Raw genomic sequence first — 144,179 nt, forward strand, 5'->3', positions numbered from 1 at the left:
GTCACAGTTGGCACCGTAATTGTCTAATTCGGCACTGAACTATCTTTGAGAAAGCAGTGTAGGGCTCTACAGCAGACTATAAAGTTGAATTGTCTCAGCCAGGAACGAGCTGGACCCGAAAATACTTCCAGGTGCAGGATTAGAGAGGGAAGAAAGCATCCAGTCCCATTGTTATTGTTGATAGATTATCGTAGGTCCATGCCATCTTAGATAATTAGCAATAACCTGCACTTCAAGAACAGGGGAGGTTTGCCAAGAAGGAATGGTGATTACAATCAATTAAGACTGGTGACAAAGCACCAACAATAACCCTGCATGTGTGTGTGTGTGTGTGTGAGCTTGTGTTTTATTCACGCATCCTTCCAAACTACCCTGTTTTGTGTAATCAACATCTGTTGTGACAGGCAACCTCCTCCTTTCTCAGAATGGCCCACTTCAGATAATGAGTGTCATACCAAACTGCAGGGCAAAGGCTGATTTTACTCCTTTTTTTTTTTTTTTTTTACTCCTCCTCTTTGGCCTCCGCTCTCACTACCCTCTGTTCTCTCTCCTATCTTTCAAGACATCCATTGTGCAGAACCTTGAAAAAGAGAGACAAACACTCTTACGACGTTGCCAGTGCTCGATATGTGGGGGTGGTAGATGAAGAAAAAAAAAAAAAAGAAACACCAGTCTTGTCGTCTTGAGTATAAAACCCTTCACAGTCAACTCCTAAACACTGACATTCTTGCCTTTGTTTTACTAATAGAGTTGAGTTATTTAAACAACACCTATTTTTATGAGGCTTTTCTTTAATTATAGTTTGCCACACACATTAATTTTATCACTTTTTTTTTTTACAATTATACCCCTGTATTTGAAGTCCATGTGTGTACCTTTTATTCATGGAAATAAACAAACTGATATGTGTAGCATGTGTTGGTATGTTTGCATCAAATTGCCAATGATCTAGGCGCCATCTACTGGTGAATTTGGTCACCCCAGAACCCCACAGTCTTTTTGTGAGTACAATAAATAGAAAATATATCTATTATTTTACATTAGTAGACTTCGCCTTGTAATACTGAGTCTAAAAAAGTGTTTATTGTGATATTTGATAGGGGGAACAGTGGCACAGTCATGAATATATGTCCTTTTTTTATGAGTAGACTTCATCTAATATTAAGTCTGAAAAGATTTCTCATTCACAAAGTTGAGCTCTACAGTCTAAGCTCTGGCTTCAATGAGATGTGTCTAAAATGTGTAAATAAAATAATTTTCCCAGCTTAGCCTCAAAATTAATTGCCTCCCAAAATAAGACAGATAGGTTCAGACAAGCGAAAGTGTGAGATTGCACGGCATGTCAGTTTGTTGGGGTTGATTAACGGATGCATCCAATTTCTCCGCAAACTTAAGATTCATCTCAGAACATAAACACTTTTTTCTCCCCCCATTTCCAAGATGGAATTTGCTGTCTGCACAATCATGTAGAACAAATTATTTTTTGAAAATCCATTAAAGTCACGAGCACACTGAACTCTGCTCAATCCAGCATAACCTTAAGTTTACTCCAACTGCAGGAGAGCTCTGCTATTAAAAAATGCCCTTGTATTCTTATATTAATTCATCAAAACCTCCAGTTTAAAGTGTCAAGTGGCAGCAGCTTGAATGAACAGTGAAGCTGTGATACCTTTTTTCTCTTTCTGAGTGTCACTATAGCAGAGTGTGAATATCAAAAAATACAGGTCTCTTTCATCTGGAAGTTGGGTTCCCTGGTTTCCCCTGCATTCTAACAATTGGTGTATTTAGCTGTGAATACTAGTAGGGAGACACAGTATTTTTAATACAGGCTTTGATTATGATGTAACCAGGTTTCTGAGCTGGAGTTAACTACAGTAAGATATAGTGAAGCCATTTGTGTGCATTTATGCAGCATGAGAAACATGAACAAAGGCATCACCTCACATCCGTGCCACAGCATACTGTTTGAGATAGAACACAAATATGTCACAGTCTTTTTTTGTCTGTTTTTCAGCTGATACATTTACTCTTCTCATAGCATGAGAAGCACAGATGAGGGTGTTTGTTCCATTTCAAGCCAACGTGTGCCACATGCACAATACCAGGACAATAGAACTGAAACACTTAAATGGAATGCAGCCACCATTAATGCTATTTACATCTTTGCTTCCGTGCAAACTAGTCCACAAGTTCAAGGAATTAATATCAGACACTGAAACCACAACATTTGCTATCCAGTTTCTTTTCAATATCCAACAAGCATGCCAAATGTGTCCATGCCAGGCTGCATATGTTAAAATATACAAAACAAGGTGTGTTAAAACAGGCATTATGATATCATATTTTCACTGCACATATCATCTTTCAGTATAAATCCTGCATGCTGGATAAACATGCACATACTGTACATAATCATCCAGTCTATGTATATCCACTCGATATTTATTTCTTTGCACTAATTGTGCAATTGTGCTGTAGCGCCTCTCAGTGTGGATGGCTCCCCATAGGTGGTTCTTTCCTCACCTGGTTCCTCAGTGCCCAGCCATGTTATTGACTATATTGACTGTGTGTGTGTGTGTGTGTGTGTGTGTGTGTGTGTGTGTGTGTGTATGTATGTGTATGTGTGTTTATATGTGGCGGAGGGAGGGGCGGGTTTTCAATATGTATGTATTATTTTTGTTTGTTTTTATTCTGTGAAGCACTTCGTGCTACATTTTTAATGTATGAAAAGTGCTATACAAATAAAGTTTGATTGATTGATTGAATTGTATAGTTTACAACACTTAAACTGTATAAGGACATTTTATTTTTATTGATGGTCATTGGTGCTTTTTATATATATTTATATTTATCATTTTCATAAACACTTGTTGGTTCACATACTTGAGTACATAAGCGGCCTGTCTTTGCTTTACCTTTATTAGCCCAGCCTTGTCATCCTTGTTCCTTGCAGTTATGTCTATTTATAGGTAGTACATTGAGAGAAATGAAAGAAGAAGAAGAAACAAGTGAAATTCCTTCTGTGTGTACACATACCTGGGCAATAAAGGGAATTCTGCTACTGATAATGTGATTTTATCCTCTTTTCTTGAAGCCCTTGTCCTTGGAGAAGCTGCAAAAGCCTAAAATGTAGATGGCGAGTTGATTTATTGATTAGTGAATTAACAGAAAATTTGCTAGTTAACTACTGCTAATTGAACTGCTTTAATAATTAATGAATTGTTATTTTTTTTAAGGCAAAAAATGCCCCAGAATCACCATGTTATGATCCTCAAATACGAATATTTGCTTGTTTTCTCTTACAATTTGGTTGTTTGCTGGACAAACCAAGCAGTTTGGATATGAAAGCCTGGGCTTTGGGATATGCTGATGGGCATTTTTACTTTTTTCCTGATATTTTATATTAATAAAAATCTAAAAATATATATGTAATCAGCTCATTTATCAATGATGAAAATAATTGTCCTGCTCTTTCTCCTGCTTCCCATGCTTTTATATATATTGAATTGTGTTTACCTGTTTCAAACACCAGGGGGCGCTTGGGAGCCACTACAACAAGCAGACCCCAGCCTCATGTTATCAAACCCATAGACATATCAAACCTCTATTGTATTAAAGTAAGTGGAATAGATAGGTGCCCGTTATAGACTGAAGATAGGAGCCAGTCTTTGACTTTAAGTTTACAGTAGGACAGTGCACTCAAGCTTGCATTTGGTTAGGTAGTAGTTTGGGACTTGATAAAACGAAACCCCTCTTTTCACAATGCAAAAGCTTGGTCTCAGACGAAGAAGAAATGATATGTAATGCATATTGGAAGGTGAAATAATACGTAAAAATGAACAAAAATAACCCCCAGTGTAAGTGCAAGGTGGAAGGGTTATAAACAAGGAGGCGTATTCCTATAAAGTGACCACTCCTCTCTGTCAGACAGCGCTTCCGTGTTTACACACCCACAAAAAAAAAACAGGACACTAGCGGCCGTTGGTCGAATGTTTACCGAGCAGGCATAGAGTGGTGGTGAGGAAAGTGACAGTCACACTGGAGCCTTGGTGTATGGTGAAACACAGGTGATTTCAGCTTCCACGGTTGCATTTTACAGCGGAATGTTCACTCGAAGGGGGCATGGAGACGTCAAGAAATCTACACAGAAAGTTCTGGACCCAAAGAAGGATGTACTGACCCGGCTCAAACACCTCCGGTCACTGTTAGGTGAGTGAAATGTCACCGGGCTTTTTGATGCTGCATCGCCGAGGCTTAGCTAGCCGAAGCTAGCTAGCTGGCATCAGCCGACTGCTAACGTCAAACAAGGCGTCAGGTTAGCTGGCTGGCTGTCACTGCGGTGACTAATGCACGCTAGCCGACAGGTAGCATAAATTAGCAATATAAACCACCTTCGCTGTTTAAAGTGTTTGTCACTCTCCGCCTGTTTTAATTTATTTTTCACGCGCTAATATCGCACAAGTCGCACAGTGATACGGCATGGATGCTAGCTAATGAGAGCTAGCTCCCCTTGCAGCTAACTAACGTTAGCCAGCCGATGCTAACTGATGCTGCCTTGTCAGTGCATCTGTCGTTGAGGAGCAGACCACCACATTTGTTGTCATGTAGTCCCGTGTCATTCTGGCTGCTTTTAAATAAGTGGTAATTGCAGCTCTCTGCCTTGACACATTAAAAACATTAGTCTGCATTTATATATTTTGCCTGAAGTGAGAATAGAGCTTTCCTTTAGCAGGTTGCCAGGTTGAGCTGCTAGTAAGTAACTCTATCACAGACATTTGATTTGAAAAACATAAAAAAAAATGTACACTTGAAGTCCTTTTGCTAAGTTGGACAGGAAGTTCAGGATTTATGACAGTCATAAAACTGTTGTGTGGCTGTTGTTCCTTCACTGTCATAATCTGACAGGATGAAGAGATGAATTTGCCCTGTGGTAGCCTGACTTGTGCTGTACATCAGAGTTTTGCATTACACATAATGGAGCCTATTTCCAACCCACTTTCATGGTTTCTTTCATTGATCAGTGATCCTGATGCTCTAGAGTGCCCATATAGTGGATTACTTTGCCCCTGTGAGGCTACATTGCAAAACATGGAAGTAGAAGGCAGAAGACACTCAAGTTAAATAGTTTATGTCCACTGTGTTTTGCTAAACGTTTTGAGTCCACATGATTCAAAAACAGCTTAAACAACAGATAGGTGTTTTAGACTCTATAGTAGGATAATTCCAGTTTTATTTTAGGTATGCAAATACCTGATTAGACCTATTCTGTCACATCCAAGATGCCCTTCATGGTACTGGGGACTGTAGCATGTACTTATACACATCCTCTATCCTCATTGTATCAGAGACAAAACGAGGTCAGTGGGTACTTTGGGAAAGTGTGAAGAGGAGGAAAGTTGTCAGGAGGGAATTGCGAGCTATGGAGGAAAACTGCAATGGATTCATTATAAGTGTAATGTATTGTGTGATGTGCTGCTTTTCTCCAGGATTTCAGTCAAAGTAGGTCACCTGTGCTCAGGTTTGTGCTCTGGAACCAAAGAGTTCATATCTTGTAAGGATAAATGTCTCATTATTGCAGTTTAATATTTTGTCTCAACAGCTTGCCATATATTTGTACTTACACTATAATGCAGTACCTACAGGTGAAATTAATATTCTGATAATTATTACTCCTTTATCTCTACTGAAATGTTTTTTGATATTTATCAAAGTATTCAAAATAACAGGGCTTACAGTCAAAAAAATATGTGATATAATATGATTCCTAAACTTACAAGATTGCTTACTATGAAGACATGAGAACTGTGTACCACATTAATTTGGCCCAGCCTTACTTGATGAACCATTAGGCACTTTTTGGCAAAGCTTGACAGCAAAGGTATGTCTGCAGCAACAGTGGACATCAGTGGAAAGGAAGCATCACTCTGAGAACAAGGTGACTTTGAGATGATTAGGATTTGAACCATTTGTTTTTACTGGTGCATGCTTGCATCAGACAAGCATGCACCAGTCATAGCTGTATGTTTGCTGCTTTATTGATTTCTGCACAGTGGCACGACTGTGACAGCCAGAATCAGCTTCATAGTTTCCAGAAGCTTGAGCAAAACCATTGTAAGTTAACATGGTTATATCTTTCTGCTATCATTGCACACCTTCAATGTCAAGGCTAGTACAACCAAAGTGGAGGTCAATACCGAGCTCTGCGTGTCTTCTGTGTTTTTCTTTCCCCTCATGTGCAGTTGAAGATAAGGCTGGTCTGTTTTTCCAGCAGCTGATACAAGGGCCTGCATGTTGATGTCCCCTCAACCTCCCTGATTTCATGGTGCTTTCAGCTAAGGAAGGACTTCCTCTTGGTGTTGCTGCTTCCTGTGTGGACAGGAAGGAGTGATGAGAGATGGGGTGCTGTGGTGGACAGGACAGGGACTTTTGGGAATATAGCTGGCTTCATGTAATTTGCTAAAAGCATTTTGTGTTTTTGTGAGTCACGCAAATATCATATTGCAAGAGTAGCATTAACCCAAGATGAAAACTAAGGCTGTCAGGCCTCATAACCCTCATATGATGGTTGTAAAATGTCAACAGCTGTGGTGTATTTCAGTAACATTAACACGTCTATCATATCCCTGCAATTGCAGATACTTTTAATTATATGTCTCTGAAATTCAAAGTTTAAGTGTCCCACCAATATTCATACAAAACTTAAGCATTACTGGCAGCTTGTTGATCTTGGGGATCACTCTAAATTCAGGCTAAACCGAATTTAAGTCAAATATGTTGTACGTCTCATTAAATTTGTGGCGTAGTAGTACTGAGACCAGAAATCTGTTATAAACCAGCTTGTTGAAACTCATCGTAGTATCAGTGGTATTGGAGTTGAAAGGACAGTCTGTGGTCTGGGCTATTTTCAGAGTGGCCCTGTATTGGTTTTCTGCTCACTGAGCAGATCTGTGGGATAGAGTGTGAAAGCTGCTGCATGTTAATTTGCTGGTCATGCCTGGCTGGATTTGGCTGAGGTTGTTAATTACAGGAGCCCAACAAACCACCTGATCATTCACTGCTTCTCTCAGTGGAGGCACAAATGACTCTTTTCGTGTTCAAAGTCATTCTTAATCTCGATCCCAACTCAGTCTGCATTTGTTGTTGCATACAACTGCCCCGATTCCTCCAAAAATAAGCCTGAAGTGGATGGTCAAAATTCTTGGAATAATGTTGGAAATCTCTCTTTAATTTTGATTATACATAGGAGTGTTTGTCAGGGGAGTATACTCATCGATTGCTGAAGGAAATTTTTTGACTTGCTCTTGCCACAGAGAGGTCAGAGCAGCAGGTCAGCCAGAGATCAGTCAGTGCTGCTGGAGCTAGCAGTGATTCAGTATTCTCTGCTATCATGAGGGCTTCAGCATGGGCTTTCTGGTTTAAAAACAATAACTACATCACATAATCTGAATAGAACAAATTACATCACCAGAAGGTATTGTTTGTCTCCTTTTGTTCCCTTCAGCTGCCATAAACAAGCTCAGCTTGAGCCTGTTGATGAACTGCATGAGAACAAAAGTGACTATGTGTAAGTGTTGATAGTGACAACGGTTAGGTGTGTTTGTGACTGTAGGTGTGTGTGTGTGTGTGTAGTCAAATGTAATATTTTTTTCCTCTCTGCACTCATCTTTAGAAGAAATGAACTGTAAACTACATGTGACAAATAGAATTGATTCATTGATTGATTGAGGGTTATAAGAGGGAATCACAAGTTGAGGCACTTGAGGAAACAATGAACACAACACTGGAAGGGCTCTTAACAAGGTGGCTGAAGTAAAGGCTGAGATCACTCGACTTCTGATTCCCCCCTTTTTGTATAACACTCAGGTCAGACTTGTGAATAATTTCAGCCTCTTACCATCTTTTATCCCACACTATGTAGGCATGATCTCGACACTAGAGGGCTTTTCTCCAAATGTTATAACCACCAGAGTTAGCAATCACAAATGGCTTTTAAACTTTTTAGGGACTTGAGACTTTTTATCTTATTTCCTCAGAGGCTATCGCACACTGAAGATGACTGAAGTTTAGTTTGTATACTGCTGTGATGAAGGATAAAAATCCACAAGTTTCTGTGCTCTAATAGATACGCTATATTATCATTATAGTTTTCAATTTTGCAGTGTACTCTTTCACAATGAAAACACAGGGCCCATAAATCATAGAGGCTTAATGAAGCTTTTTGATAGTGACGAGTGCAAATAGACTCAGAAAAATAATCCATACAAATTAATTTTAATGACACCATTGACCAAACTATAAAACAACCCTGATTATGAGAGAGACATGCAGCATTTCAAGCAGTTTGCGACTTCCTTTTATAGAGTGCAAAAAACATTAGAAAAATCTTTAGTGACACTTCTAATTGCTGTTAAGGCAAGCTCGTCTGCCATTGCTGTTAGGCGACACTAGACGGCCATTAACAGGTCTTTGTCTCGTGTCTCCTATTACGATAACAGCTTTTTTCATTACGCTCCTAGCATTTAGCATCTTAGCTGTTGCCCTTAGCTTGAAATCTGCAGAGCTGCTTAGGAAGAAGATTTGGTAGAAGAAATGAAGAATGAGCCACAGAATCAGCTGCCATAAACTTTACTTTATGGAGAAATAGAAAGTTGCAAGATTTTAGCGTAGATTATAGATGGCTAAAAATAACTTTTAATGAACTAAATTCAGGTTACCTTTCCAAATATACCACCCAGTCCCAAGTTGTGATACACTGGCAGTATCAGTCAGGCTCTACTTGAGATAGGGAATCTGGGTTTGCCTGTAAAACAATGTATATTTTGTCAACATCCACAATTACTCATGAAGCTTTTATATTGCCACATCATAGAAAATGCTTAGAATATGTTGTTGTTCAATGCTAACAAAATAATTTAGGATCAGTAACTGATACACTCAGGTACATATTTCAGCCATCTTCATAAAGATACAAATGTAGAGAAAGAAGAACTTGAAATTCTCTGACTGAAAGCTCCCCAGTTAAAAAGATTTTTGCACAGATGCGAGTGTGCAGGTGCTTTTTACTTTCGGCTTTTTTATAAAAAAAAAAAAAAAAAAAGAAAGAAAGAAAAGACCTGTCAGAGTACCCTGTATGCGAAAAGTCATGGTAATAGAGATAGCACAACAGCGGCTAGCTACCTAACCAGGCAGCTCTGCTTGTGTACAACAAGACACTTGTCAGGAAACAGGTGCATGCAGAGACTAGTATAGTCACTGGAGGTAATAGGTGACAGCTTCTTTGCACTTGTTTTGCAGTCAGATTTATAAACCTGTTCAGTGAACTGGTTTGACAAATAGCTGCAGGTGTTGAAAATAAAAGGGGAACATTAATTTTATTATTGATACCATAAATTCCTCTCCTCTCTTTTGTTATTCCTGCTATTAAGGTAGCATGTGTGAAGCTTCCTCTAAACTGGTGCCACTGTCAAGATAAGCATTTGGCAGTCTAAATAAGTCCTGTGCTGCGATCCCATTAGAATTGCAAAGTATGGCATGATAAAACAGAGCAGTTAGCTTTTGCACATATATTACCTCTTAGTGTCTGGTGGGATGTTAGTGGTGTTGTGTGGATGCTGCAGTGTGGTCAGCAACTGGTTTCGTTGGTTAACGAATGATGCAGAAATGTCATTATTGGTGTGGTGTGAGGATTGCTGTGGTATTTGTTTTTCAAAGCATCAGAGGGCCAGCTGAATCATTTATTGACCGTCCCCATATGCCATCAAAGAGCAGACTCTAATGGTCTGGAGCTTGCATGGCATATACATGAATGTATTTTAATGTCTTGTGTCTGTCCTCATCGTACTTGTATATAAAAAGTCATAATTAACTATTTTTAGACTTTTGCTACAAAGTGCGTTAATAATCTTACCTAGTATTGTCTTTATTTATCGCGAGCCACTGTTTCTGGAAGAGGTTCAGAACAAACTAGTGATAGATGTACTTGTTTTTTCAGGTTACATGTCTCAACACATGACTTCTAAAAGCATTTCATGAACCTCTAGGATGTTCTAAAACTGTTTCTGTTTTCAGTCTGCGGTATTATTGTTACTTGTGTTCAGGGTTTCCTTAAACCACACTTGTTCAGATATGATATAAATCACATGGTGTTGAATGAAAAGGCTTTTTCTTTTATCTGCTGGCCTGCCAGAGAGCCAGAGATAGAAACACACCAGTTCTCTGTGTTCTGCGGTGGATGATATCTGTGCGATTTTTACACAGCACACAAAAAACCTGTTTGTCCAGTTATACTGTTTACCTGTCCTGCTTTTATAATAGCCAAACCTAACTCGAGACCTGCCGTTAACTGTGACGTTACCTGTTATCAAGGCTTGATCTCAAAGTGGATTTGTATTTTATGTTGCCTTTCTGAATGTCCAAGCTCTCGCTAATCTGATGTGGATTTCCAGGTTTAAAGCCAAAAGAAAATAAACACTTAGCTTTGGCTTACAGTATGAGCAGATTGCTACACAGAATTGTTGAAGAGCAAATTTTAGGTTGGCAAGCTTAGTAAAATACTCTGTGATTAATAAATATCTCTATATACACTTGAATGTTTTTTTTTTCCAGGTATAGCCCTCGTCTTTTCTTAATGTGCTCCCTTCTTTAAGCCCTCTAGCAGTTACATTTGTCATGTAAAGCACAGTGAGGCATCAGCTGAAGTTGAATGACCCTCGCAGCTAATAAATGAAAGTGTTGCTATAACATTTTGGTTTAATTGTAAGTGGATGAAAACGTGGAGTTAGTGGAGAGTCAATAATGTAGGTAAAATGTTGGTTGCTTTGTTAGATATTTTGTTTTCCTAAGAAACCAGGATTATTACCAATACATTAATTATGGATGATATTTTTCATTCTCTGTCTGATAAAAATAAAATGCTTCAGGTCTTCCCTTCTTTTGGCTACCAGCTGTTTGCTTTTAGCATTTTAAATGAAAAGACAACAGCCTCAAAATTCAACTATAGTATAACTTCTCATTTTAGAATTGGAGTTTGTTGCACACCTGCAGTGTCGTGTGACCTTGCTCGCATGGTGGTAAATTGTGGCATTTTCTACCTTTTGCTGGAAGGAAAGACAAATTAGGGAACAAGGAAGATAGTACTACTCTGCGTGCATTGAAACCAAATTGTTTGGTGTCCATCTTCAGTCAGTTTTTGTCTGCCCTCCGGCTGAGGAAAGGCAAAGTACGGAAGGACTGACTACAGGGAAACAAAGGTAACCTCTGTGTCAATAAAGATAAGGATTTTAGTGCTACCTGAGCAGAAATAGTGAAAGTTGGTAGTTTAGCAGCTCTTCAGTACTAAGCTGCCAAGATAAGCCACTTGCTAATATGTGAGCTCAGACTGGGATAAGGTCAGGCTTTGCCAGTTCTACCATGACTCTTTCACACTGTGCTCTGTGTAGACCCCATAGTCCCCAATCTGTTACACAGCTAGACAGGCTGCAAGTTGAGAGGCATTCATGCAGTGTTTGGCACACTGGCGTCATAATGAAATTATATGCATCATAAGTGTCGTGATTGCAGGGAAAAGGCCCCTTTTCATATTGATTACATTTCTTGGATTTGTTTGTATGCAGCTGCAGTTTGTTCTGAATCATAAACAATATGATGACGCTCTGCTGTAGCATTTTATCCTGAGCTTCACATTACTTCTGCAGGGCCATTACAAGCCTATTGACATTTTAAATAAGGTTTATTTATCACTGACTGGCATACCTTATGTGAATTGTGTATTAAATGAGCTGTATGCTTTGCTTCATTGCTCTATGCCTGGCAGTATGTTAATCATTCTCTGTGAATACCTTGCTCAGAGGAGATGATGCATTGCATGGTCAAGCCTGTTATTAATATTTTCTCTTGACAAGCTATGGCACCTGGAAATCAGCGAGCCCATTGCAGGCTTACATGGCTGTTAGTCCATAACGTCCACAGTTGCGCAGTTTTGCAAACTGAAAGCTTTACAAGCGAAACCAATCCATGGAAGATGAGTGTCTTGTCATTACTGATAGAGAAAACTAAGTGAATTGGCTCCAATCGACCCCCTGATAAGGAACATCAATTTGGCCCAGTGAGTGCTGAATTATGATTGACATCTCTAGACTGGCACAGCTTGGAGCACATTCAACAGCATTAGAAGCAGCTGGGTGTTATCAAGGCCTTGAATAAGGCCCATGCAGCCTGCTATTGTAACTGTAAATTGTGTCATGTGACAGACCTGCCCTCCTCAGCTGGTTTCAACAGATTTATGATTGAACTCCTCTTAACTATGGTCAAATATCAACCTCCTGACCCATTAGTCAGAAAGAGCTGTCTGCAGCTGATCTGTTTGTTTTTCTCCATAGCATTCTTTCTTGTCTCCTCTGTGGCCAAAGAAAACATGATGACAGACAACATTTGAAATACAATATAGCATGTAAATGTCCACAACATACATTTAAGAAATAATTTTGTTCCTTGTATTTCCTTGTAAGTTAAGGAAACATTGAAAGAGAAAACTTAAAAAAAAACATAGGAAAGGATGTACACAGCTAAAATGTGGCTTGTGTAGCTTTCTTTCTCTAAAAACGGATATGATTAAAATCCAAAACCTGTAGTGAGGACAAGTATGATTTTGGGACCAGTTAAAGCACTGCCTCTGTCAGTGTGCCTTTTGGGGTCTCCCTCCTACATATCCCCAAATGATTCACAAAAACAAAATCCCAAAAGAAAACACCTCTCTTATCTTCCAAATGATTAGTCTCTTGCAGTCTCTTTAAATTGGTTCTTTTTTGTTTGTTGACAACCATTTAGGGAGGAAGGCGCCATCTATGGTGCATCCATCAGCTCCCACATTAGCTACCAACCCCGCATCTCTTCTACTATGCGTTGGCATCCTCTAGGCATCCCTCTGCCTGGGCTCTTAAAGAGTCCTCTGTGTCTGATCTGAGCACACTGCCAAAGAAACATATCAGTCTTTTCTCTCTCCTCATCTCCTCTCTGGCAAGAATATAGTGCACCTGCAGTGTTAGCTAGCCCAGAGCTAATGCAAATGAGCGCATGTCTGATCAAAGGCCTGGTTAAACTGCTTTTTGAGTATGACATGGCATATTAATGATTCTGCTTCAGGTGGTATAAAAGGCATACATTGTTTTGCCAGAGGGTTAAATATGGTTTGACACAACCTTTGAACATTAAATGTCACTACTTATTATCACATGTGTTGTGTGCTGATTAAGTTTGAATAGGGAGCTGCAGGCAGAGTAGCCAGTTTGGTTTTGAGTGTGTAAATATAGGCTTCAGTTGACTGGATGACCTTCACCCGTTTGGCTAACAACCCTATGTGTACACTGCTGTGTACACTCTCTTAGTGCTCGCTGGGTAAACCCAGTTTAACGTAAGTTCATTAGAATAGCAAGCAACAGAAGGAGACAGTAATTATTCAGTTAAAGCTTAAAGAGGACCTATTATGCTCATTTTCATGTTCATACTTGTTCTAGTGGAAACTCAGAATACATGTTTACATGTTTAAAGCCACTACAAGGAACTTTTAACTGGATATGCAAAAGTCTCTCGTTTCTGCTGATGTCTGTGTATGACCTACAACAGCAAATGAGACCATCAGTGTGAAGATAAGCTATTTCTATATAGTGTATATCCATACCTTTAGGAAACTCTGTACGGGTCTGTCCCAGGTCGCTTCCAGGACAAAGCGATTTACGGCACTCAGACGGCACACGTCATCTTACCTAGCTGCTTACATTTATAAATAGTCGCTATTCCTCCTCCTTGACCCAACGTCCGCGGGGAGTTAAAATAGCAGCAATCATCGGGTAAAAGTTCTGTGAAAGCACTGGACTCACCAACAGCCAGCCACATCTCAGTCACCCAGAGAAAATCAAATCCTCGGGAAGTCAGGAAATCCTTCAGGATAAACGTTTTGTTCGCTAGCGATCTAGCATTTACCAGCCCAATCCTGGCAGGAGCCAGCGGGTCAGCTGTCCGGGGAGCCACAGACAGAGGCCGCAGGTTGCGCTGATTCACCCAGCAGGGATGAGGAGAGCAGGGGCCGCGGGGCTGGAACACATCATCCAGGCTGACGACAGGTACCAGCCAGGCGTCGACAGGGTCCGGCAAGTGCCGAGAAATAAAGAGGTGAGTCACTGCTCCATACTCAGTCCAAGAAGCCATGGAAGTGCTCGCCAAACAGGCCTTCAGTCTTACCAGCCGACCGCTGCGTTTATCCCAGCGGCAGTGGCGCTTATGCCGGAGAGGTGGAGCTGGGGCGCGGCAGAGGTGAGCTGGGATCCTGATAGGAGCGGGGGCAAAGTTTTCCTGTCTTGTTGTTTCATTCATCCCCAAAACAAACACATGCGCGAGCCAGGTAAGTGTCTTTACGACAATACGCGCTAGAGCTCATGGGAAATGTAGGCTTCATTCCGGCAAAACACTACCGCTTTTGTCCACAGGGTCGCCAAAATCAACTCAAAATGAAAGCTCCTTGTAGGGGCTTTAACAGTCAGAAAAACAGAACTTATTGTATTGTTTGTGCTGGCACACCTGTATTTATCTTTTGTCTGAGGCGCTCTCTTAACGTCTGTCTCTTATAAGTCTCTTCCCGAAAAGCTCAGTCTGCCCCTTGATTGGTCATCATTTCCGAGTCTTGTGCATCACTATGGAGCTGCATCATTACTAAGCTGGTTGTGCCCTAAGTAGGTGGAGTCTGCACACCATTAGACAGGTATCATGACCAACAGATCAGCCTGATGTGCCACTAAAGTTCAGCAGCGAGAGCAATGCATACGTCACTACAACCACATGGCTCATACAAACACAATTACGACAACGTAGATTGATGATACAGAGAACTGACGAATGACGCATAAAACGCAAAGATTACTGTCCATGCAGGCAATTATTTTTCAAATAAGCCAATAGGCCAACGTTGTTGTTTGTTTTGTAGGCTGGCAGTTATGTGGTTTCTATCACTGGCTGACAAATGGCACTCCATTTAAACAGCTTGGCAGCTCTGAAATGGAGCAGATCCTTTGTCTCTCAGGCCTCCAGGACGTGGGCCGGGCTTTGAAGCCAATTTACGTAGTGGCCAAACAGTGAAAATACATCTTCCAGGTCAGTCACTTGATGCCTGTGGGTCCAAAAATACTTTTTTCCAAGACTTGCGTTGTAAAAGAGACGTCTGTATACCAGTTAATACAGTTTTTTGAGTGTCACAACCCCTGCAAAAAGACTCGTTGGAATAATGGGATTTGATACATTTAGTCTGACAACACTTAAACAGTCTAGAAGAGCCACACAATTAAATCACTTTATCCCCATTTAGGTTGGCGGAGGGTTGAGCCGGCCGGCGCAAGTTTGTAGTGTACTTGCAGTATGGGCCCCATGATGCGTTACATCTAGGTAATTTTATACCCAAGAAGTCAAAATTTGTTGGCGTCGTGCCACTGAGCACCTTTCAGAGAAATGAACAGGGCCCCAACTTCAACACTATATCCAGTTCTCCTTCTACATCCATGATGTCACTGCACTGTCAATGCAGCTGTGGAATGACTAATGAAAAATGGTGGTCCTTTCTACTGTGAGAAATCCCCAATAGAAGCTTCATAACACAACAACACAACCTGACATGCTCTAGCAGGAATATGATCTTAATCAGGAAGAAATCTGCGACCAAGATTACATGTTCCCTGGCATTAGCAGTTAGCATTTAGCTTTACGAAGCAGTGTAGGCTATATAATGTAAACACTGGCAGTATAGTGTACCTGGAGCAAATGACCATAAAAAGAAATCTGTCACAAGCTGACATGATCTTGTAGCTAAAGCAGAAACAATACATTGGAAACAGTCTTCAGAGCAATCTGAAGCCTGAGGGTTTTGATCACAGGAATTACTTTTACATATGTTTACCTCATTATTTGAAACTTTGGCCATTTGGTTTAAAACTTGAATATGAACATCTAACATTGTAACATTATATGACAAAAAAAGGAAAGCATGAAAGGTCCCCTTTATTTTGTTGCTGCTTTGCCTACGAGATGGATATTGTCCCATTGTGGTTATATTGGATGGAGTTATATGATACTGTGGGACTCAGCAGTTTAATCCACCCTTTCACCCTTGGCCTCAGAAGTCACAGTGAGACACAGGGTGACCTATGGTGACATCTGAAATATCCAAATTCTGTTCATCCAGCAAAAGGCTGAAAAATAATGGCATGATCTTTGCACTGGCATTTGGGTGGGATATTTTCCTGTAGAGATTTTATGGAAATGACATTAAGTTTAAAACATCTGCTTCCGTAGAACAGTTTGAGAAGATGCTGTGTTTTTTTGCCCTTCAAAATATTACATTCTGGCCCTCAGCTCTGACTGTATGGTATTATTTTTTAACTGGTCCTGTCACATGGGGTTGGGACATCTGCACATCCTTGAAAGCTAACAGGAAACATAGCACAATGGAGAACAGTGTCATCCATCCCAAACCTGCCATGGCTGGTCTGTTTGGCATGTGTTTATTAATTCCACTAGAGAAGATTGCAGGTCTCTGCATCATTAAGTTATCACTGTCAGCAGTATCCAGACCATTGTTCATACAGTTTTTGGTCAGTTAACAATAAGGCTGACTCAATGATCCCCTTGCACAATAGCCAGTTTACTGTAATATGGGCAGCTGATTGGCAATACCTGAGTATTTAGCTTCAGTCAATAAGACGTAGAATTACAAGGATAGCATTGGGGCAACAACTGACCCTTGGTTTATTTTGTTACTGAGCTTGGCTGGGTTTTGTTAGCACCCCTCTCTTTTCCCTTTTATTAGTTCTTTAGCACTCTCCCTTGTACAAGAAGTGCTATTATGTGTGAATCACATCAGTGAGTGTTGGCATTAACTTTGCTTCCTCAAACAGAGGGGTTCTGAAAACAAGAGAGCCAAGCTATCAGCTCATTCAGCTGCAGTCACCAGTGTTAAGACACATGGTTTCCTCCCACTATAACAGCCCTGTGTGATCACAGCTCTCCACAGCTGCTGTTCATCCAGCACTCTTTTCCTGTCTTTGACATGAGAGTCTCACAGACGAAGGGGTGTCTTTTGAAGGACACAGTTATCTTGTTCAGTTCAGAAGATACAGTGTCATCCCCTGCATTCCCAGGGCCCGGAGAACAGGTTCTGTCTCTTTCTGTCTGCACGCTGTTGTTACCTGAGAAGCCAGTGAAGCCCATTGAGTGAAGAGCCTTGCTGGATAATGCAGTTCACAATGCTGACAACCACTGTGCAACTTCATCTTTTCAGCCAAACATTTTTTTACTAACAAAAAGTAGGACTTAAATGTGCACTCAGCAGTTCTAATCCAATACACTTTTTTGACAAATTAAGCGAATATCTCGTCAAGGTTCACTAGCAGTCTGTTGTGTGCGCATTAAAAGCAAATCCGGTGCTCATACACAGCCCTGGCTCTGTAAATGGGAAACAAACAAAGTGGCTCAGACAGAGCCACACAATACTATTCCAGCCAACAGCAAAAGGGAGCTATCGTGTCCGTGCACAAGACCGGGGAAAGGCCATGGATGTTTGAAGAGGAAGGGCCAGTCAATATGGAGAAAATCAAATATCAGAGTATTTCTGACCAAATACCTCAATATTGGTATTACAGCTGTATTGTAGGATTGACTGTTGGTGTTTTTACACTACATTTACACAATGAGATTTTTGATTAATACTTATCAGTGATGTGGATATAATGATTAAATGAATAAAGGCTAATAATAGAACAGCTGAAACACTCTTTAGAACGTTCATAAAATGACATCACTTTACTGTAACGCAGCCTTTAAAACCAGGTAAAGACAACACACAATACTCTCAATATTACAATATCCAGAATCTAAGAGGATATCTAGTCTCATATCCTGATATTGATATAATATCGATATATTACCCAGCCCTACCAAAGAGCGGGGGAAGAAAAAGTGAGCATGTGGTCTTTGTGTTAATAGTTAATGACACAGTATGCCATCAGACAGTTCATACCGAATTCTTAATTAATTTCTTAACGTTATTATAGTTGACATTGCTTTCGCACAGCATACTAGTACACCCTCCTCAGGTGAATCAGAAGTGATAACCAAAAGGCCGGACTTATTCAGCCTGAAAATGCTAGTATAATTATCATATTCTTGGGTTGAACTCACATGATTGCAAGGATGATGTATTTTATTATGTTTGATCCAATATTTTACCACGTACAAGACATTTCCTTGTTTGATACATATTGTCTGTATAAACAATTAATGAGCATGAAATTCTCATTTATGGCTTTGCTCATGTATGAGAATTAATGCTCAGCGCTGACCCTTTGACATACTTTATACAGCCTGTACAGAAATCTGTTGCTACAGGTAGACCTTGAATTTTAGACTTAGACTGTCTTTGTCTGAATTTTACTACTGGGAGGCTCATCAGTCTTGTGAGCCTTTTAGAAGATGGTTCGCATCCACCTGAGATTCTTGTTCCTGTCAGAGGGCTTTTATTTATTTATTTATTTTATTGTCTTCTCCCTCCTTCAGGCATCTTCCTCTATCCGTCATGCTCCAGTAACTGTTTAGGCGTATTTGAGCAGATGGGGAGCAGTGAGTCTGAAGGCTGGGGAGCGCAAGATGATGGCCCTGTGACATTAAGCATGACATATGAAATTGACCCAACAACCCCCCACATCAGCTCCTCACACATGCAACAGTATTTAAATTAGAGCTGCATAACTCATTTAAAGACTTCTGTTATTTCCCCCCTCTGTTCTTTATCTCTCTCATGCACACATGTGCACCATTTGCACAGATCAGACCTGTTTCATATTAAGAAATGTTGTTTTTTGATTGTTTAATTAGACACGTTCAAATCTTAACTTACCTTAAGGAAAGACTTTAATACTGGTCTGGTCTAATTATAGGACACAGTCCAAAGCTACCCTTTGTCTGTTGGCTGGGGGATATGCTGAATGGGAGAGTATTAAACAAGTCGGCTTAAATTTGGTTGAAACCTGTTTCATTTTAATAGTAGCCAACTTACCGACATGCATAATAAACATGCTGATGCTGTCTAAACAATAACACACGTACACTGACCCTTGCACCCTCCAAATTTAGTTTCAGTGCAGATCCTCTCCTTTGCTCTCTGTTGTTTTCCAGAAATTTCAGGCTAACCAGCATTCAGGAAACCCTCCCAACAGAATAAACATTGTTAAGCAACTGAACAACGTGATGGGCCAAGACTGCAGCGTCCTCAGTCCTCAACCCTCGGGTAGTGGCCTGGATCACATTTCTGGTCTTGAATAACAGCATATAAAGGCCCAAATACATTAGATTTATTGCAGTCACATGCCTTTTTAGGTTTGCAGCTAAGAATGAATGTGCAGGGCAATTGTGGATTGTCTAGAAACAAACAAAAACAGAATCCCTTTGTACCCTTAAAGTGACAATTGTACAATTTTCTTAGCCACATTTAGCAATAAAGTAATAGTTTTTTTGGCTTTGAGATGTGTCTGTGTGGGTATAAGCTCTAATCCATTCTGTACACGAGACTGCACATCTCCAGTATAATGGTCAATGGGTTTTTCATGCAGGAGCGTTGTTTGGGTACAGCTGAGCAGTATATCATTCCAGCTACCTATACTGAACACAAGCGAGCTAGGTTAGCTGATGCTGCCAGAGAAACCAATGCTAACAACAGAAGGTCGAAACCAGTTCTAAGCAGTGTTTCTGTAACAAAACACCATATTAATGGTGTATACATTACAAACTTCTCCGGCAGGCACAAGTCAGTCTAAATATTTGTTACAGCAGTGGTGTTGCTTCACCACTGCCAAGCAGACTTTCCCTATATCCACAGCCTCTGGTGTTGGCTGTTGCAATCTCGTGCCAGAAGGGAGAATTGCTAAATGTACTTCTCACTGGCTGCAAAACTAAGATTCTGCATGGACAATAATTTCTCCTATGTGTAGGATTTAGGGGGGGTTATTGGAAGAAATGGAATATAATATCTTAAGTGTGTTTTCTGAAAATAAGAACTGTCATGTCTCTTAGAATGAGCCGTATATGGTAAATGGACCAGTATTTATATAGCGTCTTTCTGCTCATCCGTCCACTCAAGGCGCGTTTTATACTATGAGTCACATTTACCCATTCACACACACATTCATACGCTGATGGCCGAGGCTAACATACAAGATGCCACCTGCTACTCAGTTTTTTTTAACACAACCACACACCGATGGAAGCATCATCGGGAGCAATTTGGGGTTCAGTATCTTGCTCAAGGATACTTGGACATGCAGGCTGGAGGAGCCGGGGATCAAACCACTGATCTTCCGATTCTACCTCTGAGCTACAGCCGCCCCATGTCAACACAGGGAGGGGGTTTTCATCCACAGAGTCAACCATGTTGCACCACCATGTTTCTTCAGAAAAAAAAAAATGGTGAGATCACATAGAGTTATCAAAGAAAAAAGGTCAGCATACAGTAGCAGGTGCTTGGCTAGTGGCCCGTCATTGATGAGCCAAACACCGTTTGAGAAACACTGATTTTTAATGTGATACTGCTTTCTTCATTGTTCAATGGTTTTAATCACATAGTTTGTTTGTTTTGGGGAGGAGGAGACCTCTGTAGATAATTTGGCTCCTGGTTAAACTTCCTGAACAATGACCACTGAAGGAATTCTAACCAGGAGATAATGCTTGGAACATGGGAGAAGTTATAACTCGCAATCTGCAGACCTCACTGACACATGCCACTAAATCCTACACACTGTTCTTTTAATGTTTTCCATTGGTTCCCAGTGTGTGTGAGGTTGTGCATTTATGTGTGTCAGTATTTGTGCTTAAATGAGCTTTGAGCAGGTGTGATTAGCTTAATGCCAAGAGCAAGGAGCATTTAATGAAGTGTTGCCTTCTCTGAAGGATTGAGTTTGCTCACTGGAAGTGTTCTTTTCCTCTTTTGTGTGCAAGACACAAAGTGGAATTCTTTGTGTGTTTTTCAGTGTAGAATTGGTCTGTGGCTATCTGTGAGTCTTCAAAAAAGATACACATTTTGTATTGATTGCTTTTATGCACATCTGGATCCAGCTCATAGTTTTGTATTGGACCTCTTCACTTTTAGACAGCCACTTGGCATCCTCAGCCTCATCTTGTTGTCTTGGTGGTTTGTTCTCCATTAAGGCTGAAAGCTAAATGGCAGTCTTGCCTTCAACTTGATCTTCCAATCATGCATCTTTATTATCTTTGCTTTAATCTCAGGGCAAAGATAAGTCATCTGAGTCTTTGTCACACACCACATAATTCCACCACTCCCCATGAGCTGGACTGCTTCTGGGAGTCTTCCAGTTTGCCATGTGGTAGAGGGAGAATTGCAACAGAAGGTGATCCTTAATTGCTGTTATTATGCCAGGACTCCTCCTGGCCTATATTTGATTATTCAGACCAGGCCTATCTCATTACCAAAGTTGTAAGTATGGCATATGATAGGGGTTCATTATGTGTAGAATTTGAGATTTTGTCAGTGCTAGTCTGTTTGTGACTGTACACATGTACCACCTATTTCCCTCATCAACTTTTGCAGCCTGAGCTCGCGTGGCCTTCAACTTACCTCAGCCTTGCCTTGAGCCAAACCGTCCCTCTCCATCTGCAAAAGACCACATGAAATAATCCTCAAAATCCTCCTAACAGAGATGAGAAACTAAAATCCTAAATGGTGACTGAAAGTATTATGAGAAAAATCAGAATTGTCCTGCAGGCTGGAACACCAGCATATATTTACTGAGTTATATTGCTTTGGCTTTTGCTAAAAGTGTAGAAAATCCTAGGAATGTAAAACATTCCTCGTCAGTGGTAATCGGTATATATTGTAGAGCAGCGTATAGGTCTGCAGCAGAGAGTGGAATAATCTCAATATAAAAGTTGAACATAAATTCAGTAGCACATTGCTGCGAGATCCCGTTCTAGAGTGTTTGACTTTGTACATGAAATCTTAAATTATGCTTCTTTTTCAGCCTCAAACAGTTAACATTATAGAGGAATCATTTATACTATGTCACATCATCAACAGAAAAGAGGTGTTTTAGAAATCTCTGCGTTGAGTCAGGGATTGTGAAATGATGAGACTGGGAGGCAATGTTGTTTCTCAACACCTCCAAAAAGCCTGTCATCATCATTCCACTAATGATAACAGGTGAGGGGTAGTGGAGTTACGCAGAACAAGGAAGTGAAGCAATTTGGCTTGATGTAAAACAGATGTAGTCTGCAAAATGGGGAAACAAGTGGAAAGTCCTGTGCAGCAGTGATGTTAAACTGTCACTTTTGAATTAAAGACACAGCTTGAAATTAAAGATGCATACGTGCAGGGCTGCTCAGAAGCATTAAGGTAGCTCAAAATAATCTGGTACAGGATTTGTAGTGGCAGTTTGGTTCAATTTTCTCTACAACGATGAACCTTGACACGTGGACACACAAATATTAGCCAATAAATCAAATCAGTGCGATCAAAGTTTTGGATAGCTGTTGTTGGAGAAGAGAAACAGAAATTGTGAGACAGAATATCATCAGCAAAAATGATACTAATAACCAAACAGTTTAGCATCATTTATTTTTATTTTTTTTTACATGACTTTGGATTATTGTATTGTATCATTAATAGTGTTGTTTCAAGATCAAACGGCAACCTCCAGGGCTGAAACATGAAGTCTAAATTACGTGCCCAAAACTGCAGTTTCGTGAATACCCACTTGAGGCTGGCTCCAGAAGCGAGTCAATCCCAATAGACCCCCATGCTTCAAATACCCAACTTTACAGCACAAATAAACATGTTTACAGCCTGGTACAGTCTGTACCAAACAACTATATGGGGGTCAATTTTTTTATAACACACCCGTTTATATTTTATTAAGGCATAAAATTACACATTAAAGTAAGGATGGACCGCTTTGAGTGACAGGCTGTCCACCAATAGGGTCCCCAGCTTCTCAGATCCACCCCTCGCTCCTTCACAGTGCTAGCCTCTCACCCAAACATGGTCACTTCTGATTCCAAAAAAATCAAGATGGCGATGGCCGAAATGCCAAACCCGAGGCTTCAAAACAGGAGTCTGCAAACCACTGTTAGTACTGTATACACACTGAACCATCATGATACGGGGGTCAAGGTCCAGTGCATGCAGTCAGTCAATGGAGAGAGAGTTGTGTATAAGAATAGGATGGTGTATCGGCATTGCGCGATGGCTGTGGAGTCTGCAAATGGAAACACATCCAACATGCCAATGCACATTTAATTGCATCACCCAGATCTGCTGATCACCAGGATGTTGAATGTTCGGGTGCTTTGAATGTTTACATTTAGTCATGGTGGAACTACTTGAAACACGCTTTATTTTTTATTATTCTGTTCATTTTGTATTTTCAGTTTCGTAGAACCAGAGATACGTCTAAGTTTTATAGACTGTTATGACCTGTTGCCTTCTGGGAGTTTGTGCGGTGTTTGCACAGTGTAACACAGAAGTGTTTGAAATGTTCCTTATTTTTAAAATGACAATAGTTTACCAAAGTTGCCAGAGGGCAAATGCTGCCTCAGTCCTCAGCAAAAGGATTGTGTCTTGCCTTGACACTTGTCATTGACTGTGTTTCTCTTTTTTCCACAGATATCATTGACAAGAGTGAACTGAAGGCATTCTTCGAAAGCAACTGTTCTCAGATTTATTTTATCTTCTATGAAAATTTCATTACACTGGAAAGCAACTTAAAACAAAAAGGTGAGTGCAAACGTTTTTTCTTTTTGCACACTCACTAGTTGACCACCCTAGATGGTGGTTCAATAATTAACCCTCTCCCTGCTCTTTATGGTATGCATTACAACAAGGGTTTATTTCCCTCTGCCCTGCATTTACAGAGCAATGAGCATAAAGCCCATACAGTAGCAATTTCCTCTGTCTGATACAATTCTGTGTGTTAAAGCTTGAATCCAGCACTGTTGGGGGTTGGGGGTTAATTCCCTTTGGGTGTATGCTCTCAAGGTAGCACAAGTTCCTTTTGAATAAGTGTTCATAGAACAGCCTGTGTTATAGTTACATTATTGATGAGGCTAATGCAGTCTAGCTCCTAGTTATGTGTTTAAAAACCTAAGTACTTTCCTTGTGTTTCAGGGAACAAATCTCAAAGGGAGGAGCTGGACTCTATCCTCTTTATTTTTGAAGTAAGTCACCTGCCTTTCTCTATGTTACTGTCTCCATCTCTGATTTCCACTGATAACTGCTACAGCCTCAACCTGTTTACTGCTGAACTCTGGGGCGGGACCATAGTTTCCATGGTGCCATGCTTCATGCAACTGTGGGTACTTCCTGAATTTGCCTTTAACAGCCTAGAAATCATTTGTGTGCAGTTGAGAAGAGGTCTTTGCTCAACCATTTCCCAGCCTTCGACAGGTTGTGGGGGAGCTTTCAGTTCATTCCTTGGTTTTAAAACCTAGGTGTGTATGCAAATCAGAGGAGGTATGTCTTGTGTCTGTGTATACAATGCATTGTTGGCTCTATGGCCCCTCCCTCTGTTTTTCTGAACACTCTTGCGTTGCACATGCAGGTTAAAGTCCCCTACCTTGTTTTCCCACCTGACTGCGAAGGCAGCTCCAGTTTCCAATACAAACAGCCAGCTCTCCAGTTACATTTGCTCAGGGCAGGGCTGTAAGGATGGCAGCAGATCAAAAAATGAGAGGGCAGTCTGTTTGTCCCTCTTTATACAGTATGTCTTGTCCTAGTTTTCTCTGATCATCTGGGAGAACTGTAAAGGAGTGTTCCTTGCATTCAGTCCAATATAGATTCAGTCATTCCAGTGCAGAAAACACAGAGAGGGATCTCTAACTTTGGATTCAGGCCAGCTAACCAATTTGTTTGGTAAAGTAGCATCAGGCCAGACGTTGCTGTTATCTGTCTTTAGCTATGGATTCCTAATTTGCTAGTCAGGCATATCTAGTACAACTCTGACTCTTATTTTCATGTTATCACGTTACATCTTTTTTAGTTCCGTCTGGGTGGTGCATCTGCTGTTGCTAGACTCAATTGTTCAGGTTTGTAATATATGGCCCCCTTAGCTAGTTGTTGGGAAGATGATCAAAATAAAGATAAAAAATTATTAAGAAAGAAAAGAAAACAACACAGGCTTTTTCCATAGGTACTTTTGGCCGCACCGAGTCAAAGCATGCTGTGTTGACTTGCGTTTCCATCACCAGTTTAAAAGCTCCAAGTTGAGAGATGAATCATCTGGAGAATTTTGTCAAAGCACACCTGACCACCTCTAAGCTAGTTGTGGCTGGATGGGCTTTGTTATCACTCAGGGACGTTTCTGTGACATGCTCTGTTTTTCAAGCAGTAAGCAGTAGATGCCAAGTAAAATTGTAACAACATCCTGTTGAAGTCAGAATCCGTGTAATTTCAGGAATGAAACCAGATTAAATCACTTTCTGAAAATGGATGATAAGAAGCTGGCTAACAACAACTGTTGCGCAGGGCAGTAGAAAAGGGCACTGCTTCTAAAGGTCATCAGCTCAAGACAAGCATGTCATCAGTTAAAGACGCACCTATAAGTGTGCAGTCTTGTTATATGGAGATGCAAATCCCTGCCGCCCTGGGCTGATACCCTGGGTTAAATCTAGTGAAGCCAAGCCAGCACATGTATAGAAAAGGCCTCTGACACACCAGATGTCCCTCTAGTTTTCTCCACTGCTCACTAAGAGACACTCCCTGCCTGTCCGCACACATCCAGTGATCTAACCTGTAAATAAAGCCTGGATTCATGCCTCCTACATATTTATGGAGTCATCCTTTATAAAAAAAAAAAAAAAAAAAAACTAATATTGAAAGCAGCTTAACCCTCATTTGTCCCCTTTTAGCCCCTGCCTGTGACGACGTGTGCTTTTACCCATGCACTGAGAAGATAAGCTTGCGCTGAGTGGTGTGTACAGGGCAGATACAGGGTCGCTTTGATCCAGAGCTCTGCTCCACTCTGCAGACTTTCTCTTTACGCCACGTTAGATTAGACATGTTGGATCATATGTGGTCATGAATATGATATCAATGGATACATTTGTACTCACAGACACGCACTGCTAATGTGTATCATGTTGTCTCAGAGGTCATATTATGTAACAGAGGGACATGACAAATGTGATAGAAGATACTCTAATACAATTTTTGAGGGAAGTAGGTTGTGCATCCTAATCATGTGGTCATTTATAGCATATGTTGAATTCATATTTGTATCATCAACCCCAATTTCTCAGGATAATTCTTTTTTCAAATGTGTATCATTTGTTTTAGTCACAGAGGTAGCTAGCCAAAACATAAGCCCTAGCAGGCTTTGTCCAGGAAGCCTCAGAGAGGTGCGTAGAGTAGGCTATGAATGGATAATGGCTAAGACAAAAGCCATGTTGCCGCTCTGTGCTTTGCAACACACTAAAGTGCGGTAAGACAGGTTAATAGAAACAACAACACAGCTCAACATTGCCGTCCCTCTTATTCTTTGTTAAAATTTTCCTTGAAAGCCACAGTTATGCCCTTATCTTCCCAGGCACATAGGAAATCTCAATCACCTGTCACTTCTTGCATTCAGATCTGGCTGACCTATACAGTACATGTTTCCTGTATCTGTGTTTGCTTTGAGCTGGCTATGTGGGGATTACTTTGCTGTCATGATGAGGTATGTGACCCTTTTTTCTTGGGTTGCTGTGGGGGGAGTATGATACCCCCATGCTGAGCCTGTTGGAGTAATAGATATCTAAAGGGGGTAATCTTTTTTTCCCTCCCCCCTCAAACTCTGCTGTGACACCCTACCCCCACCCCCACCGCCACCAGCAGCCTTCGCCATTCCCTTCCAGGATCCCTTTGTGTCTGCTGCCACGAAGGCATCCACCATGGCAGCTTGTGATGCTGCATCAGAACTGACAAGAGATGAGAGACCTGATCTCTGTGAGAATGCAACAACATTGCTAAAGATGCTGGATAGAAACGTCCCCCCTAATATTTTTCATTAAATATTGCTTTGCTGTAGGCTTGAGCTTTTTAACACATAAAACTAGAATTGACCAACAAAATAATTTAGTGTGTTTTATAACTTTCATCCAGTATTCACTGATAAGTATCACAGAAGAATGTTCGTTTTTTAAAATATGAAGTTTGTTTTCATTGGCCCAATGTGAAAAAACTGCATTGCCTAAGTTTTCACCCCCCTCCACTATGACACACCTAAATCATCACTGGTGCTGCTAATTGTTTTTAGAAGTCGCATAACAAGTTCAGTGGAGACCTGTATGTAGTCAAGGTGTGACGAGTGATCGTACGTGGGATACACCTATACATGGAACTGCTTATTTTTCAGGCAATAGCTACCTCCATGAAAACAATATAACCCCTTCAAGGTTCTGCATGTCCCTCGGACTTTGATAAGGTCAGTCAAGGAAACTGAGAGTCAGCGAGGAATGGGTCGTAGTAAGAGGAAGCCACCGAGAGCAGCAGGGCCTGGAAGTCTTGTAAAGGTGGAGAGTTAATAAGAAATCCCTCAAGGGAAATGCAGTGTGTCCTTTGTGTCCTGACATGGCAAAGTTTAGACTTCTCGTGCCAGGACTTGAAAACTGCTGCTTGAGCTTGGTGTTTATGTGTTAACAGTGTTTTTGAGTTTTGGGGCATCATTACAAGGCAGGCATTCGAGACAACATCCATGTCATTTGGATAATTTCTGTCTCCCTGGCACCCATTTACTGTATATAATATTTATTGGAATCAATCAAAATGTGTTCTCTCTAATCGTCCCTTACGTTCACTCTGCCATACAGATAAAGTACGAGCAAATGTACCGTAAGTATGTAGAGGTAGAGGTGCCGAAAAGTTGTCTTTGACGGACACTAATTACGCAGCAGGAGTGCGTCTGTGTAATTTCAGGAATGAAACCAGATGAAACCACTTTCCGTATTAGAAAGCAGTTTTTGTTGTCACAAGACCAGACTGAGCTTCTCAGGCCTCAAGGGACTCCAGTTTGTTGACGCTCCCGTATAACTGCCATTGACCTCTTAATGTCTGAAAGCAGTTCAATCCCGGTGCCAATGAGGTTGTGGGACAGGTTAAGGGACAGCTGTGGGACCAACAAAATTCATAGGGGAAGTCTGTTCATATCCACTTTCTCTCCAGGATATGACCTCACCATGACCCGTTGTCCGTCATCCGGACCTGACTCAGCATTCTGAATTCCCCTGGTCATCCTCTGTAAAAGCTCCTCGTCTAAATTTAAGGCATGACTTACTGAGTTGCCTTACATGGCTATTTCTGCTCATTACCACTAGTTAATCATTTTTTAAAGAATAACTGGATTTACCTCAGTTCAGGGGTAATGCAAAGGCTGTTTTCTTCTAGAAAGCTGCAGAAAATCTGAGGCTTTTGACCAATTTACCTTTATTTAACTAAGATGGTCAGTTGAGGTTGAACTCTAAGGAGTGTCTTGGCCAAAATAACAGCACCAAAAACAAAACCAGCACACAAAGTAAGAAGAGGAAAACATTCAGCCAGTTTTGTATCAGTGTGGGTAGTATGTGTAAATGAACTATGGTAAACCTACCTCCATCTTACCAACGGCCAGATCACCCTGCTCATCTCCTAGCTCAAATCCGCTGGCTGCCACATTGTTTACATAGTTGTTTTCAAAACGCAAAGCTCACCATCATCCACCAGCGGGAGCATTTATTGGTCCGGTGTGGGGCAGTGTATTCTGGTAGTTGTAGGTTTTTTTCCTCTTGAGCAAAAGCAAATGCCACAGCCCTTTTCCTCAATTTTCTCTGGTCATGTAGCTCCGAATTTCAAAAGTATTTGCATCTTTATAGACCATCTTTCCACCATCAAAATACCTCTTTAAGCACTCTGTATGTATGGTCAGTAATCAGTAAGAAGGTAATTAATAACACTGCGTCGGCGTGTGTCACAAACATCCATCAACTGTCTTTTTCCATCTGGTGTAATGGCATCATATTCCTCTTTGATGCACTTCTTGGGTTGAACTACTCAAACTCTCCTCTAAAGTTTGGCATAAGACAATGCTTAAAAATGAACCCAGGGCCATTTAGCTAAGTGACTTCTTTCCCTCCCTCCCTCCCTCCCTCCTCTTTATGCAGTCCGACTTATGACTGACAGTTCACCAGCAGGGGGTTATTGGTTAATGCATAAATGCTAATGTACCAAGTGTAGCTCAGGTCTGCACTGGCTGATTAAATGAATCTTGATGTCTGAGGCTTTGCTTTAAACTATACTTCACCTCTACCCTTCAAACCTGAACTGACTTAAAATTATGCCACTTTTGCCGCACATTTTGTGGATGCCTTTTTTTTTTTTTTTTTTTTTTTTTTTTTAGAAACATATGGCTTTGTTGACATGTTATTAACTATAGTTTTTGTCCCGAACTATCTGTGAGTAACTATGAAAACTAAAAAATGGCCCTAGAGAAGCTCTGCTGCAGCTCGGCTTTCACAGAGCACAGAGGAAAACCTGAGCTTACTGGCAGTTGGATGCTTGAGCAGGAGTTTGATTGCACTCTGCTGCTGCCACCCACTGGCTACAGAGGAGAATGAAAACATCTTAGTAGTTATAATCATAGTTGGGTGTATTTTGGGGAGTGATTCTTAAATAAAGCTCTGAAAAGTGCTTTAGGCTTTCAACTTTGTTATATTTTAGGGTCATATGAGATATGCATTGCCAGCTTTACCAACAAACAATGAGGGGCAAGCTAGAAAATTTGGTTAGCATGTAAATAAGCAGTCTGATTTGGTTTACAGTGTTTAGACTTCCCCTGTAGAGCAGGTGTGTAACTGATGTCTTTGCTCTCATCGTTGTACATGAGGCCTACAAGTAATTTCTCTGTATTATATTCTCTGTATGTAAATTCTGTTGCGCTGTAATGCAAAGATAATACTTATGCACAGTATTTTCACTTTATTTCTTTGCTGTTTACTGTGTCTTACAATCTTAGTTAATTGTGTTAAGTTTTATTGTGTGATTGACACTCTGTTGGCTTTCTGATTATTCTGTGTACATCCTGTGTTAGTAGGCCTGCTGAACAAGTGGGTTAGTGCTTGTGTGTCTCAGGAGATTTCGTTGAAGGCGTAATCATCTCCCAGTTGTGTCAGAAACCTAAACAATATGTAAATAACTAAATTTCTCTTGAAAGTACTGCATGTCTGTTCCTGCTGTCAAAAAGCCCTTGTCGACCACCTCTTGGAGTAGCATATTCTCCATCATGTTCAGGCCCTGCGACTGGAAACCTAAGTGCGGATCATGTAAATGTGTTAAGGCTGTGGTTGCACCACAGTAATGCCCCCATCTTTATGCTGGAGTATGGCTGCAGATTAGAGTAACTCCACCAACCTTCAGTCCGGCAGACTCTCCATTCGCCTCATATCAGCCAGTAAATTCCTCATTGTTGCAGCCACCATTCCAGCTCCGCGGGGAGTCTTTCTGAGCTAGCTTCTCCATCTCATTCCCACTCTCCCATCCTGGTGCTCTGTAAGGAGAGAGAAAGACAGTGTTATTGTGTCTGCTTGCACACACACACTCACTCACACACATACAAGGAAAGGCTTAAGTAGGCTACCCTGCTGTTTTACTGCCTAGCATAATGCGTCTGCTGCCCCAAGGAGACAGAGTGAAAGAGGCCAGTATGAAGCCTGTACAGAGATGGAGTAATCCCATGTGGGATCAATAGCAAGGTGCAGCCACATGCCTGTACACGCATACCATCACGTCTGCGGATCAGAGAGAAATTGAACAGCAGAGATAGACATTCAGCGCCCCCTTTAAGTGATGTATGTCTTTCAACATCTCCGCTGTCACTGATAATGATAGGGATTTAGTCTCAGAGGACAAGGAGGGAAAGTTAAAGATGGAGGTTGACAAGGGAAGAAGGACGTTGTTGACAAACTGAAACACTCAAAACATGAGATGACTTCTGGACCACCACAGCTCTCAGCATAATATAACATAGCACAAGGCAAAAAAAGTTAGCATTTACCATCTTTTAGAGCTGTTGTGCTAATGTCAAGATTACGTCATGATAATTTGGTTGTCTAAAACAATAGAAAAAAGCACAGTAATATATTTTATCATGTCAAAATGATGTGAAATATTATTTGTATAATTTAAAAATCACAATGTTCTTATCATAAGCTACCAAAGATTTTTATTTACTCCGCTACCAATTTCAGTTTCATTGATTGAATAATTATATCTCCATTGTTGTATCAACAAAGAAAATAATCTTGAGATTAGAAAACCTGTCTTGACATTTACCTTTGTCTCCCATGTCATAAAATGACACTCTATTGTCTCTAAAGCTTTCTCACATGCTCTGTCAACGCTGCCGCAGCACATTGCATCTGTGGCTGGCAAGGACTTAATCTTTGTCGCTCTTACATGCACTTTTTTTTTTTTTCTGCTCTGTATCCTTCTCCTGCCTGTGTTTCTCACTCTCCAGGGTAGATGAGCTTTTTATCATGCCGCCAGGGTTGGTTGTCTGGTTGAGTGGGTCAGAGCTGCATACGTAAAGCAGTAAAGGACAGACTTGACCTCTATGTTGCAATCATGAAGTCTTATTGGGTCAGTGATTAGGATTTGATGAGAAGTGAGCCATTGGGGCATCAGTTGCTCACAGTGCACCGACTATTAAGTAGCCACGCGTGCCCGCGCACGCGCGCTCACACACACACACACACACACACACACACACACACACACACACACATCTGCTGCCCCCCAGACTGTTTTTTTTTTCTCTCCTCTCTCCAAAGGGACCCAGTTAACCTGTCGCTGCATTCAAGAATAATGATAGGCTGCTGAAAGGTTAGGGCGCTCTAATTGAGTTGTAAAGCGGTTGTTGGCGAGGTGATGACATTTCTCAGTGCTGTCCTGTGTCACAGGGATCTGCAGACAGACTAGGCCAAGTAGAGGAAAAGGGCAGGGACACTGCATTCCTTTAGGGTATACTGCTTTGGCAAAACAGGGCCACTTACCAAACCAAAGGCGGTTTTCTCTGTCTTTTTTTTTAGGATCAATTGCAGCTAGGGCTCAGCAAGATATTGCTATTATTAGATATTGTAAAATGAGACTAGTCATCTTCTTAAATGTTGGATATCGTAAATCGTAAATGTCTCTGCCTGGTTTTAAAGGCTGCATTACAGTAAAGTGATGTCATTTTCCGAACTTACCAGACTGCTCTACTGTTCTATAATTTGCCTTTATCCACTTGTCGCTATATTCACATTACTGATGTAGTTTTGTCATAAATATTGATTTTTCAATAAATATCTTGTGAGTATTTGAAATGGTTCAGCACTCATTTTCTGCAACATTGATACACCGGTACCAGCTGCACTTTCTTGCTCATCCTCATAGTCATGTTGTAGCATTTTAATGTTCATCTTTTAATAAAAAATTCAAATTGTCTGTCCTCAATGGCAAGTTTCCCATTGATATCGAAAATGGTATTGAATATTTTACAATTTTACAAAGCACTGTATCGATGTTGGAAATTCCAGTTTGGTGGAATTATCTGTTTTTTCCATTATTGATTAATCTTCGGATTATTTCTGTGATAAATCAGTTAATTGTTTGGTCTGTGAAATTTCAGCAACTGATTAAAAATGTCCATCAGGTTCTGAGAGCCCAAGGTGGGTTCCTCAGATGTCTAGCTTTGTCAGTCCAAAATCCAATTGCTATCACATAGGACCAAGAAACCAGAAAATATTTACATTTTAAAGCTTGAAACCAATGACTTAATTTATTTTAACATAAAATGAATTTTCTTTTGATTGACTAATTGAAAAATCAACTAATTTTTCTAGCCCTAAAAGAAAATGTATTCTTCAGGATAAAGCCAGGAGCTAGTCATTATTTAATTTCTCATGTATTATGGGAATGGTGAAGGGAAAAGACCCAACTGTACAACCTAATGCAGCCATGACGCTATGTTATTGATGGAAGGTGCCAAACTTTAACTGAACCTAATCATAATTTTTTTTGTTTTTTCATAAGAAAATTCTACAACACCTGCCTGAGAAGATCTACAACCGATGGCAGTTTCACAGTATAGGTATGTATCATATAAAATCTTGGCACTACCTGAAATGCTAAGCTTTGTCCCTCTGCTGCTCCTCACAGGTAGTTTTATATACTGTGCATGTGTCTTTCCTCCTTATGCTTCTGTAACCTCTAAGATACACTTTAGGACAGAAAATGGTCACCACAACCATGCCTAAGCCTTTTATAATGAAGAGAAAATAATTAGTCTTAGAAGGGGATGTAAATGGGAAATGCAAATGAGCACTTCATTTGAAATGCAAATAAGTAATTGAATTATGCTGCCATGATTTCAGTCCCACACAAAAAAGGAAAACCCTTGCAAGAAGCGATAACCCCAATTATAACTGTTGTTTGTCAGCCATTGGCAGCTAAACAGTCTAGGTCTAGATCACTGACGTAGATTGGCCTTCCCCCCTTAGGCTTGTAATTCCAAATATCAAGACTCATCTCGGGTTGGATGCCCCAGACAAATGCCCTATTTTGTCAGTCATTGGACAACAAATCATCACAGGCTTAAGGCTGCCTCTTGGCTTTTAAGTTTGCCTCTTGGCTTTTTCTTGAACTCGCATAGAATTTTCCTTGGCGCCCATCAGCTCATGTGTCACTGGTCAAGATGCTGTGCTTTCACTGTGTACTTCAGCTTTGAAGAATGTGCGGCGGTGGATGGATAGCTTCTTGACATACCTGAGTTTTAGTTGAATTGAACTTTTTCTCTCATATAATGTTTTTTTTTTTTATCACACCGTGTCCAGTCGCATTGCAGCATTTCAGTGCCCTGGGACAAATTCCTCGCGGTGGTCAGGAATGATGTTAATGACTTTAGTGGGTTTTGTCCTTTTTAGCTGAGGATTGCAAGGTCCCAGACATTGAATGTAGACGATTCAAAGCTCAAAGAAAATTCTTACTCCTTTTATCATATTCAGTTTGCTTACTTTTAATTCTTTCTGATCAAATCCGAAGACCTTGGGAAGGATTTTTTATTTGTCTGCAACACAGAAATGTTTTTTATGAACCTGATGAGAGGAGAACTGTCAAACCAGACAAACACACTTGTAAACTCACACTCTTACATGCAAACACATCAGCTTTGCTACACTTTTAAAATAACTTCTCTTCATGGCTGCCACCGTAATATATCTGTGTCAAATCCCAGTTAAGGACCTTGTTGGTCAAAACTTGAGCACACCTCTGGAGTGTCTTAACTTTTGCCCTAACATAATCCCAATTTCATCCTTAATCCTAAACTTAAAATCCCTGTAAGAACTAGCCGCCATTTCTTCACATCCCACAGAGACCTCATAAGAACAGCGCTGTCTGCATGCTGTCAAGAGAGTATGTCCTAAATCACACACACAGACCGTATCCGCCCAAGGTATTTAGCAATCAGAGCAATGTCTCATTTGATTACAGCGGAACAAGATTGCCTTCATGAATGCTTGTCGCTCCCGACTGATGTTAATTTTCATCAGGAAAATGTGAAGCCTTGCCACCTTTCCCACTAGTTTGTCAAGACCAACCATCAAGGTCAATTTGTCTCAGTGGAGATGACAAGCAGGTCCCTCCCTGTCAGCTTTGTGTCATTTGTTATGTGTGCTTGTTGTATAGCATATTTCTGTTGAATATTTGGATGGCAAAAGTTTCTGACAGTTGCACTTTTATTTCTTTGTTCCAGGTTCTATTCTGAAAAAGCTTCTACACACTGGAAATTCATTCAAGGTAAGTGCTGTTTTTATTGTTGTTATTGCCACATGAATATGAAAAATCGCCATCTTCCAGCCGCATAACGCACTGCGGTACTAATTGTTTGTGTATCTGTTAATGTGTCCCAATAACCTCCTGTTCAGATCCGCTGTGAGGGGATTCGTCTCTTCCTGCTGTGGCTGCAGGCCCTGAGGGACAACTGTGCTGAGGAGCAGTTCCTTATCTTTGCCTGTCTGGTGCCAGGTTTCCCTGCTGTGCCCTCCACCAGAGGGCCCTGTACCCTCGACACCATCATTTACAACCCTTTCTCCAACCCTCCTGATGGTGAATATGAATGTTTCTACCTGTGTGAATTTAAAATGACATTTGCAGAGCATGTGTTGTGATGAGGGGGGGGGTCACTGAGGTCAAACTGTTATCAGATTGCGTGGGTTCTTTTTTAGTGGGGAGCTCTCGCTTTCCTACACTTACCTCAGCCCTTTGTATCTGTTGACTTGAGCAGCTAAGGTGGTGCCTGAGGAGATTACCCCGCTGGTTCCGGCTGTTGTGGGAGAAAAGGTTGCAGATGACCAGACCTGTTACATCCTTGAAACCCTGCTCAAGTACATGGTCATCCAGGTAATATTTAATTATGTCAGGAAAGACATGCAATCTAGCCTTATTATTGGCTTCAATGTGGTTATCATGGTAAACAGTTTGCATTTGTATAATGCCTTTCTAGTCTTTCCACTGTTTAAAGTGCTTTTACACTGCATTACACATCTACCCATTCATACATAAAAAGAAAGACTATCTGCACAAACAATGGTTATCATGCCAAAAAGACATCGCCTGTATATGAATAATACTCCACAGCGTATGTGTTTTCGTGATCATGATACTGACATGAGTACTCCGTTTGTTATCCCTGTCTTGATGACAGTAACATGAAAAACTAAATACAATATCAGTGTTAAGTGTGTAAAGTTTGAGTCTGTGAATCTTCTGTGTACCTACCCCACGCCATTTTCCTTTTTGTGTACCATTTGTTAAAGAAGCCTTCAAAGTATTGTGTTGCAAACAATGTACTGTCGCTTTCTGAGTGATGCTGGAACCATCTTCTCTCCCTGTAGTCTGACCTTGTCTTTTGTGCTCTGTCTACCAGGCATCCAGTTTAGAATGGAGGAACAAAGAGAACCAGGACACTGGCTTCAGGTTTCTCTTCAGCCTGTTCAAGAAGTACTACCTTCCACATCTATTCCCCTCCTTCACCAAGCTTACAAATCTCTACAAGCCTTTATTAGGTAAGGTAGCATACATTATATATACTGTGTATCAGGGGTCGGCAGCAACATTTGCTCAAGGGCAAGAATCTCTCTGTATCTCTGTCTCTCTCTATTTATAGATACACACACACACACGTATATTTATATACATAATTTTTTACAAAAAATTATTCAAATCAAATGAAATTAATCAAATGAATGCGAAGAAATCTACTTCATGATCTAACTTTTAGATTTATTTATTTCAAATCAGTGCTGCACTGCTACAACAGTGTGGCTGAAGTGACAAAATAGCAGCATGTAATTAACCCTGTGAGACTCATACTGAAGACACATTTGTCTTTTTTTTGGGAGGGGGGGCAAGGGATCTGAAAAATACTGCACACAAAAAAGTGCGTAGTTTATGCCCTGGGACTAACATAAAGTGGACATATCTGTAAAGGGGAGACTCGTGGGTACCCACAGAACCCATTTTCATTCAGATTTCTTGAGGTGAGAGGTCAAGGGACCTTTGTGAAAATGGCAATGCTGTTTTTCCCTCACCAAAATTTAGCTTATCTCTGGAGCATTATTTAGCCCCCTTCCTGAGAGGCTAGCATAACATGGTTGGTATTCCTTATGTGATGTTTAATCTCTTGCTCTTTGTCTTCCTCTCGCTTTTCTCCCTTTGTCCTGTTTTTTTCTTTCTCCCCCTGTCACCATCCTTTACTCTTCGTCTCGCTGTATCGGTCAATTAGACCTCCCCCACCACAGACCAAAACCCTTGTATGTGCCAGTGACGCGGAACAATGAGAGCACCTTCTGCACCAGGGACCAGTACCTGGCACCCCGAGTGGCCTTCATCACCTGGCTTGTAACCTTCTTCCTGGAGAAGAAGTATGTCAGCAGTGTTGCTGCAGCGCAGAGCGCCAAGAATGGCACAGAAGTCATTCCCAAACTCATCCAGGTAAGCATGAGAGTCTTACAGTCAGTGAGGATGGAAGAGGTAGGCTGCGGCGAGGTAGTTGCAGTATTATGTTCTTATGCAAACTCCTTTAAAGTATTAGAGTACACATTATTTGTTAAAGTTGTGAAATATACACTGTCATGTATTTGCAGTGAAATATTGGGCAAATATATTGCGGCAAGTACATTAAGAAGAGTGCAGATGCAGACAGGATCTGCTGTTAAGTCAGTATATGAATGGATGTTATGACAGTTGCAAACCTGTAGAATACTTGCTCACAAAAATATATTGGGTGTTTTTTTCGAGCCGATACACAAGCAGGCCTCCAAAATCAGATAACACATAAAATTCCAACATCACTGTTCACAGCCCCCTGCAGTCCCGGTAAATCGTGACCAGCAAGACTCATGGAAGTCTCTCAGTGTTTAACATGTATTATTTATCAGTGTTATTTATGCACAATACTGCAATTTTGTGTATTTGTTTTTGGGCGTGGTAAATATAAAGAGTGACAGTTATCATGGGGAGAGAAAGAGGGGGCTACAATGCAAAATTACTATTATTATGATTGCATGAATGTTGAAAATCATTTTTCAGTTATGACCACTGCAGTAATCTGATTCCTTGTAGAAATGTCCTGAAAACACAACTGATCAACTATAGAATTTCTACTTAATGAGACTCTGGCATTCCATTATTTAACTTTGCCGAAGCAGCCCGACAGCATACTCAGGGACGCTCATTTTTCACTGTGTCTCTGTGGTTACCCAGACTGTCACTGCAGGCAGTAGCAGCCAGGAGAAGGAGAAGGATAAGACATCAGATGGGGATCCGAACGGGCCTGCGGGGGAGCCTGAGAAGAGCCACTCCAACAGCAGCACGCTGTCAGATCGACGGCACAGTGATTCCAGCTTGTGTAGCATCGAGGAGGAGCACCGCTATGTCTATGACATGGTGCATGCCATCCTGCTGTCCACCAGAGACAATGTGAATTTTGTCAACGAGGTCTTCCACCAGGTACAGTGGGGTCACCATTTCTTTATTTCATGTTTACAAATGAATTTCATTGCATGTGTAGTTATCATTCAGTATTCTAATAAGAATTCAGACTGGATGGTTACACTGTGATAACATGTACTATGTTGCCCTCTGCTGGCCATTTGTTAACATTACTTAGAGATCACTCCCACCACCAAAACACCTATAATACTGTAACACTTCAAATTAAAAGTCCATGTTCCTCCTCCTAAGGCCTTCCTGCTACCATCTTGCGAGGCATCAGCAACCAGGAAGGTGATCAAAGTATACAGGAAGTGGATACTGCAGGAGAAGCCCAGCTTCATGACAGAGCCTGAGACAACTACACAGGAAGATGAGGTTGATCAACGCTCTGAACAGATACTCAGCACAGAGACTAACAGCATGCACACACAGGTAAAACCCCTGATACAGGCAACCAAATAATGTACATTTTAGCATAGCATACATATGAGTTTTACTTTTGTAACAGTTTGAAATATATTTTAAATGTATTTATTAAAATGTGTGTGATTCTAACTCCAGTTCCACTGACATGACACACTCACCTGTTCCTCACGTCATAAGCTAAAACATCCACACTATGGGGGTCTCATAAATAGACAAGTTATGACCATATAATGTTTATCTTTACAAACATATAAGGTTTTTTCTATCGTAGTTATAGTAGCTATCTAAATTAGGGTTTTACCGCCTGTCATTTTTGTACATTGGAAGCTTCCATTGAGATTTTCGAATGAAGCTTTAAATGTTTGTTGTCATATTTTATGATGTCATCACCTTAAAAAGAAATTTTTAAATCCTTGAACAAAAAAAATCTCAAATCGAATAACAATTCATCAGATTAAATTAGTAATTATTTCTTTATTAGATCAACATGTAATGAATATAAGTTGTCAGTTAGTCAACAATTTGTACATACATATATACCTACATGTACATGTACATGTACATGTACATGTACTTGTTTTGGAATGGCTAAAAGCCAACAAATATGTGAAGCAGAATATTTCATTAGATAAAAATATATGAGTTTTGAAAATGATTACATCTTTTTTCAATAAATGTTGGCTCTTAGACTTTACAATGCCTTGGAGTTATTGAACATTTTTGGGGCACATGAGTCAGAAACAATCTTAGGCAGCTGCCACTGGAATCTCAATCTACAAATAGTTTTATACTAATACAATTTATGTAGCCTAATCTTTATCTGCAGTTGTGCAGAAATACCAGGTTTACATAGAATAAATAGACAGAAGAAAAAAACAGAAGCACAGCATTCGAATTTGAATGTCAACATTTCAAATGAAGCTTCAAGTGTTCTTTACAGCCTTTGTCAAAATATATTAGCTTATGTCTACTGACCAGTTGACTGGTCTGCTTTTTTTCTACCAGATGATAGAGAGTCACGGCCACAGACGGTCATCCAGCTGGGGGAGGACTTATTCGTTCAGCAGCGCCATCAGTCGCGGCTTTCTCACAGAGGAGCAGAACAGGGATGTCAAGGCTGGTATCCAGCCCACACTACAGGTCTGTCTCCATGCTCAGTTTAGCTTTATCTCGAATCACAGTATTCAGTGATTAGAATCAGAAATATGTACTGTATGTCTTTGTGGGCAGCATGGTGGAGAGTTTTAGGTTTGAACCTGCTGACTGCTGCAGCCCTTCTGTGTTGAGTTTGCATGTTCATGGCCTCATGTTGTTGTTTTGTTGGTTTTATCCATGTTTTCTGGCTTCCTCCCACAGTCCAAAGACATGCAGGTTAATTGGTGACTTTAAATTGCCTGTAGGTGTAAATGTGAGTGTGAATGGTTGTCTTTCTCTATGTGTCAGCCATGTGATAGTCTGGCGACCTGTTCAGGGTGTACCCTGCCTCTCAGCTGGGATCGGCTCCAGCAGCCTGTAACCTTTAAGAGGATAGCGGTTACAGAAAAAGGATGTATGGATGACTTTATACTGCTGTTTGCTTGACCTTAATGTGTCATAATGCCCTTATATGTGTAGGTGTTCCTGACCAACTCATCCAATGTTTTCCTGCTGGAGCCATGCCAGGATGTAGCTAAACTCCTGGATAACCAGGTGGAGGTGTGCAAGGGTGTTCTCAGCATCTACCGGCACATGATCATGGAGCACACGATGAATACACAGACATGGTCAGTACGATATGAAGATACACATGAAATTTGATTTTATTTGATGATTCTTTATCACTTCACCTATTTTTTTTGACAATGTTCTGATTTACTCTTTGTGTTCTGCAGGGAGCAGATGCTGCAGGTACTGCTAAGAGTCACTGAGGCAGTGATGAAGAGGCCACAGGAAAACCAAAGAAAAGACAACTTTGCTGAAAGTTTAGCATCTATACTTTTTAGGGTATGTCTACAGTTGGTGCTTGGATTACATTTATATATGGTGTTTAGCACACATTTATATATAGTGTTTGTTGTCATACCTGCTCTCTGCACTGTAATTACAGAATAATGAATGTACATAATTTTGTGCAATTTCCTTTATGAATAACATCCATGAGTTGTTGTTCAGGTACCTTTTATGTGCTGGGTATGAGTGTGTGTGTGTCTTGGATGGATTGGTTGTTGACAAATAGGCAAAGAGACACTAAACCAAATAAGATGTATCATTTTCAGAATTCTGTTGTCACATCTTATCAGCGGGTGAAATTCAGAGCTGCAACCCTGTCTGTCCATGCTAATTCATCTTTCCCCCATCTCATCTCGCATTCAGACCATCATTGTGGCGTGGGTGCGAGCCAACCTGTGCGTATTTATTTCCCGGGAGCTATGGGACGAGCTGCTGGCAGTGCTGTCCTCTCTTACCTGCTGGGAGGAGCTGGTGACAGAGTGGGCCAGCATCATGGACTCGCTGACGGCTGTCCTGGCACGCTCGGTTTATGGCCTGGACATGGCCAGCCTGCCTCTGGACAAACTCAGCGAACAGAAGGAGAAGAAGCAGCGAGGACGTGGTGAGGGGGAGGACTGGTGGGAGGGGGAAACTGAGGATTGGGATGGCTAGACTTTGTGTGAACAAAGGTTTGAAACTCACTTTGTTCTCTAATTGGGAAGCTTTTAAATGTCTAAGAAATTGCATTAAACCTCATTTGTATAGATTTGGTTCAGATTTTTGTGTAACAGATTTTCTGAATTGATAAAGAAGTTGTATGCGGCATTCAGAGTATATCTATGGAATTTTTTGCATACAGTTCTCATCATGGAGGTGGCTTAGCTAGTGGCTAGCAGCTAACAGTGCTAACAGCAGAAATAGTGCTTAGAACGGCAACAGTGCTGACAGAGCTAATGGCGTTGGGGGAACCAGAGGGTGGACGCTATGCTTCCGCAATGACACTGTAGGTCAGGATGGCATTATAAGCAGCAACTGCAGCATGAGCGCAGTGCATAACAGCAGCAATAAGCTAGCCAATGGGGAACACACACAGGGACTAACATGCACGTATGACCAGTCCAGCATACAACAACGAAGAACAGAGAAACTCAGATTACAACCCACGCAGCTCAGGATGCCATTACTCCACTATATCTTTATATAGCTGTTAGTGGTTAGCTGTTTTATTAATGCTCTGCATGTCACATACAGCTCCTGTAGATGAAAAAAAAACACAGCTCAATGAATGTAGCCTTTTAAACAACTGTGAGTGCTGACAGTTAGCCATTTGATTGATTATTCAATCACCAAAATTAATTAACAACTATTTGATGAATGAATTGATACAATCTGTCATTAAACTGGAGATAGACAAGTTATTTCGTCATTGTGAAGTAAATGTGCACGCACAAGGCACAATGTAATAGCTATAGAATAATGACATCATCAGTGTTTAGATTGGTTACCTATAAGCTTCGCTTTCACTATGCAATTCTGTCTGCCACCCGGTACTATCTCCCGGGAAAATGAAGGCTTGGGGCGATGGTGGTGTAGTGGATAGAGCAGGCGCCCCATGTACAAGGCTGTTGCTGCAGCGGCCAGGGTTCAACTCCAGCCTGTGGCCCTTTGCTGCATGTCATTCCCCCTCTCTCTCCCCCCTTCACACTAAACTGTCCTATCGATTAAAGGCAAAAACGGCCAAAAAATATCTTTTAAAAAAAATGAAGGCTCCATTTACAGCAAAGGGAAATGAGTCAAGCATTGCGCAACCAAAACAGGAAGAAGATAGAGCTTTTGTTTTCCCCAGTAGCTATGACTAGTTATACAAGAGTGTTGTAAGCTTAACTATTGTGTTGAGTTGCCTCTTAGTGAAATGCTCTGAGTGATGCCGTCTATGTCTAGGGCTTTTATTGTGAAAGGTAAGAACAAAAGGAGTAAGGCTGTAATGTGCTCCCATTTAAGATATGGGAAGCAATAAAGAGTTGGTCGTCTTGGTTCAGACTACAAAGCCTCCTTGTTATTACCTTCATAAGCATAGGCACAACTCACAACCCTTAGCTACAATATCAGTGTAAGTGCTTTGCAGTTATTATCCCCAGGACTGGAAATGGCGGACAGCGAAATAACCGAAGTATTGTGGAAAGTGTGGTGGTTGTTAGTCTCTGAGGAAAATGGAAAGCTATCCGTTTGTCTTTGCAACAGCAGCGCCAACAATTATATACCACTTGGAAATGGTGTTGAAAACTTGTCTGTCTCCACTTTTAAAAAAGCTAAAAAATTCTGTTATTCCAGTTTTCCTATTGAAAGATACATGGCTTTTTCTGTTTTGTGTCATGTAAACTGAATACCTTTAGGTTTTTGACTTTTGGCTAAACACCTGTAACATATATACTGCACAGCCACCATCCATCACTATGCCCTGCTGTCTTCCATAATGTCTATTTTAATATTACCACTGGTGGTTGCCAAAGTCTGAAATGGTCAAATCGTACGCATCATGGTTTGAAGTGTGCACTTGACAATTACCTCATGCTAGTTCAGATACCCAAACCACATGCAAGGTTAAGGAAATGGGCGGACACTGATGTTGACAGCCACAGCAGCAGTATGTGGGGTGTTAGGATTCAAAGAACCTGTTCTTTAAGATCTACCATACAAATAACCGCAGTTGTTAATAAAGGAATGTACACACTGACACCTCATTACTCAGCAAATGTTGTTCTCTGAATGTCAGGTGTGATCCAGGACTCTCAGAAGGCAGCGGCAGTGGCACGTTCCTTCTCACTGAGCTGGAGGAACCAAGGGGAGCAGAGCGGGCCGGGAGTTCAGGAACCCATGAGGATTCGCTCCGCCACTACGTCAGGAGCTCCTGGTGTTGAGAAGGCCCGTAACAACGTCCGACAGAAGGCCTCCGGTAAGTGCTTGTGATGTCAGTGATAACATTATTGTATTAGCTGTGTATTACTATACCATCAAAGCAGGTAAAAATATGCTACAAAGGAGTTTCTTTAAGGCCCTCCATATGTGTGTATTCTATATTCATGCTGTATTAATCCTCTGGCTTTGTGTGGGCCAACAACACTGTACTGATAAGCTTTCGGAGCACAGCGTCAGACCACAGGGTTTATCAGAGGTATTGACTGCGTGTGAAAGCCTTCAGACAGGTCCATGTGTACGCTAGCCCAGGTGTCGTTGAAAGGCCCACCACCAAAGACAAAGAGGCCAGCAGATGGCCCCCATTGTTTCCCCTCACATGTCACTGGCCAATGTCAACATGTTTCCATGTCAGCTCGATTGCAGGCATACAGCACAATCCCCCCCGACGGCATGTCAAAGGCCAGCTTTGGACACTCATTGTCATTAGCTCAATTCAGACACGGCAAACACCCCTTATCTGATGGGAATGTGGCAGGCTAATTATAAGTTGAGCTGGGAGGCAGTAGAGTAGTTACTAGCTGCAGTGCCTGTCTTGCTCGTCTTAATTTTGTCTAGACAGAATCTTAATGTGGAGGATAAAAGACAGAGACGATCCCTTTTCCTTTCCTGGCCTTCCGCCTCCCCAATTACCACAAACGTTCTAAAATGACGAGCTTGTTGAGCTAGGAGCAGATGTATTTGTGCCTGAAGGATGAAGTCTTAAAAGGGGTGTGTACGTGTGTGTGCCTTTGTGTGTGTGTGCTGACACATCTATTATGTGTCTCATGTGCATGTTTATGCACCTATTCTGTTTATTTGTATCTACATGCAAGCAAAGATGGACATTAAACACTACCGCTTCAAATTCCCTTCCCTTTCTTTGGCCTAATTGGATTTCTCCCACATTGATCTTCAAAGGCCCGGCAGCCCTCCTCCCTACTCCTCAAGAGAGGGCCCACACATCAATTGCACGGCGGTTTTTGATAGTTTCATTAAGAGTGTAATTAATGCTCATTAATATGCATAAATGGGAAGCAGTGGCGGGCTGTAGCAGAGACGATGTATCTCTCTTACTGAAAGGCATAATTAAAGTGTGCTGAAAGCAGAGAATAGAACCGTCCTCTTTCATTGCTCTCTTTGAGATTAAGCCTGAAGTGCTATACAGACACAACGGCCAATGCCTCAGCATTGACAACTGTCAAAACTTGGCTGCACTTCTGCATGCAAATACAAACTAATATTGTTGAGAGATCATGTCTTGATAATGGAGACGACGGCTGGATATTTCATTATGGGACTCATTAAGCTTCTACAACTGCAGAGACGTAGTTGAAGCAGCTCTCACTCTGCTGTCGCTGGGATGGTATACCTTTAAGTAAACTGTGATATCATAAGATAATATAAGTTATATGAAATATGGAAAATAAAGTAGTAGGTTTGGCCTGCAAGTGGTTTTTTTGTGTGTGTGTGTGTGTTATGGTGCACCACTTAGATAAAGCATTCTAGTTAAAAAACAAAATCAAAAAATCAATACACATTATATGTATCTTAGCACAGGGTTTATGGTTAATGAATTAAAAAAAATCTAATACTTTTAAGTTATGTCAGATTTCGTAGAGCAGTATTGCTATGTGTGAAGTGTTAGCCCAAACTAATTTCTTTTTTAAAGGCCTTTTAATAATGTTAGCCTGTCATCATCCCCCCTCCCCCTTTTAACAGTTGTATCTTGTTATGTTTTATTGTGGGTGATTTTTCAATTTCATTCTCTGTAATTTGATCTGCTAGATTTTATTTGGCACGGTGCCAGTTAGTGTTAACTTTGTGTTCCCTGTGTAAAACGTTTTGTAGCTCTGTTTTAAAAGTTGCCATATAAATAAAGTTTTTAATTAGGGGTGCCTTGATCAGTTTTTTTTTTTTTTTTTGCCTCCAATAGCAATTGCTAATTGTCTATGAGCCATATTGGCCGAGAAACACAAACCCATGTTCCTTTTCGTAGCTGGTATTATAGGTCAGTGTGACTGCTGTGTAGTGTGTTGGGATCTCCCCCAGATGGCAGCATACCCTAGGCTTTAAATTCTGTGTGACTGTTTGGGTTGAGCTGAATATTTATTTATTTATTTATTTATTAAGATTATTTTTGGGGGCTTTTATGCCTTTAATTGACAGGACAGTGTAGGATGAAAGGGGGAGAGGGAGCAGGAATGATACGCAGCTAAGGGCTGCAGGCTGGAATCAAACCTGCAGCCGCTGCAGCAAGGACAGCACCTTTGCACATGGGGCACCTGCTCTATCCACTAATCCGCCGATGCCCTTGAATACTTATTTTTAATGTCAGTCTCTTACTCTTGTGATCAAAAAATATCTGGAGCTTAGTTTTGAGATTGTTCTGTAAATAATTTTCTAATTAATAATTTGAAAAAGCATTTTCTCATCAACCCATATCAAATTCAGCTTTAAATAACACCCATTTCAGGTTTGAACTCCGCCTGCTTCTGGTTTAAACTTTGTCTATTACAAATATAGATGCGGATATAGATCATTTAGTTTGTGAATAGATACAGACATTGATACAGATAATGGTGTACTCACTAATCTCTAGTGACTGTACAGTATGAAGAAATGAACCATAAGAAGTCTTGTTGGTTTCTTATTCTGTCAACATGCTTTTACATAAGCTGCTCGACCAGCAGAGCAGCACAAAGAACTCCCAAGAAGCAATTTAAAAAGTAGCCTACAATAAGTCTGGAGGGACACATGAGTCAGTATGTGGATGTGTGGCATCATGTAGAGGGGGCTCTTCACTGCAGCAGTGGGAGTTCAGATTGTGAGGTTTTAGCAAAACAGAGTGACTGATGGCGTATCTAGAAATGATTGGATAGTCCCACTCAATACATGCAACAAACTTCTTGTATCACCATTTCAAATTTTCTGTTTTTGTGACCTCTGTCCAAGTGTGGTTTTTATCTTTTTTGCCTCCAGTATGAATCCTATTTACATTTTTTTCTCAGAGCCACAGTTGTAATTTTTTCTGGAAGTTTCTCCCATATTTATTTCAACAAACTGAATTGACCATATGAAGGTCAAACTCTGGGTCTGCTGTACTTTATTTACTGGTCTGTCCCGATCAGGAATGTTTTTATTAATTGAAGCCCTTTTGTAGTGCTCTGTACTTTGTTGTAAATTGAATTCTGTCTTCTTCCCTTTACCCTTTTCTGTTTCCACTGTCTTTCTTCTTTCTCTTCTCCTTTCTTCTTCCCTGATGGAAGCTAAGCGAAGCCAGTCCATCAGCAACTGTGTTCATCTGTACGAGGCTTTGCCCACTGCTAAAAGCGTTCCTATGCTGCTCCACACTGTGAGCTCTTTCTTGCCTGGTATCTCTTCTGGTAACTCTGCTTGCTCTCACAGACTCTCAGGTAAAGTGCGTTCTGAGAGCTGCATGTGTTTGTGACCTCCGCCCCGTGTTTCCATCCATCTGTCACTATCTGTTATGTGCTGTCAGTTTCTGTGGCTGTGGTGGCAGTATCTGAAGCAGGGAGATGTATGTTTTAACAGGAGCTGAAGCCTGTCTTATGTTTACTCACTGAAAAATGTCAAAATCTCCAGGGCAGCCCTGCGATGTTTAGGAATACAGTCTGTAACAAGAGTGTGTCTGCATCACCACTGCATGTGTGCATGTCCTAATTTCTCTACAACGCTCTCAGGAGTGTGTCTCCATCTATAATGTGTCTTTAAATTTATATAAATAACAAAAGACATATCTCAGTGCCTTTACATTTAAGTGTTTGTGTTGTGGTTTCTGTTTGGTTCTTGTGGCTCTGCCTAACTATGTGTCTTTTCTTCTGTCTGTCAGATGTGGAAGAGTGTCAGCTGTCAGAATGTGGGTTAGAGGAGGAGCTTGGAGGCGGGGATAGCCCTCTGCCACGTAGCAGCAGCACCTCCGACATCACCCAACAACTGTCTGACACTTTGCCAGGTATATACAAACACAAACTTGATTTTGATTCTCTACACTCTACTTGTAAGCCATTCCTTAAGTTGATTAAAAGGGTAAAAATAATTTGCCAGTATATGTAGTTGGCATTTTATCAATTACACTCTTTCCAATTTAATTCAATTCAATACAGTATACTAAATCAATATCTGTTAAAGGGATAGTTCAGATTTATTTGAGGTTAGGTTGTATGTGGTACTCACCCACAGTCAGTGTATAACCGTCAGTAGATGGCAGTGTGCACACCCCCAGTTTGGAGTGACAGACAAGAGTACCGCCACAAGAAGGTAAACAACATACTTCTGTGAACAGGGGCAGCAGCGAAATGTATTTTAGCTACCTAAAAGAAAACCAATAACAGTTTAAGTGTATGATTTATTGACAATATTTTCACCACTTTACCTTGCCTTCGGACAGCCTTTTCCAACAAGGAACTAAAGCCGTTATATCCATCTATGCACTGTTCAAAGCCACCAGACTCCTTTGACAAAAACAGTAATTTTAATTTTCAGAACACAGGAACTGCTGGTCTACTGTTGCCTCGATCAGTTACTTGTAAGTGTCATTGTCGTGTTTTAAAGGGCTTGTTTGGATTCACCAAAGCACAATAACACAACCTAACTGATCAAGGCAGTGGTACACCAACAACTCCAGTGTTCTGTGAGGTAGAATTACAGATTTAGTCATAGGAGTCTGGTGCCTTTTGAATAGAGCCTAGATAATGTCTTCAGATTCCCATCGAAAAGGGCCGTCTGTTGGCAAGGTAACGAGTAAAAATATTCTAAATGTAGAAAATACTTTAACTGGTATTGATTTTGTTTTTAGGTAGGTGAAATATGTTTTTGCTGCTGCCACCGTCCACAGCAGCACATTAGCTTCCATGTCAGTATTTCTCTTAACTATGTAATTCAATGACTGTGGATAACTACCTCATATAACCCCACTTCAAAAAATCTGATCTATCCCTTTAAGCATTTTATGTTCAGGTTTGTTGACATATGGCCAGATAATAGAGATGTAGGCCATAGTTACTGATGGTGAAATAGTATTAGACTGGGGTCTGAAGTCTTAAGCAGTCCTTTGATGGATACATATAGCACTAGTGTGCATTTTGAAATATATGTTGAGATGTGATATCTGCTGTTTTATATATAAAATTAAACATTTAATATGGATGTCTGCATCTTTTTATTAGGGTGACTGGAGACAGTTCATTCATGTTTACCACCTATAGGGATGATGTGAGGGAAATCAGGCATTTTGAGTGCATTCACATATAGATTTTGAAGCATTTTTTATTTCTCTTGTAATAGTTAATTTGACAGGGACTGTGCTCATTGAAAAAAAAGATTTCTAAATGAGCCAGGCCTGATGTGAAAAAAACACATTTTCACCTGTTAAATTAAACTCAACAACATAAAGGTCATAGTAAGGAGATATGTTTTTAAGATAAATTAATCTTGGTTTCTCTGCCTTTTTAATAACATTGCCTGTTGCACTTCAGTCCAGAAGAGAGAGTACTCCCCTACTTCCTATGGCTCTGAAAGCAGGACATCTGAGGGGAGGAGAGAGAGCAGTGAGCCACCAGTGGTGAGAGGAATCATTTTGTACTATAGTATTAAGTCAAAGCAATGAAATAAGATTGGTCTATAGGAGTATCTCTTCCTTAACGTTTTTTCCTGTGCTCCTAGATCCTCATCCGGCAGAGCAGCAGTCCCGCTGAGACAGAGTGCAATGCTGAGGGACACACGAACCACACAAGACCCAAGCTCAGAGAGAAAAGTTAGAGATTACATCACTTTTTATTTTTTTAATGATTGTCACTGTAATTTCTGTGTAGCTGTGTTTTAATTTAGATGTTTCACATGAGTGATTACTTTCCCTTACACAGCCAATACAATTCATCATACTGTATTAACTTCTAACACTTGTCCTTTATCCACCTCATTCACTTGCTTCTACCTAGGTGAGAGTATAAGCAGTGAGACGTCCAACGGCTACCTCAATGAAGCTGAGGTCACCTGGCAGGCTTTTGATGAGGAAGCTGACACTCAGTCCACACAATCAGCCCACATGGATGTGACAGCTGACCCCCAGAGCCAGGGGAGTCTGCTACTCAGCCATAATGAGGCTCTCGCAGGTATTGAGCACATTAAACAGATTTTGCCCCTCTATTTCAGATTTTATTATATTTTACAATTAACTACAATCTGTTTTGAGAAAATATAGGCACCCTTTGTGGCACATAAGTTGACAGTGAGTTTAAAGCAACTACAAGGAACTTAGATTTGTCCCTATACTGTCCCTTTAAGCTTTGATTGTGTTTGGGTCAATTGTTTTCACCTACTCTTTGCTGATCCTGCCGCAATATCAGCCATCACCACATAATATAACATCAAACATAAAATTCTCTAAAGAAAAATCTCCTCCTGCTTCCTTTAAACTGGCGAACTATCTGGGAAAATGTTGACAAAGGCTCTTTCAATCTGCATGCTGTAAATGGTTTCACCTGATTATGCAGGGAATTGGACCTGGGGTCAGGCATTTAGAATAACTGCATAGAAATAGCCAGTCTTTCAGCTGGTGGTCTTCTTTGCTTACGTAGGTCATATATAGACCTCAGTATTAAATTGAGACTATTTGACAACTCCTTGTAGCTTCTTTAAAATAAGACAACTGTGCTGTGATCAGGAGCATGTTTAAATACAGGGTTAGCCGTAAACCTGTAGAATTTAGCCCTGTTGAGAAGTTAAACAAAATGACCCTAGACAAGCTTTTAGCCTTGCATAGTTGATAAGTAAAAATGAGTTGAAAGAGTTCAGCAGTTAAGTGGGTTCATGTGAGGTGTGTCCCATCTAGCTGGGGTTATGGTGCCTCCAATTACCTCACCCCAGGTCGAGTGACTCAGTAAGGAAACTTGATCAGCTTGTCAGTATGCTAGGTAGGTAGGTAGGTTTATTTTGACAACAATTAAAAAACATACATGAGTAACTGCAGATCAGTTTCATATACATTAATTAAAAATCGTCGAGGATTAAAATACACAATAGAGCCAGAAGGCTTATTTCCATTGTGGTCCTCGATGACAATAAAAGCTGGCAATTGTGTCAATGACAGGGAAGACTGGCATAGTTAAACACAAACAACCCCCTAAAAACATGTGATTTTTTATTTATTTTTATTTTTATTTATTTATTTTATTTTATTTTTTTTTATTTTTTTTTTGGAACCAGAAAGCACAGAATCTTCAATTAGTCAGCCATTTCCTAAGATTGAATTTAAAATTTCTCTCATTTGAGATTAATTTGAGAGAAACGGGAAGATCACACTACAGGCAAGCTGCAGTGTATGAAAAGGTATTTTTCCCGAACTTAGTTTTAAATTTTAAAGGAACAAAATTTGTTTGGCTGCCTCTGGTATTGTAAGAGTGTGTAGCTCTCACTGGATTAAAAAGGTCAGCAAGGTAGGGAGGTGCATTTTGAAAAGCTATTTTGTGGGCAATGCCCATTTTAATCTGCACCACCCTTTTTTCCACATTTAAGAAATTAATCTTTTTGAAATGGACTGAATCCAAATGAGTGCGGTGATGCAGCTTCAAAACAACTCTAATTAACTTGTTTTGAGTAGTCTGCAGTTTGTTTTTAAGAGACTGTGCAGTGCCACTATACCAGAAGGTGGCAGCATAGTCAAAATGGCATAGTACTAATGCTCCAGCCAAGGTTTTTAAAGTTGCTGAATTCAGTATATTTGCATTTCTTGCCAGAAATTTTGTTCTGTTGGTAATCTTATTGTGTGCTTTCATGGCCATATCCAACACATCCAAGGTAGTAAACTTTTGTTTTTGCCGTAATTACTGACTGCCCAAATTTTACCTCAAAATTGGGTGAAATTCTCAATTTGGGTCTAGATCCGAAGAGAATGGACTCAGTCTTTCCAAGGTGAAGAGAAAGCCTATTATCGGAGAGCCACCCCGCTACTTTTTGAATCTCCACAATGTAGCCGATAGTAAAAACTAAAAGCGTTATCAGAACTCCACTCTTGCCTGGCACCCTGCGTGCCGCCATCTTGCTCTTGCTGCAGTACCTCTTTGGCTCAGTCGTTTAGTCTTTTAAAGTTGCTGACAGTATGTGTGCTTGTGCATTGTGAAATTTTGTGAAAGGAAAGTGACCTGTGGTCTACAGTGATTTTAGACAGAATTGTAAAATTTGTTTGCAGCTATTTTTATTTTAATAGGGAAATAATCAAGATCCCTCTGCTATCAACCCTTCCTCTTTTCATTATTATTGATGGAGAGATAGGCGTTGCCCCTCTGCCCTTCCCACCCTTGCACGTAACCTTCGTTTTGTGTTGTCGTACATTGTGATCATCATGAAGTTGTCACTCTTCTGTTGTCCCTGTGCTCCCTCCCTTCCTCACACCCAATTTTATCCCTTCCCCCCCTGTCGTTTTTAGGTCCTGATTGTGCCCACCCTCCCCACTCTGCACCCCCGTCCTACCACCACCACCACCACCACCACCAAAACCACTACCACTACCCCCAGAACCCGCCTGCCTCACCAGCCCTGGTGGTGCACACAGAGTGCCCACGGGAGTGCCCCCTGGATGACAGCATGCATCAGTCTGTCTTACACATGCCACACCACTTGGGTACTGCTCACTAGCTGCTACTCATCATATCGAGTCCTCATTTACCATTGACTCTCCATGATCTTTATTTGATTTTTTGCTTCTACTTGAGCTCAAACATGCATTGTGTGTATCTGATTTTAATTGTGCACAACATTTTGCTTAGAAGAGCTGAAAACTGTTTAATTTAAAAATCACCTCAGGTCATCTACACACTTCATCCATTTTTGTGTCCTTTCCTGGCCTCCCTCCCTCCACTCCCCATTGTCCTTCTGCTGCCCACTAGGTGGCACTGTCCTCCCACAATTCAACCTGAGTTCATTTGGATGATGCATGTGATTTGTGCATGTTTCCCAAAAGTGTTTCAGTGCTTTGGTCAATTTCAGTGAGCAAAGAACTAAGTGCTTGGATGCATTTGGGAAAAGCACAGAGAGACTGAGGATATAGTCAACAACTGCTCAAACAATGACAGGGTGGCTGTATGTATTACAAACATATCTCTAAATTTAAAAGACTTTTATAAAAGGTGTTGTGCTTTTGTTGACTGAATCCCATACCATCTGTAAATTAGTATATTATGTATCAGGTACCAGCACCTACAAATTCACATGTTACCAATTAATTTATCCTCTAACCCAAAACACAAACACTCTCTCTGACCATGCAGACAGTAGTGAGTGTCTGGCTGATGACGTGAGCATAATTGCGGGTGGGACCCTGACCGGTTGGCATGCTGATTCGGCCTTCGTCCTGTGGAGGAGGATTTTGGGTATCCTGGGAGATGTCAACAACATCCGCTGCCCAAAAATCCATGCCAAGGTCTTCTCCTGCCTTTATGATCTCTGGCACAAGCTGGCCAAGGTGAGTTGGAGAGACAAAAACCCCTTTTATGTAAAACATTTGATCTCAAATGAAACAAAAAAATATATATTCCCTCTCTTACAAAGAGATAGTTAGGCATGAAATGCAAGTATGTAATGACTTTCTATAAAATGCCTGGTGATTGATTTAAGTGTTCTTTGCATATAAAACAGTTATGTTTTGAGGATCCAATTATGTTGATGAAACAGCGCATGTTTATTTCAGATTAACAGTGTCTGTGTCAATGTATGTATCATTCAAGAACACAAGCCCTTAAAGATTCGTCATGATGGTTACCTGTATTGACTGAAAGTGAATGTGTGCTTACAGATCCGGGACAATCTCGGGATCAGTGTGGACAACCAGTCTTCTCCACCTCAGCCTGCCTTCATCCCTCCTCTTCGAATGTTGGCCTCCTGGCTCTTTAGGGTATCCACAATCAGTTTAAAGTTCTCCAGCACTGCAAACATTTTGGCATTTCCCCCTCAATATTTAGAACAATAAAACCATGAATGCAGCAGAGGACATTATTACGGTGAACAGCTAGAATGCAATTCATAGTAGTGCTTCAGTTAAAATGGGCAGTGACAGTATGCATGCTCAAAAACAATGGTTGCAATCTGCCATGAAATGGAAAGAAGAAGCAGCCATGCGCAATTGAAGCATAGATACAGTACCATTAAATTTCCACACTAGAAAGTGATGCAGAAAAGGCACAAATTGGTGCATTAAAATTCTCCAGAATGCAGAAACTAAAGTGTTTGATGCTGTCACCCTGTCCCCCAAAATGTTGAAAGAACTCCGACAGAGTTGATGTTATGATGAGTGGATAGTAAGGCATTTTCCCGCTATTTGTACCTTTCAAATTAACCTGAGGATTCACATTTAGAGATGATTAGTTTTGCTGTTCTTGTCTTTCTGAAACTGGTCTATGCACCTACGATGTCATCCGGCTTGTAGCCTACAGGTAGCTAGGCTAGATTTTAGCACCTGGCAGAAATTTGAGGACTGTGCAGTAACGTTGAGCATTACATTAAAAGTGCAGCATTTTCCATATACTCCACACAGACATTTATGAGCTTAATGAATGACCAAATTAATGAATTATCTTTATTTATCATTAGAGTTATTTTTGGCTTTTTTGTGTATCAGTAGTTTAATTTAAAAACCAATACAAAGGCTAGATTAGACATGGAATTAAAACCACTTTGCCCCTTAAAATAACCCTGTTTATTTTCATTGAGTGCATTTATGTTTGTAATGAATCAATAAATGAACCATAGTAGCATGTTTTGATAAATCGTACAGTGAAGGTGTCAATAAAGAAATAAAAAGGAATAAAGCCATTCTTAATTTAAAAAGTTATGATTTAGGTATAGGTGTGGTTCCAAATATACACTGCTGTTTACAGAATGTGTGGGCCAAAATGCACAAGAAGCCTTAATCTTCTTTACGATGATTCACTACATGATTACTACTACTAATACTGACCCCAGCATCTGTCTCTCCTCCACAGGCCACCATGCTGCCAGCTGAGTATAAGGCTGGCAAGCTGCAGGCCTACAAGCTGATCTGTGAGATGATGACCAGGCACCAGGATGTGCTCCCCAACAGTGATTTCTTGGTGCACCTCTACCACATCATGCACAAGGGCATCACCAGCGATGACCAGGTACAGCCAGCAGTTGGCACCTACTACATGGCTGCCAGTTGTTCTTTTATTCACTGCTAGATGGCGCACTAGTCAAACTCATGTGAGGTACAGGCATTAGCCTGGTTTAAAACTGGAAAACGATGGGTTGTAGTGGTGATCTACTATTTCCTGTGTGATGTGACTCAGTGATTCCTATTCACCTGTTAGTTCTCGGTATAAATTAGGTACGGCCTTGGCTTATCATCTACACTTCATTTGTGTCCAGTGCAGGTTCATTTTATATATTTAAGACCAACACGAGGACCTTAGCTGACATGAGTGAGGACAGGGGTCATATAGGTGCAGTGTAATTTGAGATGGTTGAGACTTCGATTCAGCTGGTGATTTTAAAAAACAGCATGTCAACCAGTGGTGATGAAGAATGCCCGTGTGTTTTGGCATCTTCCACCTCCTTTAGCCACACCCTTCCTTGTATTTAAATCTGGCCTCGCTCCTTTCCATCCAGACGAAGCTGAGTGGAGATGAATGGAGTCCCTCAAAACAAAGGACAAGGATAAAAGTGTGTGTATGGGGGGGGGGTTGGATGCCTGTGTGTGTGTGTGTGTGGGTGTGGGTGTGGGTGTGTGGGTGTGGGTTTGGGTATATATGCCCTCCTGGCTGGGTTTCTATTGCGCCTTGGCAGTGCGACAAGCTTATTAGAATGTTTTCCATGTCGTTAAATAATGTTTTGAGCCCCTGCCGCGTATACGTGATTAATTAAGGATTGACGTCTGTCGCGCTCCGTTAGACTGACACGTCGGCCAGGGGCCCAGAGTAGGCTGGCCTGCCTGCCTGCCTGCCTGTCTGTGTGTATGCAAGTGTGTGAAGGAGCGGGAGGGGAGCCTGGGGAACGTAGTGTAGAGTAGAGCAATGAGGGGGGCACATTGAGGGACGAGGCAACATTCTCCAGCTTTTGTTGTGGTTCTGTATAATGCGTCGGGGGGGCCAGAGCCAGGCTGGCCACTGAAGCATGCTCAAATTGGCCGGAGAAAAGAGTCCTCACGCCACACAATAGAGGACAGCCGCACGCCTGCTTAACATAAGAAAGTGGCTCTTACTCTCCCCCCTCCTCCTTCCTCTCTGCTCCTACCCACATCCCCCACCCAGAACAAGGAAAAAGCATATACTTTCCAAAACCATCATACATATTTATACATTTCTTTTATCTATCTACTTTTCATGCACTAATTTTTCAATTAGCCTACATGATTAAAGTAGCCATTGCTACAGGCTGGTCTTCAAACCATCTAATATCTTTGTGCAGTTAGTTAAACAAATATCTAGTTTTGGTTTTTATATATAGTATGTACTGTACTTTTGTATCTTAAAATAATGTACCTTACAGGTCGATCATTTTATTTAGACTACCTGTTTATCATATGGGCCTTAAACAGCCGTGTTTTACAGACAACGGGGGATCCCAGTGTAAATCCTCCAGATTAAATTCTAAGCTTAGAGAAAAAAATGACAGTTCCCTCAGAGGGATGCTCCCTCCATCTGACAGAGTGCCAAGGTCAGGGCTATTGTCCTGGTTGTCATCCTCTGGTCACTGGTCTCACAAAGGCATGGCCATAGCACAATAGCAGTAATCTATCTAATAGGGCCACTGTCTGAACTGTTGGAGTTAACAGCATATTTTGTGAAGTATAGTGGTGTTAAGAAAACACATCTACTGTGCATATACACTTAAAGGTGCTGTATGTAAGAATGTGGCCAAAACGGTTACTGCACTCAAATTCAAAATACTGCCACGAGTCATGCCACCCCTGTCCAGCAGATTCAATGTTGCTGGACAGTGGCACGCTGGAGACTGATTTGTTTGCCCACGGGCGGCTGCCGTGGCAGGGCCTCGTCACTGCGTCCTTGATCTTCGGTTTTCCAGCGGACTGTTTGAGCAAGTCCGGCTTCTCTGCTGCTAACGCTGCTGCCGGGATACAGCTGAGGAGGACCGGCTGCTAATGCTGTGTACTGGGACACTGCTAATGCTGCTTGCCGTGCTGCTGTAGCTCAGTCGTAACTGTAACTGACGCTGAGACTCTACTGACTGTGTGACTGGTAGACGGCAGTGGGTGGTGCAACAGGCCAAAACACAAATTCAAAACATAAACATGATTTGCGGACCGTAAAATTTTTTTTTTAAATGCGAATATTCTGGCTGTACTATTGTTGTCGGTGAGATCAGTATGTTATATGAACATTATTCCTTAGTCTCTGTGACATATTAGGAGGATTTTACGACTATTTGCTTTAGATTTCTTACATATAGCTCCTTTAAGGCACCAATTAATTTGGCATGCACTGACATATAACATGCCAGGTACAGGTGGACAGACTAATACTGGCCCCTCCTCAATTTCAGTTCATCTTTTACGTGCCAAAATAGAGGTTGAAATGTGACAGTTAACCCTTAAGCCACAAACATGGTTGTTGATTAAACCTCTCATCTCATAGTTATGCAGGTGGCTTATATTCCTTCCTCACAGCTCGAGAAGGGAAAACCCCAGATATTCAGAGGGATGATAGCAGTGTTAAATTGCACTAGGAGATCTGTCCAAAACTAAACTGGAAACGTCCATGTTGAGTAACTGAGACAAAAAACTTACAGAGAGTGACGTAATACTGGCCTGAATCATGTCCCCCCGGGGACCAGCAGGTGGACAGAGCATGATTTCCCCGAGATGAGGCCAAATGGAAAGGCCTGAGGTGGCTCTATTCAGAGTTACGTTAATGCACCTTTTGTTGATGCAGGGGGCCATTCCTACTGCCAACGCAGAGCCACATGTGGGGCTGTTTTCCCATGTCTATACACACACACACCTCAAATCAGGTTCCCTCTACTTACACATACAATAGAAAAACACTTTGCATTCTACATTTGTGGCTTCCTCTAAAATGCTCATTTCAGGCAATCAAGCAACAGTTTGTTGCATGCTAATTACCTCTGACTGCACTGCACATTATGCTTCAGAGGTCAATTACCAACAAAATGAGGGTAAAATGGGCCCTCAATCCTAAAGCTCTTCCCACCAATTTTCCACGTGCAGTGCATCACGTTGGATTGCCTCTGCGTGTTTATTCTATTCCTCTTTTGTTCACCTGCATTCCCTGTTTACCAAAGCTTCAGGTGATTAATGTCCCAGATAGATAGGTGGTACAGTGTGTGTGTGTGTGTGTGTGTGTGTGTGTGCATGTCCAAGAGACAGAGAGAGAGAGATTGTGCGTGCGTGTGTTTGCTAAGGTAGCCTTCGGTTCAGGCTGATGTTTGAACTGTCCGATTTACACAAGTTTATGGCCAAGACGGCAGGTGTTTCTAGCCTGGACCTTGCCTTTGTACACAAATATGCACACACATGTCTCAGATAAGAGACAGAACAATCTTTCTGCCTCACTGAGACGATACATTCTCATACCAATATGTTTTTGGTTTTCAACTAAAATCATTTTCCTGCGAATGAAGAGTAAAAACAACCATTTACCCTCTAAATATAGCATGGAAAACCTGTTACGGGCTTTCTATGCTCTTGGCATTGCATTGTACATACTTGAGCACTTTGTGCAGAGCGCTCTGCAGTACAGCATATGTCAATGTTGAAAGAGCACCCATCTGCCACTGAGCCACCCGTACCTCAGCAAAACAATACCTTGTCACCTACTTTAATTACAGGTTTGCTTGAGTGTGTATGTGTAGCTCACGAAAGTTGAGGTCTTTTGTTCTTTCTCTTTTTTCCTCTGTGAGCAATCCATCTGCTGCCTCCCTCTCTCTCCCTCTCTCTTTCTGTCCTCCTTTACCACTCTGTTTTTTTTTCTGTCCTTTAGTGACATGTACTGTTGAGTGCCTTACTCTCCCCAACACACTTAAAATGCTTAGCCTACCTGTTGGAGGAAAAAGCTTTTCCTCTGCCATGTGGCTCACATGGTGGCCCATTTACCAAATATTTCTGCTTCCCTCCACCCACACTGAGTCCATGTGCTCATACCAAATGCAAAAATCCCATCGAACTATAAACATACTGAAGAAGTGTTAAGCTGTTTATTCCTGTATCAAGTCAACTCAGTTGTTGATGGCTACCAACTATTACAGTTTGCCTCCTATTAACATTTGTGTGTGCATGTTTTTCATCAGGATATTTTGAACACCATCATCCGCTCCTGCTCTCCTCGTTTTTTCTTCCTCGGCCTGCCGGGCTTCACCATGCTCATCGGAGATTTCATCACTGCTGCTGCCTGCGTTCTCAGCTCTGACTCATCGGAGGTACGCACACACTTTTAACATTCAGATTTGTCATGTGAATCAAACTGCAATTTACAAGTGTTTTCAAGGACTGGAAAAAGTGTTTAGATACTAAACATGTTTAAAAGTTTTTCTCGAATGTCACTGAACATTTTCAGAGCTACTGTTAAAGGGGACCAATTGTGCTTTTTGTTATTTTCTCTCATAATTCAGTATATAATGCTACAATGTCAAATGTCTATATTAAATTTGGCAAAAGTTTTAAACAAATATAAAAGTAATACCTGTGAGCAAAAACCTCAGGCTTCAGACTGTTGTGAATACTCTGTTTCCAACGTTTGGCTACAAGGTGATGTCAACTTGTGACTGATTTCTTTATATGGTCGTCTGCTCCAGGCACACTCATGCAAGTGTGCGTAGCCTACACTGCTACATGAAGCTACATGCTAACCTTAGGGAAACATGTCAAATTTGTTGCCAATGTTGAACATTTCTGTCTGATTTCAGGTCGTATTCCTGCTGGAACGTGTCCAGTTGTGTTTAGAAGCTTTTATTGGTGATTTATTTTGCAGTAGAAAGTCCATCTATACCCTGTTACAGTTATTCCTTGACTGCAATGCTGGTGTAGAAACGGTGGGATGCAGAAGACCCAGAGCAGACTGGGCTTTTTCAGGAGGGGGGTTTAAAGAGACTGGCCTAAAACGGAGCATATTAGACAGGGTGAATACATGTGTGTGCAGCCAGCACAGACAGTATGAGGAAAATAAAGTGAAGTGAGTTTGAACATTAAAATGTGTAAACATGTTTTAGTAGGAACCCAAAATACAAGTATGAACCAGAAAAGGAGCACAATTGGTCCCTTTTAAACATGCAAAGAACTATTTGTTGTGGAACAAAGAAGAAAGAAACTTGAACAAAATAAAAAAAAAAACTGAATTCCTCCTCATAGCTGCTTATCATCAGAAACTATTTCATTCATTCTATTAATAACAATATGCCCCTGTAATAATGATTCTTATGATTATAATCTTAATAATCAAGCCTTTTTTGACATTGAAAAGTTTAAATTGTTTATAGGAGTTTTAAAGGAGAATCTGAGGCACGAAATAATGTATGAAACTTTTTTCATGTTTGGCTAGCAAGAAAATCACTGTCTAATTATCACTGAAATTAATACTACAAATTATTTTTGCAAAATATTGCCATACAATTTTTCACCATAATTATTCTTCCATCTTTGGTTTATAAATAATTTTAATGCACAATTGTCATACAGCACATTGTGAAATTTACATTTCTTCAATCTCATATTGCTATACCTGTTGCCTATAAATAAACCTTAATTTAAATTTAGAAATATTTAACTCAGAAGCCTACAGAGAAGCAAAAAGCCATTAATTACTAATCAAACAACTATTAATTACTAATTGAACAACCATTAATTACTAAATGAACAACCAAAAAATGGTTGTTCAATTAGTCAAGACAGTTTGAACAAACAAAATGTTTCATTAAATGTTGAGAGTGTCACATTTAAAGTTAATATAACGCTGTCATGTTTGATTTATTGTGGACATGAACATGTTTGCAGTCATTGCAGTCATTACAGTCATTAAACACAGTAGCACTGTCCCCTCTGCCATAAAACAAATGCAAACAGGTTGATCGTTGAAAGTTCTATGCACAGTCTTTAGGATTGTGAGCTGATGTACATTCACATGAACACAGGTTTGTGACGCAAACATTTTGCATGACCATGGCCAGAGTTGGATCACTGAGCAGAGACTATGTTGTTGACAGACCGATAAGATAACCAGATTGTTAGTGTGCATAGATATAAACATGTTAGTTGGTGTGGACTGTCTCTTACTTTTCTGAACTGTATAATATGTCAAGAACAGTGCACAAGGACGTTTATATGTGTTGTTTCTTACTGTTGGGCAATCTGCTTCAGAGCTGCATCCACCATCCATTTAATCAGTCATTTTGTTGTCCTACACCCACCATGTGTCAAGAGATACTGTCAAGCGTCAACAGAATCATGAATAAAGACACAATTAATTCTGCTGGATCACGCCAGTCCCTTTTCCCCGGATAGCAGCCTTCTTGATTCTTGGAAGTGGGTAGCTTTCGGGAATAAACGTTAGCCTGTTTTCTTTTTTTCTTATCTCTACCAGGCTCCAAGGATGGAGGCTCAGACAATCCTGGGCTCCCTTGTGTGTTTCCCCAACCTTTACCTCCAGATTCCTGTACTACAGAATGTGCCTGGCTCTGATGACATCATTGTAAGCAATGAGGATATCAAGGTAAATGGTCAACATGTGCCATATCGGATATATGTGGTACAAAACTGCTTATTGTATATTTTAAGTGGATTAGTCACCGGCACTACGAAGAAAATATGGAGAAAGAGCCTTGAATATTTCTCATAAAGAATTATTCCATTTGACAAGTCTTATATTACAATTAATGCCACTACATCTGTGCAAGTATTAAATGAACTGAGTGGCCTACATTGTCATTTGAGAACACAAAGTAAACTTAACATGTTGTCTTTGCTGTTCAGGATTATCTGGTCAACATCCTGCTAGAGACGGCAACAAAGGAACACTGTGAAGGAGCCAGGTATGATATTGGTGATGCCTTTTTTTCCTCATGTAAGACTGTCTATACATCAGAAAGGCAAAACGATCCAGCATCGCGCAAAGACATCAAGAGCGTACGCAAAGGAAGCTGAAATATGTCTCCAAATTTGTGCTTTAAACAAACTGGTTTAAATTAATAATGCTATGCTGAAGAGACCAGCATCTTATCATCACCAATGCTGTGTCCCCCTTTGGGGAAAGAAACACTGTAACATAAAGAGAAACAGGGAAATGCTGAGTTTTCACACTGAGATTTGGGGCACGTAAGATACATGAATATTCACAGTCACTGTGATAAATTGTTCAGTGATGCTCGTTACAGTTACTGCTAAAAGAAAGCGAACGTTCACTTGGGCTGTAGGTTGCTGCAGTAACTTAGAGTCGAGCAGCATCAGACTATGGGCTCCAGCTAGATCTCAGCATAGATCAGATGGTTAGCTGTCAACAGGTTGGTTATTTACAGACAACAGTTGGTCCAATGATATCTGGTGAAATGTGCATATATGTGTGGATAAGCAATATCCAGCCCCTGCATTGGGTCAATGATCTTCTTCATCAGGGGAAGACTGAAGGGACATGATGGTGACCAACCTTATTTTACTGAGGTATCACGAACGCTCAGATTCAGGCAAGGTAGTAGATATGAAGGGTTCATTCTAAGCTTTACATGACTATAAACTAATGAAAACATAGTTAAGCTTGTCTTTTATTTGCTCTGGTAGAGTTGTCTGGTCCCTCTCCCGTACACACAGATTTCCAGCCGACCCAGCTTTGGGTCAATCACAGCCATTTATCTAACATGGAGTGGGTTCAATACACTAACGGACAACTTGTCGAGTCTTTGTTCTTAATGCAAAATACGTGATAACGTCATTTTTGGCTTGTGGTAGGGACACAACGGCAAACATAAACCTTGCTAAGTAAAGAGGAGCACCATTGAGGCGTTTTCAAAAACAACGAAGATGGCTGCAGCCAATATGGAACTTTGTGTTTACGTTCTGTTTCCCAACCCCGACGGCAAAAACAGAAACACTTGTTCATGCTACACCATCACAGCTCATCTCTGCACACTGTAGTCTGTTTACACTTGCCTGTCGCTGAGCGCTACATCACTGTCGTTCACACATCACATCTGTCGGTTGGTTGTAGGTCTGTCCAGTTGCGTCTAGAGGCATTTTGGTCCATGGCCAGTGAAATCGAAAATGAGCTGAGAGGTTCTAAATTAATTCACATTTGTGAAATGGTCCGGTGATGCAAGGCCAGTTTTGTGAATACATTTTGGAAAATTCGAAGTCTGAATTAACATAAGCTTTCACCCTGTCATTCAGGTGCATTGCTGTGTGCAGTCTGGGTCTGTGGGTTTGTGAGGAGCTGACGCAGAAGAACATCCACCACCAGGTCAAAGATGCCATCAATGTTCTGGGAGTAACACTAAAGGTCAGTGACCCTCTGAGGCAAGGAAGCTAACTTGCTAACTTGTGTGTACAATATGATTTAGAGAGTACAACTGCACTTTTCCAAAAGCAATTGAATCACAGGCTGTGTTGACCATTGCATCTGTAGCCAAATATTCTGAATAGAGTAAATTACTGTTAGTTAGAGCGTCTTTAAACACATTGATGCAGGAAGCCTGGATTTCATCAGTCTGTTTGTTCATTTTACCATACAAGCCCTATAGTGTATTAGCACTAACAAAAATGATAGTTGATTACATAAAAGGACTGCAGGACATTTCAACATAGCGAGTGGACAAAAACTGTGAGAATAAAACATGTCCAGTGATGTTACTCATGTGCATATTTTGGAAGAGCCCTCTTTTCTCCCTGAGTGAAGAGATGCAGAGAACCAGTGGTGGCAATTTTTTGTTTTTTTGTGGGGGGTTTTTCATGGAAAAGGGTTTGGGGCGGTGGCGTAATTTCCAGGCTGCTCGCTCTCAGTAGATGTGGGCCAATTTAAGCAGCTACATCTCCCAGCTTCCTGCTCGACGACCCCCCCTTCTCTAATGGAGCAGTAATCACTCCCCTGTACAACTTGACACACAGACTCAGCCAGCCCCAAAATAGAGGGTATAGGCTGTGTGGGGGATCTAGGGGGAAGAGTGGCACTGAGAGTCTCTTTTCTAAAAGCAGGTGCTGAACTCTCAGAGCCCCTTTTTGTGTTTGGCCATTTCTGCACTCCCCACATTGTCTGCCCTTGTTACATGTTGAGAGGCATTCAGCTGGAAGAAATGGAAAATTCTATTTCTCCACAAAGAATTTCAAATCACTAAAGAAATCCACATTTGAAAGAAAATTGTCAACAGCTCAATTCTTTCCTGCAATGAGTGTGGAGAAAATGAGCCATGGTTTGGAGTGGAAATGAAATTATGCTGATTACATGCACAGTAAGTGAAAAACTAAATTTATGGGAAATCACTCTGAATTTTGTCACAGTCAGTGAGTGCCTGAACTTTTTCCCCATCTTCGACCAGCAGTGTCTCTCTACCTTTTATGAAGTTTGGTATTTTGGTGACACAGATTTAACATGGAACTAGTAATAAACTAGATTGTAAGTGTTCCCGTCCAAGAAGTCTGAAAGACAAATGTACCTGTGACAACACTGAAGTCTGGAAAATGGAAATCGATAAATGTTCTGGCTCAACACATCACAGTCAAAACACTTTATATTATTTCTGTACTTGTATGTTTATATGAATTTATGTCAGTATATATTTTGTCCTGGCTGTAAATATAGCATCAACATCAAAGATGTCATACAAAATATTTTTATAGTTGTTTATTCAATTAGCATATGAAGTCAGTATTAGGGACCGTATCCACCAAGGTGTTATTTCCTGAGGCCGGTATTTTCATTTTTCTATTCTTTGCAATGGGTGCACAGCGCATCTAGGCTATGCAACAAACACCAGCAACTTGACAAGGCGTTGAGTGTCCATTCTGCACTTAGTGCTGCCCGTTTACTATTTTTTTTTTTTTCTCCTGAGGACTGATAGTTGGAAATTGTTCAACTTTGGGTAAAACGTCCAATCACAAGGATTGACAAATACCACGAAGAGCAACTGTAACATCCTACATGTACAAATGCTGAACAACAACAACAACAATGGAGGAGAAATATGTTATATACTGTATATATATTAATGTATGTTTCCTCTCATGAACATAGACTGACACGTTCGTCCTCTGTCTGTACATGCTTCAGCTTTCCCTTCATCCTTAGCAAGTACTCTGCCTTCTACCAACATTTTTATTTCTGCGTATATTCCATATCTTAGCAACCAGATGCCACCAAAGCATCTTACTTGAAAAAATGCTGTGCCTCTCAAATGCTCCCTTCTTGGCGGGGAAAAGAACACTTTGGTAGGCAAAGGGCCTTAGAGTCATGCATAGCTGAGTGTACATATCAGATATTAATAAATTTATATATTGCACAGATTTTATCCTAATTAAATTACTCAACATCTAAGTGGTTAAAGACTTTGTTCATACAGTTATAAAGTTTTCATCATCGCACACATCTGTATAATTTGTTAATGCCTTTTTTCACATTGCTTGCCAGCTTGCACCAATTTGGTTCCATGAAGAAAGCAGAAAAAAATTAATGAGAATTGCCTCAGAGTCAAGCATTTTTCTAAACAGCTTTTGTTCATTATAGAACAAGGGAGAATGTCTCTTGATAAAAATATTATTAGTAAAACAAGAAAGCAAGAATCTGTAGATGTAGAGCCAAGAATATCTTCACTCAGCCAGTCAAGGCAGTCAGAATAAAAAGCCTCAAGAATTATAACGTGTAACAGAAACTTACTGATTTAACCTCAAAATCCTCTATGTCAATGCTGCTTATAATGAAAGGAGACAAATCCGTTGCACCGTTGACCGCTTCTTGTCCTGTCCTCCTATTTGTTTGTCTATCCAGTTTGGAAACAAAGCAGTGGCTCAAGTGGCCTGTGACGTATTTCAGCTGCTCATCTCTCACTGGGAACATCTCCAGAAGTTGGAGCCCACTCTACCTAAGAAAATCATTGAGGTAACATACACACACATGTGCACTCACACACGTACACACACAGTTAAACTGCCAGTAGCATTAGAGGCTTGTGAGAACATATTAACAGTAAGAAATTGAGTGAGAAATTATTATCAAGTCACTTAAGCTTTTAAATGCACGTCTTACATGAGTCATTACTCATGTATATGCATACTCTACATCCCGTGGCATCACATCCATTTTAGCACGCAGCCCTGACTCAGCTGATGAATAGGAGTGTGTCATCCAATTATCTTTCTCCTTGTTTTGTCCCAACACAGATCTTTGTGGCCACAATAGCCTTTTTGTTGCCAAGCGCCGAGCACTCAACAGTGGAAGCAGACAAAAAGGTACATGTTGGAAAGGAGGGGGACATGAAATAGCTGAGATCTAAAGGCCCTTGATCTATCATGTAGGAATGGTGCATTTGCAGAGGAATGTTTCTGCTGAAGTGATTTGTTCTCTTTTCCTCCAAACCTCTCTCTGTCTCTGCTTTTTCTGTATTTGCAGTCCTTATCTATTAACTGTTGTTCCTGGAAACTCTCTAGCTCTTTTTTTTTTGCTGTATCAACATTGTTTGTTTTTATGTTTGATGACCACTCTTCTTATTCACTTCCTTAGCTGATGGTATCACTGCTGCTCTGCCTGTTGGACTGGTGCATGGCCGTTCCTTTGAGTCTGCTGCTGGAACCCATCACCATGCCTTCGCTGGAAGACCGCACATCCCACAAGGCCCCGTTGCTGGACTACATCTACAGGGTGGGTAGACTCATTTACAAGTTACAGCAGACATTTTGCAAACCTGAAGAATGGCAGCTTTTTACTACTGAGTGCATCCCAATATCCTCTGAAACATCTATAGTGTTTTCCCCCCAGACACAATAACTCCAGCTTTGACACCCCCACCCCACCCCCACCAAATGGGCTTGCCACTTTAATTAGACTCACCTCCACCGTGACCTCATGACTATGCCTCATTTAACATTATAGTGGCACAACAGCATAGAAGCACCCACCATAGCTGACGCATGTTGTTGGTATTTATCATCTGCAGAAAACCCCTGCAACTTGCTTTGTAGTAGCATTTACTGCATTTATTTAAAACAGACAAAATATGCAGTATTCAGTTTAATTCTCCGTATTTGTCCCTCTAGCACTTTTATTTTATGGCCTGACCCTGAGGATGAGGGCCAAGCTTCGGGCACAAATGAATGAGGTATTATTCATTCCCTCCTGTCTGGGCAGATGCGGTCAACGGCAGATCTTTGTAAGGATGTCACCCCTGATAAGAAATGGTCCAATTATTCAAACAGGACCCTTTGTCCAGTTGATAAGCTCAGGCTATAAACGCTTGTCCTGGAGATTTGAATGGAATATGTCTTAATATGAGAGCGACTGCAGCTGCTATGAAAGCAAAGACAATTAGGCGTGATTGGTTGTCTATCAGCACACAAAAGGCATGGCCCCTCTGGGTTTCGTTGGAAATAATATATTAAGCAAGGCATCACAAGGTGTGACAGTATTAATACAATATCAAGACCGAAATCTGTACATTTCAACAGATAACCTTGCCCGCTAATTATTCTCCATACCAAGCAGAGAACAGCTTCCCTAATAGAAAACATCTTGCTTTTATTCCATCACTGGCCAGTGTCACTGACAGGGTAGCAGGGGTTGTACATTTATTTTTCATGCTTCACCTTACTTTAATTACAGTTTTTATCATTAAATACCGAGCCATCACACTTCAGCACAGTACGTGTACCCTGCTAATAAAAAGGTTGTCATCATGCTATTTGTCCTGAGATGACGAGAAAAGTGAGAAAAGTTATTTTTTGGTGACTAACAGCATGCAGATCGACGTAAAAGGCAACATCGCATTAGACTTCATTGGTTTGCTGGAGTTCTGCTCAAGCTTCTCCATCTGCTCTCTCAGCCTGCCTTGGCGGCCAGCTGCACCACCCCTCTGTGTGTGTGTGTGTGTGTGTGTGTGTGTGTGTGTGTGTGTGTGTGTGTGTGTGTGTCTGTGTGTATATATGCGTGAGAGGGAGAGAGAGAGGGAGGACAGGTACATTTGTGCATGTGCACACCTGTGTTTCTCTGTTTGCATTGTTATTATTTGGTTTATGTGTGTGCATCAGCATATTCATGTCTCCATACAGTATATGCCCCTCTAACTACAGTATGCTCAGTATGCTTGTCTCACTGTGAGTTACCTTCCAGGAACTGTTGCTATGCGAAGTGCAGTCACTTAGTTGTCAAGCACAGCTGTGGTCCCCCCCCCCCTCCCTTTTTTTCTGTCTCTCCACCTCTCCACAGAGGAAGCTCTTTGGGGCTTTGGTGTAGCAGCTGTTTGGTTCAGGTCTTTTCAGCTTCAAGCCTCCAATCCCTCCCCCCATGCACCCAGAGGTCTGCTTGGTAGAATCATCCACATACTGTCTACATTGCCCCACACAATACTGTTTCAGATGGCAGGGCCCAGCCTGCCTCTCAGAGCGTCTCTCAGCCAAGTTTGAGCGTGTGTGTGTACTGAATGGGATTAGCCTTTGCATGGCTTTACCCAAGTTACTCTACTCTGAATAAGAGGCCCCCCTCATTTGCATACATTAGGCATATGTCTTCACCACTCACATGCGGCACCTTACCTCCACTCAGATTATACAGTATACAGGTGTGTTTGTGTGTGTGGCAGACCGTGCATGTTTGTGGTGGGAGCCGAGCACAAGGATAAAGTCTTAATTAAATCAAACAGTGTAAACCTGTCCAATGGCTGTAATCAACTGCCCCAGTGCGCCTTATCTAGCCCTGCCAACGGATGCTCTGCCATCTGTTATGTAGATCGATACACTCACACATCACAGGAGAAATGGATTAGTGGCAATAAAGACCCTCTTTTCTCTCCCTCTCTCCCTCCCTCCCTCCATCGCCTTATGATGTAAATGGAGCATATATTCCCCTTTCATATGCTCCTGGATCATGTCAGTCTCGAGCAGGCCTGCAGGAGTGTCACTGTGCATCGTCTCAACAGACACCACCATTATCTGGCAGGACGATGTCTTTGCACATCAAAGTTCAAGTTCAGTCATCAAAGTGCCCATCACTGTCATGAGGTAGAAAAACTACCCAGGCACACTTAATCTGAATCACGAAAGCCTTATTTCCACCAAGGAGTCGCATTCAGTTCATTAAAATGGTTATTTTTGCGTTTCCATTGTCGTAAGTTGTGTAAGGCACCAGTAGAACTGTTCCATTCTGTCCCGTGGAGATAGAAACACTCTAGTTTTAAGTATCCCATTGACTGTGACAGATTCAGAACACTCGAGCTTGTTCTTTTTTGTTGGCATGCAAACTTTTTTCGTGGATTATTAGCGAGGTGCTGGCATACCGCTGCATCACAGGGGCGGCGCTGGCTCACAAGGTAGTGCAGGTCGTCCACAAATCAGAAGATCGGCATTTGATCCCTGGCTCCACCAGTCCACATGTCGAAGTATCCTTTAGCAAGACACTCCTCCTTAGGGCTGTGCCATTGGTGTGTGAATGTGTTTGAATGTTAACTGAGTAGCAGGTGTTACCTTGCACGGTAGCCTCAGCCACCAGCGTGTGAATGGGTGAATGTGACAAGTGGCTTTGAGTGGCTGGAAGACTAGAAAGGCGCTGTGTAAGTGCAAGTTCATTCCATTTACCACCTGTAAAGAGTAAATACAGCGAGAGCTGGATGGAGCAGTGACAGGCTGTTACTATCTCATAACAACCGCGTCTACATTTAAGAGTACGGTCTTGGAGAAGACACACAGGTCTACTAGTTGCTACATGTCTGTACAGGTTACGCACCAATTCTAAGGGTACTATACCAAAAGTGTTTGGTGGAAACGCAGCTTAAATCCTACGTTTTTGCTCATGTTCATCAGGTGCTGCACTGCTGCGTGTCCGGCTCCAACCTGCACACCCAACAGAGCCACTACCTCCTCAGCTTGTCAGACTTGTCCACTGACTATGACCTCATGTTGGGTCAGGTAAAGAGCTTCGAGCCACCACCTTACCAGACAACCACCACGGACTTCGGCAACCTACTCACCGTAGCTGAGGGTAAGGGCATGATGCCATCCTGATGCCTCTTTTTACAACCCACTTTGTGGAGGATTGCACTGGGCTGGCAGATAAAATGATGATGATGATGAATTATTGGGTGCATAGTATGTGTGTTTATGTATGCATGTGTGATGGAGTTCAAGTGAAGGTTGGCAGCTGTCAACATCCTAGCTTAACCCCAGATGACTATCTAGGATCACTTTTTTGACACACTACTTCATCTCACCTCCTACTGTGCTTCTGACAGACCACAGAGACTTATATATTCCCCCCAAAAATCCAAAAAAGGATTACAGGGAAAAGCACACTCTGAGTAGCCCATCCATTTGGAGGCTCTCCATTAAATGTCAATATCTTATTAAAAGTATGAAAAGGAAATCAACCATCACTGGGAATGGAATGTTCGCATTAGTACTCAGCCCTAGAGAGAAGACCCATTATGGGGTTTAGATAAAAATGCCATATTTTTTTTTTCTTCTTTTTTTGTGACCTTGTGATTCCATTAGGCAATGTATTCCTCTCCCTCCCTGATGTCCTCAACTTCCGAAAAGTCCTTAGAGCCCAAATACAAAGTGTAGCCTACTGAAACAATGTAAGAAATTTGAACGGTAGCTTTTGCCTGGAAAATTTCACCACACCTCTGCTTTCTGGTGCACAGCTGCACAGATTCTTAGTTGAAATAACAAAACACTATCAAAAGGGCAAACCAAAGAGTGCCGGCCTAGTTATATTCATGCCCCCACCTCATATTGATCAAGTCACATCAAAGGGCTAGTGCATCTCTAATGCGGCTTGGCCTGCTTTCTAAAGAGCTTTCTCCACTTTGATGGGGGATGATGGTATTGATAGCACTGTCACAATGCAGGAGTGCATCTTCTTGTTTTTCCCACATCACTGCAGAATAAAGCATGGCACGTCTTTCACTTGGAAGTAAAAACCTGTGCATTTACATAAATGCAATTCACTGAGTAGAGTCCTATTACGCGGCCTGTAAAGATGGTGGTTCTCATTAGCACTCAGCCAGTCTCAACGCTTGTCCATTGTAAGACGACTCAATGGGCTTTTCAAAGTTGTCTCTCATGATTAGATGCTACCTACTTAGAGATGTGCTGGCCAAGCTATTGTGAGAAATGAATAAAGTACCCCTATTAGTAATCATAAATGAGATTTGGCTTTGTATAAAGAGAGCTAACAGAGATGATAGCATGTCTACACACAAATGTGGGTCTTTTGAAATATGGTTTGCGAAGTGTGCATTGGACGTATAATAAAAAATAGTCCCATGGGCAGCATTATTCTAAACCCATCAGTAACTTTAACGATTGACCACGTGTTACACTTTCTCATGTGTATTTTCCTCCAGAGATGGTCTCAGTATTTTTATCTTCTTGCCCTTACTCTTCCACCAGAAAAGCGACGTCGGAACATGGAGCTGATTCCGCTGACAGCGCGGATGGTCATGACACACCTAGTGAACCATCTTGGCCATCATCCACTTAGCGGTGGCCCAGCCCTTCTCCACAGCCTCGTGAGCGAGAACCACGACAACCCGTACGTGGAGTCGTCCGAGCTGTCCTCCGAGGTCTTCAAAAGCCCCAACCTGCAGCTGTTTGTCTTCAATGATAGCACGCTGGTGTCCTACCTACAGATACCTTCGGAGACACCCACTGTGGGACAGCCGCCCCAGCCTTCATCCCAAGTGCGTGTCATCGTCCGGGACATCTCTGGCAAATACTCGTGGGATGGAGCAATGCTCTACTGCACCACCCAGGAAGACTCTGGTGATGTGGGAGTTTTTAATGCAGTTGACCGCCCTCTTTCTGCTACCACTACTATCACTCACAGCAGAAACCAGCCCAGCTCTCCAACAAAGGGACCGTACAAAAATCACTGCTCAGCCTCGGACTCTCTCTCTGACTGCTGCGAGGAGGACGAGGTTGATATTCTGGATACACTTTTGGAAGACCTGGGCCACAGCAGCCCAGAATGTCTGCCCCAGCCACAACTCAGGCTCAACCAGCCAGCCCCTTCACCCCATGGCATGAACCTAGAGCAAGAGAACGCCATACTGGAGGCCATTCTGCGTCAGACTCAGCAGGAAGAAGAGCAAGTGAGGAGGTGGGATGCTGATGTAAGCTTTCGGGCCGCCTGCCAGAGGGAACCCTCCCACCAGGAACCAAAGGCTCCTTTCTACTTCTGTCGGCTGCTACTTAATGACCTTGGCATGAACTCTTGGGACCGCAGGTACACTACCATCTGAAATTGGCTGTAATCAGTGGCCTGATTTGCACTGTAGTAGATGGAGAACGAGGCAAATGGAGGAGAGTGTGGTTGGAAGAAGTCATACAGGAGTCTGTTGCTTATTTCTTTATCATTCAGTCTACAAACCACATCTTAAATGTTAACAGTATGACAGAGAAAATTACACACACAATTGTGTTTGAATCCCTGCAGCCTTAATACTGTTTTTGAACCCAAGTTACTACCTTTATCCTCAAAGTAACTCAGCTGTTAGTTCGTTACACAAAGAGAGAAAGAGCAAAGTTAAAAGCCTGCTGGAGTCGCGAGTGACTTAATCTCCTCTCCACAGGGTAAAAGTGCCCAGCTGTTTTCACTAAGGTCTACCTTGCAGAGCCACATCTTTGCTGTGCTTCCCCGTAAATTAAAAGCTTACACCTCTTAATGGTGGTGGTGCAATGTGCACACAGCTAGTAGGAGATTGCTGTTTGCACCTGTGCCTTTTGCCTTTGTTAATCTTGTCTAACAAACAAAACTTTAGTTGAAAACAGTTTTGTTTTGTTTTTTTGTTGTTGTTATTTATTTTTTTATTTTTTGACAATTTGCCAGGAGATTATACCACTTTTTCAAATGCCCATTGTTGCTGTCAGTATGGCAGTTTCCTGAATTGTGTTTTTATATCCAGAATTGAAAATATCACTGTTCATCGAGACTGTTTTTGTCAAACAGGAAAAGTTTCCATTTGTTGAAGAAAAACTCCAAACTCTTAAGGGAACTGAAGAACTTGGATTCCAGGCAGTGGTAATAACGTTTATAAATTTGATCTTGACTTTTATTTAATGTGTACAAATGTATATCTATCATCAAACTGTCACAGCAACTCTATGGTAAACCTGATTCTACAGAAGTGACATTAACTGCGGTTATAAATCATACAGTTGCTCCAAGCAGATTATATTGCCCCCTCCTTCCATTTCTCCCTGATGATCTTTCTAATTTGTATCATCTCCTGTTGATCACAGCCCTGAAGTCTCCCCCTATCACTCTTGCTGTCCCGCTCTTACTGTGTCTGTCTCAGTCCAATCAATAAATACACCACATATTGCTAATGACAGGAGCTTATTAAAGATTTCCTTCAGGACTGGACTTCATTCTCCCAGATGGCCAGACTTGGTTGGGCAATATCAACCTGTGCGCAAGCATGCAAAATGCCCTAAATCTACCCCAGCATGATGTACTGCCATGGCAACAGGGAAAGTAGACTGGGGCCTTTGCTGCCATCCTTTTTTAAATCATGTTAGAGCTGGAGAGATAGTGGGGGGAAAAATTGCAGACAAACTTGTTTTTTCACATTCTGCTCTCCCGATTTTATTCAGCAACTCAATTACGTTTACACACACAATTTACATTGATAAACAAGGTGTAGTGTTTTGAGTCAATGGATTCATATTTCAAAGCATTTTCATCTCAAGTGACCGGAGTAGTGAGAAGCTTCTCAAGTTGCATTTATAAAATTGGCTGCCGCAGTTGTTCTTTTTAATATCGGCTACTGTGTGTTTTATTCTGTAGTCGAGAGACACACAAGATTGCCGTGTTCTACATTGAAGAGGGCCAAGAGGACAAGTGCTCCATCTTGTCAAACAGCGCAGGCAGCCAGGCATATGAAGACTTTGTGTCTGGACTGGGATGGGAGGTACCGACAACCACACCCTCAAATCAGCACACCCACTGTATCCATAGATGGAGCCTAAATATGCACATGCTCACACTCAGAACACACTAAACTGTGCACATATCCCTTAGGTGGACCTGGCCACACACTGTGGCTTTATGGGCGGCCTCCAGAGGAATGGCAGCACGGGTCTTACAGCTCCTTACTATGCTACCTCTACTGTGGAAGCTATCTTCCACGTCTCCACTCGTATGCCATCTGATTCTGATGACTCTCTCACCAAAAAGGTAAAGAAAAAATCCCTGTTTTTGTCTGTTTGTAACTTGTGCTTTGATAAGGTTTGGCAATTTCTGTCTGTCAGTGACATTTGGATTATTGTAATATGTATTGTATTTCACCTCGGATCCAGAATATGTCAAGAATGAGAAGAAAATAATGCTTTGCCTGTTTGATGCAGTGAAATGGCTACACAGTCCTGCCTGCCCATAGCAGTATGTTGTTGTAGCCTTCAGCTCTATGTTAAGCTGTGATCAGGAGGTGTGACTCCAGAGTGCGGGCATTGATTAGTGACCCTGGCCAGGCAGGCCTGAGGAGTAGAGAGTCGCAGGCGCGTGAGTGAAGAGAGGGCATGTGCCGCTGCGGTAATGACTATGATTCTGCTAGCCCCTGCCCCCCTCCCTGTGTGCTGTGACCAGGGCCTGGATTCAGCCATTAGCTCTCCCTGCTAGGGCAGGCGCCGGCCGGATGCCGGCAGGATCCTTTTATCCAATTCCTGCTGCCGCCACAGGAGCGATCGATTGGGTTCTGCAGTGGGATTCTGAGCCGTAGTGCACGAGTAGCAGTTAGCACGAAGAAATGAGCCGCAAGGCCCCTGCCCGAGCTGCCAATCTTCTCATAGAGTACCCTGCTGAGAAGGGAAATTCATCAGGCTCTCCTCATATCCAGCCCCCCCTCCAGTCCTCCACAGACCTTCCCCCTCTCCGTTTCACAAATAACCCCCTGCTCATTCCGAACCCGTCGTGAACCTGTGCTTAGTGACTGCAAAAATTAGTTAGTCTGAGTGAAGACTTTGACTTTGGTTGGCCAGAGTGAGGCGCTGGAGGGGCGACCATGCCCAGAGTGGAGTGTGCTGCCACTCTTCTTCCATTCATTTCACGGGAACTTCTGTAATTGCTCATGCTCACCTTGCACAGATCTCCACACCAGCCACAGGCAGCACAGAAATTGGCAGGCTGGCTGCATGCATGGATGCGTCAGAAAAAAAGATGGCAGGGCAGAGAGAAAAGAAAGTGGTATGAAGAATTGGATTGAGAAGCGGGCTTCATCTGTGTCCAAGTAGGATGTTTCCCTGTCAATTTAAAAATAACACTTTTAGTCCAGCAGTCACCCACTTTACTGCCTGTAACTATAGAGACATACTGTGGGGGAGCAACGGATGGGGGAGCTCTCGCTGGGCAGATTGCCTGTTTGAAGACGATGGAGGGTAAAGAAAAAAAACAAGCTAAACCAAAAAGAAAAGAGGGAAAACCATGAATTCCTCAATCCAATTGTGGGTTTTAGGGCAGTGCAGGCTGCAGCAGCAGCAGCTGGCTTCAGTAATGCGGTTATAAAAGCGACCTGCAGGGTTGGGGTCAGGCCATGTAGACCGCGTGCGTGTGTTATGTGTGTGTCTGTGAGAGAGAGGGAAATAGACGGGTGCCTTAGCTATCACATTCACCCCCAGGCACCGCAGCTTAACTGGGCTGCTGCAGGTTGTTTTTATAAGGAGCCTCTTGTGTTCTGGGGTCCTCTGGTCTGCTGTCTTCGTGTGTGTGAAGCCCATTGGCTGGGTGCGAGGTCAAAGAGGGCTAATTGGACAAGAGCCTTTGACTTGAATCACATTTTATAAAATAAGTCTCAAACATTTGGATGTGATTAACAAGGGAGTGAATAGATTGGTGTAGAAAATGATTGACTCGAGCATAAGCATCCTCATTAAACTTGTGATTAAGCTCATCCAAATGCTAATATCTTAACCCAAATTAACATCCCGGTGTTGATTGTCTACCGCAAATGCATATTCAACATTTTCTCTGAAATTGTCCCAGTGACTGACCTGGTTGGTACCTGCTGATCCTTGGACAGACAGACTGAACTGGCGAGCTCCAGTAATCAGCATGCCGTGGATTTGTTTAAGATTACCATATTACCATAATTAAGGGCTTATAATAGAATGTGCTAATTGCATTTTTGGTGGCGAGGGCATGTTTCTTAATGGCTCATTAGGCCCACAGTACATTGGCAGATGTTTTCTTCCGAGTAGAGGCTCACTTTTCAGTGTCCATGATACCCCAGAACACATCACTGGGCTACCAGCTAATAAGTGATCTGCACTTGTCAGAGAATATAATGTGGCTGCGTCCCTTTATATTACTCGGGGTGGGGGAAAGCTGTTTACCTATTTTAAACTAGCATCAGACAATTTCCTTTCATTTAAGTATACCTTCTTGTCCTGCCCAGTTTCATTTGGGTTCGTGAATAGAGTGGAAATGGGAAGCAATTTAATCTCTGATGGGGAAAGTCAATTGGATTTAAATTATTTGGTTTTGAAATGCCCAATTTTGTTCATTTTGTGTTTGCAATTTGAATTTGTAATGAAAAATCTATAAAAAGAGTCAAAAGCAGAGCCCAGGCCCCTGTTTAAACCATTGTTTTCAGACAAAGTTTGTGATTTAGTCGTAGGCAGTCACCTTGCACTTGCACCTGCTGCAATTACGTTTTTATCTTTAGGACAGACCAGTGGTGCTTATAATGGAATAACACATTAAATAAGATAATGCTGTATGCAGGGACAAAAGCCAGTCATGGCATTTTACAGTAAATATTTATCATCTCCTTCTACATACCTCTTATACCTCAGTTCACTCCTCAGCCCTCTCGAGGTGTGGGCCAGAGGTACCTGCTAGATAAACCCCCGCGACATGCCCCTAATCTCACTAAATATGTGTTCTTGTCATCATCACCATAGGGATGAAAATTACATGCACTCACAAGGCACTTGATTAGACTGATTTTGTTTGTTTGGCAGCTGCGTCACCTGGGAAATGACGAGGTGCACATAGTGTGGTCAGAGCACTCCAGGGACTACCGTCGTGGCATCATCCCAACCGACTTTGGAGACGTGCTGATTATCATCTACCCAATGAAGAATCACATGTTCTTCATCCAGATCATGAAGAAACCACAGGTAAACCACCACATTCAGTGGATTTTGTTGAGATTATCGTCAGCTAGGGCTAGGCAATATGGAGAAAATCAAAAATCACGATATCTTTGAACAAATACCTCGACAGAAGACACTTAACTGTCATTGTAGATGTACAGCAAATAATGTTTGGTTGCTTTCAGGCTGACAGCTGCACAAAACCCAAATAAAAACTTAAGATCAAAGCCAAATTTACACTGACGCTTGTGATATAATGATATCCAATATCAACAATGTATCTAGTTTCATATCATGATATCCAGGGGCGGGCTGGGGTTGAAATTCAGCCCGGGAGCTTGATTTGGAGAGGTCTTTTTTCTGATCGCACGACAGATGCAAGTAGAACCGTAATTTTAACACGAATACTTTATTTGCAGTATAAAAACAATCTAATGATATTAAACACAACACACACAGATTAGTCAGTAGAGTGTATTGAATTTAATATAATTCTATGCAAAGACCTGTTGCCAACCCAGTCCTGCACACTGCACCTGTACCTGGCACTGTTTTCCTGATCCACTTTCCTCCTTCTCCTCCTCCTCTTCCTCCTTCTTCTCCTCCACCTCCTCTTCCATCTCCTCCTCCTCCTTCTCCTGCCCCTCCTCATCTGTCTCTTCCTCCTCCTCACTCCTATGACTGGTATTATCCTGTCCCTCTGCATCAACTCCACGACTGACACTGGCCTTGTCAGCTAATAATAACAATAACAGCAACAATGATAAGCGTTATAGCAGTAGTGTGTTAGAACACAAATACAATATAAAAATCAACATAACAAAAGCCACACACACACACACACACACAGTAAATGAATTACTCACTTTAATGTATTTTTCTTGAGCAGGTAAAAATGGCTATATATTAATGTAGAAACAGAACAGGAAAACAGGATGTATAGCCTATATATTCAAATATTATCTTTTTGGATGGATTTTATTTTTAATTGATAAAGCAGATTAATGATTTATGCATGTATGGTGTAACATTGCTGATAGGCTACCTTTAATGTTCTCTGTGCCCTGAACACATCCAAAAACACAAACTACAGTTGTCAATGGGCCTGAAAATTACAACCCGACCGGGTTTTTAAGCCCAGACACGACACAGCCGACACACCAGCATTAGCCTAATTGTCTGCCCAAAAAAAAAAAAGGAAGACCAAGGCCCGACCCGGCCCGAGTCATTTGCATATTTTTTTTTTTCCCGACAAACCCGACCGTACCCGCGGGCTCAGGCTGGGTTCGGGCCGGCCCGACCCGTCTGGGATAATAGGGCCATGTAGGCAGTGCTTGCTAACCACTCGTATCCCCCCCTTAATATGCAAAATATTACACTGACCCAGTCTGACGTTCCACTCTGTGCCACTGCCATCTGCGGCTGCGAGGGCAGGCTGCTGCGCTCAACCGCGGCTGCATTTTATGGGGTAAAAAAAACCACCACCGGCCATTTCGGCCTGGAACAGACCGGCCGTTCGAGAATACTCACGAACCTTCCTATGGCCAGCCCGCCCCTGATGATGTCAATATAATACTCATACATTGCCCAGCCTCATCGTCAGCTGTACACATACAATGGCATCAACTCATTGGAGGTGGGAAGTTACTTTAACTGCGTGTGATCAAACATTTTTTAAAGCAGCTGTGCGGAACTTTATGTTTTCGTTGATTATAGCGCCCCCTTTGGTCGAAGCAGTATGACACCCACAGCCTGGTGTCGTAAAATTCCGACTGCAGCCGGCATTTGGCTTCATTCGTAAAATCTCAACTGCAACCGGCAATTACCGCATGCATTTGTTTTGGAGAGCGAGACAGCACAGCAAAGCTGTTACCTGCAGCCTTCGCTTGCAAAGCTAACGTTACTAACGTCAGGTCAGTCCAAGTAATTAGTGGAAACAGCAAAATTACTCAGTAAATTCTCCTGTCGTGTTTCTGTTCTGATCTAATCCTAACGCAGCAAAGCTGTTACCTGCAGCCTTCGCTTGCAAAGCTAACGTTACTAACGTCAGGTCAGTCCAAGTAATTAGTGGAAACATGCTAACGTTACACACAAGTTAGTAGTAAAGTAAGACCTGTTCATAAATGTTCTGGTGTAGCTCTGAATTTCTTCTAAACTGCCTGCTGTATATTTGTGTTCATGGTCACAGTCACAGATCGTTTTGTAGCGTTTGTACTAGACAAAAGCGTTCACATCAGCTAACGTTACGTTCAGCTTGCTTATAACTTCCATGTCGTCATATATTGAAGTGAAACAACATCCAACAAGTTGCGCTATATTCTCTAAATAAAAACAAAAATTACATACCTGTCAATTAGGAAAAGGGCTAACTCGGGATCAGTTTTAAAACCTTTCAAATCTCTCAGTTCTCTCCACTTGGTGAATGCCAAACCGAGGTTTACAAGAGCCCTATCACTGTCCCGTTTAGCCTTCTTCTGTTTCTTTTTCTTTTAGATGGTGCTCCTTCGTTGTCTGCCATGGCATCAAAAGTACAACCAAGTCCTTATAGATACATCTCTGGTAAAACTGTTATGTGTTCAGCAGTACCGCTTACTCCAAGAACACGCTCTGTAAACACGGCTACTTCTTCTGTGGTTTAATGGCTGCGGGCCGCTGCGGGTGTGCAGACTTACTTCCACCTCCGGGTGCCGTATTCTAGTTTGCTGACTTTCACTGTGTCCGACCCGAGCCAGACTACGCTAAATAGCCATATAGAGAAAAGCTTTTTTGTCGCTGTTGGGTTCAAATAAATATGCGGATCTTTAAGGGGGTGTGATACGAACTAGGGAGTTTTATAAATGGTAAAAAGTTCTGCACAGCTGCTTTATATTAGCTTCTATTTCCTTTACACTAAAATGACAGAGTCTCAGTTTCCAGGCACAATAAGCAGAAAAACACTATTTTCAGCACTGCACTAATTAAAAGTCTCTGTTCACAAGTTAAAACAGTTAATCAATCATTTATTAAGGACCACACTGCAGAAGTCAGTGAAATTTCAGTACAGCACGGTGGGAAGCTCAATACATATCAGTGTCATTTACATTGAACAAAGACAGAATTTACATCACATCCCATCAGTCACACAACATTACAAGACAAACATTCACACACAACAGTCCCTTCTCTTTGCATCCTGTTCAGACTTTGCCGTGAGTTGTAAAGGGCCTTTCTGCTGTTATGGTTTCTGTCTGAAGGCTCTCAGTTTCACCTACTCCAGCTGTGCATTATTACCCACACTGTGGGTATGTGCTCTCAGAGATGGTTACTATCTTTTCCTGGCTAGCTTTCATCTTGGCTACTCTGTAGTATGCACTCGATGTGTGGCCTTCCACAGGATAGTGAAATATCTTTGTCTGAGAATGGCTACCTTTAGATGTCCAGATATAGCCACAATATTTTCTATGTGAAAACTATTCAGATGTAAAAAATAAAATTCATAATATATTCTGTTTTGTAGTCGTCACTGTTCAGACATTGATTATCAGTACAACATTTAAATCTCAGCTCTGTTTTGATAGTCATTGATCAGCCCTGTGGAGAATTGGCCGTCATGTGTCACTAAAGTGGAGTGTATTTGTTTCATTTGATGTTAATTTGTGCCTTATTTCCCTCTCGCATTTTTGGCAGTTTTTTACTCTTTTACAGATAATCTTTATTACCAGTATAAATGATCATAGTGACAGTGTATTTTCATCTCCATGTGGATGAAAATGATCCCACTCATAAAGCTAACTGCATTTATTAAGACTCTATGAGAGACTGTTTGGATTGTTTTTGTTTGACAGTTAAAGTCAATAAGGATGTTTACCTTTTGTTTCAACTGTCTTTTTGGATGTGTATGACAACTTAACCCATAATACACAAAAGCAAGGTTACATTGAAGGGAAAATTTGCCACCTCTTTTGTGGATGTCCAATCAGCGTTGATGGTGGATGTAGTCAAATGCAGCAATAAATTCCTCAGTGCTTAAAAAAAAAAAGTAGCATTCTCGCGTTTCTGAGCCAATCTGGTGGTGCCAACATGTATCAGGATGCATTGCGTACAAGCTTTCATTCACTGCAGCAGAATGATTCAGTTTGTTTGTTTCGGAAGGCAGTTTGAGCAAAGGCATCACCAGTCGTTGTTTGCACCCAGCAGCTCAGGGTCTGGAGGGTCCTCACCGGACATAACCTCTTGTACAGCTCATGCAGCCTCAGGCTCTCTCCGCTGCATTTCTTCAGTCTTATACTCTGGCTCAAATAAATAGGCTGAGTCCAAGTCAGCCAAAACACTGAAATGTATTCTCATTCATATTCATATTTTTGGGACAGAGCTAGTTTGCAATACAGGTGAAGAGAACAAGGAAGTTCTGTTTTTGAGTGGCATCTAGACTATGCCCCCTGGCCACCCAGAGGCAAAATCTAAGCTGAACTAGCTTGTAGTACTTCCTGCTTGTCACGTCAAATGATGGTGCTGGATGCAGAAAGAACAGGTTTTGCAGCTGCAGACTCAGCTTTGTCGATAAATATAGCATGCACTGAGAACTTAATTGCTTCAGTGGAATACATTTACCATTAACACTTGTAGGACATCCATATAAAAGGTGACAATTTATCCCTTTAAGTTTATATACTTCAATGATTGCATGTGTGTAAACAACCTCAACCCAATACAGGGTCTCTACAGCCAACGCACAGTTGGGAGAAAGGCAGAGGCTGCCACTGCCCCCCCCCCACACACACACACACACACACACACACCCCATACAATCCAGAGGATTTTCCATAAATTCAAAGTTGACTACTTCCCTTTCAAGATCCTGTAAAGCTATCTACTCAGGTTTCTGATGTTAGTTCACACAGTGTCACCTCAGTTTTCTAGCGTGTGATTAAGCTAATTGGTCTGCATTATTTCTGGTTAAAATCCATTCATTGTATAATTTGACTGGTTATTATACGAGCTGAACTGCCAAGTTGAAGACAGCCGGACCTCTCGGAGACTTTGACATTCACGTCAACTTCCAGGTCAATGACCATTGAGCTCCAGTGATTAAGGGCCCCCTTCCAATATGCATGAACAGACGTGTGTACCCACACACACTCACACGCTGCCGCTAAAATGCATATTGCCCCTTTGTATTTGTTCGGTAGCTCAATACAAGGGCATTGTTTAGTATTGATTGTCATTTTAATTTCATTTGCCTAACATTGATTCACATTAGATATGTGTGGTTGTCATGCAAAGTTAGGTAAAAATCCAATTTCAACTTGAACCCTTGCCCTAAACAGATGGAGAAACGGTTAAAAAAAAAAAAAAAGAGGAACAAAAAGATTTTTAATCAACCCTTTCTAATTTTGGAGTTACTCACATATACAATGACAGGACACTGCCAAATTAACTTTGGATCAATATGGAGTTTTGATGCCTCGTGTTCTTATTTTTTTTCTACTCTCCCTCTCAACTTCTCCAGGTTCCTTTCTTTGGGCCTCTGTTTAATGGCGCCATCATCACTGGGAAGCTGCTGCCGAGCTTGGTGCGGGCCACCTGTATCAATGCCAGCAGAGCTGTCAAGTCCCGGCTGACTCTCTACCAGAGCTTGTATCCTTTACTCCTCATGCCTTCTGCTTTATTTACTGTTCACTATTCTATACGGGCGCGGCTCATCAGAGAAATGGAAGGGTTTTTTTAAGAATCAACCACTGATTACTTGTACAGCTGACACCATTAAGAGCATACATTTAGCTGTGCTTTCATGATGATTTCATTAGATGTCTAACACCACTGAGCTTAAATTTCCAGCACCACCAGTGGGTAAATTCATTGAGACATGTGGCGTGCTTGTCACGTCAGCCAACGTACACAGCTGAGTGCTGACACTGATCTTTATGGGCTGGCTGATTTACATACAGCTATTAGGCTGGGGCTGTTTCACAGCCTGGAGCAGCATGGGAGGTTGTGTGGGGCTGTTTTGGGCAGGAGCAAAGATAATGTGTCATCATCTATCACTACCGTTTTATGGAGCACAAGGAAAGCCAAAATAAGAACACCCTCAACTAATGCATACAAGTGCATACAGAAACCAGCACAAACACATGCACACACCCACACACACATACTCACTCTCATCCCTCCACCCATCCATCCAACAGTGTGCCGTTAAGAGCCTGACTCCAGCTGTAGTTGTCAGTTGGTTTAAAGGGAGTGTAATCACCAATGGAGATGAATTAGCATGTGAATGCCAGCAGCACAGAGTTGGGGGGTGAGATGGGGGGCAGAGTCGGGATGGCCCCTGGAGGGAGAAACCTGATCTCCCTTAACGCCTTAACGCTCCTCCTCGGACAGCATGTACAGCACCGCCTTACCAGAACCACGCTGCCCCTCTGGCGGTTGCTATAGAAACTTCCCCCGAGGAGGTTTCATTTAGATGGAAGACTAGTTTCTATTGTTTTTAAGACACTGGCATATTTTAAAAGTTGTTGTTTTTGAGTAATTATGAGGTCCTTGTATGATAGTCATTTACAAAGAAAGGCATTTGGTTTTTGATTATCCTGCAACACACCCTGCGTATGTTGTTTACAGTTGGGTGTGTGTAAGTATGTGCCTGCTTGTGTGCGTTTCACAGTGCATCACATCCCCTGGCCCCCTACCCCTATATCAGGCCTTGTCTGTGTGTCCCCGGGGGAATCCTGAGTGACAGATGTCTGTTACCCAACGCCAAGTGAATTAGCCCAGTGTGACTCTCAGTGCCAAAGGGGGGCCAGCCACAGGCCTGCCTGCCTCTGTGAGCCTCAGGGGGTGGGGGGTGGGTGGGACAGTACCGAGCCTGTGCTGGGCCACAAAAGCCTTACCTGGCATTCCTTAGCAGAGGAGCAGACAGCACAAAGGCATGATCTATGAGAGGAGATAAGCGCTGCCTCTGGAGTTCTGGCACTGATGGGCTGCCAGGCCTCGCACACTCCAAGAGAGGAGATGAATGAATGTGCCAGGCGAAGCACACTGCCAGCATGAGTATCTGCATGTCTGTTTTTTCTGCTGTTTGGCTGCTGAGCTTGAGAGCTTGTGAGGACAAAGGCAACGTATACACTAATGAATAGCCAAAATGTTAGGGGTGGTGAATGCCATTTGATAACCAAGTTTTTAGATTTTAAGAGTGACTGACATGTCCGGAACTGGCATGACCCATGAACAAGAGTCTTGAGCGGCAGGTGGAGTCACTCTTTTATATGTTTCCATTATGCCAGCCTTTTGCACTTTCCCTCTCCAGTCGTCATTCTTCCATCTTCTCAGGTTATACGGCTCTTTATCTTTCACAGGTTGGAACAATGACCCAACCTTCTTTTTTTTTTTTTTTTTTTTTGCTGGCATGTGTGTTTTTTGTGCAGGATGGAAAATCCTCATCCTTAGTTTACCCCTTCACAATGCCTTAACAATCCACAGTCTGCTTTCTGCCTGTGAGGCCACTCTCCAAGGTAATTAGTTGAATATTTCTTCAAAGAGAAGCTATATGACCCCCGTGTGTCCAGATAAAAGGCCAGTATGGCACTGCGGCCCCCTCTCTCGCTCTGTCACAAGGCTCGAGAGGACTCCAGCAGTCTGCCGCAACGCTCACAGAATCTCTCAGGCTAATAGGATTTGATATTGAAAAATGACCACCAGCAACATTTTCAGAAAATACACGGATACAATACAAGAGTGTTTTTCAGATAGATATCCCCCCCCCCGCTTTCTTTCTTTCTTTCCCCTCATCACATCCTCTGTCTCCTCCTCTCTCTGTGTTTCCTCCATCTCTGAATTGTGAGGATTTGTGAAATCGGTGTAGTTGTTTTCTTGCACGAGGTCCAACTCCTCGTTGTCAGTTAGAATTTGTGTCAATTTCCTCTGTCAAGACACAACCATGGCCTCATAGACATCATATCACAAGCCTCTCACAGACAACTCATAATGTATCATCTATTATTTATATGCCTGATGGAAAATGCAGCTGGTCTGGCTTTGTGTGTTCTAAGTGTATTGTCTGCCACTAGTCCACCCTTCACAGCAGCATTTTGAATAATTGAGACCACAAAATGTTCAATCTAAAACAATTTTGTATGAAACCACATTCTTTCTTTTTTTGACTAATCGGCAGCAGAGTAGAATAAGTAAATGAGATTTCGTTCCTCTATTATCGGTACTTGCCATGTGCACACAGTGTATGACATATTGACTTGAAAGATACAATGAGTTTGTTTGTGTCACCTGAACCCAGCCCATCACTGAATGGCTTCGCTGTCTGCTGCCATTTCCTGTATGATGAAGATCCTTCATACTGTCACTGTAGAATAATGTCTTCATCCAGAGGCTGAGATTCATTTCTCTCTTCAACAAGCACTTGAGTTTGATGTGCCATCCGTCACTCTTTGTGATGGGGGGTACTGTTGAGGGTCAAAACTGTCTGCGCGTGTGTGTGTTGGGGGAGACGGCAAGTTTCTAATAGGTGAGACAGTGCGGAACTGACCTTGATTCAGAGACATAGCCTCCCCACTGGACAGAATCAATAGTTTTTTTGCACACTGCCCTTAGTCCCCATCCTCTGCTCTGACACACACGTAAACACACACACACAGATCCATCTCCAGGCAGCGATCAATAACCATAATCTGTTTCTGCCCATCGCCAGTCATGCGAGCCAGGCTTTTAGGTGGTGTGTGTGTGTGTGTGTGTGTGTGTGTGTGCAGAAAGAAGAGAGGGAGGTTTGATCCTTTCAGTGGAACCCAGAAAGCTGCTGAAGTCTGTCATGTTCCCTCACAGGCTCATGTGAGCATATCTACAGTACCCCAGCTCTCCTGAATGCCCAAACGAGATGTACATAATTTCAATGGATGTATATTGAAAACATAATGGATATGATATCCTGTATGCACTCCCTTTGTGTGCCGTTGCCGCACCCTCCCGGACACCATCATAATTATTACAGTCACTGCATTGGCAATGACATATTCTCACACCCCTTCTGAGCAAGTTATTGTCCCACTCTCACTGTGTCTTTGTCCGCCGGCGGTGCGTTCTTTTGTATACTTTAAGATTCCTCACCTAGCGGAGATGAAAGTGCGTCTGTATGCATGATGGGATGTCATGAATAGGATCTGCCATGTTAGTGTTGTCTCACATGAATTATTTAGCATCGTTGATAGGTCTAATTTGCCAGCTGTTGTGCCATAACTGTCGGCAGTCTCATAGATAATACTCAGCGGTCTATATCACTGTGGAACACAGTGCTTGACTGGGCACAGTGAGATGCCGAGCTAGTCATTATATGCTGGTTTCATGTAATGGTCTGAGCTGATATGAGTGTAACTAGCCAACTTCCTGTTTATGGAAAACAATGCTGACCCACTAAAAGGTCTTATAAAAATGCCGGCAGTAACTTGTAATACACAGGAAAATTCTTAAAGGGTGGCTTAAGACTTGTCGTTTAGTGTGTGCTATCCAGTCAAGTGTCCGTATGACTGGATGCAAACCTTTTAGTTGGAGGCAGTTGGCTGTTGTCAGGCGTAGTTGGGGGTTGGGTTAGGGGCCATTTCTGAGTTGAAGTGTCCCCGCTTGGAGTTGGCCAGGGTGGTTTGGGCGGAGGCTGGCATTGGCTTTGATAGAGCAGTTGAGAGTTTACGCAGTATTTGGGGGGCTACACAAAGAGGAGGGGTCTCTCCCCCACTGAATGTTTTAACCTAATCCCATTATCAGTGTAGCGCACTGCCTCCCATCTCTTCCCCCTCCTTATCCCTAACCCCCCACCCCCACCCCACCCTTCTCTCCAGCTGACCAGCTGTTCCTGCAGGGACCCACGACAATGTCCGATGTGTTCAGATCACTGAGTACCCCCCCTCCCCAAACGCACACACAAATACACTGAGCACAGTCCATGCACAACCAAAGCAATTGCCAAGCCCATTGCTGAAGCCTAGGAAGGCCTAGAGGGAGGAGGGTGTTAGTTAGGGGAGAAGGGGGTAGCTTTGTGGGTGAGGAGGGGGCAAGCACAGGCCTGTCAAACCAAGAGCCCTGACTCAGGAGGCAGCCCAGCTCGGATGGCATATGGCGTCTAGCTTCATACAACATGCAAAAGTATTCTCTCCCCTTGCCCCCGTCTCCCTCCCCTGCTGCTAATGCAGAATGACTCATAGCATTACTCATTTTTTTTCCTCCATCCCCCCACCCCCCCACATTAGTTCCTCCTCCTCTTGCCACCCAGCTTGTAACAAAAGGCGTCCGCTGCATGGCACCCACACCCTGAAAGCCCTGGGGGCCCAGCCCAGCCCAGCCTGCACTCTAAGGTCTGAGCTTCATGGGGGCCGCCCCTTTTAAACACAGGTAGAGCAGGCGTGGAACCAGACGGCCAACAGCAGGGACCCAGAGCCCCGCCTGGGGTAGCGTACACTCACTGCTGGTGTCAAACTGTTGTGCCTGTTGGTGCATTTGTGTTTGTGTTTGTATGTACACGGAAGCTGCTTTATTTTGTAGTGCCTCTGGTGTTTTAAAACCATTCTTTGTGTGTTGGGGTGTTTTTATGCGTTTGTGAGCACCATGTGTCCCATCTAACTTCAACCTTTCTGACAAATTTGGGTTGTCTTTTATGTGCCAAAATAATTGAAGTGCTCCTTTCAAGTGTAATTTGAGTCCAGCTGGGTTAATTCAACTTTTTTCCACATTTTGATTTCTTTTCTTACACTTGATTATGTACTATTAATGAGCCATTTTATGCTGTCAGGGAGCTCTTAGCTGCCAAAATAACCCATTTTTTTATTCAGGACATAAAATAATAAGTTCTCAGCTAGCACTAGTAGAAACTGCATAGCCTAGTGTAACCCAAAAAGTGTTGTGCTCTGTGTATCTGTAAGCTGGAGCCCCCACCCTCACGCCCCTCCCCTCCTCTTTCCGTCTGTTATGCATTCATGTCTGACATCTGTGTGTTTGTGAGCGGCAAAGTGAAAGCCAGCAAGACTGCCAGTTTTGTGCGGGGTCGCATTCTCTTTTCCATCCCCACCTCAGGCACTGGGTGTCAGGTAGAATAACACAAACAAGTTCATCACAGCTGTGTAAATGGTTTTTGGGTATTTTTGACAACTGCTTTGACATATGAGTATTTTTTATCTCTTTGAATATACCATATATAACTTACTTAAATCAAATTGAACTCTAAGTACAGATCTGTTTTGTTTCATTGTTTACATGTGAACAGAAGTATGCTTTCTGAAAGTGCATAGAAAATTTAAGTTAAGGTGCTTTTTTTTGCATTAAAGTTATAAATAGCATGTCATCAGTTAGAGAAATTACAAGTGGTTGACTGTCTTTTTCTAATGACTCAAATGTATATGTCAAAATAAAGTACAGAAAACATGGCAACGAGGCAATGTACAGAAAACATAATGGTATAATTTTTAAATTTGGCATTATGGTGCTAATACTGTATGATTTTGAACACAGGACTTTTGCTTTTGACAGAATATTTATACACTGTCCTTCTTCCACCGCTGGTCATACTGAGGAAGAGTCTCCTATTTCTACTAATTCAGGGCTCAATAGAGTAAATTCACACAGATTGAACAGGCAAAGGGGATAGCATGACTTTCATTGCATTTATTATATCTTGCATACATTTGAACATGTAGACCTAACAGTAAGTAATCATTCCAAATTGGCTACTAATGTGTAAAGGAATGACTGGCTGTGTCTGTGTGGGTGTTAACACTCATCAAGAGCATACCCTCGGAAAGGCTGTCCAAAAACACTACAAATGTCCTCGCTAAATAACAACAACAAAATGAAATTGCTGTAATGACTCGCTAATAGGTCAGTGGTCTCTGTCCATCAGCCAGAATACCCTGATCCCGGTGTCACCACTGGACTAGTACCGACTGCATCGCCGTTAAGAGGACATGCTCATTGTGATTGATGTGCTGCGGTGCTGCTTCTAGCACGGGTGTAAAAACCTGTCTGTCTGCTTTAAGTGATAAGCATCCAGCTAGCCATTCCATCTGTTCCCCCTAGCCCTGTTTAATTAATGAACTTTCTTTCTCCGCCCCGTTGCCAGCCAGCGCAACACTAAAGCAAAAGCTGTTAGCCCTCTCAGGTTATCCAAATGGATGCGTGTTCTTGCCCCCCCCCCCCCCTCAATGGGTGCGTTCTCATTGATTAGTTATGTTTTGTTTTTCCCTCTTTTGTCTCAGGGTTCTTGAAGGGAGGGTTAATGAGCTTTCCTGGCAAGCTGTAGCGCTTGGAATCCGGGGATAAATGGGAATAATTTTGTTGTTGTTGTTGTTTTTTTTGTTTTTTGTTTTGTTTTTTTGTGATGGGCTTGGCAGAGATGTGAAGCCTCGTGCCACCGTGTGTGTCTGTATGTAGGAGTGTGTACGTGAATGATAATGTGTGTTTGTTTGGATATGTATGAATGGCTTTGAGGCGGGGTATATTGCATTTCATCCCTGCTGGTCCATTATTCCTCTTCAGAAGCAGGGAATCTGGAACACTCTTTAACAGTTGGGTCTGTCACTATTCATCTTTCAGCCATCTCAGCACAACTCTTGTCCTGTCCTCATTTTTACCACCAAGTACTCTCTCCCTTCCTTTATGTCCCTTCTTCCTTCCGTGTCTCTTGTTACAAGGCAGTGGACAGCCCTTTGTCCAGCTAAAGCTGCCCTCTTTTGTTTGTGCGGCCTTTTTTATCCTTGTGCTAATCGCCATGGTCGTGTGCCTGAGTTGGACCCCATATTTCACGCTCAGCTCTCCTTTGTTTGACACACCGCCCCTGATAAGAATCCCAATTCTAGGGCCTCTCTGATATTGAAATCCAACAGCGGCGTAGAAAGAGCCTTCAATCATCCATTATCTGTGCTCCAGTGATTACCATTCAATCTCCCAGGGTCCAGGCTCGTCATCACCGGCCCCAGAGCTCAGGCGTCCCCTGAAAGAACCCGCATCCCTTAACGCCTGTGTCACATGCAAGCATATCCATAGATATTTCTGACGCCGTCTTGAGACAGCCCTGCATTGAATGCTGCTGGGAAATGTCAGTGAAATGTCACTCATCGTTCTCCGCTGGAATCTCTTGGTCTCTGATGTGGCCCTGGGTTTTTAGGGACTCCTGTGAGGACACCTTGTGACATTATTGGGTTTCTTTGTCCCTAAATGGCCATTACATTTTCAATTCTCTTTTTTTTTTCTTCTAAGACTCAGATTGCTCTTTTTCTTTTTGCATAAGGCCGCGCTGCTTTTAATGTCACAGACTTAATTTGCTGTTTTAAGAAGGAATTAGTTGATTATTTATAAGTTGCACATTAATGCCTCTTTAAATGGTTCAAAGGCAGTGCCTGCTCTTCTGCTGGCCTGTGGCCATTGTTCTCTTTCAGAGGATGTCCTTGTGCCTCGCAGCATTTGCATTTTTGCACTAAATGGAATTTTCTGCATTGACAGACAAGGCACAGCAAACAAAGCAATAACAAAAACAAAACATTTAAGTATGCATCGCTGTGCATTGTCTGCCTCTTCTTACGGAAAGCAGCCTTTGATGTGTTAATACTGATAGTCTGTGTTTCATTGTCAAGTGGTGGATGTGGCTGAAAGAGAAGCACTGAGAAATATTGGCCAAATCTTCCTGTGTCTCTCCACTGCAACAGGCTGTAATAATACTGAGTTTGATGTTGAACAAAGAGAAAGTATTGTTGGTTGTAGATGCAGGCACCACACATTCTAATAGTGGGATCTGCTTATCTTAACAGCTAAATGCATCTTTGTTATACAGTATAAAATTGGAATTAGGATTGATACTACACATGATTGTAATGGTAATGAAATGTAAGAGAAGCTTTGTGCTGCAGACATCCACTTATCCAACACTCTATGTTTAGATACACAACAGCTCTCAGTACCTTTGTTTAATGTAGTGTACACATCTTCATTAGTTATGTATAGCCTCTAATTACTATTGATGAGACTCTAGCTGATTTGGGTACAAATCTATAGCTTTTGTTATTCTAATGAGCGTTATTTACCCTCAGATCTCCAAGCCAGGGGGCTTCGGAATGGGGCTTTGTGCAGGCAGATATAGCCGGGGCTGCTCGAGCTACACCCACTTGTTTTTGTATCTGCCGACTTTGACAAAATCCAGTTTCCCTCCCCCCACAACGTCACCCGTCTGCGTGGATGTATAGCACTTCCCGCTCCTCCATCTGTTTTTGTCCACCCATGAAAAGGTCCATTATAATCTGCAGGATGCACAGTTGACGTGCCGCGAGCTCGGCTTGAGCCAATCAAGGCATTGCGCTGAAGTTAGGCCACAAATCCAAGAGCCCCCCCCCCCCACACACACACACACACACACACACACACACACACTCACTCACTCCCCAAGTTCATTTTGATTATCTGGGCTCTGTGAGATCTTCAGTTGAACAAGTTTTTATAACAACATTGTCTCCATCATCCCTTCCCCAATATAAAAGCTTCCAGTCTGAATGGGGCTCTATGCATGCCCACTGGATGATGGCAGGCTCCTGATTAACCCTGGAGTGACTAGCTAATGTCATTGAAGGAGGGCCACCTGGCTGTGAGACTGTACAGTCAGCTGCCACTGAAGGGCCAGAATAGGAGACGACCAGGTGTTGGGCTCCAGCCCCCCTAATTGTTGCCATGTAATAGCCTGCTTGACTGCACAATATAGCCCAGGGGCGAGGATTAGGAAAAAGCTGTTGCCAACACAGAAGTCCATTTTCTTTTTTGCCCAAGGTTTTTGTGTGTGGGTTTCTCTTGGTGTGCATGCTTATGTGTGTATGCATATATACATCTCCCTTTGTCATCCTCCTCATCCATTACAGTCGTAGCAGGTAGAACTGGGCCCCTTTTCCTGGCTCCCAATCAGCCCCTTATCCACCTAGCACATTCATTTCAGATGTATATTACTACAAACTTGCTTTCAAGTTGGGAAGCATATCAGACCTACATATATGGACAGCATTTTGCCTCAAAGTTACAGACTTATTTTGGGCTGACTGCATGGGAAAAACTTCACAAAACATCATTGCCTTGCAACAGAAAACAAAAATCATATCATTGACTTATCATCAACATAGGCAACATCATTCTGATAAAATGATATCAAAACTTAGCCTGGCCACTGTCTCCATATGGTATTTTTAGATAGGAGTTCATATCTCATTGTAATCACAATCATATTGATTGAAATATGTCCGAAATGTGAAATTGCCCTTAGTAACTAACCCTCCCCACTCTGTGCATTCACCACAGCTGTGATCATATGTAACCCAGTGCTAATCATTATCATTCCCCGCTAAATTCCTGGCATTTTGCATAAGGCCAAGCAGCTTAATTGGCCCGATGAACCTTTCACAGAAGGGGCAATGGAGGAACAAGAGACTTCATGTGCAGCACGTCTTGGCGGGGGGAAGCAGACAGAGATGCTCGGCGTTTAGGCATCGCAGTTATTCTGCGGCACATGCCACAAGCATCATTAAAATTGCAAAAGCCTCTGTTCATTTTGTTTTAATATTTCATCAGTGCTTGTCTGAACAGCGTTATCATGGGGTTAAAATCAGAGCCATTTGGCATGACCCAGGGTTGGCACACTCCTCGTGCAATTTAAGTGTCAGACTGGTTGTCTAGATGTGTCAAGGAGATTACAGAACATCAGGGTACTTTACCGCCATGCTCTGAGGTGGTTACAGGTGGGCAGTTTGAGTCTATAGCCTGATTATACATTTTTACGCTATAAATTTCATCATGAAAGTTGAAAGAAAGAAGAGGTGAAATGCCTCCTAAGTAATCAGACGGATTTCAATCAAAGTCCAGGTCCAGTGTGCCCTTCCCTGTTTCATCTTTGACTTTTTATTAAAAGTTCAAATTGAGATCAGATAGATGCTGTTGTCCCCCTGTCTCGATTCTGAACAATTCAAATATCAGGAACTGAGGAAAAAAAATATGACGCATATTCACCTCAGATAACTCATAAGATGCACACCTTTGTCCTGACCTAATAATGTTTCCAGATGGCTGAGGCATTCATGTAACTCTGGCCATCGTCACTGACAAAGGAGACCTTCAGAGAGAACTCTCACCCAGCCAGTCACAGAACTGTATCTGTTAATCTTCATCCCTATGAGCCGTTGCTCATCTTATTATGACTTTCTGTTAATGCACGGTGGAGGCCTGTGTGACTGTCTGGCTATAATGGGCCTGTGTTTGATTAATCATGTCGATCCATTGTGTTTCACATCTAAGGCTGCTGCGTTAGGACTCATCAATGGAGACCAGAGTCCTTTGAAAAGGAGATTGGTTACAGACTCAGCTCATCTGAATACACAAGCCCAGTAGGCTTTGATGGCAGTCATGTTGTGTTGAACAAATCATGCTACAAAAAATGATGATGTCACCAGGTACACTGTGGCTGTGTACTTGTGGCTGTCCTGTACTCTGGTGTGAGGATGACTTGTTGCTTTATCATTTATATTCTGTGAAGCCCCAACAATCTGTCCGAACATAGTTTAGGGGTCAACATTGACTTTGGTGTAGGTGCTCGTCTTGTGATTTGTCGTGGAACAGAAATCGATTTTTAGTGTCCCCCAGAGGAATGGTGGGCTGCCAGAGACTTGAGAAAATGGGTGACTACTTCCTCCAGTCAGCTCATAAATAACCTGCTCATGCCAGCTAGCAGACATCAGATTTTGTCTGCGGCTGTGGCAAACCTGTGTGAAATCACTGATGGGCAGTGATGATGTCACAGGTTAGGAGTGATGTCACAGCCATAACTTCCCATCCTGCTGTCTGAATGCCAGATGGACGGTAGAGAGGTGTGGAGGTTGGAGCTTAGAAAGCTCTTGCTGTGGGGAAACTCACCCCTCAGGAGGTGTCATTAACCTGGGCTTACTGTTTGACCCGACTCCTTAGGGTCCCTCGAGTTCCAGTTTCCTGGCCCCGCTCCTAATTAGGCTACTTGTTAAAACTCTTCTGAAACCAGCTATTCCTCAGGAGCATATGATCTTGTGTATGTCTATGCACACCCAGAAAATGGACACACAAACACCTCTACTCATCATAATGCGTCCCTGACACATTCAGACGTTTTTCTGTCCTGCTGCTGTGTCTACAGCAAAAAGCTGTTTAATGAGACACCAAGGTTTGAGTATCTGCCATATAAAATGTGATTGGGACACACACACACACACACACACACACACACACACACACACACACATACCATACAGTCACCCTACTGGCTAGTTTCTGTCACACACGCTCTCACTTTATCCATCTCAATCTGTTGTTCCTTCCCACTCTGCCATTATTCCAGCAGCCAGCTTTATTGCCACATTCACTCTCTCTGTCCCTATCTTTCTCTCTCTACGTGTCTCTCCGTCTAAATGTCTCTGTCTTCCTCCTCGTTTTCCCATAATCACCTCACACCTCCGAGGGCCTCTGCTGAGACGAGCTTCACACCTCAGCCCTCACTGTGACAACAGGTACCGCTGGCACTCACCACCCGGCCTCTCTCCAATCAACACCTGCTCGGCTTTATCCCTCTTCCTTTCTTTTTTCCATTTTCCCCCCGCCATCCTTTCCATCTCCACCGTCTTTCTCCATAGTGCTATCCCCCGTTTTAGTGTCTCTGCCAGTCCCTTCTCACTGTGTATCCTCTCTTTACATTTCCCAATCTGCCTGCCATTTTTCTGCCTCTTATCTCCTTTTCCATAATGAGTAACACTTCATCCATATGCAGTCCAATCCATTCCTCCATACCAGTGCCTCCTGGAGATGTCACTGTGATCCCCTGTTGATTTAAACATGTTCATGTGACACCAGTATGCTTTCATTACCTCCTATGATAGCCAGTGGAATGAGTGACAACAGCAGCCTGTGTACAAGTTATTTAAAGGTGTGTATTTGCCACCAATCATTTTTCAAATCTGACATTTTTCCCTATTAAGTTCACCACCTAAGTGGGAGATTTAACCCCTAATGTATTCATATGGATGTACAGTATTTGTGTGATATCAAGCAGCACTGCTATGAGTGTGCGTGTGGTATGAGGACAGGAGGCACTATGCCTTTCAACAAAAAAATAATGACCACATCTGTTTTTTTACCCTGCTTGCACAGGCACCCGGCACAACTAAGCCCCCCCCCCCAATCCCTTCCTCTTAACAGGCCAATTATGTGACTGCTGGGAGTCAATGGCGCTGTGAGCTACTCCTGAGCTCCTCTCCTCACCAAGGTCAAGCTGATTGGCCCAGGTTAATGGGCAGATGTGAGGCTAAGAGAGGAGGGGGTCAAGCACCTAGAGGCACCCTCCACCTCATCTCTAAACTGTCCCTCTTCACTACAAGAGCCCCTTTTACCACCAGCGCTTCTACAAACAGGATTAACCTTGGCTGTTGCCGTGAAGGCCCGAAGTGCGTAGGAGTGTTTTCTCCCCACGCACTGCAAAGATTTTTTTTTTTTTTTTTTTTTTATAGGAGTTGAGCATTTTAAATGTTCAAGTAAAACTCCCAGAATGAGGTGCTATGTGTCCTCATTGAGAATAATGGAAACCTACGGTATATCCTGATTGTATCTGTCTTAAGTAAAGGGGTCTTTTTTTTTATTTAAACATGATTAAAGTCTGCGTTAGACATTTAGCCAATATTCCCTCACAAACAGTGTTTCTCAAGACCTAGCAGAGCTCAAAGATTTTTTTAAAAAAACTTGTTATATGAGATGATTATTATTTTTTAGCCATTGAGTGCTTGTTGTACTCTTTGTTTAATTGTTCACTCATGTATGGTAAATATCCTTTGTTCTTTCAAAATCAGGTTGTCTTGTTAATATGCTAACTGGCTGTCTGGCTGATCTTTTAAAGATCTCTGTCCAGTTCTTGGACCTGCGATATTTATCACTTACAACTGAGACTGTCCCAACTAGCTTTAAGGCAGTTGGGGTTAAACCTCTATTTGTAAAACACCTTGATCCAGGGTCAGCAAATAAGTATGGACTAGTACTCTAACCTTCAGTTCTTCTCCAAAGAACCAGAAAGAGTTGTGTATCAGCAACTTTCAGCTTAGATATTTAACTGTAATCTTTTCGTAACCTTTTTAAATGGCTTTCAGGGCCTCACTTTACCAAAACTGTACATATTAAGGCAGTGAATGATCTTCTACCTACTGTGTACTCAGATTCCACCTTAGTACGTCTATTACTGGGTCTCAGTGCATCTTTTGACACCACTTATCATTGTATACTCCAAGACTGACTAGAAAATCAATTTAGTGTCAGTGGCCAGGCACTCACATGGATTAAGTCTTACTTACCTGGAAGTGAGTTTCCTGTATATTACTAATAATACTACATGAAAGTGTGCTAATGTGAAACATGGAGTACCTCAGGGCTCTGTTTTTGGCCCATTGATTTTCTGTGTGTATATATATATACATATATATATATACACTGATGATACTCATCTGTATGTACTTGTACAGGCAGAGGATAATTCTCAAATTAGTAAACTAAAACTGGATACTCCATAATTTCCTGCTCCTAAATTCTAATAAAACTGAGATGCTGGTCATTGGCCATGTTGGACATATACAATATACAAATGTTTGATCAAGTGGCAGTCACCTCTTCGCAGCAAGTATGTGATTTCTCAGAATTTTAGTGACAACAAAAATCTTGTTATGTTTGATCCTTCCCTCTCCTTTGATCATCTCATTGAAGAAATCACCAAAACAGCCTTTTTTTCTAACCAAGCAATAAAGCTAAAATCAGGTATTTTCTGTCAATTGTTGTAATGTTTTGTTAAAACAAAGTCAGGAGGACTCTCTGCCCTCTTCCTCCGGAATAACCTCCCGCTGACATCAAACAGTGTGACTTTTTTTAGGCTTTCAAATCCAAATGATTTGTCTTAACCTTCAGTTAGTTGCTTATTCATTTATTACTTAAGGCTGTGTAGACCACTATCTTTCCAGTCTCCGGTCTCAGTCTCAATGAATCTATTAAGTCTAGTACTGTTACTCCTTGTTTGTTTTGGATAACAGGAATACGGTTTAATAACTTTGCGATCCTCTGTCAGTCTACCTAAGATGTCTTCCATTTATATTTCGTTAAAGGGTTTTTTGGGGGAGTTTTTCCCTAATCTTAATCGAGGGTATAAGGATTGAGGGGTTTGTATGCTGTACAGATTGTAAAACCCCTTGAGGCAAACTTGTGATTTGTGATATGGGGCTATATATATAAATTTGAATTGACTTGACTTCACTATGAAAATTTCCTCATTAAGCAGAGAGATTTCTGCCTTAGGCACTCAACATGATAAGGGCATCTTTGACAAAAGGGGAGGGGGTAGCCCCCCACCCTGCACCCGTCATCTGACTTCTTTGACTTAGAAGTGGATAGAAATGGAGCTTAAGTAGTGAAATGTCAGTATGGGGCGTCTTAAGACCCTGTTCTAATGCTCCTTTGCCTAATCTGGACCTTCACCCCCTGCCCTGCCTTATCAACAGATTAGCTGTGTGTGTGAGTCTCTATCTGTCTGTCAGTGTCATTCGTTCTGTTCAGTTGTGTGACTGCAAAATGAGAGTAAGACTATAAACACAAATCTCTTTACACAATCTTTCATGGGTTTGTTCAAATAAACCAAAAGTCTGCGTTTTTGGCAGGGCTACTCAAGGACACTTGGCCTAAACCCACTGTGGTCTTGACTAGTCTCCCAGTCCCTGCAGCTGACAGCCATCCCTACAGCAACCAGTGCTATTCACTGTTGGGATGGTATTCCTGAGGTGTTGAGTGTTATCTTGTCTTCACCAGATGTAGTACTGGTGTTCACTTGGCATTCAGACCAAGTAATTTTTTTGTCCCAGCACGCTCTCAGTATCCCTGAACTTCCATTTGGCAAAGTCCAGATGGGCTGTCACACAGTGGTCATTGGGTTCATCGTCTCCTGGCCAAGACCACATTTACTGACACTGGCGACGTAGTGAGCTATAGAAAGAATCTTGATAGTTAAAGTTAAATCCCACTGATTGTCGCACAGTGTGTGAAATTCATTCTCCGCATTTGACCCATCCCCTGAGGGAGCGGTGAGCAGCAGCAGTGCCACGCTCGGGAATCATGTGGTGATCTAAGCCCCCAATTCCAACCGCTAATGCTGAGTGCCAAGCAGGGAGGCAATGGGTCCCATTTTTATAGTCTTATAGTCAGAGCATCCCATTTCACAATGATGGTCCATACTTAGCTCTAGGATTACCTTCAGTTGTTATGATACAGTGGAAATCGCATATAGTGATCACAGTTACAGTGATCAAAGAGCCTGGGACAGAATACTTCCTATATGAATGCTGTTTAAGTAATTCACCTATAGTAATCAAGTTGTCTGCTTACAGGGTTCATTTTGGGTCTCTTCATACGTGATAACATTTGATAAAACATTTAAAACTACAGTGATTCCACTTTTTAATTTAATGCCCATGTTAGGCTACTTGCCTTGCCGTAAACTGTCTGCCTCCAACTAGCTGTCTGAGACTGTTGCTACATGCACATTGAAATCATGACAGGTAAAAGAAAGTAATTTTCTTTCAATGAAAAATGTAGTCTCCTCAAAGTTTATGGCTGCTAGTGATGTAGACCGAAAACGAAAGTTCACAGGGAATTTATTGCCATTTTGATTTGAAATTTTCTGTTGAGTTATGTTTGTAATTCCCCACTTGCACAGTGATGGGCATGTTTGAGCATAAGCACACGTGGTAAGCGATAAACATTGTAGTTGATGCTTCAGACTTTTCTGTTGGTCGACAGTTGGTAGCAGTTACACATTTAAAAGTTTTGGGAAATGGTAAGAAAACACTGAATATAAACTGTTCACATTCAGATTGCCTTCAAGTTAAGGAGTACTTCCTGAAGCCATGATGGTCCCTGCTGTCTGTCTGTCTGTGTGTGTGTGTGTGTGTGTGTGTGTTGAGTGTGATATGAGCGTGTGTCAGAGGCCAGTGGTGGCGTGAGGCCTTTTGTCAGCAGGGGGACTGAGCAACACAAAGAGGGAAGCTGGATGGTCAGGATGCTGCTCTCCAGAGAGACACCAGTTCAGAGGTCAACAAAGGCTCTTTTGGAGAACAGTGTGTGTGTGGGTGGAGGGTGTCAGCATGTGTTGTGGCTACTTATGCACAAACGCCTGTGTGCGAGCATGTGTACGCGTCCGCATGTGCTGGGTGGGGTTACACACGGCACAGAATGGATCCCAATGGACAGGCATTTTCAGGACAGGTCCCTGTGGACGGAGAGGGAGAAAAGGGGAGAGAGATGATGATGAGGGTTGGTGGCGGTTGGCCGATGGGGTCCAGCAGGGATGGAGCAGCCTGCTAATGAAGAGCCATCTGAGGCCTCCATTCACCTTGAACATGGGCCACTGCAGCTGCCCTGACCTTGGCTTTGATCCACAAAGATGCTTGACCCCCACCATTCCCCCAAGAGCAACCCCCCTGCCATCTGGACAACACACATGCATATGTATACATACGTGCACACACCCATAGATACATATGCATGTACACGTAGGCTGACTCATATACACATTTGCTTTCACAGGTTTCATGTTGTTGGGCTCTGTCTCTGGTGGTCTTTGTTTAGCCACATACACCTTCTTTGGTATGCAGGCTGCATTTTGTGTGTTTGTGCACACTTGACTTGTGCTTTTGTGTACAAGTGTATATATTTTGGTTACACACCTTCACTCAGACACCCCATGCAACCATAAACCACAGCCTTTGTCACTAAGAAAGAGAGGGCAAGCAGAGGACAGGGTAGTAGAGGACTATTATCCACAAAAACACATTGTCCAAAATGTGTAAATGTTGCAGTTAACAGACTGGATTCGTGCTTTTCTGTTTTATATCTAATACTCTTTCCCCACCCTCAGAACACCCGAACCACAACTGCCATGTTTCTAGACATCAGTCCCCTAACTGAAGTTGTTTTACATTTACTCAAAACTGGAAGAATTTTTTTTCTCGTTACTGTCCCAATGGTTGCTACGCTCCATAGGCATTACATTGGTTTCCCTCTCTTCTCCCTAATAGGAATGCAGCGGCTTGGAACGTAGGGGTTCCTTGGAAATTCCCAAAGTGGCGCAACACACTCTCCTCCCACACACTGGCTTGTCTTGCTTGTCCGCCCAGTTCAGCTGTAAATGACAGTTATGTCACGGGTGACTTGAGATGCAGTCCATCTGTGGAAATGTAGACCTGTCTGCATTTTCCTTTTTATATATTTCATTCCGAGCTGTATGAGAATTTTTTCATAGCTCACAATATAATGGAGCTTTGTGAAATACAGTAATGTTGTCAGTCAGGAAGGCTTTCATAACACACATAGCATTTTTATAAGTATAACATTTTGTGATTCATCTTTCCAGAGAAGTCCATCATGAAGCTGAGCCAGGTACTCATCAGCAGTAGATGCAGCTTATGTTTTACCCCAAAAGTAGGTCAGTGTCAGCGGGTTTGGTGTCCATGACATGGACATAATCTTTGCGTCACTGTTCTGGATGTGTCCCTTGATTAAGTTACTGCATGGAGGCAAGCGCATCTGTGCATATGCAGGGGAACAAGCTGTGCCCATGGCTTAGTAATTAGAGACAAGCAGAAAGGTGAGGGAGTGCGAGAGAGAGAGGCAGCAAGATTACCCCTCACTGTGCATCAGGTCTGATATCTGTGCAGCAATTTTTTTACCCACAGATAGCATCGTACATTTACTTAAGTGAGCTGATTATGGCTCTCGCTTTCACTCATCTCCAAAATACCTTTTATTAGTCTCCCTCCCTCGCCGCCTGTCTTTCTCCCTGGCAGCCTGTCATATATTTTCTCTCGTCTCTTGATAATTCTACACTATCTCCCTTCATTTTATTCTTTGAAGTTTTTTTTTTTCTCGCCCACTATAATCCATTTGTCTAACTTGGATAGAGGGCAGCGGAAGGAAGTAGTGGAGGAGAGGCGTGTGTCAGAGTCAGAGAGAGCGTCTGCTCCAGCTGGAGTCAATATTTGCTTTAGGAATCTCAATAACAGGCCTCCAGTCATCTGCATCTCTGATAATGGACAGCCATATGGCTCTGTTGACCCACGCTGTGCCGAGGTTCTCGTTCTCTCTCTCTTCATCTTCCCTTGTGTTTCATTTGTTGGCCTCCTTCTAACTTCTCTCATTTCTTTTCATTAAGTCCTTCCCTGTACTATATTTTGTCTTCTACTTATCACCTATCTGGGCACATTTTGTTCTTTTACAAACATCCTTTCTCTCTGTCCGTCATCCATAAAAGCCTGGATATGACCCACCACACAGAGCTGTGACCCGAGTTACCATGGCAGCAGAGACTGGGATGCCCACTCTTTTCCAGCAAGTGACAGAAAACAGTGACGTTGCATGTCTGGCTATGACTGGAAGACAGATATGGAGCTCAAGAGGGAAGTGCTTTTACATGCTTAAAGTCATGCTGCTCTGCATCTCCTAAATGGAGATTCTGGCCCCGTCTTTTCATTCCTCTTTTCCTACTTAAGGTAGGAAATATGAGCTTTTATGTTAATGGATTTCTTGGTGTTCTCTCCCGACAAGCAACCAAATGTTGCATGTCTATCCAAGAATCTTGTTTTGCAATAAAATGCCCCGAAATTGAGCAGAGTAGACTTCCTCAATGTTTCACATAGAGTTACATAATTCTATTCTTTTGTTTTTGTTTGTTTTAAGGCCAAGACGCATAAACTGATGTCAAAGAATTAGCGGCAACAAGAGCCCCCTAGTGTTACCTCTCAAGACTGTGTCTTGGCCAAAAAGTTGCACATGAACGCACCAAACCAACGGTCAACAAGCACTTATGTTTTGCCCCTGTGTGAGAAGATGCATACCCCTTCATACCAGCAGATGGCAGTCATCTGTAATCATCATTCAAAAAAGAAAACCAGAAGACCGCCTTGACGCTAGTTAGCCAGTTAGCACTTTACTAACACAATCCACTGTTGAAAGAACAGAGCCTATTAACCATGCGCCAGTCAATAATTAGACCATCACAAATTGTTTCTACTGGATGGCTAGAGAAAAACAATCTTACCTCATATAAAAAGTTTGTTTTGACCTCACTCCCTTTTGATTTTAGCTTTTTGTATATGTTCCTCACTTCAGTTTCTCCTCTTGTGCGCTGAGCTGAACTGCCAATCATGTGATTTCATTCACTAACAGGCTCGGTTGTGCCGAGGCCTAATCAGAGTGTTGAATCAGCAGGGGAAAAAAACAACTAGTGCCAATGAGGGCTAACAGTGCGGGACATACCACACTGACAAGGGCTGTTCACCAACAGCCCAACTTTGACCGACAGCCGCCCATTGGCTTGATGTGTCAGGGCCTTTAATATACCCTTGCTAGTATTTGTGTCTAACTTTTACCTTCCGTGGTTTAAGTATTCAATTCATGTTTTTGCAGTTTAAAACCAGTCAACTATAAATAGACTATATTAGACTTCGCTCCTTTTACACTGCCTGTTCAAGGCAGGAATTTTGCACCATTATTCCTCCTCCGCACTCTGCATTAACGGTAAGATCATGGAATAGACTTGTTTTGTCTTTTAGTCGGCAGCAGAGGTAGTAACAGCACCAAATCGATGTCTGTATAAAAGGGATAGACAGCAGGACGGGACAGCTTTGGCAACATGTTAGGTATGCAACCCATCCCCGTGAGATTTAAAAGGCAGCTGATAGCAGTTAGCAGCTAAATCAAAGAAGAAGAACAGAACTGGAAATGTCTGCAAAATATGAAAGCAATGAGGTTTAGGAGCTCTTTACCCTCTGAGCAGAGGACAGGAAATGGGACAGTAAATGATTGGTATTGCCATGTTATGCTATTGTTGTTTAGAAAATGCTGCCTAATGCATACGTTATATGTCAGCTAGAGGCTGACACTGTTGTTTCACACATCACACCTCTTCTGATTCCGAAATATCAGCATGCTATCTAAAATCACACACTGGAGTGGCAAGATGCCGGCGTTGTTTGGTTCTTTATGACACAGCAAAGCCGGCATAAAGAAGGGTCTTCATCACTGCTCTATCGCGCAATCTGTGTTTAAAAAGGGGCTTGTAATTATTTGGTTCATAGGACGTGTGGAACCAAACAGCACTAGTATACAAACCCATCCGGCTCTCTGTCTTCCTCTGTTACCCTCTCCTTTGTCTCAGTCTGCCCTCTGTCCATCTCTGTCTGTCCCTGTGAGCAGCTTGGCCATCGTACCCTCTGGTGCCTCCCGGCTCAGGTGCCCGTCACCCCCGCTTTGCTACGGTTCCCTCAAAGCCATTGGTCATGGCAGCCTTGGCCCCTGCTGTGGCGGCATGTGCCCACAGCAGGCCCCCTGCCCAGTCACTGTCTCGTCCTATCTATCTAACCCAGACCGGAGCCTCTCGGCCCAGTCCAGCCTATCTCCGCTCAGCCTGGTTCAGCCTTGGCGTCAGCAACAGCTCAGTGCCACTCCACCCTGGCAGTCGTAATGAGATGAGGGGGAGGGGGGTTTCTGTGTTGAGTTACTAGAGTTGGTGTGTGTGTGTGTGTGTGTGTGTGTGTGTCTGTGTGTGTGTGTGAGTGAGTGAGTGAATGTGAGAGAGAGAGAGAGAGTGAGAATGTATGTGTTTGTCAAGCAATTTGTTAGGTGTCATCTATCAAGGCAACATGGCCACAACAGACAGCCGTGAGAATAATCAGACTCATTGTCAAACATGCACACACACAGTTAAATCTCCAAAGCGCTTACTATCATTACACCATCAGATAGACCTTTTCACTCCAATAGTTGCCTACACCATATTTTATCCAGCACTTGCCTCCATTCCACAACAGACTTAGCACGATATATCTATGATAATGGTATGATAATGGCCATCAGAATGTTTTCCACCCTCACCCGGCAGCCATTTTGCAGGCTTATTTATTTATTTATTTATTAATTTGAGCTTTCCCATTTCAAATCCGGCCATCCATCCTGCATGCTGGCTGCCCAGGCTCCAGTCACTGCTTGTCACTCTGAATTTCAAATGGCTCCAATTTTCCCCCTGATGGCACGGAGAAGTGGCAGGCAGCACATCGGGGAGGGTGGTCCTAGACATGCTGCCTGCAGCAGGGGTTCTATTAGAGAGAAGAGAGGGACGAGAGGGGGGGAGAGGAGAGGTTTGGAGCATCACGCCAGTAGTGATGTATTCTTTCTTTCTTTTTTTTTATGATTATTTTGGAGACTGCTTTCTCATTTGGGGCTGTGTGGCATGGCTGATTGTTCCATCTTTGCTTCTGGCTGGGTTGCTGATGGTGAAGCTGCCCTGCCCCTGCCTCACACTCTCCCAGCTCACAGTGTATGTATATGCAGTGCAGCACTGAAAAAAACTGATTTGTAACTGTGGCTATGATTTGAAGTGTGTGCTATGTACAGATGTTCTGAAAGGTAATTATTTTGTGAGTGTTAGATTTATTAACAGGCAAAGGCTAACCCTACCTTGCTGCCTTTTTCTTCTCCAACATTGTGTTTTGTTCCTTAACGAGAGCTAACTAGCTATGAGGAGCGAGCGCTCTACCTAGAGGCCATTGTTCAGAACCACAGAGAGGTCATGACCTTCGAAGACTTTGCCTCACAGGTCTTCTCCCCCTCACCTGGCTATCCAATGAGTGGAACAGGTGAGAAGTGAACCACGCCACATGTCTGTCCTCCTTTGTGTTCTTTCCACTCCACCTCCACCTCTTCACCATCCCACTGTTGCTTCATCGCACTTGTGCATTTTGCTCTTATGCCTTCTTTCCCCTTTCTTCATCATCTCTTTCCTTGCCTCTTTTTCTGCATCAGTCTCTCCTCCTCCTCCTCCTCCTCCTCCTCCTCCTCCACAACACACCTGTTTGCCCCCATCGCCTCCTCCACACTCCCCTCATTCTCTCCACTCTCCTTGCACGCCTACACTCACTGATGAATATCAAACGACGGGGCCCGGCTCTTCACGCCATCCGACTGACTTCAAACACTGCTTTCTCCACTTCCTCAGGCCCCCACTCACGCCACTTTGTTCATCTCTTCTTGTTTCAAACTGCATCTTTCCATGCAATTACTTTCCTATGAATATAAGCAGCCTTGTTAAATGGCGTTTGCAGAGTGTATGTTTGTTTGTGTGTGTGTGTGTGTGTGTGTGTGTGTGTGTGTGTGCACGCGCACATCTTCATGAGCTCATTCACCGCCACTTAGGAGATCCGACCGACAAACACCAGCTCGCGGATGTCAGCACAGCACTCTTATCAGTCCATGATGAATAGAATGGAAAACGTGTCTTATCTTGTTCTTCCTACTTGTACCAGCTCTGATCGATCTGCAACAGCACTGAAATCAATACGGGATTGCACTTTTCCACTCTATTGGATCCCAACACACGTTCTGTTTTGACAAGGAAAGCACTCCACAATACTTAACCGTGGATGTCTCGCCATTTTTAGATCTGTCAATGCTCATATGTTTTAAGGGTGTATGTAATATTTTTATCCCGTATGTTGGCATGTGAGAATTAAATGTCTGAATGCTCCAGACTGTGTGTGCGTGCGTGCATGCGTGCATGCATCCGTGTGTGCGTGTGTGTTCGTGTGTGTTCGTGTGTGTAGGACTTCAGATTCTCAGACAGCAGGTGTGTCAGCTATGTTACCATATTGTTTGCCCATCTCTCCTGCAGAGGTGTAAAATCTCCCCAGACTGACCTCTCGTCACCTTGTTTCATCCCAGCACCAAACCAGTTTCAATGGAAGGACTGAGGGGAAAAAAATAGATACAGATACAGAGGAATATAGAGGAAAGGGAGCTGCTGAGGGCAAAAGAGAGAGGAAGTAAATCTAGCTGATGGTGTGGACTATTTCAACCATGGGATCCTTTGTGGCTGGACAGAGAGAGGTTAGAGAGGTTAGCCAGGCTTGAGAATAATGTTTCACAGCATGGGACATATGCTGTGGCTAATGTGAGAGGCCATAACATAATGAAGTCTGTTAGGCTGTTGTGTCACCCTCGCTGCTGCGGAAACTCGTTCTGAACGGCAATTTGTATTTCTCCGGAATCTATGCGTGTAAATAGATTAGTAGATTAATGTGAGGGTGTGTGTGTCTGTATCTGTCCATTCATATTTTATCCAGGACTTACTTGCTCCATACAATACTGTGACACAGACCTTTCCTTGTATTTTATTTCACTGTTTTACAAATTGCCTTTGCTGCTGAGTTTTGACCTCTTAAATGCTGTTAGGTTCATTGGTAGCTCTGATGTTCACATCTTCTGATCTGTATTTGAAAGCTGGGGTAGACAGTTTTCTGGAGTCAAAATAAAAAAATGCCAGAATTTGAATATACACCCTCTTCCTGCAGATCTCCACCCTTTGTAACGGGCATACGCTTCATACAGCAACCTGTATCAGTACTAGTCGTGCGTTTCAATCATCTCAATCGTGACTGATCCAGATGCCATCATATATGGGCAATTCTATGAGAATTACCATCCTGTTGTCTTTGTAAACTTGTTGGCCTGTAAAGCCCTTTGAGATGACATGGTGTGATTCAAAGCTCTAGCTAGCTACATGAGCATGAACTTGAATTAGCCCAGCTGAGAGCTAAAAACTTTCAAAACTTTGAAAATTCATAACAAATCAACCATATGTGCTACAACTTCACATTTTCATCAGACTGTAGCCCCAATACTGAAGAAACTTTTGTACATTTAAACCTATTAAAGATTATGAAGTTCATCACTCTGTTTTTTTCAAAAACTGTAAAACTTCTTAAACCTATCTCCTCCCACAATTTTTGCTCAGTTGACACCAAACTTGCTACAGAGCATCTTCAGACTGTACAAAAACTACATTTCTCAGATTTTTGATTTATCAAAAATTGAGCCTACAGTGCATCAAAATGTTTGACTATAAATGGTACTGTAAACATATACATGCAAATTCTTGCTAAATAAATCTTCAATGTTCATGAAAAAAATGACAAAATTCTAGAGTCATGGTAGATGATGTGTGGCAAATTTCAGAATTTTACCTTAGAAACTGAATTTTTGACAGCATTTTGAATTTTGCTCTAATGTGAACAATTGGAGTCAATGTAAAAATGGTAATTTTAAAGATCACTTTTTCACTTAAGGAGCAAATCAATCATTGTTACAAACAAATTACCAACATCTCCATGCTGTCTAGATGCGGTATGTGTATTTTCAGATTTTTGTCTTAATAACTGAATTTTTTACAGTGGTTTGAAATCTGCTTTTCCATGCACGGACGGCTGCTAAACCTGCACGTCTGGCTTAGTCAATTTGTGAAGCTACACATGAATTGTCACTGACTAATTAGCTCAGTGAGATAGAAATTGATTCTTGGTCTCAGAGGTTGTGAGTTCAAGCCTCAGCTGATGCAAAAAGCTGATTGTGTTGCTAAATTCCTAAATGTCTTCCAATTCTTCTGCTTGTTGCTCAGAATTGCCTAAAAATGCCCAGACCTGACCCATCGCTGCGCAGCAGCTATAATTTTTTTTTGTACTTTGAGCACTCTTCCCTTTGTGCACAGATGTTTTGAATAAATTGGCTTTTTTTACATTGATCTCAGCCTGTGAACCTTTTTTGTGGCTGTCCAGCTCAGTTGAATTGGTGTGCGGGTATTTCTTCTGCCATCCTCTCCCTGTATTGACCTGTAATTGACCAAGGTCTGCCCAAGAAGTCTAGTTTTCTCTCAGTCCAGTTGAATTGCAGTATGCTGAAAGGTACAGGTGTAACTTACAACAATCTAGATTGATGTATGATTTCAGTTATCCAGTGTTATCGATGCAGAGTGAAAATATTGATACATATCATCATCTTTAAGCTTTATTTTTAAATTCCCATGTCTGGGTCACCATCTCCGTCCAGGAGCACCTCCTTCCTAGACATCCAAATCGTGCTAACAGCCTAGCACCACGCAGGCAATGGCCAGAAGCCAAGAAAAAAAAGATTTCATCTCATATCAATCACAGGCCCCTGGATTTGTGATATCAACAAATATTGTGTTGTTGTCTAAAGACTCAATATAATATTGTATCATGATAAACTTGTGATTTACACCCCTAGCAAAGGTTATTATGGAATTTTTCGCTCAAGGATGCCAACAAAAACCTGCGTATCCTAGCTTTGATTTTATGTGTGCATTTTTAATTTTTTTTTTTTTTTTTGCATTTTTTTAATAATTTAAGCAAAGTAGATGCATCTGGAATATATCTATGTTATGTTATGGTGCAGCTATGTTAAGGAAATTTAAAGAAACCCAACAAAATTTACCAGAGAAAAAAAAGAATGAAAAACTTTAAGATGTTTATGATAAAACAGATGCATACCAGGTGCAACAATTACAACTAATAGTTATTTTCATCATTCATTATTATTGGTTAATTTGCGAAGGTAAAACTGTAGATGTTTGGTCTTTTTGCTTTAGTGTGTTTCCATCTATCCTCATCAATTCAGTTCAGTTTTATTTATAAAGCCCAATATCACAAATTACAATTTGCGTCAGAGGGCTTTACAGCATACAGGATACATCAGCTGTACTCATAGACTGAAGGCTGCTCTGTAACTTTTCAAAACCATAGGCATGATGTATTTAATGCTTTAGGCCATAATACATCTAAGTGACCTTTATGGTTGTAGTCTATCATCTATAATTGTCTGTGTCCCATCAAGCACATAGCTTCAATGTAGCAGTGATGGCTGGCTGACACTGCTTCTCATTCTCACCCTTCTTAAATGTGCTTTACTGCCCTCCCGTGTGTGTTCGTGTGTTCGTGTGTTCGTGTGTGTGTGTGTGTGTGTGTGTGTGTGTGTGTGTGTGTGTGTGTGTGTTTGAGTGTTTGACTGAGTGTGTGTGTGTTGTTATATGCGAGTGTGTCCATCCATCTGTTTGTCCGTCCATCCTGCTCTGGCTCTCATTGCTGCCACTAACATGTCATCCATGCTCCATGACAGCGTGCAGGCGTTGGCCGGGGATGGTTTGGGACATGGAGTACCCCTGGGCCAAACTGGACTGTAAGACTCTGCCTGCTTCCTCCACACTAGGCATGATGCCCACCACCAACATCCATCTATTCATTAATTTAGGTTCTGTGAACCCCAACATCATCAAATAACCCGAGGCGCTGCGCTTGATTTAGCCCTTTTTTGTAAAAGCAATGTAAGGCTCTGATTCAAGGACAGATTCTGCATGCTAATTACTAAATGAAGCGCCCCTGCGGTGTTTCACCACTTCACTGTAAGGCATTTAACCTCAGCCCTCCCCTGCCATCTCTTTATCTATTTGGCTCGTCAGTATCCTCAACAGCCTCGTCTTCCATGAACCTGAATGCAGCCTCACTCTCACCCTTCAGACCAGCATCATGGCTTCCTGCATGAGCTAGTCCATCTGTCGTACACACTTCATCCACAGTGCTCTGCCCTTGTTGTGTTACACCTGCACTGCTTTGCTCCATTTTTGTTGTTGTGTTATGTTGTGTGTTTTCATCCTGTAAACTTTTTTCTAAAAAGAAAAAAAAAGAATAAATAACTATACATGAGAAAGCAATACTTCTCTCCAGTGGATACAACAACTTAAAAGCTCCCATAGTGCATCTTTTCCTCTCTCACCCTAACCCTCTCCGACAGTAACACTGGTGCTAAATGTTTCTGTTGTTGCCATGTGAACTGTCCACCGTTCATGCTTTGGATTTCAAAATTGTCCCGATCTTGAAATCTGTGAAGTGGGACAGTTGTATCAGGTACCATCAGACATTATGACCTTAAAGGTGTCCTCAGAAGGAAAGTGGCACTTGTTGATTAACTCATCACACGAATCAGTTAACCTTGTCTGACTTTTTAAACGTTTCAGTGATGACTAACCTGAACGCCACACAAGCTGTCTGGATATCCCTCTGCTCAGACCCTCACATCACTGACTTTTTAGCAGCGTTGTGTCGTGTTCAGCTGCAGTGTGGTTTGGTGTGTGTCCGCTGCTCTCTCACATGATGCTCTACTCTGTTTCTCCCTTTTAGATTAAAAATATCTTAAAGGTCCAAATACTGTGTATGGTGAAGGTAAGCCCCAAGTCAGACCGGAAGCTTGTTTCCGTCCAGCGGCCTACCTACCCCTTCGCTCGATCACTCATCCTGGCTGTTCCCCCCTCCACCCTTCCTTTTTTTCATTCAGCACTAACCAAGCTTTATTTACTGAGTGCTCTGACAAAGGGAAGGGGACAGAGAAACCAGGCTGTTTATTTGGGGGGTGTCCTACTGTTTAGGCCAGGCTGGTAATTGAAAGTGATGCACGATGGGGACAATTAGCACCTGACTAAGTAGCAGCATGAACAATACGGCTACACTTCTGGCCCTCGCTTCTGCATGTGGCGCGCCTTTATCTCTTCCCCCAGCAAACACTTTTCTCTTTTCTTTCTTTCCTTTTTTTTCTCTCCCCCCAGTCCCTCCACCCCCCTCATTTCCTCCTGTTGGAGTGTGCCTGTTTGCCTGGGGCAGACTCTGAGACTAACACCTGCCGCACTGGAAGACGTCTTTGTCATCTAAAGCCTTGTTTGAACTGCTGCAGAGGGGACCAATGGGATGGCAGGGCCATTTAAAGACCCTCTTTGTTTTCCTTCTCTCTCAGTTTCTCCCGTCTTCTTTCCATCTGAAATTAACCTCACCGTAAGGCATGTTGGACCGAGTAAGGAGCGGAAATGCTGGGTTGTAATGATGACAACAATGATACATTAGCCTCTTCTGGATCTGGGTTATTTTTTTTTCAACTTACTATGAAAATGAATTCTTACATAAGGCCATACAGTGAAGAACGTCATTCAGAAACTGATGTAACCACAGTCGTTAAGTGCCACAGTGGGAGTGATGACTGTTTAGTGCAGCATGTTTTAATGGCCACTAAACGAAAAGGGAAGTCTGTTGAGTGGGTGGTGAACTGTACCACACTATTGTCTGTGTATATTAGCTGTAATAGGTGGTTGCCTTCTTCCTGTCTATCATACAGCACATGCAGCCAGAGTTTAGTTTATAAAACAAAGTGTTTACTGTAGGAATGAGTAGAAGAATACGGGAATGCAGGATTTTGTTCTGTCCGTCGGGCCAGCCCCGATTTTTAGCCAAGCCCATCCCTTTTTTATATTCATATGCAGATTTCATGTTCGGACCCCCTCACCTCCCCTTCGAGCCCTTCACAATACACACGCCCAATGTTTCATCCATAGCCCAGCCCTCCTCTCCCAGCGAGCTGCGGCCCCGGATGCTGCTGGTGTCCACTGTGCTGCTGAGTGTCTGTTACTCCAGCCATCTGCCATTCCTTTTAGCCGCTGCAACTTGAGATGCCTCGGAAAAAATGGCAGGAAATAAAAGGATAGGAAAGAAAATAGGCAACCAGATGCCATCTCGACAAAGCAGAAAAGTTGTTTAAACTCGAGGCATGGGGGCAGAGGCGGGTGGGTGGGGGGAGGGGGCGAGGTCTGGGTTTGGTCAGTGCCCATAGCTACAAAGTGTACCTCTTATTTTTTATATCCTATAAGCATCTGGAAAACTGTATAGGGAAGAAAGGCAGCGTCTCCTATAACAAGCTTTGCTTTACCACAGCATGTGACAAAAGCATGTCTCAAATATTTTAATTCACTTTCTCACATCTTCATTCTAATGATCTCAGGGGTAGAACAAACCCAAATCTTGACACTTTTTTTAAAGTTTGAATTGCAAGTTTTGTGATTGTCGGTGGAAATCCTATGAACTGGGTAATCTTGGTTGTGGGAGCAGCCACGTGCATGACGAAGCATGCTGGGATGAACAGCAATCACACAAAGACCATGAACCCCTCACTGCCATGGCTAACCGTCTCGTCTCTCCATCGTTGTCTTCTTTTTTCTTCTTTCTGTCTCCAAACACTCCCTCAATCTCTCTCCCAGGCTCCTTCACCGGCAGCGCGACCACCGACGCCGGAAGCACCGCAGCAACGACGGACGCCGTCGACCAGGTTTCCCCCACAATGCCCCGTGCCACAAAGAACCGAGTTTCCGGGAAACTCCGCCGATCAGCCAGCGCTATAAGCAAATCCTCCAACTGAGCTCTCCAACCTGTCCCCCTTTCCTTCCCCTCCGAGCACAGCCTTTAATCTTTTCTCGAAGAACCTCACACACCCAGCCGTGACTGCAAGTTTTTTCTTTTTTGGCGTGTATTTTGTTTTATTTTGTGTCATATAAACATGTAACTGGAGCATATTGCAATTTTTAATTTAAGTGGCAATCATTGATTTTGTTGATACATTTCCATTTGTCGTGGTGTTTAACTGCTTAATCAAGCTGGACGTGTGACTAAGCTATTTATGTTCACCCTGGTGGTTTCAGCTTACGAATCAGCAGCATAGGAAGACTTGACTGAGAAGTCTTAAACTAACCTGTGATTAAAAAATGTTGTTTTTATTCTCATTCTCTGGCGCGGTCTCGATGCACTAGAGGAATAATAAGTTCTTACTATAGTAAGGGAATGGGAGACTGCTTCACCCTGTTTCTATATCTCATCTATCTCAACACTTCGTGTGACAAAGCACTGAATGACACAGCTGTAAATGGCATCCTGCTAAAACTGCACAAGAGATTGGTATCCATTTATAAACGTGTCTGCCTTTTACCTCCTCCTGCACCTGCCACAACCTTTCTGTGTCAAAGATAACCACTTCAGTTGGATGACACTGTCGTCCTGCACGTTAGCACCCGTTTTGGACCATCTCCGTACACTGAAAAAGGAGAAAAGACTGATGCATGGGGAACGCCTCCCCAGAATGATTTGTACACACTGCACTACCACACAGACGTCCTGAGCATTAAGTCCCTGCAGTGCGTGCAGTCTGAGGCTTTTTTTAATTGTTTTGAACTCAGAATGGACAATCAATGACGTCTTTCTAACTTGAGCTGAGCAGATTTTTTTTTTTTTTTTTTTTTAATCACTCTAATTTTCCTTTTTAAATGAATTCCGATGGATTGTGTCATGATTTGATTTATGCAAGTCTGCTGGAATGAGAAAAGACTGCGTTTGTAATTGTTTTCTGATGTTGTTAACATAGGCTCATGTCCGGTAATTGAATAAGTTCCTCCTGTCTCTTTCCTCTGCTATCAGTTTCCCCTGTCCTGTGAAGCTAAGACATCGACATTCCAACGTTCCCGACCAACTTTTTTTTCTCTCTTTTGCACTCGCTGTCATTGATTTAACTTGCATTGAATGTTTCTCTTTGTTCTTTGGATGCAAATTGCTTTAAATTTTATTTTTGCTGTTTTTTCGATGTACATAGAAAGGACTATTTGATGAATTATTTTTGTTGTTGTGTTGTATTCATGTGCTGTTTAGAGGAAAAATACCGCCAGAGCCTCAGGTGAATCTTAACTCCATGCACTGGTGTGTGTGTGTGTGTGTGTGTGTGTTTGCGTGTCTGTGTGTATGTGTGTTTGAGTGTGAGTTTCGGAGGGAACTTCTCACAGTGCCTGTGTAATGTCTGTCCTCTAAGATGCTGTCCAACACCACCTCCACTCCCCATAATCAGATTTTAGTTTCTCCTCGTCATAGCCTGAGACAAACCATGGACACCCTGCATCACATCTCCCTCGTTAGCGGTCTAAAACAAAGTGTTTTCCTCCCCCGTGTCTCTAAAGGTCAGCGTCTTGTGCTACCCACAACAAAAACAACAACAGATGGATTTGGAATTGTGCAGCTTCTCTGTTTAGTCTTTATTACAGTGCTGCTCCGTCTTTATCTGTGAATGGACTCAAGTGGCACCGACTCCTCCTCTTTCCCATGATCCTCTCCCCATGTCGCCTCTGAGGCCACGGGAGGGATGGAGGGGGTGAGGGGGGTTCTGGGTTTAGGTGGCATGCCAGAGCTAAACTCTAACAGCCCTCCTAGCAACAGCCAGGCCGGCGCTCTCACTTCTCCTGCGACCTGCCTGCTTATAGGGTTGTCATGGTAGCCAGGTGTTCCCCACACACACACACAATACACTCACACCCTCTGAGGGCTCCACCCAAGTTGCAACACTATCCCCATCTGTTGCACTATATGCCTTACTTTCCCCCCATGCTCTCCTGTCATCTCTCTCCCCTCTCTCACATGTCGCCTCCTTTTGTTTGTTCATTCCCCGAGCAGAAAATGGGGAATCCAAACAGCAGGAGTATTGATGGATCCATTTTTTCTTTGTGCTTTTGTTTTTTGAAGAATGTATGATATATATATATAGGCCTGGATCACATCTATGGTTTTTCTTCCCTCCCTCCCCTCAAAGCCACTTGAAGGAACCGCCCAGGATGCTGATCTAAAGATTGTAGGCTATAGATGATGTCTGTTTAAAAGGGGACTGTGCTCCCCCTTTGGTGGTGTAGTCGCTGGAGATGTTAGTTCGGACCAAGATAAGGATTGTGTGTCTTATATACGTGAAGAAAATGAGCTCGTGTTAGCCCTAGTAATTTTTTTTCTTTTTCTTTTCTTCTCGTTTTAGAAATCCTTGTACATTGTGTCAAATTTGAGGGCTTTGAGTGCCCTCTGAATATAAATATATTAATGCCTGTAATATAATCTTTGTATAAGAGAAAGAGGAAAAAAAGCTTGAAGATTTCATCATGACTTGTCAACATATCAAACTGTTTTTAACGACCGAAGCCCTGCTATCTTTATTAGAAATGTGAAAATTGAAACATTTCATTAAATCAATTTGAAATTCTACGCATCTTTGTCCTGTTTTCATCTCTCATCGACACATCAGCTACTTGTGTATCCTCAGATTTTGTGGAGAAGTGGCTGTGTGTGTTTCTTCTGTGTGTGTGTGTGTGTGTGTGTGTGTGCTGTTACCATGGGCTTTCTGACCCTGGCCCAGCCATGCTAGCAGCAGCAGCAGGGGTAACCTGACCCTCCTCCCATCTGTCTCCCCTGCTGCTCAGCCCTGCTTAGGTGGAGGCCAGCATAATAGAACCTCACCAGGAGGTACAGGTGCAATGGTTGCAACACCTACGGGTGCCCTGCCTTGCCTGGGTCACATAAAGACGCAAGAAAAGCACTTGACCGTAATTGGAGCCCTAAAACTGTGTGTGAGAGAAAAGGGTGAGAATAATGTTACCTCATTTTCACCCGGCTCTGCGCTGTTTGCCTCCATCATTGACTCTGAGATGGTTTACAACAGAACACAGGCAGGGTCTGGGTGTCCCAGCCCCTCAGAGACTGGCAGATTACCACCAGATTGTATTATTTCATGTGTTACACTGCTGAATGTAGTCTATTTTCACACTTCAAATATCTCTCTGTCTTGATGTATTGTCACTGATGCCTTAAGGGGGAGTGACACTCATTTTTTTAAAAAGTTAGGGTTCCTCTTTTTTGGCCTTGGACAGCAGTACTAATGAGCAGGAGCAACTATGGAACAAAAGAGACTTGTGAGATAGAGTCAGTGTGAGGATGATTTGTTTTACCATCCATGTTAGTGCTCTGAGGTGAACTCCACCCTGACAACTGCAAGTCTGAAGTGACACAATTGGAGGCTGCCTGCTAAATTACACCTGACTTAATGCTTTACAGGTTGTGGAGGTCAGATATGAAGCCAACTGAGCCCCGATGTGTCCTAAATCAGCCCAAATCGAGCTGTATGAGTCTCCCCCAAAAGCAGACAGATGTTTTACTGCTCCAGAGGTGAGTTTGATCCACCACCTCTTTGTCCTCCTGTCATGTCCTGACATGGTATTAAGGAGGGGATTTATGATTAGGCCCTAAGTGCTTCTCTGTGGCAGCGAAACGGCGTCTACTGAGCCACTGCAGCTATGATTTACTGCGAATCAGGCTGATAAACGAGGAATTGGAGGCAAAGGTTTGGCCAAAGGGGGCTTCCTGAGGTTTCTTTTTTCCTGTTAAGGACAACTAAATAGATTCGCACCACTTTGGAGTGGGACCCGATGTTAGAGAGATAGTGCAGGGGAGAAATAAGAAGATGAATGCCTGACGTTGTTAAAAGTTTTAGGCTGTTAAATTATGACGTATCTTGCTTGGTAACCTCGGGAGGCTCGGAGACTTTGTAAACCAGCTTTAAACCACCTGACCGGCTATAAAAGCAGGATTTCAAGTACACTTCACCTGCTTTGAAAAATCTGTGTGGCATAGACAGCAAATATATAGCTATATGAAATTAAGGAAAATACTTAAAAGAAACTCATAAATTAAGCTTGTTTTTTTAGGATGAAGGTAATTTTAAAGAGCTTTTACGCAAAGTTTTTACGCACGGGGTAATTGCTTCAATGTAGGTCCTGGAAATAAAACCACAAAATTAGAGGCCCCTTTTTCCAACTATATTAAGGTTTTCCATATTATATTTATAAGTAAATATTTTCTGTATGTATTCATGTTCATGTCTTGGTATATTTTGTGTTGGAAATAATTTTCAGTCAAGGACCTCCCTATAGAGAACAATTACAGACACATCATGACCAGTAAAAACTATAGGTTTAATAAACTTAAATGAGGTTACCAAACTCTTAAACACACTTTACCCAGAATTGTCAATTTTCGTTAAGAAGTAAAATTAATTACAGCCATGTTTTTTCCAACGTATCCAAAAAAGTTAAACAACTCTGAGACACGTGTCCTTTTGAAAATATTTTATTTCGATAGACAACAACAATATACACATACAATCAAAGCGCTATAAAAGCCAACATTTAAGAAAAATAACTTGTCCTTAAAAAAGATTGCATCTAAGGTAAGAGCTTTACGTTTTTTTAATCTTTTTACAAGAGCTGTGGAGAGATTGAAGATTAAAACCCGACCCACGACAATTATCACAACTCATGAAATCTGACCAAAAAAAAAAAAAAAAAAACATTTTGGCTATACGACATGTAAACTGCCAGAACGATTCACAGAGGAAATCACAACAAACACAACAATAAGTTACATAAAATAATTAGAATAAATAAATAAATAAACATATAATGAAAAATATTGCAACAATCTTCAATAATAATAATAATAATAATAATAATAAAATATGTGCCAGCATTCAAAATTAAAACAGTCTATGTTGACTTTTTTTTTTAAGGCAGTTATACAGCGGGATTTGGATGTGTACGTAGGCTATGTCGGACTAGGCTTATCTGTATACTAAAGGCATTTGTGGTTCTACTAAACAGGGAATGCTTCAGTCACTCTTTTTTCCCACCAACACAAAGTTGACAAGTTCTGTCATTCACAATCTAGCGTAAAGCTACAGTGATGGAGCAATCACGGTCGGTGAATTGAAAAGGCTTTGATGGGGAAAAGGATTTCTGAGAATTTTAAGACATTTCTTAGGTCTAGAAGCTATCATTGAACACATGTGCTGTCCTAGAAAAATACCCTTTAACAGTCAAACTAACGCTTTGTATTCTTTTTTTTCCCTTGATAAACTAATTTGAGAAAGAAAATCTCAAAATAGGCCTATATGTAATTCAAATATAGAGAGAAGCATTCAACAATTACTGATTGGCATGGAAAAGACATCTCATTAAACACCACTTAAACATCAAACCGCCCTGCCTTTCATTGGCCTAAAGTTATGGCAGTGAGCATCACAAACTCTTTATTTTTTTAACCCCAAAGCCACTTTTTTGTTTCACTTTTTTTTTTTATTCCCCCCCTCCTCATCAAAGGCACGAGTTTTGTGTTGTCTTTAGCAGGCGGGGCGCACCGGCATTTGGAGCAGGATCACCTGCCTGTTCTCCGAGGGGTGGCACTTGTTTATGTGCCTGGTGAGCCCCGGCGAGCTGTAGAGAGTGGCGGGGCAGTATTTGCACGGGTAAATCTGGGAGGAGTGCATGAGGCGCAGGTGTCTCTCCTGGCTGGCCCTGCTGGTGAAACTCTCCCCGCACACCGGGCACAGCAGGCAGTCCACCGGGCTCAGGTTGAGAGGGCTTTGGTTTGAGGCTTCCTCTGAGGATGATGCTGAGGAGGAGGCGGAGGAGGAGGAGGAGGAGGAGGAGGAGGGGGGTAGGACCGGAGCCTGCTCTGCCGGGCGGTCGCCGGTTTGAAACCCGTGCTCCTCCAGCACTTTCTTTTGCAAGGCCTGGTGTCCCATGATGTGTTTTCTTAGGTATGCCTGTCGCTTAAACCTCTTCCCGCAGTACTGGCAGTCATATGAGCCATCTTCAGAGCCCGACTCGGACAGACCTGGACTTGGGGTGTCTCTGTCACTCATGTCTTTGGCTTCGTCGGAGACTGACTTGACACCTAGCGGTGGCATTTTGGCCATTTCGGGTTTGATGCCCTGTGCCGGTGGCATCGCCGGTGCGCCGGTGGTCCGGGGTTTGTGCCAGCGGCGGTGAGAGGCGAGGTTGGCCGGGCAGCTGAACATCTTATCGCACTCGGGGCACCGGTACTCGACCCTGACGATGCGGGAGCACTTGTGCTGAGCCAGAGAGAAGGGATCCGCGTACGCCTCCTTGCACAGCTGACACACAAACTCCCCCAGAGGCTTGTTTCCTCCGGAGGACTGCGCCCTTGGCTTCATCTCCACCGGCCCCTCTTTGATTTTGAGACCAAGCACGGGAGAAGTCGTCATCTCGTCTTCAAAGTTGAGTTTTCTAATGGCTTTGGGTTTCTTGGAGGCGGGTTTAGATTTGCGCTCTGTGCCGTCAGCTGCGGGTCTTTTGGTGCCGACCCGGTTGCTCGGTGCCGGGAGGCTGCTGGTAGTAGTGCCGCTGCGGCTGCTGTTGCTGGTGCCGATTTTCAGGTCGACCGGGGCGTACAGGAGGTGGTCCAGGCCGGAGAGTGAAGCAGGTGTCGGGAATGACTCGGCAGAAATAGGCGATCCCAGATTGAAACTTCTCTCGAAATATCCCCTGTCGTGCTCCTTGCTGATGGGCCGGGTGGGGCTGTAGAGGGCTTGGCACACCGCCTCTGGGTTGCCGAACTGTACCGGCTTCTCCAGTCTTGGCACGGGCGCGTCAGCTGCTGTGAAATCCGGCGATGCTGCGGCGCGGTCCGGACTGGACGCCACGGACATCGGCGGGGAGGGGTCCACATGACTCTGCAAGGCAGCTGGGGTGGGTGGCTCCTGGAGGTCATCTTCGTCTGACCGAGTCCTGTAGGAAACATGTGCAGATTTCTTGTTTCTTTTTACCAGGAATCCTTTGGGCATCTTGGCGAGTAACAGCGGAAAGGCACTTCGGGGAGGTGGGTGAAGTCTCGAGTATCCAGGTTTGTTAAAAATATGGCAACACTAGAAGCTTATGGGACTTTATCTCCCCAGTATATCGATTCTTCTGTTGCTGAAATGTTTTCGTCTCCAAGGCATAGCTCCACTCTTTTTATGCCGGAATGATGCTATTGTTCTCGCCCCCCCTGTTGCAGCATCCCCGACCAATCGGATGAAACCAAGATCCCAGTGGATTTGATTGTGGGAGGGCTTAGAGCCTGGGTTTGGTGGATTTCGTTGGAGGATGTGCAGATAGCTTAGCAGATGTACTGGCGGTTTATTACATTAATGTGTGCGCTCAGCCCCTCCCCGACAGAGGCACACGCCGGGACCCTCCTCTTTTTACGGTCTGATGGGCCCCTATACAAATGCACACGTGCCACGGCTTTGTGGCTCTCCTCTGGGGGCCCCGGAGCTGCCAAAAGGAAATGTCCGTCACTGCCACAATCATCACAATTTAGAATTAAGACAGGGATGAGACAAGCTTGGTTAAATACAAACCAAAAGCTGTGTTTCTATCAATTTCTGCCGCGGTGCTGTTCAAAGAGGCAATTCACCTAACAGACACAGCTGTAACACCACATTCTCTAAATTCACTGTCCCAGGTTGTTTTAACCTCCACACGGTTGTTTATTTCCTCTATCCACGCTTCTCTTTTACGCACGACCTTTGCGCACGTTACGCAGGCCTCCCAACAAACCAAATAAGCCAAGACTTTATAGACCTTTATTTTATTATGTCTTAAATAAACACTATGTAGGGAGTGTTTCTTTATTTTAGGGCACGTGTCTGTCTCGGTAGTTTAACTCGACATATAAATCAGACATCTCGCTGCATACATAAGTAATAAGAAGGCCCTCTGGTCTTTGTGCACAATAGCCACGTCTGCCCGTGCTTGGATATCCCTGTCTCTCCCTCTCCTTTTTTTCGTTTGAAAGGCAAATTGACCTCTTAACTGTGAAACGGGACTCACGGCCAATCTGGCCCACAGCTAGACGCGTGCTGGGCGGAATCAGTGCTCCAGACAAAGAAGGCCGCAGCCGAGGCTTGTGTTGCAAAAATGCTGCACAGATATCCAAAGCTAAAATGAAGCTGTTTTTTGGATACAATGTGGAGCTGCTGTTGCCGTATTCAGGATGTTCATTGTTGATTGGCAGCTGAAATAATCTCTAAACTTTAAGATTTGAGTTTGCATTAAAAGTACAGATGCTGCGTGAATTCGTTGTAGCTTAATCGTTTCTTTAAAACAAAACTCAAACTGTCTTGTTCTGCAGCTTTGTCTGCCTAAACAAAGACAACTTTCCCCGACAAATTTATGTGGCCTATTTTCTTCTCCACCAGCTCCCCTACAGTTTCTGTGCATACCTCATATATTGTGTATTTGCCTTTTTTTCTCTCCTCGTTATAATGGCTAAATGTAGGCTGCACTGCGCCACTTGGCAGAGAGTGCATTCTTTTCCCTTTCACTCCGCAGACCAGGGAGGAATTAATCTCCATCGTCGTACATTGTTCCCCTCATTTGCATAAAGCTGCAGTATGACCAAGTCAAATAATTACACAATCGGAGCTGAGCCGCAGGCCTGCGCCTTCCTTTCAATAGGCCTCTGTGTGCCGGTGCCTTCTCACCTGCCTGTAAGCACACCGTTATTTTGGAAAGACAGGGTTAAATGACAGATTTGCTAAACCTAAAAAAAAAAAAAAAAAATTAAATTGCTCCAAAGAGATCTGTAAAACAAAAACTTTTTTTAAATAATTAAATGAGTAAGTTTGAACTCTTATTTTGAAGGATTCATCAAAAATCATATTCTTCTGCAAAGATTTAAATTGTGCACCTCACCTAATTGCAGCTACGGTTTTTTTTATGATGTTGTGTTTGCTTTAAAATTTAAATAGTACCCAAACTTTGTGTTGGGTGTGTCTCGTGTTTGCCTCCTCTGCTCTGTTGCTTGTTGTTCTTTCACTCTCCACATATTAGTCGTGGTTTGTTTGGGACTACAAAGCTTTGATGGCATTTTAACGAGTTCCTCTTTCCCCCGTGATAATTTCTGTGGGGCTCGTGGGCCGGTGCGCCGGTCTTGGCTACACCGACGCATGCGCGTGTTTGATCAGTGGCGCGTGCTGCCCTGGCGGACGGGAAGCATAGGCGCCTAATTAGCATACAGCTGCAGCCGCTTTAATGCAGGCTCAACTTCAGCCTCCTGAACCTTATGGCATGCTATGGGATTTTAAATGTTGCTCTCATTTTCCTCCTGCCTGTAAAAAATGATGTCAGCATGTTTAGATGAGATGATGGAAGTTGAAAATATAAAAAGGTCATGTTTTAATTGCTTTAATGTGATGTAAAATCATGTGTATTTACAGTGGGCCTAAATGTGTCCAGCTTTCTGCAGATAGTCACTTTGAAATGATGCCAGAGCTGCTGCAGGCCTCATAGCTCATGGCTTAACTGTATAACAAGAAGTTTGAGTTAACAGTAATTAGTCTGTGAGCTTCTGGCCTCAGAGCCCAGTTGTTACTTCATTGCACCACCTACAGGATGAAGACTTAATGCTGAGAACAGACGCAGCAAAGTTCACCTCCAGTAAAGCATTGCACAGATCTCTTCGCAGGCATCTCTGTCAAACATTAACCGAGTCACCCAGGGAGCTGTGGAGCAGTTTGGTTATGTCACAGAGATTAGATTACTTTATTCTCGCCATAGTATGTACAGAAACCTCCTGTACTTCCCAGATGAATGATTGGCTCCATTTGCTTCATCAACTCGGGGCCAATTTGAAAGTGCAATAGGACATGACTGTAATTGGTGCTCACTACACGGCCACCTTCAATGCATTGTCAATCAATTATTGTAATGGATTAGCTGAGGTCCTATTCTGGCTGGTTTGTAATCTGATAGAGGGCTCTTTCAGCACCATGGAGAGAGCCAGCGAGGGACCCAGATTTAATCAGGCTGGCTGTGGACACGGCACAGCCTCGGCTTGAGCCTTTGTCCCTGCAACTGAGAGCAGGCAGGCACCAACAAGAGAACAATGACACAGTAGAACAAAAGTGCCAGAGTTTAATGAAGTGATTGGTTTTTAAATGTACTTCTACACGGGCCTGTTCAAAACACATTTAAACTATTTTTACAGGGACAGGAGGGTTCTGGTCTCCTCTGTTCTCTTCTGCAAAATCGTATCAATCTACCTGTTTGTGAGTGTGAATTAATCTGCATATACTTACATATTTATTAGTTTTCCTCTGTTGTGGGTTAACTTTGATATATTTGTTTGTTTCTTCTGTTTTTATGAAGCAGTTTACCGTTCAGCCTTGTAATATATTTCCCTCTCATTAACAAAGAGAGGAAAAATTTGTGGAGCCTGAATCAAGACAGCACAGAGTCAGGGAGTTTTATAGAAGACAATAAAGACAGACTTTTCTGCGACGTTATTCTTAGTTCTACCCAACAATGTGCCACCATGCAGGTCACACATTCTTGATTCCCATTGACTCCCTTCTCATAGATGACCTGTAAAACTATCTGTACTTAGTCTCTGGGGGGGGACAACAGTCAGCCGGCACTTGTAAAGAGCAACAATAGTAAAAAGGTTTGTAGCAAGCCTCTAGAAGAGAAGTCAGACTGTAGCATCCAGGAGATCAATGGGGAAATTGCCTGTTTGGCCATGAGAGCAAAGCAGAGGTCACTGTCTAGACTTTAAAGTGTACTTTAGAAGGATGCCCACGAGACCAGGTTACTGTGAAAAGCCCCGTAAAGTGGTATAGCTCTGAGCTTAGGACTAATGGACCTCGGTGTTGACTGGGAATGTCCCTGATGTCATCTGTACTTTTGACAATGATGCTGATGACTCTGTGAGGACACGTTTCTGGGCTTTATGTAATATCTGAAGAGCTTCTGTGGAGTTGGCCGATGAAATGCTCTTTTCACAATATATATATATATACAGTGGGGCAAAAAAGTATTTAGTCAGCCACTGATTTTGCAAGTTCTCCTACTTAGAAAGATGAGAGAGGTCTGTAATTTTCATCAGAGGTACACTTCAACTATGAGAGACAAAATGAGAAAAAAAAAATCCAGGAAATCACATTGTAGGATTTTTAAAGAATTTATTTGTAAATTATTGTGGAAAATAAGTATTTGGTCAATAACAAAAGTTCAACTCAGTACTTTGTAACATAACCTTTGTTGGCAATGACAGAGGTCAAACGTTTCCTCTAAGTCTTCACCAGGTTTGCACACACTGTAGCTGGTATTTTGGCCCATTCCTCCATGCAGATCTCCTCTAGAGCAGTGATGTTTTGGGGCAGTCGCTGGGCAACACAGACTTTCAACTCCCTCCACAAATTTTCTATGGGGTTGAGGTCTGGAGACTGGCTAGGTCACTCCAGGACCTTGAAATGCTTTTTGCGGAGCCACTCCTTCGTTGCCCGAGCGGTGTGTTCGGGATCATTGTCATGCTGGAAGACCCAGCCACGTTCCATCTTCAATGCTCTCACTGATGGAAGGAGGTTTTGGCTTAAAATCTCACGATACATGGCCCCGTTCATTCTTCCCTTAACACGGATCAGTCGTCCTGTCCCCTTTGCAGAAAAACAGCCCCAAAACATGATGTTTCCACCCCCATGCTTCACAGTAGGTATGGTGTTCTTGGGATGCAACTCAGCATTCTTCTTCCTCCAAACACGACAAGTTGAGTTTTTACCAAAAAGTTCTATTTTGGTTTCATCTGACCACATGATATTCTCCCAATCCTCTTCTGGATCATCCATGTGCTCTCTGGCAAACTTCAGACGGGCCTGGATATGTACTGGCTTAAGCAGGGGGACACGCCTGGCGCTGCAGGATTTGAGTCCCTCTCGGCGTAGTGTATTACTGATGGTAGCCTTTGTTACTTTGGTCCCAGCTCTCTGCAGGTCATTCATCAGGTCCCCCCGTGTAGTTCTGGGATTTTTGCTCACCGTTCTCATGATCATTTTGACCCCACGGGATGAGATCTTGCGTGGGGCCCCAGATCGAGGGAGATTATCAATGGTCTTGTATGTCTTCCATTTTCTTACAATTGCTCCTACAGTTGATTTATTCACACCAACCTGCTTGCCTATTGTAGATTGACTCTTCCCAGCCTGGTGCAGGTCTACAATTTTATTCCTGGTGTCCTTCGACAGCTCTTTGGTCTTGGCCATGGTTGAGTTTGGAGTCTGACTGTTTGAGGCTGTGGATAGGTGTCTTTTATACAGATAACGAGTTCAAACAGGTGCCATTAATACAGGTAATGAGTGGAGGACAGAAGAGCTTCTTAAAGAAGAAGTTACAAGTCTGTGAGAGCCAGAAATCTTGCTTGTTTGTGGGTGACCAAATACTTATTTTCCACCATAATTTACAAATAAATTCTTTAAAAATCCTACAATGTGATTTCCTGGATTTTTTTTCTCATTTTGTCTCTCATAGTTGAAGTGTACCTCTGATGAAAATTACAGACCTCTCTCATCTTTCTAAGTAGGAGAACTTGCAAAATCAGTGGCTGACTAAATACTTTTTTGCCCCACTGTATATACTATCTCCTGCAGTGCATCCAGTGGTCGACCATCCTATAGGTGACACAGGCAGCTGCCAAAATTGCCCTCATTCAAAAAACATTGAACACAGGGGAAATAGTGGAGTGGAATAAATGTGAAGAGCATTAGAGTAAGAGAAAATGAAAAGGCAAAAGCCCCCGGGGTGCAGCACAAAAACAAGAAGGAGATGAAATTAGCAAATTTGCACCTATTGTATTCTCTTATTGGCCCCTTTTACACCACCTTTTCAAGGCACAGATTTTGCATTGCACCTTGCAGTTCATTATAAAAGATACAATCGTGGAATTGGGGGGACAGAGTTCACTCGTCTTTAAAGTGACACTGGAGGTAGTAAATGTGCCAAATTAATCTGTGTTTGAAAGGGACTGCCAGCAGGACGGGACCATGGATGGGACGGGTGTGATGTTATGATGACATCTGGTGTGCAACCCACCACCGGGAGACTCAAAAAACAAGTGGATAGCAGTTAGCAGCTAACTCAAAGAAGAAGAACAGCTGCTGAAAATGTGTGCAAACTGGGAAAACAGTGAGGACTGGGAGCTCCTTACCCTTCAAGCAGAGGACAAGGTCAGCCACCATATAACAGGGAAGTTAAATGATTGTTATTGCCATATTATGCCATTGTTATTGTTTAGAAAAGTGCTGGTGACGCCTATGTTATATGTCACAATAGAGGCCGATGCTAATAAGTTACATGTCATGCCCATCATGCCTCTTTTGCTTCCAGGATGCTGGCATGCTGTCTATAATGACACACTGGGGCAGAATGATGCCGCCATCATATGGTTCTCTGTAAAAATGCAAAGGGGGTGTAAAGAAGGGACTTTGTAGCAGCTGATTGTGCAGTTTCTGTATAAAAAGGACTATTGTTGGTTATTTATTAGTATTGTTTGGTCGTTAGGTTGTTTAATTGTGTGACTCATCTGCTCCTTTTGTTGTTGAGGGGGTGAATGTGCTAGGTTTGGCTCTGAGTGCATCTTCAAATCCACTGCAAAACAACTACTTGTTAATGACTTCAGGGAAAACTGTAGATGCCCTTTATTGGTTATATCTAATGTTGTGTGTGCGCAGACATAAACAAATGCCTCAAAGGGACAACACCAGATTCTCTTTCCTCATAAAGAGCCTCTTATTAAAAAGAGATCTTCCTGCATATCAGGCATATCAATAGCTGGAGTCCCAGGGGCCTGTTTAGCTCTAATTTACTCATCAAAAACACCAGAGTGTCTCTCAATAATCTCTGCAGTCCATTGGTTGTTTTGGGGTGGAGTCCCCTGTCAGAAAGCATGCCCTGGAATGTTAAACACTAATTCACCTCTGAGCTGTGGAGGTGGATAAAGTGATTGTTCTATCTGGGAGCTGATTAAAACAGCTCTGGCCCTGTTTCTCCCCTCTGCGCTCACCTCTGACGTCCACCACATTCATTTCTGTATTCATGAGCGGATGAGAAAGCGCAGGCAGAGCGGCTGCCGTATTACAGATAATAAGGCCAGCGGGCACCACGTTCGCTGCCACAGGTTTCCCCCTGCCCCGGCTCATTCAATTACTTCACAAGAGTCCTCTGAGGCACAGCTGCACTATGGGGGTGAAGAGGAGTAAATTGAGGTACATTCATGTAGACACACACACACACACACACACACACACACACACACACACACACAAGCCTGCACACACCTCACAGACACAAAGAAGTGGAGGACTCACACACACACTGTAGCAGGAGAAACCAGCATATAAAGGATTTTACTGACAGGCATTTGGCCTAGCACTCAATACATTTCTCACACAACAACAAAAAACGCTCCATCCTGTGTTGCTCACTAGTTCCCTGAAGATCGTAGTGATATTGATAATGACTCCATGTAAGGAAAAATGAAATCAGAGCCATTGCTCATAGACTCCATATATGAGGTCACCATTATCTTGATGAGAGTGTAGACAGCAGCTGTATCATCTAGGAGCATGAACGATGGACTCTGGCAGACCTAATGGGCCATATCCTTTATCTATTGACACATGGAGCTACAGAGCGGTCATCTTTCTCATTGTCTTAACTCTTACCCAGCTTATCTCAGGTATTCATACATAAGATACATTAGACCCATGAAGTTATTTCTGTTAAATACATAATCGTCCAGTTTCCTGAATTAACATTCATAGTATTATATTTGAAACACTCTCTACATGTTGAAGTTCATCTCTGGAGAAGACTGGTTGCTGTCCATGGTACTGAACTCCTGCCCTTGAGTTTACAGTGGCAGCTGCCTTTTAGTGCCTCAGGCTCTGTAAAACACAGGGCCAGTGGGAAATAAAAGTTGGTGCCCTGTTAGTGGCTTTAAATGCCTGAGTAATAAGATTCTGTCCTTTGTACACTCAGATGAGGGGTGATGTGCCCTTGAAATGGGTTTGTTTTAACATGATGTTGTGTCACTAAGGCTTTGTTTCATTTAGAAAATTAACAGAATAGTTTCCCATTTGGAGAAATGTGCTTATTTTCTTTCTTGCCTAGAGTTACAGAATAAAATCCAGCCACTTTCAAGTCTTAGTTTAGCTTGTTTTGACACTTAAGTGTTTGCATGGATTAAATGAATCAAGTATAACAACCAAATAAGTGAGTTTGGGAGGTGCTAGGAGGCAGATTTTACCTGTGGACAGAGCAAAGCTAGCAGTTTCCATCTGCTTCCACTGTGTATGATGAGCTAAGCTAACTTGCTGCTGGCTCCAGGAACATATTTACTATTCAGACACAAGATAGTTGTCGTTCTTCTCATGTAACACATCTATCTGTCTGTCTGTTTAAAGTATAGATAGATAGATAGATAGATAGATAGATAGATAGATAGATAGATAGATAGATAGATAGATAGATAGATAGATAGATGTGGCTGTCATCATAGTGATTTATAAAAAAAACAATTGGGCTCAAGTACGTAAGCAAACTGCATCCTTAATGTGCGTACATCAAGGGTGGAACCTTTTCTTGGCCTTTGACTTTGGAATGCCGCAATTTCCAAACAAAGAATTCCCAGAATTGGCACACTCTTCATTAGATGGCATAATTTGCATTCTCTCATAATTGTGCTGCTTCTTTGATTATTAAATGATCACCCTAATTAGGGAGCATAATAGGGTTAATCAGACTCTGCTCATCACACTTATTATTATTCCTGCAAAAAAATGAAGGAAAAAGATACAGTACTTGATTAATTATATCAGCCTTTTCATCAGCTGGGCTACCATTCCCCCCTCTGAAATTAATATCATGTTGTAAATGGAAAGAAGGAGCTGGCCGGACACAGACAGATGAAAGATTTCACTCAAATTAATTAAGCACTAATTATGCGGTGGGAGTTGGGAGCAGTTTGCATAATGAGCTCTATCAAAAGAGATCAGTCATGGAGAGGGGCTGTAGAGTTTCTATACAGCCTTCAGATGATACACAGACACCACTGCACGACATGAAGAGGGCTAGCAGAGTACTGGGAAGAGGGTTAAAGCACTTCGAGGCTTGAGTCGTGAGGTTGAGGAGTGTTTTGTTGGGTTTGTCAACATGCTGTGAACCGGAAGCTTCCTCACTTGGCATGTTTTGTGCCACAGACATGGATTATTCCGGTCTCACTTAAAGATATTACACCAGTCCTGGGGCTGTGTATGCCTTTTTTTTCTCCGCCCTCAGCTTAAGCATCAGATAATGAATTCCCTGCTCCAGCAATAAGAACAGCATGTATCTTTAAATTCGAGCTAATCACAAACAACCTCCAGCCACACTCCAGGGAGCTCTAAAGACCCTAATCACCTCTCACTCCAATTCTTGTGGCGTTCAGTTATTGTTGATCAGGGACTATACTGTGGCTATTTATCTAGACAATGGGAAAAGGGATTAAACGGACAGAAACTCTCTATGTCTTAATCGCCTGTTTAATCACAGCCACTGTGTAGTGTATGGAGTTGAGTTACTTGAACTGATTTGTGCCACAGCAGCAGCAATCATGCATAGGCTAATCAGGGTGCACAGCCCTGCGCTGCCCTTCAAGGTCTCCGAGTGGAATTACAAAGACTATGATTAGTTAATCAAATGAAGAACCCAATGTCCTTTCTTTATTTGTGTATACACCTTATCTAAATGGAAATTGTATAGCCGAGGCACTTCCAGAAGGACACATCTACATGTGAATGATCCTCATTGAGCCCTTGGCAGTGAATACAGAATAAGATCTTTCACTCCCAATCATCGTGTTATGGCATCGCGGAGACTTTTACATGTCTGAATGATATTTGTTGTCAATGCTCATGTGAATGATGCAATCACTCAGTCTGTTGTGAAGTAAATCAGGAAGCACTAGACAGCAACTCTTCAAACACACATGATGATGTGAGGCAGAATGTCAAGATTGTATTATTTTGGGAGTGGAGAAGAAAGGCAGAGCAGGCAGGCTGTGGACATACGGCAGCTTATTGATAGTACGTATATAAATGCAGTCAGATGAGCAGAAAGCCAGTATGCATGTCTCTTAGTCTAAATGGCAAAGGTAGAATTTCCATGTGGCTTTACAGTGAACCTTTTTATGTCTTACATCATAAGCGCACAGTAGCCTATACAGCACCCCTTAACAGTTCAGTAAAGCCTATCATGTTTAAGGGTTAAGTAGTTAATTAGGATTTATGATGTTAATTACAATTTAATTCATTGTATGTTTTAAAGCAGACTTTACCAAATACACCTAATTGTAATGACCCTGACTGTTATACATATAACATGCATGTAACATTAGTAAAACGAGGGATAACTCACATAGGTTGGCTAAGGGTGGCAGTAGCAGTAGCTCAGTCCATAGGGACTTGTGTTGGTAACCGGATGGTTGCCGGTTCAAGTCCCCCGTCAATAAGCGTGGACAGGTAACTGGAGAGGTGCCAGTTCACCTCCTGGGTGAGGTGCCCCTGAGTAAGGCACCAAACCTCCTACTGCTCGGAGTGCCTGTCCATGGACAGCCCCCTCACTCTGACATCTCTCCATTTAATGCATGTTTAGATCCTGTTTGTGCGTGTGTGTCTATATCAGGTTGTGTATATGACAACAGAGTGAAAAAATTGAATTTCCCCTTGGGGATAAATAAAGTATATTTTCTTCTTTAGCAGTGTTGGCAAAGCTAGTCCTGCTTTCTTGAAACAAAATATATACTAAAACAAATAATAAGAAAATCCATAGGCCAAGTTATGGCATTTCCTCATGACTGCACTTTATATAAGGCTGCTTGTTGATCCAATTAGTTTATTTAAATTAAGATACCTTTAAAGGAGCTTTTCAGCTAATGGTTATATGTTAAATGCCTATTTTGCAAGCCTGTTAGACAGACTGACATTTAAAGGACATTGAGCCTGGTGGTTCTTAACCAGGGGTCGAGGGCTCCTTGAGGGAGTTAAAGGGAGTCCCCAGAAAAATTGGAAATAGTTTCACTATTTAATTCACTGTAGAAGTGAGCCCAGTGTGAACGCCCAAATAAAAGTCATAAGCATAGGTGTAAATTTACAGGGGAAAACAAGACACACCTCAAAATTCAAAATGTGCATATGTGCATGCTTATAAAAGCATGAAAGTAGTAATAGTACTTTGATTTCTACGAACTGGGGGAACACAACTCATAGATGCAACAATGCCTCTGGTGAAGTAGGTGGTGGCAGTATGCAACAGACGATGATGCATGGTTGAAGCAGGAAGTACCATGACATTTCCTTCATAAATTGATGCACAAAAGGCACCATTTGTTGCATAAAAATTCAACAGGATGTCGGAAATGAAGTGTTTGATGCTTAATATTGCTTGGGGGAGGACCCACAGACCCTCCGCTTGACATGTGTCCTGCCAAACTGTTGAATAAAAAAAGAAATAAAAAGATAAAGAAAAAGAAAAGCACACAAGGAGGTCCCTGAGGCGAAAATCTTATCAAATGAGGGGCCTGTGACCTAATGAGTATCAATGTAGGGGTCCTTGACACGAAAAAGGTTGACTCATCTGTTATGTTGGGCATAATTTGATTCATGCATGTACCTTGTATTTAAATGCTCATGCTAAAGAACAGAGACGGTTGGAGTGTAAATCCAACATTGAACCTTTTTGTGACAAAGGTTTGATTTGGGGGATAGATCCTTATGAACTTTTAATGAGTAGCAGGAAAAAATTATTTGCCTCATACATTCAGCCTCCTACAGAGAATATATTCTCCACATCACTCAAAATGTGCCCTCTATTACATTTAGATACATTTAAATTTTATAAATTTAGCATAAAAGTAAACCTTTTTTCAACACACGTCCTTCTGTCAAACATGCTGTTAGACATTGTGACTGTTGTTCCTAAAGAGAAAAGAATTTCCCTCCATTTCTTTGTGATAACTTCCTTCCAGGGGCGGCAGACTTGACCTGCTCACTCCTCCTAGGACCACCTCTATTATTTGTCAGTGACAGCAGCCCTTTGGATGGTGGTGGGGGCTCCCTGAAAGGTACAGGGTCGCGGACGTCCCAATCCATCTCTGTCTGCCAAGCGATTGATTGTGATTTAGTGCGCGGGGCAGGAGATGGTGGGGTTCCATTTTGATGAGCGATAGGTGAGAACCCTTTGACTCCCAGCACATGGCAAGCAGAGGCAGGGCTATGATGAGGGGTCAGAGGCAGCTGGTGGGGGTAACTGGGGTGGATCTGGGGCTTGGATGAAGGCAATGGGGGGGTTGCACGGATCACAAGATAGAAGGTGTCAGAGATCCAGGACAAAGCCCCCCAACCAACCGCCTGAGTCTATCAGTTAGCCCATCCATCACCCGTCCAGCTTTGTGGTTAGCATAACGGTTGCTAGCTAATCGTTTCATCATCAGGGAGATAATGGAGATGACAGTGAATCGGAGTAGGCGTAAGTCCGCACCAGGAGCATAAGGCCATAGAGAAGGGGCTTCATGCCAGATGGATGAAATATGTGGAGATTCCCCTTACTGGACTCTTGACTGAAATATTAATGATCCCAAATGGAGCCCTGCATTAAAGGGTAGCTTTGGTATTTTTCAACCTGTACCTTTTTTCTATGTTTTTGTGTCTCAGTGACTAATGGACACGACAATTTTTAAAACTGGTCCAGTACTGAAAGAGAGCACTGCAGTCAGCAGCTGTGAAAAAGGCTGCAAAGTAACCAGTTGGGACATTTGTGCACTGTCAATCTATGTCCACAAAAAGTGTTTGTTTTGCCACTGACAGACTCAGATTACTATTCTACATTATGGGAAGGACCCTACAGAGATAGACCTTCTTGTTAAAGATTAAGATCCTTATTTGTTTAAACAGAATCAGCCCCGAAATAGCTATCACCAAACTCACCAGACTCAATTTAAATAAATAGTCATTTTAGCGTGTACAGATCCACCAAATTTTCACGTCTAACTGGATGAATTAAGGGTTTATTTTAACTAAACCAGAGTTGGTGATTGTTGAAAGAGTGGAAAGACAAACCAAGATGAGTTTTGTTGGTTTTATTTTGTTTCTGTTGGCTTCAAGTGAAGTGTGTTTTACGAAAATAAAATTACTGTTTATTTAAATGGAGTCTGGTGGGTCTAGTGATAGTGATTTTGGTGCTGTTTCTGGTTAAACTAAAAGGAATTAAAAGGTTTATCTCTGTAGGGGTCCCCTCCTTGATGTTGTCAGACACCTAGAATAATAATCACAGCCTGTCAGTGGCAAAAACATACACTTTACATAGATGCAAACTGAGGGTGCGCAAATGGCCATTAAGATTACATTGCAGCCTGTTTCACAGCTGCTGACTACAGCGTTCTCACTCAGTATTGGACCAGTTTTAGAAATCTGGATTTTAAAATCTATCAGTCACTTAAACACAAAAACACTAGTTAATAGGGTCCAGGTTGAAAAATACTGAAGTTGACCTTTAAAGGTTCACAGTGGGAGGTACAGGCCACAGGTGACGTTTGTTTGAACATCAGTTAATGGTTACACATGAGTGTACCATGGAGCTGGCTGGATGCTTTGAAACATCAGCTCCTTTTGATTTTAATTCTGAATGAAACTACCATGAATCCAAGAGGATTTCCCCCCATGCTGCGCTTTGTAAAATAAAAACTTGTCTAGTGTGAAGAAGATATGCTTGATATCCTGTCAGATACTCTAATTTCCCAGTTCTCCTCTAAATATCACAAGATATCCATAATAATAAACACTATCTGACTGGAAATCATAATATAATCTCTAAATCTGAGTACTCAGGAGCAAAGTCTAGAGAGAGTATTTTTCCCATTCTTCATCTCCCACTTCAGATCAGATACAAGCTGTCCTTGGAAGGATGTTAAGCCCAACCACAGCCTCGCTTCAGTGGGCCGCTCTGGCAGCTTAACTTCATAATCAACCTGAGAGGCCTTGTCAGGGCCAGATCTGGAAATTAGAAGACAGACGTTAGGTGAAATCGTTTGTGAAGATACGTGTTATACTTTATATATAATGACAGCTTTATCCGGTGTTTGTTTAAAATGATATTGAAAAAAAAAATACACGTCTCCTAGGTATTTTTTTTTTAAAATAGCCTGTTTCATAATGCAACACTGATATTGTGGGAGCAGCAGTGAACAAAGGCCAGCATATTGTCAATCACAGGAAGTTGTGTCAGCCAGGTGAATGTGTTGCCAGTAACCTGATCTGCTGTTGACAGAACAGGGACAGGTGCTCCGGCCAAACTAATCCATACATGCATGCTAGACACAGGTCGTCCATTAAGGCAGATTGATTCAAAGCTTTAGAAGACTGCTTCTCAACCATCCCAGGCCCGGCCCTGCCTTTTGTTGTTGCCATGATAATTGCAGTAATTCAAGATGGCCTGCTTTGGAAAGGGAAAGGAATGTTCCCTGTTTGCTCGGCTAATGCTGGAAACATTTTGTCACACAGGGGACGGGGAGCATCTCTGGAGATGATGTCTGAAGTTTGCAAAGGGAAAATTAAATAGCTGGGCGTTGCATCATCTGAAATACTAGATACACAAAAATATACATCAGCTTTACTTATTGGAAGTTTCTTACAGGAAATGAATCAGTATGGGGCTCAGGGAGGTTTGTCAGCAGTGGGTATGTGTGTGGACTTATTTTCATAGCTTGCATGACCATTTCACATTATAACCCTGTGTAAATAAATAAAACATATAAACCAGAATTCACTTTGATTCAGTGTTATTATCAAACCCACCCCCATAAGGCCCCAAATGCCAAATAAAGGTTTACAGGCAGAGGCCAGACATCTGCTGCCCTCCGATTGGTTGAGAAGCCAGCAGCAGTCTCACCTGTTATCCACAGCCCAGTGCATGGTAAACACCCTCAGTCAGAGCTGCAGGGAGAAGGAGCCCATCTGGTCAGCAGCATTAACAACCAGCTCTTTAACAATGGCTTCCAGGAATAGGAGAAGGGTACAACAGGCCATATCAGCCAATAAAAACAGGCTATGCATGACATTTAGCGCCTGATGCGGGGCTTAGCGGTATACAGGTTACCTACTGTCCGCACCAGCCCCTGGCAATAAAACAAAAAGGCAATCTCACAGAGCGAGGGGGATGCTGTGTGTAAAGCCGCCTGTTCCAGCTGTTGATCTCATAATATGTGTGTAAAGATGCAGGCAGAGCGTAAAGTTAAAAAGCATGAAGGAGTATCATTTTCAGGGTGCTTTCATACAAACATCACACAAGGCGATACCTTTAGTTATGCACACACCATCATCTCAACTCTTTATAGTAAGTGAGGAAGTGTCATTGCATGGACAGCTAATTTTCTTTTTGAAGGATAGCTTTTTGGGGGGGTGTAAATAAGAAAAACATGAAGCAGAAGAGAAGAGAGAGCAGTGTTGATAGATGTCGCTGTCAAAGTAAAAGCAGTGGAGGGCGTTAAAGTGGTTATTTGGCTAAACAGTGCCATCTTGTGTTCAGTTATACTCAGATAACCAAGAAGGCACATATGACAAATGGAAAAAAAACAAATAGCTGTAATTTTCAGTTAACATACCCTTGTCTTATGACAGTAGATGAAGAACTATTTTATAAATAATGTGCACTTGAGCCACATCCTAATTACTCCCCTGCCCTTGCACACAGTTCAGCCCTCTAATGTAGCTTTCTGTGATGCACTGCCGCAGGCCAGAACATAACCCTCATCCACAAAATTGACTCTAACAAGTTAGGAAACAGGGGTAACTCTGCCTTATTAGATACTTGATGGGGCTCTATTTTTACAGCTGCCCCCACCTAGCATGCAAAGGATGGAGACAAAGTCTCTAAATGAGATCTAGGGAATACAAAGAGGGATGTGAAGACGGAAAGGTTCGGGGTGGAGTTTGAACAGCAAGCAATGGGCTCTCTACAGCTGCTGGCACTAATGAGGATAATTACCCCAGTAATAACATTAGCCTATCTGAGGGAATGGAGGGGAAGGACAAGTGGTGGTGCTTATGTGTGTGTGTGGGTGGGTATGTGAGCGTGTGTGCATGCACATGGTTGCTGTATGTGTGCGTGCATGCACGGCCGTGCGCGTGCCTTTTCCTTCTATCTCACTTGCAGTCTCTCCCTCATTCCCTGAATCTCAATATCTCTTTGTTATCCCACAATAATTGTATTTGGGCCTCATATCCGCCATATCAGATTCGAGTTTGTACAAGGTAATTAGCAGGGGAAGGGAAGCCTCCACACCAGGAGGACAAATGCCCCCATGACATCATTCTGGCTCCACTCAGGAGGGGAAGCTTTTTTTTTTCCTCTGCCTCTTTCTCCTCTTCATCCTTCATGTCATTCAGCTGTCAAAAAAAGGAGCACTGAATAGAGGCAAAAATGTAGTGGCAAGCAAAAGTTGATGACATTGAAAAGGAGGAGAGTTGGGATTAAGAAGATAAAGAAATGAAGAGAAGAAGGAGAGATAAAGGAGAGAAAGGGGTGGAAAGTGATTTGAGATGAGATGGAGGGCTGTGTTTTCGCCGCAGGCCTGTAATCTCCAATCAGCTTTGACTAACAGACAGCGGGGGAAAGTTCCTCGGCGTTAATGCAGCTTGCCATTCAGAAGGAGCTGCTGTATCCAGCTGGGAGTCAGGGGATGAGGGGAGGATTAACTGGCACTCAGGTGGAGAGAGATGAAGAGAATCAGACGGAGACCCTGCGGATGGACACACCTTCTCTTGCTCCATCCGTCTCTTTTTTCTTCTCTCAGTGAACGAATGTACTGTATGTTTTCTGGGTGGAGTGCTGAAAGCAGGAGAAAGAGGCAGAGGCTATACTTTAGGGGTGACTTGTATCTGCAATTTGTATCAGTCATGTCAAATTAAATGTTTTGGAGAAGAGTCAGCAGTTTCCTTAGTATGCCAGTGTTCAAGGGGATCTTATTATTGTCCATGTTTATTATAACCATACAACACAAATGAGTAAACTCTCCACAGCAGTTAACAAGAGTGATTTATTTCCTGTCCTGGTGCAGTAAGAAGGTGGATAAAAGCAGATGTGATATTTAATTATAATGACGTGATAGCTCTTACAGAGGAGCAGTGAGCTGTGACGGACAAACATTGTGCCCTTTAATTTAAAGTATGTCAGCTGATCCTTTAAGGTAGACCTTGTTGTTTGGTCATATAAGACTGATTTAAATGAATCCCGGGTAATCTCCAGATGCCAGCTGTCCATCAGCATTGCCTTCCTCCAGATGATCAGAGCGCTCCTGCTCCTCCTCAGCGTGGCCTTTCATCACCTTTACCACTGCGATGAGAAACATTTGGAGTAAGAATATACAGCAGACTAAACAACTAATCAATTAACGGAGAAAATAATCATTAGCTGCAGCCCTACTTACAATATAAGTAAATAAATAAAGACGTTTGCTCTTACAGTCTACAGTATGACGCTCAGAGACTCACCCTGTCTCAATACTGTGAGCTGTGCCGATGCAGACGTTTCCCCCAAGGCATTGTGGGATATGCAAGAGTAGACCCCTGCATCAGAGAGGTGGAGGCCTTGTATCTGAAGCCAGGTAGACACAGTGTAGCGCTGGGGACCGCCTCGAGCCTGAAAAACAGACAGGATTCAATCTCAGGAGATGATCTGAATCTATTCAAATGTGAGAAATGTATGCATTAGATTTTTGTCGGCAGTATGGGTGGAACAAGAAAGCAATTTTGTATCATAAATCATTGCCCTGTTGAAAGTATTTACAAGCATCAATATCAGCTCCCTTTCTTCTTTTCATATTGTTATCAACTTGTGGAACAACTTTGAATTTTGGTTGATGAGCATTTAGGAAATGCATGACTGTGTACAAGTCAACGAAAACACAAGAACACAATGTTGTGTGGGTGTTAAAAAGAAAAGTCTGTTCATTTCTACCACTGTGTCTTCTCAGTAGAAGTGTTTGTACATTTGCCTTTTTGGAGGTTATGTATTTCTTTCGTTGATGTTTCTTAGATGATTGTCTTGCAATATAACGTAATCGAATCAGTTACACTGAATTACCATTGCAATCTCTGTCAATATATTGTGATAATATTGTGAGTTATTGATTCCTATCTCAGCCTCGGAAAATGGTAAAACATCGACCAGTGGGATTCAAGTTTAAAGAGCTACTCCGGCAATTTTGTGTGGCACTGCCAAAAAGCTCGGAGTCTCAAAAAAGACACATTGAAATACAGAATGATTGAAATTGGAGCAGCAGAGGCAGACATAACCTTACTTTCCATCCGTAGTATGGGTGAAGCTCCAAAAACATTGGATCCTACATTTCCCACAATGCAATTTAGTGGCATCTTTTTTTGGACAGCTCACTCCAGAGCCACAGGAGACACTATACAACTATTTTCACAGGCTGAGTTGTACTCCTCATGATAAATTAACTGCACTCGCTATGTGAAATCTATGAAATGCCTATTTAATCAAAAACATCTTCATCTATTTTGCAAATTGGGAAAACAAAGCTCTTAAAATAAAAATTACAGACCCAACAGGACACAGTTCAAACAAAGCACACACTGTTAATGAAACTTTCAGTGATGCATAATCAATGCCTGTCTGTTTCTTTACATAAATATGGAATTTTCTCAATACTAAAATTAACTGTATAAAAAAGAAAAATACACCTCGCTACTTTCAAACCACATTCAATGTTTTTATCCTGTAACTTCATGTTTGCCCATTTTTTTTCTTTTTATATAATGTTGAATATCCACCCAAAATATTCTAGACGGATTATTTCTTCTTCTAATTCACAGGAGGTACATGAATATTCAATATGACTTCTAAATTTCTCCAGTCTTTTTGTTTTTTTCTGGATATATTCAATGCTAAATTTAAAAAGAAACCTCTTTTACTTTAACTATTATAAAGATGGAATTTGTCTCCACCTAATCAGTTAATTTCCCAATAAAACAAAGCCCAACAGAATCTTGGGGGCAGAGATTTATTTGAGCATTTATTCCTTGTAATATCAGCTTCTCTATGGAATATATCGATAATCAAATCCTTAATACTAAACCTCTGAGAAACTGCAACACACCCCTTGGCAAAGCATCAAAAACCACAGCCTATACTTTGGGCGTAACTGGTATTTGAAAGGAATTCATTATGCGTCAGTATCTGTTTACCTGAATTAATAAGTTGTTAAACTGGTATTGTCAACCCATTTCTCATATTCAATTGAATATTCTTGTATATCCAAATGGATTAATGATAATATGGTAATATGTATAAATTGTATAGTTTATGGGCCAGCGGAGCTTGTTTATGAAAATATGCTAACTTAACGGGCAACTTATCGATTTTGTAATCACATTTTAGCAGAAATTTAACTCCAGCCATTGAACTATAAATATTTTTAGGGAAGGAAGTCCACATGTTGCCTTTTTCTTTAATCAATTTAGTTAACCATTTCACCTTGAAAATAGTATCTACCTGGACAGAGATGTGAGGATCATCTCCTGGCAGGAAGTTTTCAATCCCTGTCTTCTTCCAGCCTAAGTTTGGAAGAGGGTAGGCTGAGACCTCACAGCCAAACACGATGTCATTCCCGGTGTAGTTGAACAGGTTTCTGGGGCCTCGAAGGACACGGGGAGCTGCAGCAGAAGAAAAGGAGTACCCCAAGGTTCACAACTAGGGCCCCTAAAGTTCCCTATCAAGACCAATATTCACATGCACTGACATTTTGAAAATAATAACTTTCTTGCACTAATAAAAAGAGTTAATTAACCAGAGTGGCAAGGTCCTGTTCCAATGCGCCCAAGGGTTATATTATGGCGGCTGGCAGCCTCTCTCATCTGGCAAACATTTGGATAGGTCCAACCATCTGAGCCACACACAGGGTTCTTGTCCTGACATACACATGTAGGCTCTGGCTCAGCCCTGTGTCCCCTCTTTGGCATTTTCCTCTGGCAGATTAGGCCCTCTCCACAGCGGCCGTAGAACTTCTGAGCCCCATCCGGGTCACATTGCTGCCCCTCCACATTAGCACACTGTTCACAGCATCCACATTCGTCCCGCACCCGACCTGCAGGACAGTTGTTGGGGAGTGGGGGACAGAGGTGCTGGTTGCACTCCCTGCAACCTTCACCCTCCTTCCACAGCCGCAGCCATCCAAGGTGCTGGGGTGGCAACCCGAGGGAAACGTGGAGCCATACACTCATGGAAATACATACACACAGGCAGAGCTTAATCATGCTGCTGACCTGCATCAGAAACAAACCTGATGTAACAACTTGAAGGCACAGAGTTGATCCAAAAGGAGCTTGTAAAATGGTTTCAAACTGAACAAAATTTGTAAGAGAGATGGCAGTCCTGATTGCCTGCTGTTCTCTGACAGTCAAACAGTCACATGTTGTTCCCCCTCTGAGTTTTAAATGTTTCCTTCTGTCTCCTCTCCTCTGTCCTCCTCTGAATGGTTGGATTGGTTTTCGTTGTTATTATTAGCTACCATGTACCCCTGCTGAAGTATTTTGCCATTTTGTTTTCCTCCCTTGAGATTTCTTCATCAGCTCCAAGTCCTCTCTAACAAAGAAGCGGAATTCTCAGTGAATGAAGCAAGCAAACTTCATCTCTAAGGTATCCGACTCGTCTCATCTTTCTTTCCTCACAATTCTGCTGCCTTTCTTCATGTGCCAGTGTCTCTGGGCAGGGCAGGACTGGCAAACGGGCTTCAGAAATGGCACAGGATATAAAAGAATGAATCTGAACTTCACACAAAGGTAATGGAAAACAACAGCTGTCTATGTGAACATAATGATTCCAGTATACATTTTAACATGCACTATTTAGCATACAAGGAAATTAAGTTAATAAGAAATGGAGCCCTATTTTGCGAGCTCTCTATCTAGTAGAGTAGTGTGAAATTCCTGGGTTTGGAAACCTTTTTTGATGATTTCATGATGATTTCTGTTAAAGTTGTGGAGCTTGAGTGCAAGTATTTGACCATAAATTGAAAATATGTGTGGGAAAGGACACATACACAAAAAAATCAAATAATACGTAACTGTAGATATGAGATTATTGTTTCTCAGAATTAGGGATAAGGTGTTTCTGCTGGTGTGCCGGTCTCGTTATTACTCATGTCAGATGATATATTGTAGCCTACCAAAATAACATGGGGCTTTGAGGCTTGGTTTTTCTCCTCTAATTCAATTTAAATATGATACAAATGGTTGCTGTTGTTCTTTAAGTTTGTGATATAGGCCTAATTATATATTTTTATGAATATTACCATTTGGATGTGCCTTTCTTAATACATTCAGTAACAGAGAGACATTTACACTGTACATATATGGATTACTGAATGGGCCTACCTGGCACAGGCCCAAAGGGTCACAGGCCCCCCTGGCCTTCACTTGCACAATGTCATCCAAAATAACACGTACTGACCAGGAAGAGATTTAAAATGACACCAAAAGGGACACAAAAAGATTACAAGGAGATGCAAAGGAACTGCAAGAAGACACAAAAATATACAAAAACAGACAAAGAGACAGAAAACGACCACAAAGAGTCACAAAATGACCAAAAAATACACAAAATTTTCTGAAAAAGACACAAAACAACCACACGGTTACACAAAATTACAACAATAAGACACGAAATGGCTACAAAGAGACACAAAATAACTACTAGAAGACACAAAATCACAAAAAAAACATACAAAATGACCTCAAAAGGACAAAAAAATAACCACCAGAAGACACAAAATGACAACAAAGAGACGCAGAAAGACCACAGAAACACAAAATGAAAGAGATGCAATCTAACTAACAAAGGACACAGAGTTACCCAAAATAGACACAAAACAACCACAAGGAGACACGAAATGACCAGAAAGAGACACAAACTTACTAAAGAAAGACACAAAATTACCCCAAAAAGACACAAATAAACCACAGAGACACAATAAGACCACAGAGAGACACAAATATTCCACAAAGACACAACATTACCCCAAAAAGACACAAATCAACCACAAGGAGACAAAGAGATGCAAAACCACAAAGTCTTTGTGTATTGCATTATGTTGGAGAGGTGGTGGGGCCCGTTACATATCTGTGCCCAGGGGCCCATTGTCTCATAATCCATCCATGATTTTGTATATTTCCAATATGCTTTGTGTATGTGTATCCATTACGCAAGTCCTGTACGGCTATGGTCTGATATAAGAAGGCTTTGGGCTCTGTCTGTGACGGGAAAGTGTGGCCGGCAGGTAGATTAACAATAATAAAACAATATAACTACCTTTTATTGTGTGCAAACTGGATGGACTTGACTGAATGCTCAGACATATATGAGAAAAGTAAAAGTGTCTGTAGTTAGTTTAGCTCCACTTGCATTGCAGCATATAGCTTTGGTGTGTGTGAATGCTCTGGACTGTATTTGTTTAGTTACGTGGCACTTTCCCTTTGCAGCCCGGTGTATTACGGATTGCACACGGTGCTGGATGCTCAGCACAATCACCTCCCTGTGTGAATGGTCGGAGGCGTGGCTTCATTAACGGTGTGTCTGACGTTGCGGCATGTGAGGCGTCACGTACCACGGAGGTGACTTCAGAGGACCGTTAATTTTACGACCGTGCATTGACTGCATCCGTTATATACTTCAAAATAAAACCTAAAAGCTGAATAATGTCACGTTGAACACAAGTTTATCGTCAGTTGTAGTTATTCCTTATGGTATTGCATCACATATTTGTCAACTGATAGATCACAGTTCACGCTAGAGCTCAGTTAATGTCGTGTGGTGCGAATTAAAGAATGTGTGTGCTTTTATTTTGAAAAAAAAGTACAGGAAATGGCGCGCTAATCATTAACTTAGCTCCGTGTTCCACGTTTCACAGGAAGTAAAGAAATGTCTGAAGGAGAGATGGGAAACTTCACTTAATAAAGTGACAAATAAACCTCCAGTCTGTCTTCACACACACCTCCTTTGCTTCTACTGACCAGTTTCATCAAGACACCTCGCCGGGACCGACAGTTTACATTCCTACCAGGAAATACAGTAAGTATTTTCACTGACATTTCAATCATTCCGTACTATGTGGTGTCATTTTGACAGTTTGTCAATGAAGTTGTGTCTTTGCACTCTACATTGGACTTTAGTTAAGTTACTTAGTCTTGGGTGTAACTGGCTAAGACGTAATGGGTACACGGTGACATATTAACGTATTAACAAAACACATTGTAGGTGTGGTTTTGGGAGGCTACACTTACATACAGACCGTTACTAATCAGTTTGATTTTACTGTATAGTCTGTATAGCCAAATAATACAATTGTGAAGTAGGAAAATAAGAAGAGAGTTAAAGTGTAGCCTGGATTGCATGTAGTCACTTGTATGTGAGTGAAACAAACTGTGTTCATGTCAGTAGTTTTGAATGGAATTATATCATAAAACTTGTGTGAGGCAAAGTACAAGGAATTTGACACTTATTTAGAGTCCTTAGAAAGTATGCGCTCTCAAAATGCAGTGATAGCCCCTACAATGTAAAGTAGTAGGTACAGATAGTATCCTGCAGGCACTTTAAGTGTTTTATGTTGACAGGTTGAAGCTTGCACTGTCTGATATATGGGACAGTGTGGGTGGGTTCCTTATCTCAGCTGGGTCTAACAAAACTTTCAGGTTGCTCAAATGGGCTCAGACTAAAGGACATCCTGTTTTTCCAGAGCAGGTCTAGAGTGTCGCCTCGAGCTATTCTGTTACTGCTAAAATATGTCACCTGAAATAACCACAACAGGTATTTGAATGGACGGTTTATTGTATGTACTCGATTGTATGTTGCATTTGACAGGTGAGAGAATGGCAGAGAAGGTGCTGGTCACAGGTGGAGGAGGCTACATTGGGAGTCACTGCGTGGTAGAGCTCATTGACGCAGGTTACCAGCCAGTTGTGGTAGATAACTTTAGTAATGCTGTCAGAGGTAAGCTCCCTTAACAAAGGCCGATGAATGACTTTGTACGTCATTGTCAACATGGCATTTCAACATGTGTTTGTTTAATGCAGTGTCACTCATATCTCATATTACTTTGTGTGTGTGTGTGTGTGTGTGTGGGTGTGTGTGTGCATGCTACATCCTGTTGTGTATGGAGGAGAAGGCGACGTGCCAGAGAGCATACGTAGGATAGAGAAGTTCCTTGACACCAGCATTGAGTTTCATGAACTAGATCTTCTGGACAAACCTGGCTTGGAAAAACTCTTCAAAAAGGTGAGCAAGTTACTGCAGCTGATTTATTAATCTTAATAGAACTGGAACAAGCACTCATTTCACTTCTTAGTTGATTGACAGAAAATTCACCTGCAACTATTTTAATAAGCAGCAAACATTTTTAGTCATTTTTCATACAAAAATGACAAATGTTTAATGCTCTCAAATGTGAGGATTTTAGGCATTATTTTGTCATGTATGACAGTAAACTGAACACAAAGAGAGCTTGGACAGTCAGTTAGATAAATCAAGCCATTTCAGTATGTCAGCTTTGGCTCTGAGAAATGATGAGGGCATTTTTCACTAGTCTGAAGACATATTATAGGCACTTGATAAAAGGATCAATCAAAAAAAAATATGGATTGATGGATAATGTAAATAACTGGTAGTTTCGCTACATGTAAAAACAAAATGTGTTATTTTCCTAATCTGTAATATTAATATTATTAAATAAACCCTGGGAGACTCAATCTTTGATGAATGAAACATAAACTAATGCATATTTTATTTTCACGGCTGTTTATTTACATGACCCATCCCTCATGGGATTATTCAGACACATTAACCAATTACAAACCAAACATTCTAGTATGATAACCTCCCATCATCCAACAGCACAATACATAAACCATCATCCAGACATTAACACAAACATTATCAAGCCCTAAAAAAAGATATAAACCTCCCACAACCAAAGCTTTGAGAGATATCCGACTACAAAAAATAAAATACAAAACACAGCCCCCTGAGTACAAGACACAATACATAGATCCAGCCAAAACCAAATCGACATCTATGTGAATCAGTGTCAAATACTATTTGGTCCAGTTCACTAATAGTCCGCAGTCCATACAAAACCAAGTCAGAGGGATCCATCACAGGTCACTTTTCTT

At 42.2% G+C, this 144,179-nt stretch overlaps 4 protein-coding genes across 11 annotated transcripts in view; 2 read left to right on the plus strand and 2 right to left on the minus strand.

Moving 5' to 3' along the window:
- The first annotated feature begins 3,938 nt into the window (after positions 1–3,938).
- ralgapa2 (Ral GTPase activating protein catalytic subunit alpha 2) lies at positions 3,939–114,502 on the plus strand. 6 transcript variants are annotated; one of them, XM_049595355.1, is made up of 42 exons: positions 3,940–4,209; positions 23,705–23,815; positions 24,206–24,255; positions 33,116–33,173; positions 34,836–34,879; positions 35,008–35,188; positions 35,367–35,482; positions 36,009–36,147; positions 36,867–37,075; positions 37,847–38,092; positions 38,327–38,509; positions 39,509–39,643; positions 40,118–40,266; positions 40,375–40,486; positions 40,856–41,093; positions 43,245–43,424; positions 47,277–47,399; positions 48,922–49,007; positions 49,109–49,199; positions 49,384–49,557; positions 51,870–52,064; positions 52,711–52,904; positions 53,235–53,333; positions 54,421–54,576; positions 58,721–58,849; positions 61,006–61,134; positions 61,395–61,453; positions 62,802–62,910; positions 65,389–65,499; positions 65,781–65,849; positions 66,121–66,258; positions 69,408–69,585; positions 70,998–71,832; positions 72,556–72,627; positions 73,396–73,519; positions 73,630–73,785; positions 76,566–76,724; positions 82,189–82,316; positions 104,298–104,419; positions 108,747–108,806; positions 109,805–109,846; positions 111,703–111,841. In XM_049595355.1, the coding sequence occupies exons 1-41, from the start codon at positions 4,104–4,106 to the stop codon at positions 109,807–109,809; spliced, it is 5,958 nt and encodes a 1,985-aa protein (XP_049451312.1). In that variant the 5' UTR covers positions 3,940–4,103; the 3' UTR covers positions 109,810–109,846; positions 111,703–111,841. The 6 variants fall into 6 exon arrangements, 4 of the variants coding, with proteins under 4 accessions (XP_049451314.1, XP_049451312.1, XP_049451313.1 ...); XM_049595357.1 differs by lacking the exons at positions 108,747–108,806; positions 109,805–109,846 and adding an exon at positions 46,693–46,839 and having other exon boundaries at positions 3,939–4,209; positions 111,703–114,502; XR_007450846.1 differs by having other exon boundaries at positions 108,747–109,846.
- Positions 114,503–116,456: 1,954 nt separating this feature from the next.
- On the minus strand, positions 116,457–119,096 carry insm1b (insulinoma-associated 1b). The gene has a single exon (XM_049595924.1). It carries the CDS (start codon positions 118,932–118,934, stop codon positions 117,468–117,470), a length of 1,467 nt encoding a protein of 488 aa, XP_049451881.1. The 5' UTR covers positions 118,935–119,096; the 3' UTR covers positions 116,457–117,467.
- A 16,459-nt stretch (positions 119,097–135,555) lies between these two features.
- LOC125900814 (kazal-type serine protease inhibitor domain-containing protein 1-like) lies at positions 135,556–139,368 on the minus strand. The gene is made up of 4 exons (XM_049596051.1): positions 138,806–139,368; positions 138,511–138,671; positions 136,488–136,635; positions 135,556–136,329 (listed from the first exon to the last, which is right to left on the minus strand). Exons 1-4 carry the CDS (start codon positions 139,284–139,286, stop codon positions 136,217–136,219), a joined length of 903 nt encoding a protein of 300 aa, XP_049452008.1. The 5' UTR covers positions 139,287–139,368; the 3' UTR covers positions 135,556–136,216.
- Positions 139,369–141,913: 2,545 nt separating this feature from the next.
- gale (UDP-galactose-4-epimerase) overlaps positions 141,914–144,179 on the plus strand; it is a 4,792-nt gene continuing 2,526 nt past the window's right edge. The window contains exons 1-3 of one of the 3 annotated variants that reach the window (XM_049597048.1): positions 141,914–142,083; positions 142,873–143,001; positions 143,171–143,286. In XM_049597048.1, the coding sequence (XP_049453005.1) occupies positions 142,881–143,001; positions 143,171–143,286 (237 nt within the window). In that variant the 5' untranslated portion in view covers positions 141,914–142,083; positions 142,873–142,880. The remainder of the gene's footprint in view (positions 142,084–142,872; positions 143,002–143,170; positions 143,287–144,179) is intronic. The other 2 variants (XM_049597049.1, XM_049597051.1) reach the window with 2 other exon arrangements.

Source organism: Epinephelus fuscoguttatus, linkage group LG14 (assembly GCF_011397635.1).
Source record: "Epinephelus fuscoguttatus linkage group LG14, E.fuscoguttatus.final_Chr_v1".
NCBI classification, from domain to species: domain Eukaryota; kingdom Metazoa; phylum Chordata; class Actinopteri; order Perciformes; family Serranidae; genus Epinephelus; species Epinephelus fuscoguttatus.

Bases quoted from the DNA above. Each gene is read 5' to 3' on its own strand.
- LOC125900814 (XM_049596051.1), bottom strand. From the start codon at position 139,286: ATGCAGGTCAGCAGCATGATTAAGCTCTGCCTGTGTGTATGTATTTCC. The intron at 138,672-138,805 runs GTTAATTAACTC...CTTCTGCTGCAG, and splicing joins AACAGGACCTTGCCACTCTG to CTCCCCGTGTCCTTCGAGGC. The intron at 136,330-136,487 runs GTGAGTCTCTGA...TTCTCATCGCAG, and splicing joins GCTCACAGTATTGAGACAGG to TGGTAAAGGTGATGAAAGGC.
- ralgapa2 (XM_049595357.1), top strand. From the start codon at position 4,104: ATGTTCACTCGAAGGGGGCATGGAGACGTCAAGAAATCTACACAGAAA. The intron at 52,065-52,710 runs GTACTGCTCACT...CTGACCATGCAG, and splicing joins ACACATGCCACACCACTTGG to ACAGTAGTGAGTGTCTGGCT. The intron at 65,500-65,780 runs GTAACATACACA...GTCCCAACACAG, and splicing joins TACCTAAGAAAATCATTGAG to ATCTTTGTGGCCACAATAGC.
- insm1b (XM_049595924.1), bottom strand. From the start codon at position 118,934: ATGCCCAAAGGATTCCTGGTAAAAAGAAACAAGAAATCTGCACATGTT.